This window comes from Onychomys torridus, chromosome 17 (genome assembly GCF_903995425.1).
Source record: "Onychomys torridus chromosome 17, mOncTor1.1, whole genome shotgun sequence".
Classification (NCBI taxonomy): domain Eukaryota; kingdom Metazoa; phylum Chordata; class Mammalia; order Rodentia; family Cricetidae; genus Onychomys; species Onychomys torridus.
In genome coordinates, this window is record NC_050459.1 from 40,127,204 (window position 1) to 40,271,382 (window position 144,179).

General features: G+C 44.3%; 1 protein-coding gene across 5 annotated transcripts; it reads left to right on the forward strand.

The window, feature by feature from the left end:
- The first annotated feature begins 5,880 nt into the window (after positions 1 to 5,880).
- Irf2 (interferon regulatory factor 2) lies at positions 5,881 to 113,498 on the forward strand. 5 transcript variants are annotated; one of them, XM_036166666.1, is made up of 10 exons: positions 38,460 to 38,718; positions 45,026 to 45,091; positions 58,936 to 59,028; positions 73,220 to 73,319; positions 74,415 to 74,591; positions 74,891 to 74,937; positions 86,183 to 86,300; positions 103,653 to 103,817; positions 110,902 to 110,948; positions 112,167 to 113,032. In XM_036166666.1, the coding sequence occupies exons 1-10, from the start codon at positions 38,716 to 38,718 to the stop codon at positions 112,473 to 112,475; spliced, it is 1,125 nt and encodes a 374-aa protein (XP_036022559.1). In that variant the 5' UTR covers positions 38,460 to 38,715; the 3' UTR covers positions 112,476 to 113,032. The 5 variants fall into 5 exon arrangements, with proteins under 5 accessions (XP_036022561.1, XP_036022562.1, XP_036022559.1 ...); XM_036166668.1 differs by lacking the exons at positions 38,460 to 38,718; positions 45,026 to 45,091 and adding an exon at positions 5,881 to 6,075 and having other exon boundaries at positions 112,167 to 113,498; XM_036166669.1 differs by lacking the exons at positions 38,460 to 38,718; positions 45,026 to 45,091 and adding an exon at positions 7,477 to 7,635.
- The last annotated feature ends 30,681 nt before the right edge of the window (positions 113,499 to 144,179 follow it).

The window sequence follows — 144,179 nt, forward strand, 5'->3', positions numbered from 1 at the left end:
ACAGGCTTGGCACATCCCTACAGTTCTGTTGTCTTTGCTAGGAATTAACCTTTAACCTGGCTGTCTTTCTTCATTTTGGACTTCACGGGGATGTTCTTTGCGGTGCAGGACTGAGCTTGACATTGATCATGTGCTCTGGCAAGTGTGGAGCCCTCATCTTCTTATCCCCCGCCGCCCCCCACCCCCAAATTTTAGAACCTTGGAGGAGAGCCCCAGTGGCCAGCTCCAAAGTGGTACCAGTAATTCTGTGGACAGAACTGAAGTGTTAGCTGGCGGTCTGCTGAGGATCTCTGATTTCATCACTTACACTTACCCGAGTGAACATGCCATACATTGTCCGTTCTTAGAACTTTGATGTACAATTCTAAGGACTGCTATAATAGCAAGAGGCCACGACCCTGCCATTACTGAGATGTTACAATGGAAATGAACATAGTAATTGACTAGACTGTTTAAAAAAAAGTCTCAGACCATAGTGGTTTTCATTCCTTTGGTTCACTGCTATATAAGCCAGTGCTGAGATGCATTCTGGGCACCCAGCATATATTTGCTAATTGAATGATTATTTTGTTAAAGCATCTCATTTATCAGCAAGATAAATGAAAAGCTCATTTTAAAAAGGGGCTCTGAGTGTATCTTCAATTCCCCCCCCCTTAGTCAAGATCTACTCAGAGAGATGTACCCGTACCCTGTTTAAATAACAGTGTCTTTATTCAACTCTCCTGAAGAGAAAGGAAACCCTATCAATACATACCCAGGAAGATTCTGAGAAAGTATTTTAATTTTACCATTCAGCAAATGATACTTTTTTCACAAGCTATCAAAGGTTGTATTTTGTTATACTGATTAATTTTCTGCAGAGATTTATTAGTGTGTGTGTGTGTGTGTGTGTGTGTGTGTGTGTGTGTTGTATCATCAAAGAGCCAAGAAATATTTTGTGACTGTGTGTATCAATACCATGTGGATGTTCTGAGTCATATTTATATCTATGATCGGCTGTGACATTTCATCAAGGGCATAAGAACACGGTGCTATTCATTCTAGGTTTTATGAGTTTAAGGGTCTGGAAAATTGCAAGCAGTACCTATGCCTAGTGAAGCCCCAGGGGCTCGGGTAAGTTGTGAGTGAGTGAGTGAGTGAGTGAATGAGAGTGTGTGTGTGTGTGTGTGTGTGTGTGTGTGTGTGTGTGTGTGTAAGGGGGGGAGTTTGTGATGTTTGCCAGATTTCTGGCTCTTGATAAAATGACAAGTCTGACTTTGTAGGGAAAGATGTTAGGAGTCTAGTTTTAGACTGTAATCTTGGGACTTGTGTGGCTGATGGAGAAGGATTCTGATTTCAAGACAGCATGAGTGACATAGGGAGACCCTGTGTGTGTTTTCCTTGTGTGAGCATTGACTTGAGTTTGGAATATTCATGGATCTCACTGGCATCGAGGAGGTAGTATGACTGTAGCTCAGAGTCTTATTTTGAAATCATCACCAAACATAGATGTTTCTCAAATTACAAGGGGCCTGACCCTCACAAACCCATCACAAGTGGAAACACTGTACCCTAAAATGCATTTGATGTAGCAGCCTAGGGAAGGTTATAGTTTAGCAACTGGTACATTGCAGGGTGTGGGCTGTTTCACCTGGTGATCTTGTGGCTGAGTAGGAGATGAGGATGTCTGCCATTGCTCAACATGGCAACAAGGTATTATACGGCATAGTGCTAGCCCAGGAAAAGACTAACATTCAAAATTTGGAGTAAGGTTTCTACCGAATCCTGGTTGCTTTTGTACCACTGCATAATTGGAAAATTGTAAGTAGAGCGATTGTTAAGTTGAGGGCCATCTGTAGTGATATCTGAGGCTTTGGGCGTGGATGAGAGAACCCGAAGAGAAAGAACATAGAAAATGAGAAAATAAGAGGGTTGAAGATAGAACGCTTGGAAACACCATAATTTAGGGGGCTGGCAGAAAAAGAGAAGCCAGCCAAGAAACGGAACAGGATGGAAAGATATCACATAAGCCCAGAGGGGGATGGGACGTGTAGTCTGCACATGAAACGATTAGCAGATGAGGATTGGAAACAGCACATTTGAAAAACTACTTGCTGGAAGCACATACAAATATCAGTAGATCTATTTCTGAGGGGAAATTTTAGCTCTCCTCCCACCGCCGTGTGTGTGTGTGTGTGTGTGTGTGTGTGTGTGTGTGCGCGCGCGCGCGCACGTGCACTCACGCACACATGGTAGGGAGCTAATATCATGCATGCCCTTGCTCACATTAAGAAAACACTAACAGTTGAGCTATATCTTCAACCTAGTTTCTTTGGGTCAAGGTCTCCCTATGGAGCCCAGGCTTGCCTAGAACTCAGGATCAACCTCCCTCAGCCTCACAAGGGCTGGGATTACAGTTGTCTGCTACCACGCTCAGCAATACTACTTTCTTCCAACTGTTCTATATTTTCTGACTTCCATATAATGGCAATCAGTTACATCTGTATTAAAATGTTATTAAAGGGGTCTGAAGTGATGATTCAACAGTTAAGAACACTCACCACTCTTGCAGAGGACCCAGGTTCGGTTTCTGGTCCCCAGATGTAGACTCATACCCATCCATATTCCAGTTCCAGGAGCTCTGATGTCCTCTTTTGACTTCTGTGGGCTCTAGGTACACACACACAGTGCACATATATACATACAGAAAAAGCACTCATACACATAAAATAAAATAAATGAATCTTTAAAAATGTTATTGAAGTATAAAACAAATGCTCTGAGAAAGTCTAGATTATTCTGTACGAACTTAGAGAAAGGAGCAAGGAATTGTGAATTCAAAAATATTTGACCATGTATGAGCTGGGCTCCAAGCTAATGATAAACAAAGAATGTGAGAATGACCCTGATGTTCTATGAAGAAAGGAAGCCAGCTGGCTTAACAAGGGAGGGATGTAGGTCTTGGAGGGTACACTGGCAGAACATAAGGTTAGGTGGCAGCCTGCCACCACATTAAAATGATTTTGTGTGTCTTACAACTAATGTGGCCTTTATTCTGAAAGCTCCAGATGGGTTTCTAAGAGCCAGAGAGAGGGCTAGAATTGGGCTTCAAGTTTCTGCTTAACTTTGATAACAGTGTGTCCATTGGCATAGAGGACCCCAAGGAAGGAGGCTCGGCAGAGTTCTCAGGAATAGCCATGAGTGAAGGCAGTGCTCTAGGGATGTGTCGGATCCAGAGACACTGGGGCATTGCATTGGCATGTAACTAGGACACGATTGATTGTGACTGGATGTGTTACACTGATACCATCGATCGGATGGATGGATGGATGGATGCTGTGGGAGGGAAGGTATCAAGGACAACTGCAAAAACCCAAACAGTCCAAGCAAACCTTCCGTTGCTTATCTTATAAGACCATACATGACTAGGGCATTGCTCTTTCTCAAACAGTGAGATGGGGCTGCACTCAGGGCAGGTAGGTCCATTTCCCAGTGATGACTCACAGATGGGAGGCCAAGCATGAGAAGCATGCAGTTGGGATGCTTTCTGAGGCCAGCAATGGGGGTCCCAGGACTGGCCTCTGTGTGTGGCCATCAGTCATTAGGATGTGAGGCAGAGATCTGTGGGCACGTCCTGCGTGGCTCCCCTGAGTTTTCACCACTGAGGCAGCTACTGTCGTGGGTACCAGGAAGGTGACATAGGTTGGTCCCATCAGACTTCATTGTTTTTTTGGCTCTTTGGGCCTGCACATAAAGGATGCTGACCTGAGACCAGAATGAGCCAGAAGTTCAGAAAGACACCTGTCTTCTCTTCCTCTCCCTGTTCTAGGGAAGAGAAGACAACTGTTTGGGTACAGATTAAAATAAACAGATGCATACAGCACAAGCCTGTAATTCAGGGCTCCAGAGCTAAGGCTGAGGCACCTTGAGTTCCACACAACCTGGGCTACAGGCCTGGCTAGCCTGGACCATATAGGAAGATCCTGTCTAAAAACAAAGATATGAACAAACAAGCAATGAGCAAAAATAAAATAAGCAGACCATCAGCAGCAAAGAAAACAACAAAAAGAAAGGCCCATGGAAACGTGGGTGGGGGAGAGGGGGCGCGAAGAGTGCTTGCTTTGAAAGCACCGAGAGTTGCGTTCAAATCCCAGGACTTACTTGGAAAGCCAGGCCTGGCTATGTGCCCACCTAATCCCAGTGCTGTGGCTGGCAGAGACATGAAGATTGCTGGAGCAGCTGGCTGCCAGGCTAGTTCTAGGTTCAGTGAGAAATCCTGCCTTAAAGTAATGCTGTAGAGAACAGAGCAGTGCACTCCGGCCTCTGTGAGTACACGATTTGTATAACACACACACACACACACACACACACACACACACACACACACAGGTACTCAGGCACATAAAGCAGGCAAGCAAAGAATGACAAGTAGTTATTAGGTTTTTAACTGAGGTGCCAGCTGGAAGAAGAGGGACACCTCTCTTGCAGTTGGTACACTCTCATGGTTATTGATGTATGAGATATGAAAGCAAGCTTTGTACGGTGCCGTTCGGGGAGGAATAAAAGACGATGAGGGAAATCTATTTTTATAGAAACAAGACCGAGTCCCTAATCTCACCCATTTCCCTCCACAGGTACACGGATACTCTCCTGTTTCCTGTCTGTGGAATCTGGTACTTCTGGGACAAACAGGAGGTAGAAATAGTTTTCAGATGTGTACACATAGGTCGTTACAATCACCTAGGATGGGACCTTCTCTAGTGGCTAGAGAAGCCGGGTAGAAGGCCAATGAAACTGTAAGCCAGGGAAGAAACAGGTGCAACTAAATGTAAGGAAATACTCTGGAAGTTAAACGACCAACGAGGAGGAGGAGGTTCCAAGTGAGCCGGCCTGGTAGAGCTGATAGGCAACAGCTGCTGCACCTGACATAGGTATGGGACCCCCTTCTTGAATTCTTTATTATCTCCATTGGACAGCACGGAGGACAGCAGGAAGGGATGTCCAGCTAATAAGGGGGTCACATTTGAACTTGACTGGAAGTTAACCTGCAGCATGAAGCCTTCCCTCCAGGACCAGCCACAATCAAGACATTTTAAGTAATGCCCAACCTTGCCCATCTCATCTTGCAGGAACGGAATGTGAATAGCGCAGGCGGAAAGTAGCCTCAGAGAGTGACTTACTAGGGGGAGGCCTTTCTAATCACCCTAGCTCCCACACAGAATGCCAGCCTGGCGCTTCAAGCCCTCCCTCCCACCCCCCAGTAGGAGATCCAATAAAGTAGGGACGCCAGTAATGCCCTCTTTTCAGCTGACTTCGTTCCTTACATTCCTTTACAGCGGGCGACTTTCCAAGACGAGTGTGTGTACGCAGCCTGAGCACAGAGGTTCTGAACCCTCAACCCGCAGGTCAGGAAGGGTCCCCAGGCTTCCCAGGCGCCCTCTGGTCGGTCCCCACCTTGAGGTAGGATGCAGAGTCAGGTACCTCCTTCCTTCCCTAAGGCCCCTAGCTGGTGGCCAAGATCTCAAGCCTGCGCCTGGGCCGGCCACTTCTGGAGCCCACACTCGCAGCGTGGTGGCCGCCGGTGAAAAGCGAGCGGCCCCTCGGCGCGAGCCACACACTCCCCGCGCAGCCGCTTGTTGCTCCCCCGAAGCCGCGACGTGGGGAAGTGAAAATGAAATTGACTTTTCCGAGAAATGATGAAAGCCGCGCTGCCCGCCAATGAACGGCGGCGGCGAACTTCCGCACCTCCCGGCTGGCGGCTGGAGCCCTCCCTCTGCCTCCACCTCCGGGTTGCACAAGCTCGAAACAAACACTGGGGAGGAAGGGCGGGGAGGGAGGAGGGCGGAGGGGGAGCGAGGGAGGGAGCGGGGCCGGGAGAGGGCGGGGGTGGGGGGGATTTCCAGCCTCGGCTCCGCGCAGTTTCCTCTCCTTGTTTTGCTTTCGATCTGGACTGTTCTCAGGCAAGCTGGGGAGTAACTTTTAGTTTTGCTCCTGCGATTATTCAACTGACGGGCTTTCATTTCCATTTTACACACCCTAACAACACTCACACCTTGCGGGATTGTATTGGTAGCGTGAAAAAAAGCACACTGAGAGGTAACATTTTTTTTTTTTTTCAAATAATAGTTGTGACTGTGCGTGTGTTTTCTCTCGAGGGCATGTTGATGGGGACAGGAGCTGTGTATGTATGTGCGTCCTGATGCCTTGACACGATGTTTTGCAGATGGAAAATGCCGGGGTTCATAAATATTAATACCGATTTTTGGAGGAAGAGTCGGCGCAGTTATGGATCATCTGATTTTAGGGGAAGCGGGGTCTGCTGCTGTTGCTGCTGGTACTGGGGCTGCTGAGGCTGCAAGGAGGAGGAGGAGGAGGAGGTAGAGAGGGAGGAGGAGGAGGAGGTTAGTGGAGGTTTAATTTCACTTTTGGATTTGCAGATGCGAAGAGGTGGCTCCATGGACACAGATCTGCTCTGTGTGGTTCTGCGCCCCAGGTGTCGTGCGCGTTGTGGGTGCAGGTCCGCTGGAGTCGGGCCTCATTTAAAATAATATTGGTGTATGTGTGTGTGTGTGTGTGTGTGTGTGTGTGTGTGTGTGTGTGTGTTTACAGACACTGTCGCCACCGGGTCCGAAGAAGGGAACCGGGTTCTTCTCGGTGCCTGGCGGCCCTTCTCTCCCGGCAGTCTCCGGTGTAAATAGACTGGCACCCGCGGTCCCCAGATCCCCATGCCCGGGCAGTGGCCATAGTAAACTTGATGGGTGCCGGGAGGCGCTCCCGGGATGCGCTGGCCGGTGGGGCTCGGGCTCGGGTGACTGGTGTGGGGTGCCAGCGGCCACTCGGGCCGGGCGGGCTCCGCGCGCGGCTGGGCGCGGGCCTGGCCGGCGCGCCCGGCTTCCTGGGGGCTGGGCCGCCGCCACTCGCCGGGGACATCGCGTCCTCCTACCCGCCGGCCAGCGCCCGGCCTGGCCTCGGGGCTTTGTCACTGCACTTGTCCCAGCGCGCAAGACACCCGAGAGGCGCGTCCCGGGAGGGCTCTGTGCGCAGGGGTCACCTACCCCGGCGCGGCCTAGCTGCGAGCGCCTCCGGGTCCCCGCGGGCGCCCCGGGGCCGGCCTGGCGCGCTGGGCCCGACCCGCCTTGGCTATGGAACGGGCGAGGTGTGGGGGTGGGGAGCCTCCGGGGACCGAGCAGCGCCCCCACCTTCCCCACGCGGGCAGGAGTCGGGGTTGGTAGGGGGGAGCTGGCGAGCCCTCGGGGGGTCTCCGGGAAACGGTGGTGATCCGAGTGCCCGCCCCGTGCCCTCCGACCCGCTCCGGGCGCCGGGTGACATTCGCCCGCCGGCCGAACATGGTTGGTGCAGAGCGGCCAGCCGCCACTTCCACTCCGCCCCGCCGGCCCGGCTCTCTGGGCGAGCGATGCGGGCCGCGGCCAATCGCGGTGCCCGGCCAGTCCCCGCCACACGGCCTTGGGGGCCGGCGCCCCTGAGCGGCCCGGGAAGCCTTAGCGAGAGCGCAGGGCCCCGGACGCTGCAGCCGGTGCCTCCGCTGGGCCCCGGGTCGTGGATCTTGGCCACCCTCAGCCCCTCGCCCCTTAGGGACAGGAAAGGGAAGGAGGCCGGCAGCCTCAGCCCTGAGCCAGGACTGTGCTCGGGCACCAGGTGAGACGCCCGGGTCTGCCCGTGGAGGCAAGACCCTTGGTGGTCGGATATAAATAAAACCCCAGGGATTGGCAGTGGAGGTTGTCACTCGTCTGTTGGCTGGTTTGAAGTCCTTAACCCCCTGTGTTTGAAACTTGGGGACATGTTCCTCCTTCCCTCTCCTCCCCCCACCCCCCAGTGTGGGCACTCCTTGGCCTTGCTTGTGTCTGTGCCAGGGAGGCGAAGTGGTGCTGGGGTTAGCTTTCTGCCACTGGCCTCCCTGTGGCCAGGACTCCAGGCTGCTCTTGATGAATGGCTCGGGAGGGTGGAGGATAGTTACATTTCCTGTTGTGCATTTTCAGGAATTATTGAGGTTGTCGTCAAGCCTGAAGTCATTTATTAGTTCTTTTACAGCGGCTGACTGCAAGGAACATTTGAAGTTAGCAGTCTGTACTTCTGGTGCTTAAGGGCAGGTGCAGGGACGGGTCTGTTAGCCCACTGTTTACAGAAGGTGGATGACTGGATGGTAGGGTAGACAGATGTACACTGCCGGGGCAGGGCAGGGCCCCAGAGGTCGCTCCGATTAACTTAATCACTCGCACAAGTTCAGGGTTCTATGCTTTTCTCAACTCTTATTCTTTTTGTGTTGGGGTGGGGGTGTCACAAAAATAGAAACCAATGCAGTCTTGGAATTTTTCTTTTTTAAGGCAGATTCAAGCAAATGGAATATTTAGAACTTGAGTTGGCATCTTTTCTAAGGGGTAACTTTGGAACATCTATTGATTGACGGGCAAAGTTCGGAATTTCACTGTGATTGGTGAATGATTATAATTTACAGCCTTGCTTGTGTAAGAAGTTAGATTTTGGCCTGCGCTTAGGCCTGAGAGGTCTTGTCTGTTACGATTTGTTACTGCTTCTTAAAATTAAACATATTTCATTCTCAATGAGTTGACTTTTTTTTTTCTGTTGACCTTTGGAAGTTAGGAAGAGTTCCACATGTTTCAGACTCACTTACCTGTAAAATATCATCTTATATGTATATAAAGAGGGTTTAGAAGCAACTTAAGGCAAAAGAGGAATTGCCATAAAATCCTGACAGCTCTGTGAACTATAGTCGTTCTTTTCTCCTACCCCACCTCCTGAAATACTTCATTAAACAAATATTTAATATACCAGAGCTAGTGAAAGCTAGTTAAATCTAGGAGTGGAATACTTAAAACTTTGGATATTCATCATTTGATATACATTGATTTCCTCACAGGCCCAAGGGCACTGCCCTTTTATTCTCTGCTTTATTTAGGAAAAGCTGTATTTCATTTCCAACGTTTTCACTTCATTTTTTAAAATAGCCAACAGACTACGGAACTGTGCACAGGGTATCACATCACAGGTCCCTTATCTGCCTTCCCCCAAACAGGCTTAAAGTAATCAAGAGAGAACTTATTTATACATTTGGCAAATATTTGTGGGACATGAGCTACCAGATCCAGTGGTAGGCTGTGTGGATTCATCTGGAAGCAAGAAGGGCACAGCCTCCTCAGGTTCTACAAAGGTTGCATTCTAGCTGTGAGCGGACAACAACCAAAAATAAATACAGTAATTACCTTGGGGGGTGGTTAGGCTTAGAAAGGTAATAATATAGTATACTTACAGGGCTGCTTTGGGGAACAGTTGTGATACTGTGTATCAAAGGCCATTGGGTAAGTTTTAGCAGCCCACAAATGTGTCATACATTAACTTTCTAAGTTCTGTTAGATCAATGTTAAGGTTAAAAAATATATAGGGAGGTGAGTGTCCTGGCACATACTTCTAATCCCAGCATTAGGGAGGCAGAAGCAGGGGGATTGTGAGTTCAAGTTCAGATGCATATCAAGACCCTGTCTTTAAAATAAAAGTGGGGAATCACAATCAGGAGGATCCTTTTGAGGGTATATGAAATAATGGCAAAGTATTAAATATTGGCTGTTATTTTTAAAGTGTCAAGATAACAGTGAAATATGTGAATTGTGTGTGTGTGTGTGTGTGTGTGTGCACACACGCGCGTGCGCGCGCGCTAGGAGAAAAGTTAAGTGTTATCCGTGGAAACCAAATGATATGGGAACAACTGATTTTGGATGAGTGTTTTTTCTGTTTATTTATACATTAATTAAATCACTTCATTGTCATGGGCTCACACATAAAAACATGCAAATAGATTAAGGTAGCCACTCAAACAAATACTTGCCCAGTTCCAAACTCTATGCATCTCAGTGAACTTTTCTATGCAGTTAGAATGGCCTTTCTGAAGTCATGGAGCGTCACTTGGGGGTTTATACTTTACTGTTAATTTCATTTGTATGCACTTATCTACTACTAAAATGAAAACCTATAACAGGGTTGAAACTATGAAAACATTAGCTTTATTTCCTCTTTCATGACTCATGGTTCCCTTTGCCTACATTCCGTCCTTCCCCATCACCTAATATTACCCTTTCTTAATCTCTTTTCCAAATAGCAAATGATACACACACTTACAGCTGGGTACATATCTATTACAGGTTAGGACCTGAGTATGAAAGACAACACATTTTCTAACAGATACAACACACAGGTTGCATGGTGCTTTGGTCTGAATTTTTTCGCCACTGTTTCAGACTCATGAAGTTATTGCTCCTACAGATATGGCTTAGCACTAGTCTACATTTTGTGCATTGTCTTTAAAGGGTCTTGGTTGACTCAGATTTACAGACTGCTGGAGTGCTCAACACTACATATATAAAAGTAATATACTATGACAGGAGAAAATAAGCATTAATAGAATGTATTTATAATACATGTAAAATAAATAATCATATACACAGATGCATTTCTATGAGATGACAAGAAGTTTTAATAATAAAGCCAATTATGCAATTATGTTCATTTGTATAGCACTCCATGTTCCTTCCTGAATAGGGTACAGAGATGAGCAGGACTTTCTACCTCTCTCTGCTCCTTTTATGTCCTGCTCTTTGGCTTGCATAGATTAATATTTAATTAAGAATATCAGCTTAATGTATAACTGGCTGACCTGAAGAGGTGTGTTAGCTGTAGAGATTGTAGGTAGCTGAGGAGGTTTGGTCAAGCTTTGATTACCAGCCCCCACAGAAGATTATGTACAGGTACAAGATTTAAACCCGAAGCTATTATTTGAAAATAAAATACGGAAGAAAATACTACCCAGAAAAATCCACACCCCAGGCAGCTGAAACCCAGCTGTGGCCATGTCATGAAGGTTCCCTGGGCTTTCTCTGAATTAAGATCAATCAGCAGGCTTACAGTTGCCAGCCTTTGACTGCCAAGGAGTTCTTGAAATTGGTTTCACCCCTTACAAGATTCATCTTAGAATGGATTCTCTGAAACAAATTGTGTTCATTTAGGAAGACTTCATCTGACTTCTTTTCAAGTGAACTCCTGGTCAACTTGAAAAAGATATTCTCATCCAATCTGGTAAATGTCATTCTGTCCAAACATAGGGAAACCCAGTGTGTTGGAACTCTGGACTGATCTGTGTTAAGGTAACAGTCATGAAGAACTGGAAGCATCGGACAGTTTCTCTCAGAACTTCGAGTTCTGCCCGGGATCCAGGAATCTCCTATCATTGCTTTAAAAGAATAGTTAGTGAAATGTAGTAGCACACAAACTCATTCACTTATCAAACGTTTGTGGACAACTGGCTGTGTACAAGCTTTTGTGTCGAGGATGGTGAATGGGCTCAGAAGCCTAGAATTCACTACACACACACACACACACACACACACACACACACACACACACGTATGTGTATGTGCCCTGAATTGAACCCAGAGCCATGAGCGTGTTAAGAAAGTGCTCTGTCATTAAGTTGCACCCAAAGCCTTGGAGTTGACATTTATCTCTTTTATTCATTCTTTAGTAACTTCCCCTTTTGGGACCTTAATTTCCATAAAATGTGGTTAGATAGTTCTGTAATCCCTAGGGGACCAGGAAGTACATTTGTTTATTATTAAATGACCAAGAAAGAGAAAGGAACATTTAGAGACTATTCAGAATTCTTTAGATTTGAGACTGGCAACAATCTTCAAGTCTAAATCCTTTAGACTTAAGATTGGCTGTAATCCATAGGATTGTAATATATAACATATCTCTTCTCTCCATCATTGTGAACTTCTTGTTCCCTAGAGTGTGCCAAGTCCTCCACTCCAGGCTTCCTCAGTTGTATGGCCAGGGCAAAGGTACAGAACCACTCACTATTCAAGAATCTCTTCCCAGGGTGTCTTTGGTTTTGGCCTTGGCTCAGAGGCTATGCCCAGCAATCAGCAAACAAATTTGCTTCTGCATTTTACACATTGCTTTGAATAGGGCTCACCTGTATTGGTGCTGTCCATATTGAGTGTAGGCATCATACCAAAAATGGAATTCACATCCTACTCTGACCTTTCCATTATAAAGAGTCAAGGAAGACAGTGTTGTGTGGTGTGGTCTCCTTGGGCAGGAAGGTCATAGTTATGGTGGGTTCTTTTTCCTGTCTTGTTTTGTTTCTGTTATGGTTTATACTTCCTTTTATTAGCTCAGATAAGCCAGAAAGAACTAGAGTTGAGCAAAGAGAGATGTGGAAACACATTGGAGAAACAAGAGGCTCTTGGGAGGGGGCACTTCCTAAGCATTTTTTTTTAAACCCCGAGAACATAACCAATGTAGTTGAACAGAGATCTTAATTTAGAATTTTGTATGATAAAAGCCTGTCGAGTTTTCATTAAATGAACTTATTTTTGAGCATGCCATTTTCCTAAATAATTTATTTCCAAATGTACTTATCAGTCTACTGCTGTCTGTGTAACAGCATCGGATGCCCACACTTTGGGCAACCAAAGGAAAGTAGTGAACGTACAACTTAATTGGTCCCTAGTGACCTTATGCCTGTCAGATTTAGAGATAACCTAAAGAGTCCTCTTGTAGGTAGAAGATGCTGTCTTGCCTTGTGCGCTTCAGATCTTTGACTCACTCCACATTTCATTTGTGAATGAGAAGGAGCTGCATACAGATCACTTTATTCCAGGCAATATCAGCTATTTTTAATTTTCTTCTCCTTATCCTAGATTTCTTGAAGACAAAGGAAAGAACAGTGGTGAGAAGAGAATGTCCTAACACCTAAACATGGTGTTGGGAGGGTGGCAGAGTAGATCTGGGGAGGATGTGGCAAGTGGGGGACTGGAGAGACTAAGGAGAAAGCTAAATTGTGGGTTCTTGGGACTGGGAGAGAGGGAAGAGACAGTTAGCCAGGTAGACATTTTGTCTACGTATGGCCACATCTGGTTCGAATGGTTAACATTTATTTTTATTTCATATGTATGAGTGTTTTGTCTGCATGGATGTCTGTGTACCGTGTGCATGCCTAATGCCTGTAGAGGCCAGACAAGGGTGGCAGATCCCCTGGAACTGGAGTTACAGATGGTTGTGAGTCTCCGTGTAGATTCTGGGAACTGAACCTGGGTTCTCTGGAAGGCCATCAAGCACTTTTAAGCACTGAGCAGTCTCATAGGCTCTGGGTTTAGCATTTTAAATACATCAAGCCTATCCCATGAAGTTAAATTCCAGGAAATTCCTTTCATTGCAAAGTGTCAACTACTCTGTGGAGTTAAGGAAGCAGAGTCGAGCAAGGGTAGTTAGTACTCACTCAAGGGCAAGTTGAAATGCTGAAGGAGCCTCTACTGTTGTCTTTGGGGTTTGACCTTTAACCCCTTGGGAGACAGAACATGACAGGAAACTGCCAGGGGAGCAGCTACTTTTATGCAAGGGAACATGGACTTACAGGCGACGGTCACTTGGGCATGGTTGAAGTCACCTTTGAGGTGTTGATGCTGAAGTTTTGAGAACTGAAGAACTGAGACCACGCATTGTGAGGCCCCCCAACTTTCTGTGTCCCCGCCTCCCAGAGGGTAGGAGGCAGCACAGCCAATCAGAAGCACTAGGGCAGCTCTCCCGGGCCATCCTGCCATCCCATGCTCTTCTTTGATTGGGTTTTACTCTTGTCACCTCACGAGTGGTATGTGTGGAGACAGGAAAACAGAATGGCCAGTACTGTGCTTTCTTCCAGAACAGGTGGAGACTGGACTGGGAACTCCATAGGGAGGTCGGGACCACAGGTCATCCGCTGTAGCGAAACCTAGTGTGACGTCATGTCGCTGAGGCTTTACACTGGGCGAAGTTTTCTGGAATTGAACGTGGTGGCGATATATGCTCACAGTGTTAAAAATGCTAAGTGTTCCAGCCAGGCAGTCGCAGTGGTGAATGCTTGCCATCCTAACACCAGGGAGACTGAGGCAGGAGGATTGCTGCAAAGTTGAGGTGGTCTTGGGCTACGTAGTGAGCTCAAGGCTAACTTGGATACATGGTGAGATTTTGCTTCAAAACAATCCGACCTCAGTCTAACAAGAGTGAAACGGTCTGTCACAGTAATGTTGCTTCTAGGAACCTACTTCCTTGAGGTGACTGGAGGTTAGAACAAAGGTTTATGTGTAAGGTTGTTTACGGAATAGGATTTCCCTATATAGAAACTTGGGAGCCATTTGAATGGTCAACAAGAGAAACGCATGTAGATTATGGCACATCTGGAAAGTAGATAGTTCTTAAAACTCATACTTCTGGATAGCATTTAATGAGGGGAAATATTTATCACATGCTGGGGTGGGAGAAAAGGATATTAGATTGTGACCCCACTCTTAATTTTAAAATCATGTGTATTTTGTTTATGCAATATTAAAAGATGCTGGAGGAAAACAGTTTGATCGTAGGGTATATTTGACCTTTTTTATACTCCTTGAGACACTTTGTATGTTTAAGTTTGAATCAACTGTAGTTACTTTCATAACTAGAGAAATGTTCTCAAGACAGTGCTCATGTGCTCCCATTGACCCAACTCTAGCAAATGTGAGTTTAGGAAAAGGAAATTGGGCCAGGTGGTTTTGGTTCACGCCTTTAATCCCAGCACTTGAGAGGCAGAGGCAAGTGGATCTCTGTGAGTTTGACGCAATTGAATGTTGCTGGGAGGATGCTATTTAGTATCCTCTCTGTGAGGATCTCTGTGAGTTTGACTTAGTATCTATTCTCCATCTCAGTCTGCTTCTTTGTGCAGATCCAGCTCTCCTAGCCAATGCTGGGAGGCACCGTTGCCTCTCTATGCCAAGAGCTAATAATGGTCTAAGATGTTATCCCACTTGACAATTCTGCCTTTTATGATTGTAAATACCGTAGAATCACACAACACTTGAGAAGGAGACAAGAATTACTGATATTTACAAGCAAGTCGATAAAAGGGTCATTGCAGTATTGGTCCCCTCCCCCTAGAGCCTGATGGATCATGGTGGAGGCATTTCACTCTGTAAAGTAACTGTCCCTCTCCCTTTCCTAGAGGGAAGAAGAGAGAGAGAGGGATGAAAAGAGAGGGAGAGCGAGAGACAGACAAAGGGACAGAGACACACAGAGAAAGCTCCAAACTTTGGCTCCTTTGTGATGGAGAGGAAAGGATTCAGGCTTCTTCTAAGATATATGACTCTTAGGGACTAGGGGTGTCCTCCAGGCTCTGTGTCTTATCCTTTCTGTAGTATAAATGCTTAGGCAGACAGGGGTCTTCTTAGCTTTAGCAACTGGGGACCCAAATTAAGTAAGAGGTCTGGACCAGGCGGTATTATTTGATCCTGTTGAGGAGATAAGGGTTTTTTCTATCAGATAAGAGCAGTGAATTTAGACAAATGGCTACAGATCTATGTCTCGGGGTGTATGCAAATGAAGAGGTCTAGTGAGCATGCCCTGTCTTGACACTCTAAACCTACCCTGTTGACTTCATAGCAGATCTGTTCTCTTGTCTCAGGAGGCTAGGGCAGTTTCCGGGAGTCCTAAACAATCCAAGGGTGTTAGGTTTCCTCTATACTCACTTGGCAAATCTTGGGGACAATCACTTAGGAAGCCTTAGTCACGCTGTGATCTCTGATTCTTCACCATGGAAGAGGACTCCACGTGTCTGTTTTTCATCTGATGAAATATTAGAACAGTTTCACTCCAGTTATGAACACAATCCCCACTTTTACCAGTGTGCTGAAACTTAGGTTGGTTGGGTGTACTAGTCCAGAGACGAGAGGACAAAACCAAAGTGGGAGGCGGTCAATCAGTACAAGTACAACATGACCCACGTGCTTATGTCTTATTTTTAGTGTCTATATTAGAAAAGTAAAGGAAACAGATGAAATAATAATATTTGTTTAATCCATTACTTCCCAAATGTTATCATGTCAGCACCATGATTACAAAGATGTTATTTTACATTACTTTTTAATAGCAAATCTTTTAAAGTCTGGTATGTCGTCTTTTTTTTTTTTTTTTAATTTTAAACCTGCACCTTGTCTTAATTCAACCTAGCTACATTCTGAGTGCTCAGCGGACACAAGAGGCTAGCAGCTACCATAGCAGATGGGACAGGGAATGGAGGATGCAAAGAGAGGCTGGGGAGATGCTCAGTTGGTAAAGTGCCCACTGCACAATCATTGGGACCAGCGTCCGATCCCCAGCACTCAGGTAAACAGCCAGGCCTGATGGCCCACATTTGTAATCCCAGCATTGGGATAGTGGAGACAGGAGGATCACTGTCAGTGACAGGCTCTGTATCAAAAAAGGTAGACTGAGCCAGGGGAGTGATGCTGAATGTTACACACACACACACACACACACACAGAACACACACACACACACACACACACAGAGGAGTGATGCTGAGTGATACACACACACACACACACACACACACACACACACACGGAGTGATGCTGAGTGATCCCCTGATACACACATACACACACACACACACACAGAATGATGTTGAGTGATCCCCTCACACACATACACACACACACTCACACACACACAGGAGTGATTCTGAATGATCCCTGATACACAAACTCTCTCTCCTCTCTCTCTCTCTCTCTCTCTCTCTCTCTCTCTCTCTCTCTCTCTCTCACACACACACACACACACACACACACACACACACACACACACATACACAGGAGGGAGAGGTTTCGGGACAGTTTTAAAACAAGGAATGGAACCTGAAAGGACTGAAGGGAAGCAGGTAAAGCCTTTACTCTGGTCAGAACCTCATGGCCCTCCTTTGGCTTCTCATCATAAGTCTGACTTGATATCTTCAGCCGAAAACACTAAATAACATTCTGAATGTCCACAGAAGCGTCACACAGCACATATTGTTCCTGTGGCCATAAGCTGTGTGTGTATACCTGAGTGTTTGTGGGCCTCGGGGTGTGTTGTGAAAAGCTTGGTTATTTGGACTTTTTCATTTCTCTACCTCCGTGACATGTTATTTGAGAGCCGGGATCATGTGTTTCTCTGCATTCCTCCTGGGTACTTGATACGCATAAGAACTAGATAAATATTTGTTGCTTTGATTTTTCAGTTTAAAGCAAAGGTTAGCTCAGAAAGCCAAACTTGAGCTCAGAAGGAATGGCACAGATCTGCTTTGTGTTAGAAACCTATTGGTATGTGTATTTAGCACACAGGCACGGCGTCTTGTCACTTAGCAAGTCTGTAGAAGAGGTTCAACACCCGTAAGATGAAAACTTGCTCCGCTTTTCTCTTCTGAACTAAGACTTTTGAAAGAACCTGACATTTCATTCCCAGTGGTGTTATTTACACCTTTTTATGAATATAAATCTATTTGGTGATAAACTGGAGATGGGCTACCAAGAACTGCTGCTTTCTATGTGGATTCAATAGCTCTCTGCCTTGGTTATTATTATTAACAAACGCTTCCGGCCAGCCTTTAACCTGTGTGGTGAAATTCTTTTGAAATCAAGTGCAGTGTTTTACAACTGCCTCCATTGGTTCCCTTTGGCTCTAATTGTTTGGGCTGTCTACAGGCACCAGGCCTGTCTACAGAGCTCAGGCAATTTATTTTTACTGAAGCCAACCTAAGAAATGCTTAGGTAGCCTGTCGCTGCAAGATTAAATGTGACCTTCATGGAATCCTGTTAGCAGGGCCAGCAGCTAGAAAAATAAAGACTAAACCAAAACCTTCAGCAACAAAATTCCCAGCTGTTCAGTGGGGCTGAACTTTCCTGATTATTCTCTTCAATAAAAACACAGCAGATTAGTTTTAAGTGAATGCCAGTTGGTTTAGGGATTTGCAACTGACAGAAGAACAGAAAAAAAAATAATCTCGCTTTAAAATAATAATCCAGAAGGCAAGTCTATAATGAGTGTTTCTGAGGGGTATTGGGGTTTTCCTCATATGGGAGAATTTAACTTCCACGCACAGTTGGTCTCACCTTTCAAGTTAGGGACCTCTTAAGTAGGAAGGAAAAACTTCAATAGGGAAGGAAGGTAGAATTGAGGCTGTTGTTCCAAAAGCATGTGCCTAGTGGTGCGGGGCATGCTGGTACCTGCAGCCACGTTGAGGCTCCCCCTTTCTTCTGTCCACTGTAGAATGTAGGTAGAAGCTTGGGGAGCCTGTTAAGGAGGCCCCAGAAGGGACAGTAGATGGACCACATCTTCCACTTTGGGGATATGTTGTACTGATGACGTGTGCGTTTGGAGTGGCAAGAAAACATTAGAGGAGAGGAATTGCTGGGCAGGCAGCTTTCCTGTATCAAAAAAATACTGTTTATTGGTTGATTTTGTATTTCTTGAAAATCAGTACATTTACAGTTGGTAGATGGGATCGAGGAAGGTCCCTGGCAGAGAGAATCAACTGTTTTAGTCATGCACGGAGTCATTTACTTGGGTGTTATATAGTGCTGAGCAGGGAGGTTGGGTTTGACTAGCTAGGTACCTCCATTCCCACATTGAGGGGCCACAGCTGTCTGTAGTAGGATCAAGCAACTAGGCAACTGAAGAAACAATGGTTTTAGCAGCCACTAGAGATTATCTATGAGTCCAAGGGCCACATCACAGCTATTTCATCTTGTCAGGGAAGCCACAGTGAACGTGGGGCAGAGTTTTGATCAGGAGTATATATCACTGTTTTAGAAAGCAGATTGTTGGTAGATTGTAAAACCTACCAACCATAGACTGTTTTGATATCACGAGTGCTTTCCCTTGATACTTCCATGTGTAGCTGTGGCCCGTAGAGCTCTTGTTAGGGGCCTGCTTTCTCTGAGGAAACTTAGGAGAAGGAGGCTGGTAGCTGTCTACACTTGGTACTTCCCTTTCCCTGAGGGTAGATGCAGCCACTGACCCCAAGGAAGCGAGGAAGCGCTTCTTCCCGGAATCTCTCCCTGAAGGCTTGTGCCAGAGAACCTACCTCTTGGAGTAGTGGGGCTTTCTTCTCACCTGGGCTGAGAGAACATTGCCACGAAGGGAAAACTAGCCTTTAGTTAATTCTGAAAATGCTTCTCCCTCCCTCCCTCCTTCCCTCCCCCTCTCCTCTCTCCCCACTTTGTGTATGTGTCTATAGTGAATACTTAACTCACCTGTGTTAAAAATGATTACTGTTCATCAGAGAAGAGTGAGGAAAGCAGTGTCAGCAAGAGGTGGATTCATAAATAAATGGCTTGTCATTCTTTGCTGTCACAGAATTTAAGTCAGAAAACTTATCTTTCCAATTATCTTTAAGTGGACAATTCGGTTGGCATTAAGTTCATTTACGATGTTGTGCAACCAAGCAAACAAACAAACCATCTCAACCAGAAACTCTACTCATATTTCCCAGGCACTTCATTTTTCGCAGCCCCTGGAAACCACTGTTCTGCTTTCTCAGCGAACTTGACTCTTCACAGTAGCAGACGCCTACCACATTTGCCTTTCTGCGTCTGACATGCTGCACTCACCAGCACGGTTTCTTTGTTCGTCCTTGCTGTGACCTGTGTCACGGTCCATCTCCTTTCAAGACTGGAAGATGTTCCCGGATGTTGTTAATCTGTTCACCTATCGGTGGACATTGGATTGTTATTACCTGTTGGCTCTCATGAGCAATGCTGGTATGAACGTTGCTGTAAAACGTATCTGTTTGAGGTATTTTTTTTTTTAACCTGGGCATCTATCCATTCTCTGGCCCACTAAGCTCTTGTGGGCATCTCTCTATGAAGATAGGTGCTCCTCTCCCTCCATAGGAACCGTCCCCTTTCCCAAAATGCCTCCCCAGTCTACCTCTTCAGGTATTTTCTCCTCTACCTGCTCTAACCACTCATCTCTCCTCCTCTACCCGGTGTCATCCCAGAACTGCCGGATTGGTCTACTATGACTACAAAAGCCATATTGCTGTCAGGAAGCTCCTTTAGCCTACTTGGCCTCTATCTGTCATTTGGGACATTTCTCTCCGACAAGCCTCTCAGTTGGCTTGGGGACACCCTGAATTGAGATTCTTGTCACCACAACACTTACCCTTTGTTCTCAGCTCTTTCTGGGCGCTTCCTTGCCTCCCCCTAGGAGCTATACAGTCTCACAGCTTCCTTAGGCCCTTCTGGGTCTCTGAGATAGCGGACTGTTCCCGCAGATGGCTGTCCTGTGACCCGTCCCTTCTGTCCCTCGGCTCCCTCCTGGGAGTCCCACTGCTTTCTTATGCCCTCCTGGGCCTTATATTACCCTTTCTCTCTTCCTCCATGGACACAGAGACTTTCTTTAAGCATCATTCACTATCTTACTGCAAATGCCTTGGCCTCAGTACAGCTCAGTCAATGGCCAAAAACTGGCATAATTGATTTTCAGATTCTCTCATCAGGCAACACTTCCTGCTACTGCACAAATGATCCATACATTTCTTATATTTGAACTTTCTCTGTTCCACACTTCTAAGTCTTTTGCCTCTATGGTTTTTCAACTTCCCACTCTTAAAAAAGTCTTTTATCTCTTCGATTTCTTTGCTCTCTGCTCTCAAAAAGCCTCTTAAGACTGTGCTGTAAACCAGTTTAAGATTTGTAAATTTGTTGGGTTTGGTTCAAAAAATATGTAGCAAAATTTAGCTTAAAACCTATAGCAAAAGGCTTATAGTTAAAAGCTATACGTAGGTAATCTTAATTTGCTACAACTTAGTGTATTTATGTGATTCAGCTCCTATTTAGAATATACTGTATATGTAACTTGGATTCCACTCTTGTATAAAAAATAGATCTACTAGGAAAATTGATGTTTTTAAATAGCAGCCATGTGGCTGACCTCCATCTTGGCTGATAACCTCATCAGAGTGGAAGCAGCCATGTGGCTGGCAGCCATCTTTACTCAGGTTAAAAGAGTGTATGCAATGTAACTTCACCACAATCTTGATTAAGACAACCATGTGACATAAACCATCTAAGGCAAAACTAATTAAGCTTCTTAGTCCTACTGAGCCTCTGCTTGTCATTATATCTCCATTTTAGACTAAGGAGGCAACGGCAGGTCTCCAAAATGTCCTGGATTAGGATGGATTTTCATATAATGATAAATTCCTAAGGTTATAAAGATCTACTCAGGTTAACAGAAACTGACTTAGAAGTGTATGTCTAACTTACGTCTTTACTAACTGCTCAACACCAGACGTCTAAAGAGTTTTAGATAAGGAACAACATGTGTTTAATAAATAAGATATTTGATAAATAAGGTTTTATAAACTCCTAAGGTCTACTCATGTTAACAGTAATTGACTTAAAGGTTGTCTATATCTAGCCTCTTTGTCTTGGCTAACTTTGTAAAGTTTTAGCTGTTTGGATAAAGTGAGCCATACAAGAAGCTATGATATTCTGTAATGGTGCATTGTGAATGGATCAGAAAAGTAAAGTTACTGGTCTCTATGTGAACTATATATTTGGTCTAGTAAAGTTCCCAGTTTCTGTGGAACTGGATTTGTGGTTTAAAGTTTTATTTTGATGCTTAAGGATCTTCAATTTAATTTTCAACTCAAATTTTAAGGCTCATACTTACTAAGGATAAAAATCCTAATTTTTATAAAATCCTAATTTTACAAAAGCTACTAACTTGATATAAACTGTTAAAGACAATTGAGACATTCAAGTTAATGCTCAGTTACCTTATAAATGACCAAATTCTTTATTGTACCCATCATAGTCATGCTAAGTACAAATATAATTAATTAGAGTAACAAGCTTTATTTAGCTTTCTGTGTTTTCAAGGTTAATCCTAAAACAAGATACTAGAAACAAGGTTTGTTTAAAATCAGGTACACTTAATAGATAGTGGTCCTTAAACTCTTCAGACATATGCTGAACATGACATGACTTTTAAAGTGTTTAATGAAAAAAGCTTCCCATGATAGACAGAGGTGCTAGTTCCTAGTGGTGACTCTAAGTTCTCTAAAGAAAAAGGTGATGGGCCATGGACAGCTCCACCTGGATTGTGATAATGCTAACTACTGGGTAAGACCTGCCTCATGCCTTTCCCACTGTCAGGGCCTTGCCTAAACTGTGGACACTGTTGGATTGACTGGTCTACTCTGCCTTGACGATGTAGGTCAGTTTTCCCAAGGTCCTCTTCCACAGGAAAATCTCTCAGATTTTCTGGGTCTGGCAGCCAAAGGCCCATGCTGTCCTCTATGACAGCAGAAGACCAGCCTCTGCCTTCCACAAAACCATCTAGGAGTTTGGAGTAGCTGGTAAATCTCTTTCATTTTAATGGATACATAGACCATTTGGATTATACTTCTTGCTACAATTTATTCTTCTCAGATCTCTGATGGTGGTGTCGGCTAACTAGCTTTATCAGTTCAACAATGGCAAGGAAACCAGCTCCTCCTGGAAGGCTGCCCCTGCCTGCTCAGTTGATTTCCTATGAGGCATCAGGCCTCACTTTCCTAGAGCTCCCAGGGCTCCTGTTGAAAGAGGCAGACACAGACACAGTTTATCTTGCTGGAAGACATCACTCAGAAAAAGATAAACTCACAAAGCCAATTTCAGTGTAACGTTTTACTATTTTCTTTATTTAAAGGAATTTGTTTTGTGTCTCATGGTAAATACTTGAATGGAAAGAAGAGCTTTAAAGTTTATGTAAGTCATGAGGGTCTAAGAAAGTAATTTAAGGTATACAAATGCAAGTTGTAAAGGTCTGAGGATGTGTGAGGGTCTAAGAAACTGGTTTAAGGTGTGTAACTGCAAGCTGTGAAGTCTATGGAAGTGATTTAAGGTACAAGGAAAATAAGAAATGTTTCACATCTCTTTCCCTGTCTCTGTGCTGTTGTTTTACTAAGACTTCAAACGTTCAGAGTTTTAACACTCATCTACAGGGTTCTGATACACCGTTAATGTAGCCTGTTAAACCACTGACTACTACCATCACGGTCACAGGCTCAAACTTGTACATTTCTTTTGTCATCTTCTAAGTATAGACTTAAACGCGCTTCCCTTTGTACTGAAAACACTTCTGTCCGATCTGTCTGTCTAGCCCTCTGAACAGTGGAAAGAACGTTCATGCTTTTAACCCCAAACCATTTGCTATGAATCGAAGATGTGAGTCTACTGCTTTTTCTACGATGTGGATTTCACTATGCATTACAAACAGTAGTAATGCTACTATGTCTAAAACTTTTATCTGGTTTTTTTTTTTTTTTTGTGAACTTAAAAAAATTCTTGCAAACTTCAGGAAATCATGACTTGTATCCACTTGTCATAGGTCAAACAGACTCCAGACTCCAGATAAGTACTCTTGTGAAGACACAGTCCAAGTGTCTATTCCTGAGAGTGGAATGTAACAGGAATCTTAAAAAGTTCTTATTAATAAGATCAAACCTGAGGCCAGTTATTGGGGTGAATGCTGGAAGATCAGAGAAGCAGAACAAGCCACAGCTACCTCACCTCGCCAGTTCCTCAGCTGATCCTGTTTCCTCAGGCTGGAAGCCTCTGAGTCCTCATCCAAATGGATCTCAGCTGAACTGCTGTTCCAAAGCCTGACAGCTTAACCAGCTAAAAGCTTCTAGTTCCTGGTCCTCACGCCTTATATACCTTTCTGCTTTCTGCCCTCACTTCCTGGGATTAAAGGCTCACTTTCTGGGATTAAAGGCTCACTTTCTGGGATTAAAGGCGTGAGTCACCATGCCTGGCTGTTTCCAGTGTGGCCTTGAACTCACAGAGATCCAGAGGATTTCTGCCTCCCAAGTGATAGGATTAAAGGTGTGAGTGCCACCATTTTCTGGCCTCTGTATCTAGTGGCTGTTCTGTTCTCTGACCCCAGATACATTTATTAGGGTGCACAATATTTTGGGGAACACAATATCACCACAGTAGGATCTCTTTCTCCCCTTGTCTTGGGACTCCTGCCCCCAACTACCAGAACCATGGGTTTCAAGTGTACACCCAAGATAAAAGTTTCCTCCCAAACGTCTTCCCTTGACCTTCTGTCCCTAGACTCTGTGTGTCCCTGCAAGTTTCCAGCCAACTGCTGCTCCAAGGCTTGCCTGCAACGCTCTAGGTAGTTCAGGATCACCAACTGCTCCCTCCAAAGCTGGTCGGCACTTCCCTAGCCCCATGTGGTCCCAGATGTGATATCCTTCAACCCCCACTCCTCTTCCTGAAGTCTCAGCCTTCCCAAACCCTGGTGACAACTCTCCAACTTCAGCTGAGAAGCATTACAGAAGAGATTGGTTTGCCCCTTATCATCAGTGAAAAGGCTCGAATGTTAGGGTCCTAGGAACCATTGAACTGTTTTACACAGTTGCTGTACCATTTTTTTTAATGCTTCTGCCAGCAATGCACACCAGTTCCATGGACTTTACATCTTTATCAACGTTTGTTACTTTTTAGGGGGCTATTTGTATTTCTTCTTTTTTTTTAAATTAATCTTAATGAATGTGAGGGGTTTCTCATTATGATCTTTGATTTCCAGTTCCTTAGTAACTAGAATGAGGTAGAATGTCTTTTCGTGATGAGAAATCTCTATTTAAATTCTGTGCCTGATTTTAAATTGTTTATCTCTTGCATGTTCAGCTGTTAGATCAAGTCATTGCCTTGGTAGGTTCCAGATGACATTAAAATATGGCCTGGAAATCGAACCTTCCAAATGAGCTGTTGTTAAATGTTGCTAAGATGCATTTTGGGCAATTAAGTCACTGATGAATGAAGTGCATGGGTAAATGGAAAACCAGAAAAAGGTACTCAACCCTCCCACAGAATGCTAGAATTGGGAGTTTCTTCATACATTAAAAAAAAAAAGGATGTACTTTATTTTATATGTAAGAGTTTTACTTGCATATATGTATGTGCACCAGGTACATGCCCGGTGCCCATGAATGTCAGAAGAGGGCACTGGACTCCTGGAACTGGAGTTATGGGTGATTGTGAGCTACCATGTGGGTGCTGGGAACTGAATCCAGATCCTCTGTGAGAGAAACAAGCACCTCTCACTTCTAAACCACCTCTCCAGCCCCTGAATTAGGAGTCTCTTGAGTGATAAGAGCCTGCCTTGCTGCTCAGGCTTTTATTTTGTTGGGCTGCGTATTAAATGATTTTTTTCTATTATATTTCAAACCCTAACATTCTATTAAGGGGAAAAAACATCAGGGGGAGGCTGTGGATGTGAATTAATTGCAGCCAGCCCTTGGTTTTTAGATAACTGCTTAGGACTGATAAGGAAGTCCACTGGACCCTGGGGTTCTGCTGTATGACACTATCCTTGGGGCATGTGAACAAATCTATTCACCACAGAGAGGGGACCCCACCAATGTTTAACGTGAACTGATAGTTTATTGGGGTCACTCACGGAGGGGTTTACTCTCAGCAGCATGAATTCGAAGGCAGGTACATCACTGAAAGCCCACAGTAGCATGGGTGATGGCTCATAGCAGTGGGAATTCTCTGCACCACTTGCTAGCGGCTAGACTACCGTACTCTGTCTGGGCTCTAGCTATAGTCTCTTCTCAGTTGTCCATATTGCTTATGGGGAGGAAGGGGTCTTGTGAATCTGTGACATTTCAGGGACTCCTGAACCTGGGGAGTTATTTAGTGTCCTGAGTCTCTGGGAGCTTCTCTATGGATGAAATGTTTCAATTTAGATGAGATCTCTACACAGTAGGCGCAGCATTTGTATTGTATCCTGGGGGAAGGTAAGTCAGTTCAGCTTTAGCATGACAATTAGGGGATTAATAATTTAAGCATAGCCCTCTCCGTAATGGCTCAGTACTACTATGTGGATGGGAAAAATGTACTGCTGTAATAACAGATCTGTTCAGCAAATAAAGGCATTTGAATATTTGTTATGACTCATCAACAGAATGAGGAACCTCTTGTTTCTGAAACAGAGTCTCAGTATGAAGTTCAGAATGATCCTCCTGCCTCAGGCTCCTTGTATAGATAGATGTATGATACCATGCACAGCTCCAGAGCAAGGGACTTGTCACTTCTTACAAGAGCTATAGGATATGAAGACATTGGGGGACAGCTTGATTGTGTCACAGCAAATTAATTGTTAGTTGACACTTATGGCCTGCTCAAATATTGATTTCATCCATTCTTCCTGGAAATTTGATTTTATTGAATAACAACCTGGCGAGTTAATGTGGACAGTAGCTCATAATGAATTGTAAAAATTGGGGAAAGATACATGCTGTCATATCTGACACGGGGTGGTGGGGTAGTAGAAGTCACAGAACTTTTTATTATCTTTTTTTTAGAGGATATGTTATTTATTTTTATTCATGATCATGTGCCTTCATGTATATCTCCGTGTACTATGTGCATGCAGTGGCCCTGGGGACCAGAAGGGGGCATCAGATCTCCTGGAACTGGAGTTACAGATGGTTGTGAGTCACTGTGTGAGTGCTGAGAACCAAGCATGGGTCCTCTGCAGAAGCAGCCTGTGCTCTGGATTGCCATTCCTTCAGCCCAAGGGGAGAACCCCTCCCTCCGAGGATCCCTAAAGTTAGCTGTAAGTGCTGTGAAAACAAACATCACGGTGATGAAATTAAGCTGAAACCATCTCTGCCACCCACTTAAAAGAGACATCTCTGGGGGATGGATTCCTGCAGCAAGTACTTGTGAGCAGCTGGGTGTGAGGCGCTGTGCTGTGAGGATGTAAAGGTGAAACATTCCCAGCCGTGCTCTCCAAGATCTTACAGCTTAGAGAAGGAGGAAGCAGGTAATCGCACATCCGCGGTGACAAAAGATGGGGAAATGTGAGCATCAGAGAAGCATCATGAGTATAAATAAGCTAAGGGAGGGGAGAGGAAGGAGGCGAGAACCTGGGGTGTGCTTTAATTACAGCTTCTGGAGAGAGAGAGAGAGAGAGAGAGAGAGAGAGAGAGGGAGGGAGGGAGGGAGGGAGGGAGGGAGGATGAGAATGGCAGTTGGTAACTAATGCGTGAGCAAGGCAATTGTGGTTGAAAGAACAGCAAGAAAAAAGAATACCAGAGAAGGCTGTAAATTCCCTGTGCTGCTGGAGCCTGGAGAGCTGGCCCAGAGTGACTGCGCACTGAGCAGATGAGTCAGTGGAGCATGGTGTGGTGAGTGCCTGATGGCATGCATTTCACTTTCCCGGTTAGGAGGTTTTTTTTTTTTTTTTTTTTTTTTTTAGGGCAGATTACCAGGGATTTGGAATATATTTCAGAAAATGACTGTGACTGAGTACATCAGAACTCTGAACCTGGGATATGTAAGAAACGGTATAAGGGTGTGTGTGGTTGTAGGCGGTAGACTTGATGGACAGTGCAAAAGGGTCTAGATCCTGGCTGTGACCTGTCTTGTCTTTCAGATTGACTCACCTCCCTCCCTCCCTCCCTCCCTGCCTCCCTGCCTCCCTCCCTCCCTCCCTCCTTCCCTCCCTCTCTCTCTCCCTCCCTTCTTCCCCTTTTCTCCCTGTCTCTCTACCTCCCTCCTTCCTTCCATAGTCATGGGCATGCAAGGCAAACACTCTCATTGAAGAACACCCCAGCATAACTGCTTTGTATGTTTCTAAGGGGAAGTAATACAAAGCTAGAAAAATATTTTTGTACTCTCTTGTTTTGAATTGATTCATAAAGAAGTGAGGTGATTCAGAGTGGGTTTATAATACTGAAGTGCAGATAAGGGCAATGTCTCCAATTTGGATAAGAAACCCAGGTTAGGGAACCTGGAGAACAGCAGTGCTCCTAGGTAACGCCTTTAGCAAGGTCGACGTGGGTAGGAAGGGGTTTTCTTTGCTTGGGGGAGTCACTTGGCTGCTCCTTATAGCACTTGCTCTACATGAGGCCTTCTTCCTAAGACCACACCATTGGTAGGCCATAGAATGGCAGGCTGAACACCTCAGGCTCAGGCTTCAACACTGGAGGATCTGATGAAGCCCCTTGTGTTGGCTGTCATGAGGCTGAGACTTCTTCCCATCCACTCCCCCAGTGTGACGGAGGTAAACATGGTGTTGTCCTTGGCTGTGGTGGTCAGAACACCTGGCTGGAGAGACCGCAGTGACAACATTTATTAGATGTTTGTTGAACTCTTCGCTATAGGAATACAATTTGGAGGTCTTACTCAGAGGCCTTCCCTGTATCTGGGGCTTATTTGAATTTATTACATTCTATACTCAATTATAAATAACTCCCTGTTGGAACCAGTTATGAATTTGGGAGGGCCGTGAAGTGCTTTTCACAGGGCAGAGTGAAGTGACTTGCATAGACATCCCATAAATGTGGGTCGAGTTCAACTGTAATGATTGGATTAGTCCCCCAGTTCTTATTACCTGTCCACCGCAGGTTAGGGATAAAGAGGTCATGGCCTGTGCTTCCTAGAAAGGGACACCGAGCAGACTGGGGTAGGAAAGTACACCAGCCACATCTGTACACACTTGCTTTGGTGAGTGTTGGGTGTTTCCTTCAGCCAGTCAGCAGGGATCCCTGTGAGCGCAAGGACGGCACGCTCTCCCTTCACGAGCCACGCTCAGCTGAGGTTTGCAGCTGTTTCTCCGTCATCTGCCTGTTGTCCTGGTGACACATATTAATAATGGCTCAACTGCATCCCTACGCTTCCCTCCCTTCGTCCTTGTCTTTCTCCCTTGTTTTTTTTTTCTTTCTTTGCTTTTATGCAATGTTTTTCTTTCCTTTTCACCCAAGGGTCATCTATCTTTCAAGCTTAGTTCAACTGCCTCCTCTTCTATAGGAAACATTCTAGAGACCTTCTTTACTTTGGGGCTTTTATGTAGGAAAGTAAAACACAGTTTTACAACACAGTCCCCAAGTCATCCACCTGTAGAAAACACAGGGTTACAGTCTTGTGAAATGATGGACGTAAGTGTGACGTGGAGGATAGGCCGGACCACTGTGTTAAATGCCCACATTGGGAATGTGTGTCAGCAGGACAGGCATCACCAGCACAGCTCCATCATCTCAGGGTGCTTCTCTAGTAACGCCTTGAGGACATCGGGACTTGACTTTGCTTGGATGTGACTGATCTAAGATTTAACATTGCCCTGTATCTTCTTTGGGTGCTGTGTCTGAGCAATCTTTGGGTCCTTCACAGAGCTCTTTCTAATAGTGAATGCACAGAATTCTTCATAGTGCATGAGTCAGTGATTTTTTTTTAATTGAAATGTTGAATAAATCCAAAAGTTTGTTAAGATACCAGACTGAATTCCCTGGATAATATGTAAATAGTAAATTGGTTCACTTTTTAGCCTTTATGCTTTTTGCAATCTTTTTATTTTCCTTATCACTCATGTATGATACATTTATCACAACATAGAGTTAATATGTTAATACGGCTTTCCATCCGGCCCCATCTGTTCTCCAGAAGGGATTCATCTACTTCCTTATTGATTAGTAATCACTATATATTGCTATGTCCAAGGTGCTATGCTTGATAAATTGAGGGGGTGTTCAATGATGTGAAGGTAAAACTCTTACTCAGAAGGACTTTGTACAGTGATAAGCCTGCTTTCAAGTACATGGTGTGAATGTTGGTGTCACTAAGTGTCCAGAGTCAGTGGAAGAAAGGGGTGGCAATGTGGAATGAAGGTGAACTGTAGTGGCTTGGAGTGAGAGTTTTAGTCCACATTGTGGAGTTATTCAAAGATTCTGAGCAAGGAGGTGTTGGGGACATTAATATGGTCATCTCTGTGCAGGGCGGGACATACACTTTTGGTCCATAAAATGGACCTTGGGTGCCTACTTGCTCTCGGTGGAGAATCTGTCCGTGGTCTCTATCTATTAGGTAGAACTTGCTCTGCCATTGGATGTTTTTTAAGAGAAATCTTAGAGGAAGCCAGTTCAGACTCACGGTAGTTCTGGTATGATTCTATTAAGATTTTGGGTGATGCTTGAGGACTGTAGACATCCTTCAAGGCTGTATGTGGGTACCATTCAAATCTAGGTGTGCTTGACACCAAACCTGAGTTATTTCTGCCATATTATGTTTTAACTTTAAAATTACATTTACATATATACACATACACACACACACACACACACACACACACACACACACACACACACGTTAAATCTCTCCTTCCACTGTGTGGGTTTCAGGGATTGAACTGGAGTTCTCAGGCTTGACATCAAATAGGTGCCTTTACCCACTAATCCTTCAGAGGAGAACTTGGCAACCATACAATGCATACCGATTTCAGCTTTTGGCAACTGGATGGAAACTGAGAGGCAGTGAGTATCTTTTAAAAATATGTTAAGACAGTTCTCTTGCTTACAGGGCAGAGATGCGTTCCCGTGTCAGGGAGATTCCTGGACCTAGAGTAGGGTGCAATGTTAGCTCTTTATAGTTGGAATTCATTGGTAATATGGTTTCTCCCACGGATAGACTCAAACTCCGAAAACTCAGCGCTAAGTTTTATAGTTTGGATTTGTGTTTTGGAACCAAACTTATTTAAACGTAAGGAGCTGTGTTATATGTGATGATGATGATGATGATGATGATGATGATAAAATTAACAACAATAAGTAGGCATCCTTTATTGGTTGATCACTAAAAGAAGGGCAGCTTAAAGGAAACCCCTGGAGGAATTCTGGCAAAAGGGGGTGGTCATGAACTTGCATGAGAAGAAGAGAATCATTTCATCTCATAGCAGGGCAGCACAGTGGCTTTTTCTAGAGCAGATATTTCTTTCTTTGCATTTGGGAAGCCATTTGCTTTCAAGGTGCTCTGCAAGCAATGGACTTGAAATGAGACAGCAGAAAAACTTGTAGCTTTCTGCAAAGCTTCCTTGGGTATCAGTAAGCTGGTCCTTCTGAGCAGCCTGTTTACAGGCTTTTCTAACCGATGTATTAGACATATTGGTATCAGAAGTTGGCTACCCTCAAAATAGACCCTTTTCCTTCTTTATGTCTTTCTAATGTGTGTGGGTGTTTTGCCTGCATGCATGTCTGTGCAGCACGTGCAAGCCTAGTTCCAGAGAAGGCTGGAAGAGTGTGTTGCATCCTCTGGAACTGAAGTTGTAGGTGCTTGTGAGCAGCCATGTGGGTTCTGGGAATTGAACCTGGGTCCTTTGCAAGAGAAGACAGTGCTCTTAACAGCTAAGCCATCTCTGTAGCCCCTGCTGCTTTTTTCTTTGTGGTGTGAGCAGTTGGCCTCTTGGTTGCTGAGCAATTGCTCTACCACTAAGCTGCAGCCAGAGCCCTGAACAGACCTTTTTATAGATCTGTTAAGTACAAGAAGGATGTGGGTCTGTGACCATTTAGATTCTGCCTGTATGCTGCCATGCTCTCCTTCTCAAGCTCTAACTCCATGTCTGCCCTTTCTCTTCATGTACCTTTCTTTTAAAAAGCAAATCTCCATGAGGATTAGCATTCCCTTCTTCCTCCTTGTTTTTATTGTATGTGTATAGGTGTTTTGCACGCATGTGTCTCTGTACCATATGCATGCCTAGCGCCAGAGAAGGCTGGAAGAACATGTTGGATTCCCAGCAACTGGAGTTACAGATGGTTGTGAGCTGCCACGTGGGTACTGGGACTAGAACCTGAGACCTCTGGAAGAGCAGTAAGTGCTTTTAACTTCTGAGCCATCTCTCCAGCCCCCCACCCCATGTACCATCTTAATACACGTTCCCCATATATAACCTGTCCCTGGCTTACGATGGTTTGGTTTATGATTTGTTGACCTAATGATGCTCCCCCCCCCCCCCCCCCCCGCCTGGGGTAGTGATATGCATCAGTATATTTTCTCATGATTGTAGGCAGTGCAGTTAGACACAGCTCCTATCCAGCTAGCTACAGGACCACAAGCTCTATGAGACGCTGCAGTGTGCTGTGTGGCTGACCAGCGGTGCATAGGTGTGACTCGTGCATTTTCAACTTGACTGTGGCCTGTTGGGATGCCGCCTCCCTGAGAGCTGCGGAGCATCCTGCTGCTATTTTTTCGGGGGGGGGGGTGTAACACGAAGACATAGCAATTCTTTGTGGGCTTGCCAACTTAAACAGTTGGTGCCAGAACACCTTACTTTCAGAAAGGAGAAGAAGGACATTGTGGACCGACCTCCCTTCGACTCCTTGAAGGAGACACTGTCTTTGAGCTTATTTATCTCTTCTGTTCTGTGAGACAATGACTGTTCAGAGGAGATGCTGATGGGGTTGGGGTGGGTGGAAGAGGGTCCCTTTCCCTTCATTTTCCACGTAGACAATGAGAGGAGATCGAATCCATATGGTGGTACTTGATTTGCTGACTTGACAAGGTGGTATAGTCTAGGTGCTGGGACGGGGGAGTGGAGGCAGGGGCGGCGGGCAGGGCATGAGGTGGGGAGGAGGGACACACAAGCACACTCAGTTTCCCCAGCATGGTTTTAACTTTCTAATGTCTCAAAAGCCAGACTGCTGTTTCAGATATAAACTTGTTCTAGAAAATAGTTACTTTAAAAACTGATGGAGTAAAATATACAATTTTGTAATTTAGTTGTATCTGGAAAATAATTTATTTGTGCAACCCCACACAGCTTTTAAAAAAAGTCTTTTTATTTTTGCAAAAATTATTACATTTAATATTTGTAAAAATTTCATTGATAATCATAGATTTTTTTAAAAGAGAAACATCTTACACACATAACTAAATAACTTGAGAAATCTTCATTGCTGAGCCCCAAGTATCATTTAAAAATTTTTGGTGCTTATTGCCAAGCTTCTAGCTGGAAATTTTGTACCTATTTATAGTCCATAGTCCATGTGACATGTCAAGTATTCTCATTTTTGTTCCTTTTGGTGTGTGTGTGTGTGTGTGTGTGTGTGTGTGTGTGTGTGTGTGTAGACCAGAGGACAACCTTGGGTGCCATTCTTAAGGTGCCCTATAACTTAATTTTAAATATTTATTTTTATTTTATGTGTATGAGTGTTTCATGTATGCGAACCATGTGTGCACCAGTGCCCATGGAGGCCAGAGATGGCACCAGATACCCTAGAACTGGGAGTTATAGCCATGTGAGTTGCCATGTGGATCCTGGGAACCAAATCTAAGTTCCGAGGTGCCCTTCACCTTGGAGCCATTAGCCCCAGAGGAGAGGATTCCCCCATTGGGAAGAACTTGATTTTTGACAGTCTCTCATTGGCTGGCCCAGGCTCCAGGACTTTTCCTGTCTGCCTTCCAGTCCTGGGTTTCTGAGTATGTGCCACCGTGCTGGGCTTTTTGTTTACAATGGGACTTTTGGGGATCAAAATCAGGTTTTCATGCTTCCAAAGCAAGTGTTTTATGGACAGAACCATTGCCTATTCCCTTGGTGTGTGTGGTTTTTTTTTTTTTTTTTTTTTTTTTTTTTAAAATACAGGGTTTATCAATGTAGCCTGGGCTGGCCTGAGATGCCTGCCTTAGCCTCCCGAGTGGTGGGATTACAATGCGTGTTTTACATTTCTCTTCATTTCTTTCCTTATAAAACCTGCTACGAGCAGAGAGAGGCTCAGTAACCTGCCGAAAGCCACAGAGTTAAGTAAGAGAGCTACAGTTTGAAGCCAGGCAGATTCAGCCAGGTCCAATGTTGTTGCCTAAAATGCTATCGTTGCTGTGGCAGGGGACATAAGAAAACTAGCCACATGATGCTGTGACAAGACTTTGTCTTTCTCCAGAGCCTCCAAGGATGGATATGACGTTGCCTTTTAGCTCTCCTCCATTCCTCTGGTAGGTTAGGGATAGAATGATTTTCCTGGAGCTAAACCTTTAGTCTTTGGCTGGAGAGATGGCTTCAGAGTGCTCTTCCAGAGGATCTGAGTTTCATTCCTAGACTCCACATTGGACAGCTTATAACTACCTCTGCTCCAGCTCCAGGGGACTGAAGGACATATGCATACACTTGTCACACACACACACACACACACACACACCTCAAAAATGAAAGAAAACACACACCGCCTGAACAAAAACAAAAAACAAAACAAATCCAACAAACCTCTGGTCTTTACATTTATGGGGAAACTGTCACTTGGAAAGCATTCTGTTGGAAAGAATCGAAAGTCACTTCGAAAGTCACTTCGGAGAGCAAGTCCCTGGTCAGTGTCCCCACACTTCCTCTTCTTCATTTTCTACTGGCTGCTAGGCCAAGAAAGGCAGGGGACAGTGCTATGTCTTAATTCTGGGCCCTGTCTTCCTGCCTCTTTGTCCCCTCAAGCACTGAAGGGCAGGATGAGTCTTGGCGGCCCTTCTGGGCTCCTTGTGTTCTCTAGATGCAGAGGGTGTTGTGGGATCTCAGGTTTTGGAGCCAAGCTCATTTTCCTTCTGGGTTTGTTGTGATGGATTACACAAACCGTGTTTGTTTTTATCTGCACAACCCTGGGGTTAGGCAGGGTCACAAGACTTCCTTTTTGAGGAAAAGTCCCAGCCTGTGTGCATATCTTCTTGTTCCATCTGTGTTTGTGGGTGATTGCATTTTTAATTGTCTTTTCTTTAATCTAAACAAAGACTGAACAAAGCTAAAAAGTGTTGGGCACAATGTGCAATGGAGGCCTGTGTGTTCTGTGTTATATATGGGCTTGGGAAGACCATATATTTCAGGTTCCAGACCTGGGGAGACAGTTGCCACAGCTAGAGACATATCCCAAAACTATCTGAGCATCTATGTTTGGGAACCCAAAGGGCACATGTAGAGAAAGACTGTCCCCTGGGGATTTCCTATTAGCAATTTTATCTCTGAAGATTGAAGTTCAGTTTTGAGTACCCAGTGCTTAGGCTAATGGACCTCAGTGTTCCTGCATCAGCTGCAACATGGACTAAGGCGCAGACAGAATTGTCTAAAAATGACGGCGGCCATGGTACCGACGTCACAGGGTGACTGAGCTTCAGGGAGAGCACATGCCAAGTCGAATGGCAGATACTCAGTGCCTCGTCATTGTCGTCAGGAACCCCTACCCCACTGTCACCCAAAGGGTGTGGAAAGCGTGTTTTTTGAAGCAAGCTTTGATTTTTGCATGTATGTATTTATAAGCAGTTCAGTTCAGGCATAGTGTTTGGGCCCTTTTAGAAGGAGTCTTGAGGACGCCTTCACCTTGACCCTCTTTAGTGTGGTGTGTGCTCAGGGATGTCTCAGAACCTGAGTGCTTTCGGTGCATTGTTATTCTTCCCACATTGCTGTGATGTCCTTTTCCTTCCAGTCACAAGGCAGGCAGTAAGGGGTCCAGGCTTTTTGTTTTCTTCCTCCAATGGTATCAAGTTTCACCCACCCTACTATCTACCTTCACTTTTGGTTTCACACCACGGCCTTTGCGGAGGAGCAAGACTTACCCAAGTGCATAGAGAAACAAATAAGAAACTCGATATAATTATCTATCAAATTATAACACATTACCTTCCTAATAGCTTTGTGGGATAAAACATTTACATTCGTTTGTTTACTTGTTCGTTTTGTATGTGTGTGAGGGTGGGTGTGCCATGGTGTGAGTGTGGGCATCAGAAGATGACTTTTCATTCTCTTTCCACAATGTGGCTTGCGGGAGTCGAACTCAGGTTGTCGGCCTTAGCAGCAGGCACCTTTTCTAGCTGAGCCATCTTGGTGGCCCCAGATCAAGTATTAAAGGTCGTAAGAGAACAAGCAAGGGTACAACAAATGTCATTATAGAGAAGAAGATTTAGGACATTTTGAATCTTTTTAATTCTTATTTTATAAACAAACGTTTTATGCATTAGGTCAGTACAAGACGATACTCTTATTTACATGGCTAGGTAAACCCTTTTCAAAGGAAGTGCTCATTTAAATGCTTACTTAAGATTCAAATTTTGTAAAAATATGCAGGAAACACATTTTCCCACTTTCTAATGGGGACAGAGTTAGCATTAAGTTCTTTCACATTAGAACTAAAAAATGCGGTTATTCACTAAATTAAATCTAGCATTAAGTTCTTTCATATTAGAACTAAAAATCACTGTTATTCACTGAATTATGCCTAGTGTGTGCCAGATAAATTTGTAACGTGAGTGCAGTTTAATGACCAGGATGCCCATTTTTCTGCACAGAAGGGAAGCAACAATATATTTCAAGGTTGGAAATAACTTGAAATCCACTGCCCTTACTTATAATCGAAAGGGTACAGAAGTCTGGAAGTGACTCTCACAACTTCTGTACAGTGCCCTGAGTCGACATGAGGCTGTTCATAGCTTTCATTTGTCCCAGTCAATGGGGATGGATACGTTTTGGTGCAAAATATTGTTTTCCTGGGTTAAGGGGGTCTGCCCTAAACACAGCCGGAGGTCTTGTGTTCCATATGGTATGCGTACCTTATTATCTTTCTAAATCCAAACACTTTGAATTCTGAAAAACTCCTGGCCCAAAGGTCTTGAATACAAGATGGTAGCTTGTTCACGTGTAGTAATTTTACAGACATAGGATCTTCCCATCTTGGCTTTTCCAAGATCAGCCCCACTTTTTTTTTTTTTTTTTTCCCATAGACAAGTCTCATCTATGTAGCCCAGGCTGGCCTCACTTTTGGTTCCCTTGAGGACTGTCCCTCTTTATATCTGTTTCCAGGATAGCTACTAATAATAAGGCCTGACCCGTACTCAAAATTGTCCCAGCTTGGTGAGTAAATTACATGATCATCATGGACTGCTACTGGTGAAAGTTATTAAATTCCTAGTGACTTCCTATATATGGAATTTAAAACAAGCAAGATTGTGATTATGTCTTGTAAGTCTAAAATAATATAACATTACTTATAAGAAATAATCTTAAATATATTCCCTACTGCCTCCTTTGGTATAATTTCCTCCAGCATGTATAGGTAGATGGATGATAGATAATGCTTTTCATAGTAGTTTATCATTTTCCTATTGCCTATGAATTTCCCTTTGGTCATCATGATGCTTGATGTTAATGTCATGCTCCTTACACACCCACTGGGGATACTTTGCAAGATTCCCAGTGAGTACTTGTAACTGTGGATAGTACTGTAGATATTGATAGATGCAGACTAATTTTTCCTGTGCATGCCTACCTCTGAAGTTTAAGTATGAGTCAGGCAGTGTAGGATATCAAGGATGAGGGCTGGAGCAATGACAGTTCGGAGTGCTTGTTGCTCTTCCAGAAGGCTCTAGTTTGGTCCCAACACCTTACAGCCACCCGTAGCTCTAACTCCAGGGGATCTGACGCACTCTTCTGGCTTTTGAAAGTCGCCTGTAATCATGTGCACATATCCTTCCCAACACACACACACACACACACACACACACACAAAACAAACAAACAAACAAACAAAACCAAACAAAAAAGAACAAAAAGAGATAAACGACATCAATAATAAAATAGAACCGTTCTAACAATATAACACAATAAGTTACTTTAAATTTTTTGAATTGTTGATTTCCGGAACTTCCATTTAATATTTTCCGACAGTGGTTAGCCTCCAGTAATTAAAACATGGAAACAGTGGATAAGAGGGCTTGCTGCAGTAAGTTACTGGTTCCTTATTTTAAAATATTTATTAACCTCTGGCTTTTGCCATACTCTATCCAAGGCCTGGGAACACAGTGATAAAAAGGAATTGGTTTTGTTCATGGACATTTCTTAACTAATGGGGCACACAGATTTGGGGGGCTTTCTTTGGGGAGGTCGAGAAATCTTGCTTAGGGAGTAATTTTAAAGCTAAATGAGAAAACCGAGTAGGTCAGTGTATTAGTTACCTCTTTGGAGGGTGGGATGGGGCAGGAGGCACTAGGTTGTCCTTGCTGGCCAAGAACCCACTATGTAGACCAGGTTGACCTTGAACTCACAGAGATTCACCTGCCTCTGTCTCCATGGCTGGGATTAGAGGCATGCGCCACCACTTGGTTACTTTTTTCTTGCTGTGTCCTGGTTGCTGGCAAGAAACAAGGGAGGGAAGGTTTATTTTGACTGGCATTTGACTATACAGTCCATTGAGACTAAAGGGTATAGTGGTGGAAATGGCTGTCTGCTGTAACCCTAGGAGGAAGAGGCTGCTGACCACAATCTGAATGGCTAAGCAAGCATTGAGGGAACGGGAGCTGGAGCTGGGCTACAAACCACACGCTCTGTCCAATAGCAACATCCTTCCTCCAGCTAATTGCTCCCACCTAGGGTTCTGAAGAAGAACCCCCACCCCCCAAACCTTCCAAAACATCACTGAAGTCGGGAACTAAGTATTCAAACATGTCACTGTCTCAAACTGTAGCGGCAAGTGAAGGAGGACACGTTTGAGGCAGAGGGACAGCCGGTGAAGGAACAGGCCTTGGGGAAGACTCTCCCTGCCCCATACCCCAACAGTTTGGGGAGCAAGGACAGTATAGAACAGGGGCTGGAAGGGAGTCAGTGAGTGCGTGTGACATCAGCAGGCATTCAGTAGAGCGACAAGATCTTATTTGTGCTTTTAGACAGTGTTCTGGCTGCAGGGCCAATGCTGGGGCAGCACTGTGGGCGGCGCAGGGCAGTCGGGATGGCTGTTTGGTACAGTCTTTGTAGAAGGAAGCAATTGTTCTTGGAACCATTGGCTTCACTTTTCATGCTCACAGAGTCTCAGCTGTTTCCCCTGGACAATAGTTAGATGTGCTCTGCTTGGTGCTCTGAGGTCAGTCCAGTGACTGCAGTTTCCAGCCTGGCTGGAACTGAAGGTTCATTCAGGCTTCCTTCTGCAAATGAGGAAAAGTTGCAAATGAGAAACAGAGAGCGAAGCCCTTACTCATGGTGGGACTCTGTGGAGCCAAGTTACCCGAAAGGCTGTGGGAATGGCATTGTCATCAAGCTAGAAAATGAACCGGTGCTGAGAAGGACAACCTCAGCGGCTGCTGGAAGATGGTGAGCTTTTAGGAGATTGCGTGCTGAATCTTGGTGGTATGGGAGCTCCTAAGATATGCAGTCTGTGGCTGCCTAGGAAGGGATGCCCCTGATGTTTTTCTTTGTTACCAAAGTAACCTATGAGAGGTGAGACAGTACTCCTGGGAAATCAATGGCACTTTAAAAATGTAAAAAGCTGCCCTTAAATATTAGTATAGGAATTTCACTGGAGGTATGTCTTTGGTGTCTAAATCTGAGAGACTCTCTAAGCAAGCAGGCAACCTTCTTGGTCGTCATTTAAATTTTCTATGCACCCTTACGGTTTAAGTGAATTATGAACCGGCACTGCCCATCTTCTCCCAGGAAATGAAGCTCGGAGGTTCATTGATGAGATAATTGCACACAGTCAGGACAGATGGGCAATGGTGTATGTGTTTAGTGTCTCAGTGCTTGGATTAGGAAGAATGGTCAGCAGCTTAGCTGAAGAGACTTAACAAAGAGGTTTTTCTAGGGTTTGTTATATTTGCAGGAATTTGTCCCCCCCCCCCCCCCCCCCCCCCCGTCTTGTAAATTATTTACATATTTGGCTATTGTCTTCCCTGCCAAGTCCTTTTCTTTTGAACTAATTTCAGACTTAGACTGAAGTTACAAGAATAGCCGCACAAAGAATCCTTTTTTCCACCCCAACTCCCAGAACCCCGAGAGAGTTACTTCCTAACTCTGATGTCCTTTCTCTCCCGAATACATGAGTCTCTTTCCTATGTTAAAGACACTCTCCAACATCACCACAGTGTGACTACCAGAACCAGGAAATGCATGGGTGCATTGGTACCATTAATCCACAGACCCATTCAAGTTTGCCAGATGTCTCAATAATGGCCTTTGTGTCTGATCCAGGGCCTGGCATTGCATTCAGGAATCCTTCCTTTTGAATCTGTCCTCAGCTTGCATGGGCTTGACACTTTGGACAATTACAGGCCATTATTCTACAGAGTGTCTGCCGGTCTGGCCTCATTGGGTATTTCCTCATGCTGTTATTCAGGCCGTGTACTTTAAATAACATCCTTACAGGTGTGACTCCCTCATCTAGCATTCTCAAGGATTATATATGACTCTGATCTATCTGTCCCTTTACTGATGATGTCCTTTCATCACTTGATTAAGGAGTTATTAGCCTTTTTTGTCGTAAAGTCACTTTCTCCTTTGTAGTAAAAATATTTTATAAGAGGTACTTTAGGACTATGTAGATGCCCCATTTATCAGCCATCTTTCTCCTCCTCCTCCTCCTCCTCCATTTTTACATTCACTTATTTATTTTGGCATGTGTGAGTTGGGGGTGCACACTAGGATGGATGTGTGGAACCTGCCGTAGTCAGTTCTGTTTTGCTACCGTGTGCTCTGGTGATAGAACTCAGGCCGTCAGGCTTAGCAGCCCATGCCTTTACCCACTGAGCCATCTCACTGACTCTGTTTTTTTGCTTCTTGAGAGAGGATCTCATGATAGAGCCTAGGCTGGCCTCAGAATCTCTATGTAGCTTTTGCAGGCCTCAAACTGGTGACGATGCTCCTGCCTCAGGCTCCTAGGTGCTGGGTGTACATCTGTACCAACACACTCTGCTTTTCACTGACTCTTCTTAATTGAAGAATTACTACTTTGCTAGATACCAAATGTTAATCTCTGGTTCCCATTGTTCTCCTGTGTTCGTTGATTGACATTCTACTTTATGGAAAAGCTTACTCCGTGTTTCCTTATTCAAGGATCCTTACACTCTTATTACTGACTTGATGCTCAAATTCTGATTTGGCCAGTGCAGGCCTTTTAAGCTGGAATTTGCTGCTATTTATTTTATTTTATTTTTTTTCGATATGTTCTGTTTTTCCTTTGAAAGCTTTCCTATTTTCTTGTCCCCAAATAAGTAAGCAAACATTGTGCTTAAGTCTTGACTTTTGTGTTCCCTGGCCTGGCCCTGGAATCGGCCATTGCTCTAAGAATCTCTGGCTCTGGTTAGTGGAGTTCAGAGACTAAGATTGGAGCTGGCGGTGTGTTTATTGTCCTTGACGCATGTCTTAAGAGTTTTTATTGCTGTGAAGAGACACTATGACCATGGCAACTCTTACAAGGAAAACATTTAATTGAAGGGGTTCCCTTCCAATTTCAGAGGTTCAGTTCATTATCATCATCATGGTGGGGAGCATGGTGGCGTGCAGGCAGATGTGCTGGAGGAGGAGCTGAGAGTTCTACATCCTGCAGGCAGCAGGAAGTCAACTGAGGCACTGGGCAGTATCCCAAGCTTAGGAAACTTCAAAGCCCGCTCTCACAGTGATACTCTTCCTCCAGCAAGGCCACATCTCCTAATAGTGCCACTCCCTATGAGATTTTGTGGGTCAGTTACATTCAGACTGCCACAATGTGTTTGTTGTTTATCCCAGGCCCTCTGAGAGGACAGGGATAGATAATACATATATGCATGCACATACATGTATGTTTATAATAATATATATGCATACATGCTAACACATACACATGCTTTTCACATCTACATTTATTTCTGTATTTTCATATGTGAAAAAAAAACAAACCATGAATCCAAACCAGTTCTCTCACTACCACCCAGTGCCCTCTATGATTCTAGCCTTCTGACTGTGTAACTGCCTTCCACTTGTTCTGACTGCGTTCTATACTTGCCCGGTTGCCTGCCCATATTGCTGTCTGGCTCCATGGTTGCCTGGCTGCAGTCGGGATGTGTTCCTTGTCCCCTGCACAAGGCTGCCGCCTCCTGTGGAGGAGCCTGTCATCTGTCTTCCAGCTGCTGTTCCCTCCCTGCGTCTGTCCTCACTGCCCCACATGGCTGTCCTTCTTCCACAGGCAAGGATGCTGCTGCTGCCTCTTGCCTGGTGAAGCTCACCCCATGCCAGTGCCCACACTCAGCACTTGGGCCTTCTCTCCTTTCATGTGCCTGTGGCCATAAAGGCTGAGGCTGAAAGCAACAGAAATGGATCCTTTCATAGTTCTGAAAGCCAGAAGTCGGAAGTCAAGGTGTTGGCCAAGCGGCTTCCTTCTGGAGACCCAAGGAAGAAGCCGCTGGGACCTTCCTGGCATCTGGTGGTTGCTGGCAGGTCTTGATTCTGTGGCTTGTAGATGGATTGCATGCATCTCTCTCTCTCTCTCTCTCTCTCTCTGCCTTTTGAGTGTGTTCCTGTCAGTGTCCAGACATCATCTACATTGAAAGACATTGGTCATATGGGACTTGAAAAATGAGCCTGTTGGGGCTCAGTCTTCACGACTTCAAATGTAATTAAGGGAGCCTGAATATGCCACCCCAGATACACTTCTTTGCTGTTTTTCAAGCTGATTAGTCTGAGAAACTCAGGCACAGGAGTAGATCTGGGAAGCTATGCTTTTGTAAAAACAATCTGAAGCTTACATTTAAAAGAAAATATGCATTAGAGAGAGTGTTAGGGTCAGAGAGGGTTGCCATGACCACTCTTATTACCCAAGACTCTATCTGGCCAACAGTGTTTTACTCAGCACACATTCCACACATATGTAACCACAACCCCTCACAAAGGCCTGAATGCTTTTGTAGCTCAGGATGTTGTTTACACCTCAACCACCTGCTTCTTTTTGAGTCTCACATTCAGTGGGACTCAATTAGATAGGGGTTTAGATATTTTTCTCTTGATAACCTGCCTTATGCCATCTTAATTTGCAGCCCAACCAAAGAATCTAGAAGAGGAGCAGGAAACTTACCTTTTCCCTTCTGTGGTAGGCTCACTGTAATCCGAGATGGCCTCCTATTAATGTGAGCGTATCCTAGGAGACCCCCTTTTCCCATAATGTCCCACTCCTAGTTTTGGGCGGATGAGAACGTTGTGGGGCTAGGGGGCTTGTGGGAGGGTGATTCAAGCTAGTGTATCTGCTTACTCTGCTCTGCTGTGTGGGCATTTGGACTACGTCATTTTCATGAGATACAGAGGAGGGAGGAAGGCGGGGAGGTGGAATCTCCTTCAGGTGTGTTAAGTAATATTGGTCTGTTATTCCTATTTCTCATCTAAAGTTCAGGCCTTCTGATACCAGAACAGTCTTAGGAAATCCAGGACTTAGAGTGAGCATAGGCTAGCACCCGTGTTGAGGGCATCGGGCTTCAGCCATCCAGAGATTGTAGCCTTCGCTCTGTTGAGGAAATGTTTATACCTTCTGTACTGGCCACTTTAGTGTTGAGGTGTGAACCCATCCCCCAGCCGCCCAGTTGGAAGCCAGACAGCTGACCCTCGGTGCAGGATTCAGGCCAAGTGTGGTGTGTCCTGAATCCCACAGGTGCCATTTAGCTGGTGCATTTGCGATGGGTCAGCTATGATTGTCACTAACACTGTAGAAGATGGCTCTGTGGTCGTGGTCCACACTGCCTGTGGGGAAGCCTGCTGTGGCACACAGTCCCTGGCAGTTTGTGCATGACTCTTAATTACCTCGATGGCTGAAAAAAACTGCTGCTTCCTCCACTTTTTTTTATTCACTTCAATGTTTTGAGCATCCTCATACAAACCATGCCTTTATATTCCCAATATTTCATTATTGGACTCAACCATGTTTTATTTAACACATTGTTCTACAGTCTAGATATTTCAATCCACTTAAATGCTTCAAAATCATAAGACAGTGCTCCTTAAACTTTTTTTTTTCTTTTTCAGAGCCCAGGACTGAACCCAGGGCCTTGTATTTTCTAGGCAAGTGCTGTACTACTGAGCTATAACCCCAGTCTCTCCTTAAACGTCTTTAACCATAGACTTTGTATCTGCAGAAACGAATGATTATTAACTAAATGCTCTTGGTCAGAGGCATGGCTGGGAATTTGATCATTGCAAACTGAGGAAGTTACACTTTCAGGGGAGAAATGAAAGCAAGAGGACCTTGGGTTCTATTACCCTCTGAGTCTGGTTCTTGAAATAGTGCCCAAGAAAGTGGTTGCAGTTGACAGCACACCCCTCCCCCCACCTAGCACCCAACAGCTTCTAAGTTGGGGAGAGAGTAGGAGAGACTAGAGAGTTTCTGGGTTTTAGAGTGGAAGGCTGATTTCCCATTAAAACCGAAGATCCCAATTCTTATTTCATATACCATATAGTGATAAAGAGATGCCTAAGTTACAGATTCACTCTGCACACTGTGAGACACACAGGAGCAAAGGAGGTCTTCCCTGGTACCCATTTTGACTTTGGGTACCTGGGATGTCTTGGAGGCCTGGTGGCCAAGACACCTCATCCTGCATCCTGCTTTGTGGCCACTGTCTTACTCCATGATAAGTAAAGACGGTGTTGGGACCTGTGGAGGTCATAATGACTCATTAAGACATTCCATGTTGGGGCTAGAGAAATGGATCAGTGGTTAAGAGTGCCTGTTGAACAATTTTGAGGGCCAGGATTAGTATCTCAGCACCCATATAACAAAACTGTGCACACTTGTAACCCCAGCTCCAATGGGATGGAGACATGAGGACCTTGGGATTTTCCTGGCTTCCAGCCTAGCAAGAAGACATGAGCCCCAGGTCAAGGAGAGACTATTTTAAAGAAGTAGGCAGAGATTGAGGACACCTGGCACCTTCTTCTGGCCTCCGTGTGTGTGCACACAAGTACATGCATCTGCATACTTACACACACATGGATACATAAAATAATAATAATCTTTTAAAAATCTGGTTGAACATTGGGGCTGGGGATGTGGGTCAGCGGCTGGTAGAGTACCTGATGCATGAAGCAACTGGGCACGGTGGCACACTTTTGTAATGCTACTGTTCAAAGGGTAGAGGTGGGCGGATCAGTTTAAAGCCATCCTCAACTACATAGCAGGAAGCTCTTTTTCAACATCAGCAACAAAACCCAACAAAGTTCCAGGTTGCTGAGTGTTGCATAATCCCCAGGAGACTGAGCCAGGAGTTGGAGGCTAGTCTGAGCTACCTGGTAACATAATGAGACCCTATCACAAAACTAAAATCCACGTTGTCAAATTAATTAGCTATGAGCCAGACAAGATGGCTTGACACTAGCATCCAAGTATTTTGTAGTGTAATCAAATTAGTAAGTCCCATGGTAACAGCTGGGACTCTGCTGACCCTAATACAACATTCTTGGGAGGGGAGGTTCAAATCTGAAAACCAAGAGAAGAAGTTATTTGGTACTGAGAAGTACAGACAGACAGGCCAGACAAAGTGCTGAGATACTGAAGCGGTTGGAGTGGTTCTGAGGCTTGGGAATCAGGCCCTCTTGGGAAGTCCTCATCATTTTGGAGTAGGAAGCAACATGGCCTCCCAGCTTCCTGTTGTTTCTCTTCCTCCAGATCAGCAGGAGGCGGAGCCAGGCAGATAGGAAAGGGGCGGAGTCCTTCAGTGGCTTTCAACACCGAGTAAGTAAGTGTAAATGTGAAATTAACATCAGGGTGGTGGAACATTAGACTCCTGTGAGATGTGTGCTCCTGAAACAGCTCTCCAGGTTAATCAGTGACAGGCCAGGCGGGGCGCTTGCTCCTCCCCCTCAGCTTCCAAGTCCTCTTGAGGACTTAGTAGCACGTGCACTGGCCAGGTGACCCTGCTTTAGGAGGCAAGCTCCAGTGAGGTAATTGGAGAATGTACCCAAGTGATGCAGTGGGAAACCCCCCCTCTGGCTCCTTCCTCTCCCTGTTTCTTAAAGAAAGGAGGGAGGAGAAAGGCCAGAGAGAAGGAAGGTGCTTTTTGTATTAGAGCACAGGGAGTGGGGAAATACTGTTTCCCTTGGACAAGCTACAGAAGTAAAGCTGTGGTTGGTCAGGATGTATAGTCACTTCCGTAATTCCTATTTTTCAGGAAGGCACCAGAGAGGGCTGGGTAAAAGAAGTTGGAAAGTGGCTTCCCTATTCAGTAGACTCAGCCCCTGGAGCTGGCAGTGGGTTTGTTGTGCTGAATTCCCCAACCCCACCTGTGGCCCCTGCAGCACAGGCTTCCAAGTGTGGAGGTGGGTGAGATGGTAACACCCAGCCCTGTGGACCCAGGTTTGGCCTGCAAGTGTGCATGTGTTCTTTATCCAAAGGACAAATACATAAGGGTCTAAGATGGCTGTTGATGCCCCAGCTTTCATGATCAGCAGCTCTGTAACCTGGGATGCCTTATTTAACCTTAAGTGCCTGGTTCTTCGTCTGTAAATCAGAAGTCACAGCAGCACCTTCACGCTTGTGGGTGAACTGAGCCAATGCTCTTAATGCCTGTAACTTGCACAACACCATTCAGCACTTGGACTAGGTAGCTATTGTCAATATTCTTCTGCCCAGTGTGGGGAGATGCTGGACCTGACAGCTGGTGGTGTTCCCAGGAGCTTCAGGTCTAGACCTTGATCATTTAGTTTTTATACTCAAGGTCCTCCGCTTACTAACAGATTGTGTTCTGAGAGATGACTAAGCTTGTAGAATATGAGTCAGGTTTTTTTGAAAGTTAAGTACAGTTTTATATGTCACATGGCTAACCTGCCTCTTCTGACAGCTCCACAGGGGTGACCAGTGCATATAATACAGTTTCAATGTCACATGGCTAACCTGCCTCTTCTGACAGCTCCACAGGGGTGACCAGTGCATATAATACAGTTTCAATGTCACATGGCTAACCTGCCTCTTCTGACAGCTCCATGGGGGTGACCAGTACAGTTACTTTGTTTCTACTAGGCATCTGATGGGGGACCATGACTGGGGAAGGTTAGATATAGCCTGGAAACTGTCTTTCCTTCTTTGGTGACAACTTGCTCTTCAGATTGAGGGTTTTGTAGAGATAAGAATTATTGGCTGGCTTGTACTGTTTCCTTGGTCTTTCATGGTTCATCCCAATATCTGGCTCCGGGATTTTTATTAATAAGACCATTTAGCAATTCATGTTACATTGTCTCACTCATGCCTGCCACATTTGAGGTATTAGGTGGCCATAAGTGCCTAGCAACTACCCTGTTGGACCCTGTAACTAGAGTAAGTTGATTGTTGCAAGAGTCTGCTGGGTAGAATTGATCTACACTTCTTTGGTGCAATGTGTAAGACTGTAGTCATCCATAGTTACACATACAGCAATGTCAACACAGGCTTCCAGCTCCAGAGGGACCTTTGTCTTGATGGTTGAAAGCACAGAAAACTTAAACAGACTGGAGGACAGTGTTAGCATCTGTTACGTAATAGTTAGAGGTTGAGTTATGAGTTCATAGGAAGGGAGATGGTTGAGTCCTAAGTTGTGGGGTCGACATTGTAGAAGAGATGGCATTTGAAAACCTGCAGAGGGCTGGTTGAGTATTTCCTGACTGGACCTTTTCCAGAGCTCCAGCCTCAAGCATCTAATTGACCATCCAACATTATTTTGACTGTCCCAAGGAGATCTCAAACTCATAGGCCAGAAATCAATCTTGGCATGCCTTCAAGCACATTGGATTGCAGAGGCTGAGTGGCAATGATTGCCACCTTGTCTGAGAACAGTTGGAAAGTCATGGAAAGTGTTCTGAACATGTGAGTGACCACGGCAGACTTGTTTCTGAGACTGCCAAGGAGACCGTGGAAACAGACTGAAGAAGGCAGAATTGGCCACTGCAGGATTGCTGGGTAGCACGGGCGAGGAGGGCAGTATTGGTAACCAGGCTGCACTGGAGAAGATGGAGAGGGTATGGTCATAGGGCAGGACCACAGAAGCAGACTGCCAGGTGTGGTAATAGGTAGGAGGGAAGTGGTAAAGGGTGAGGTCAAGTCCAAAGGGGTGAGTCAGAAGTAAAAAGAGGTTCTCCATGAGCGTGCTTGACCTGGGCTCCTTAACCTTGCCTGTCTTGGAGCGGTTCTTCGAGCCCAGTGGGACTTCTCAGCAAACATGTGAGTATGAGAATTGCAAGTTACATACATCTTTAAGGCAGACTCCCTGGCTAAAGAATTGTTCTTGTGAGGATGTAATGAGAACCACTCTCTGGGATGACCACCATGTCAGCTGTATTAGCCCAAACTGGTGATATGTAAGTGTCTTTGAGCACACACATATGGAGACCCTAAGGCACTTTTTGCTGTGTGTTTATGGTGGTGATGCAATAGTACCCATTATGGCCAGAAGCTAAGTCAAACCACATTGGGTACCAGAGTAGTCTGTGCCCAGAGATAATTCATTTTTTTTCCTTTCTTTCTTTCTTTTTCTTTTTTTTGTTAAATTGCTATGGTAGCTTAATATCTTCCAAAAGGACCCAGAACTCACCTCATCAGAAAATATCAAACCATCATCTGTACGATTCTCAGCGTGGGAAGCATGTTTTGTGATAGAGGCATTTTGGAATTTTAATTTCCTACGCATTTGTTTTCCATTAGTAATGAACTGCATCCACCATCAGCCTCCCCTTGTCCCGTGACTCATTTGGAGATGTTTGTTAAACATCAGGGATGCGGAAGGCCATTGGATTAATGGCACTAAGTGGCAGTGATTCCCCCGCTTAGTGGCATATCAAAATTACTCTAGGATAATGAAAGTGATTCCTGTTCCTAAGCCCCGGAGAGTCTTATTAGAGTGGAGCTAGGGAGTTCTTTTCAAAGTTCACCAGGTAATAATATTGCACAGCAGTTTTAAGAGACTGAGATAAATGGAAAACAGAGAAGGTGACTGTGGCTCATGATGCTCTGAGGTGGCCACTTACCTAATAATAGAATGGATGATTGAATTGCTTTGAACTTTATGGAGAAAACAATGGACTGGAAACTCATTCTGTGTGTGTGTGTGTGTGTGTGTGTGTGTGTGTGTGTGTGTGTGTGCATGCATGTGTGCACGTGCTTGCACACAAGGTGTGGGTAACTGTGTACCTCTGTGTATATGTATATGGAGTCCGGAGTTTGCCATTGGCTATCTGCCGTATCTATTTTATTTTGTGACAAGTTCCCTCACTGAGTTTAGAGCTGGTTCACCTAGCCTGACTGGCTAACTCACTCCAGGGATCCTCCTCTCTTTGCTTCCACTACGGGAATTACAGGTGTATTCTGTTACGCCTGGCTTTTTACGTGGATTCTGGGGACCAGGTCCTCATGCTTTTGTGGCAAGCATTTTACTGCTGAGCCATCTCCTCAGCTTGAAACTCGTTCTTTTTATTTATCTGTGTGTGCCTGAGTGTACATATATACACCACATGCATGCAGCGCCTGCAGAGGCCAAAAGAAGGCATCAGATCCCTTGGGCCTAGAGTTACAGATGGCCATGAGCTGCCCGTTGTGGGGGCTGAGAACTGGACACAGGTCTTCTGGAAGAGTAACAAGTTATTTTAACTACTGAGCCATTTCTCCCCCTCCCCCACCCCCCGAAATGTATTCTTTGGTGAACTGGACCTATATCCATTTTAAAGTTCCACAAAACAGTGAATTATGAAATAAAGATAAAGTTTAACAAAACCTTGAAAAATCAGTTTTATATTGGTGTAGATAGCACTAGGTGCCCCCCCCCCTTGTCTGGCACTCCACTGAAATGTCAAAATATTTTTCTGGTTCCATGACCAGCAGCTGTTGACTTACTTCTCCAGTGTTCCACCAGAATATGTGTGTGTGATATGTACAAATACCACAGACTGAGAAGTAGGAAACATAGCCAAGTGTGAGGGTCCCGGAACCCTTAACATATCATATCATACTGTCTTGGGTCTGAATGTGATCTTTTTATGCAAGCAAATGCCAGTAGTGCTTGTCTATTCACTTCTAACTCCCAGTAGCCCATAGGTTACTGAGGATGGATTTGCTTCTTCTTGTCTCCCTGGATCCCTCTTTTGCCTCCTGTTTCTTGCCAGTATTCTCTCTCTGTTCGTTCTCTCTCTCTCTCTCTCTCTCTCTCTCTCTCTCTAAATGTTCAGTCTAAATGCAATTCTTTTCCAACTTTATCAACCACAGTATTAGTATCAAATGCTACCATCTACACTACAGCATAGTATTAGTATCATAACACCATCTATGATACAAGTACATAGTATCTATACAAGTACATCTGAGATACAAAGGAGAAGGAAATTTCTTAAAATTATGTTGACTCTATTTGTAGTGCCTGCTTATATTTTCTATTTTATACTTTAGTACATTAAGATCAAATTAAACTTGATGTTTACAAATCAAAAATACCAATCTTAATACAAACAAACAACAACAAAACCCCAAACAGACCACATAGTGCCTCAGTGGGCTATTGCCGGAGGTTTGAGAACACACTGGGTTCTGGAGTGGCTGTTGGAGGTAGAGAGACTTGGGTTTGAACTTGAACTCCACCACTTCTCTAAGGCCGGGTTAAGAAAGCGGCTTCATCTCCTGGGCTCCAGGCTGGCGGTGAGACATTGCGCACAGGTGGCTTGCTGGAAGGCTGAATGATTGAGAATTGTGGTGACGTCCACTGCTCATCTTCAGCTCCCTCCCGATTCATGTACTCCTGCACGGAAGTTCTCAGTGTGGCTGAGAAGCCCACAACAGTCAATGTGAGGAGTCTAGAACATCATAGAAGAACTGAACTCTTAAGAAATGGGGACAGCTTATTGCGTGCCGAGGGTCCCCCCCCCCCCCCCCCCCGTTTCCATTCCCGGAGGGGACGTCTCCCCATCTTTCCTGGTCCTTCTCTCCCTTCAGCCCTACTCTTCCTCCTTTTAATGTTTCTTTTTAACTTCTTACCACCTTTTGGGATGGGGTACCCTTTTAGCTACTTTTACTCATCTCTAAAATGTAAGTAATGATACCCAATGGTTAAGGCTGTTCTGTGTGTGACTGAAGGTCAACGTTTAGTATCTAGGACTTGTTTCTCCTATGGGAGGTGACTCAGGAGCTTCACCTGTGACGGTGCATGGGTCAGTTTCTCTGTCCCCATCAGGCACCCCCGCCCCCAGCCCTGCTTTGACTCACTTTTATCTTACTCATATTGTCTGTTGAACTGTCTCCCCACCCGGGCATTTCCGCCCATCCCATATGCTCCCCCTCCATCATAATACTTTCCTTGGAAATTCAATTAATAGTGATTTATGTATTCCTTATGAACTAGTTAACTTAGTTGGCAATTAATCACAGGCGAATCTCTGGTCTCCACTGCATCATTTTATTATGATAATTACAGAATTATTAGTTAGCTTTATATGATTTATGTCTCACATCCTCAGCTAATTTATGAGTTCCCAGAGGGTAGTGGTCATATCTTACATGTCTTGGAACACTCCCTCCCTCTGCAGCACTGAGCACAGTTTCCTGTCATACCATGTTTTCAGATCTGTTGAGGGTAACTGGAGATCCAGACCACATGTGCCTGTAGACAGGAGTGCCCAGTAGCGAGCACCGCGAGAGAAGCTCTTCCCCCAATGAAATTAGATTTACAGCGGCTCTTGATAGGAGAGCAGAAAATCCTGGAGGTTGGAAGAGGGCTGGGGACATAGCTCTGTGAGGAGGGCTGGTAAGTTCCAAGAGCCCTCACAGGCACTTTTGAAAAATGGTGTAGCTGCGAAGGAATTAGGGCAGGGTATGACTGTTGTCATGTTCTAGGACACAGACTCGAACTTCGCCCTGTCTTTAGTAATTTGCTCCCCTTCAGGTTTTCATTACGTCCGGCTTTTACCTGCCCTGCTGGACTCGTACTATAGTGAGCTGGTAAACTGTATAGAAAATTCTGGAAGGTAACAGTTGTGTGTTTTCAAATTTTAATCTAATCTGTCTGTCTGTCTGCCTGCCTGCCTGTCTCTCTATTTGTTTTGAGTCAGGGTCTCACTGTGAAATCCATGCTCACTTTGAACTTAACCCCCCTGCCTTGGCTTCCTGAGAGCTGAGGATATAGGACGCTCCACCATGTTTATAGTCTGTGGTGGAAATCTGTATGTTTTTGTCTGAGTAAAAATGCCTTGATTTCATCTTTATTCTTGAGGGAAATATTGTCTGGGCATAAAAATCCACAAAGCAGTTGTTTTCCTTTAGTACTTTTTCTTTAAAATTATTTTTTGCAGTGTGTGTGTGTGTGTGTGTGTGTATGTGTGTGTGTGTGTAGGTCAGAATCCAGCCTGTCGGAGTTGGATCTCTGCTTTCATCCTGGTGTGGTGGGGATAGAACTCAAGTCATGTGGTTACTTGGTGGCATGTGACTGTCCTGCTAAACCCAGCTGGCCCAAGACTCTGCTCGAAGGCCTTCTGTCTTCCATGGTTTCGGTGGAGCAGGGACTTGTAGAGCATTTAGGTCTGGGATGTTTTATGATTTTTTTTTTAAGGTAATGAGTCTTTTGCCTTGTAGTGGGTTTTTACATTTTTGTCTCTGTTTTTGGTTTAGGTGTGGTTTTTATTTGTGTCTGCCCATGACTTTAATCTGTAATTAGAAAATGTCTGGTCATGGTCTCCTCAGGAACTGTTTCTGCCTCGCTCTTTTTCCTGTCGTCACAGACTTTCAAATTGTTTGTATTTTCAACTCTACAGTGATTTCTCTGTGGAGATAATGGTCTTCTTACCTATTTTCATCTTTTTGTCTTTCAGTTTTATTCTGTGTGTTTCCTTTGACCTGTTTTGGGGGTTCACATTCCATCTTTCCACCCCCTAGTTATCAAAGCTGTTTTTAGGCCCATCCATTGAGTTCTTAGTTTTAATGACATCCATTAAGTCTCTGATTTAAAATTTTAAAACAGTTTATCTGACAAAAAAAAAAAAATCCCCACCTTTGCCTTTTATTTCTTAAACATATTAAGCGTAGCTGTTTTAAAAACTATCTAAGGGCTGGGAGTGGTGGTTCAGTCAGATTTTGGGAGGCAGAGACAGGTGGATCTCTGTGAGTTTGAGGTCAACCTGGTCTATGTAGTGAAAACCTGTCTAAATGCCTGAAGACATTTAGTCTGTGTCTTTGTATAACATTGTATCTGTTTAAGACCTGTGTCTGTATCCTATGGTTCTGTTTCTATTGTTCATTATTTCTCTTGATTTTCTGTTTGTTGCTGTTTTTTTTAATTTAAAAAAAATTTTTTTTATTATGTATACAGAAGCGGGTGCCAGGTCTCATTACAGATGGTTGTGAGCCACCATGTGGGTGCTGGGAATTGAACTTATGACCTCTGGAAGAGCAGTCGGTGCTCTTAACCTCTGTGCTACCTCTCCAGCCCCCTGTTTGTTGCTGTTTATCCTTATATTTCTAGCTATAGTGTCTGAATGCTGTTGACTGCATATGAAGATCTCCGGAGATAATGGCTAACTCTTGGATAATGTTACCTTCCTCAATATAAGATTTATATTTCCTTTTTGGAAGCTCCAGTCTAGTTTAATTTGATTAGAAGTTGAGATGATTCGAAACTGGATTTCCATCTTTACTTGGTGTATTTCCACTTAGGTCAGTTTATGTGCTTGTGTGTGTGTGTGTGTGTGTGTGTGTGTGTGTGTGTACTTGTGAGTGCAGGTGCCCTTGGAGGCTAGAGGCATCGGATCCTCCTGGAGCTGGTTGTAAGCCACTAACTTGGGTGTTGGGAAACAAGCCTTGGTCTTCCCAAATAAATAAATAAATAAAGTGCTCTTAACTGCTAAGCTACCTCTTTAGCCCCATGGGTTTATTAGTAGAGAGCGTGGCAGGGCTCCAGGGCCTCCTTTTCTTGGTTGAGTGCTGGTCTTCAGTGATCGGCTTAGTCACTTGAGTGTGCCCCAAGTTCTGGTCAGCTTCTGAGCCTCCTGACCTCCTCCGAGGAGTCAGTACTGCCTCCAGGATGTTTAGACATCTCTAGAAGAACAGAACATCAACATGATGGAAATCGTATTTTAGGCAGATGCATATAAGAAAGAGAAACCGGAGAAGGAAATATCAGAATAATAGAGAGGCCATCCTCATAAAGGGCTTTCTAGAGTAATAGGTAGAACCTGGGCCTCCCCCATCACATAGACTCGATGAGATCTCAGCCACCCTAGCAGGTTGCCTTTCAGCAGTTCTCCAACCTACTCCTAGAAGTGTTGGTATGTCCTAAACAAGTCCCCATCTCCTAGGGCTGCAATAGTTACATAACAAAACTCAACAAAACCTAAGTGTTAATACCCAGGCCATCAGAAGATAATAGCAATAGCAGTCATGGGTAGTACTACTATCCCAAGAACCAAATTTTAGTTATTTAGATGGAAATTAATAAACATGGCTAATGATAGCTCTAAACAGGACCACGACATTGTCAGCTCTGTGGTATATTAATCACTGCATGACTTTATGCAGTGGCCTCAACACCACGGACAACCAAACGGTGGTTCCATCTTATCGTGGGTTTTGCGTCCTGTGGTTTCTGTTGCCTTGGGTCAACTGTGTTCTGAACCCATCAAGTGTAAAATTTCATAAAATTCCATAAACAAGCATGAAGTTTAACATCACACATGTTTCTGAGTGGTGTAATGCAATCTCATGCCTTTGGCTGTGTCCCACCGGAGCAGTAAGCTGTCCTGTGTCCGTGCTGTTTGCTGCTCATCCTTAGAGTCACAGTATTGTGTTGTCTACATCCAAGTCACTCTTATTTTACCTAAGCTGGCCTCACAGGGTGGGAGTAGTGAGGTTAGTTACCAGTGAAGTTGCTGAAAAGAAACCCTAAGTACTTTCTTCACATTCAAAGGTCAGAGCCCGTGCCATGGTCTTCATGTGGTGGTCACAGGACAACTTTGTGGAGTTGGCTCTCTCTGCTTTCCTGTGCTTCCCCCTCACTGAGCCAACTCCGTCCGGTTGGTTGGAGAAATTTAGCTTTTCTTTCTTTTCTTTTCTTTTCTTTTTTTTTTTTTTTTGGTAGATAATTATAAAAGCAAGGATAATGTCATCACTTTTTTTAGAGGTAGCTATTATAGATACTAGGGCACTTCTGTCAGAATGTAGGGCTCAATGAATCCTCAAGGGACAGAGGAATATGAACAAAGCCAAGATACTTTCTCCTTCAGCCACGGTGTGTGATGATCTTAGCACAGACGTTGTGTGTGATGATCTTAGCACAGACGTTGTGTGCAATGGGAGGAAAACAATGAAAATAAATACAGAAGATTCCTAAATGTTTTTACATGTTTATTCACACGTCTTAGCTCATTTTGTGTCCCTGAAACAAAACGCCCGATGTGGTGTCTTTATGACAGAAGATTTGCGCTAAGCTCCATGTTCTGGAGGTTCGGGAGCATGGAGGTGGTGGGGACTTCTGGCAACTGACGTCACAGGGAGTGTTTGGAATTAAGGTTGAGAGGGAGGTGCACGGCTTGCCTCTGAAAGCCCTCCTTTATTCATGATTGATTTTTTTATTTTATGTGTGTGGGTGTTAGCCTGCATGTATGTCTAGGCGCCACATGTATGCAGTGCCGGTAGAGGCCAGAAAAAGGGATTGGATTCATTGGGACTGGAATTACAGACTGTTGTCAGCTACCATGTGGGTTCTAGGAACCAAACTCTGGTCCTCTACAAGAGCAGTTGGTGCTCGTAACCATTGAGCCCCTTCTCCAGCTCTTTCATGTCACTCATCCAGGAACAAATCCAGTCCCAGGGACCTGACCTGTCCCAGAGCTTGCATTGATCTGCTCATGATGCTGGAGGCCTAATGACCTATCAGTAGCCTTTACCGCTGGAAGTTCCACCAACTCCCCTACCACACTAGGAACCTAATATCTAGCGTATGAACCTTTGAGGGACAAACCAAACAACTAGTATTTTGGCTAGGGAAGAGGTAAACTTTGAATTTGGGCTGAACTGAATCCCTGGTAGGGATGGGCTAATGGACAGCAGAAGCAGTAAAGCCTGGCAATTAGATGAATGGAAAAGATCTGCCCGCCAGAAAGACCAGACATTGTAGGATGCCACAGAATATCCAGGCAATTCATATGGAACAATTAAAGGGCGTCTGGATCTTGGCTTCTCAGAGCATGGTCCAGGGACCTAAGAGCTTATTAGTTTTCTCACTGGCATTAGGGGATGTTGCACAATGGCCTTCCAGGGCCATCTGCTGTTGACTGCTGTCTGGTTTCTGGTCCTTCTCCTTCTTCGTCTTCATGTTTTCTTCTTTCTTAGTGTTGCCATAGCACAGACTGTGTGGCTTAAAGCAACAGCAGTGTATTCGCCACAGTTCTACCATGAGCCAAAAACCAAGGTGTTAGCAGAGCCGTGCTTCCTCTGAAGGCTGTGGGAGAGGCTCCATTCTTGTTAGATTCTAGGAGCCTTGGGCATTAGTTGGTGTGGGGGAAGATTCACCTGGTCTCTGTTGATGTTTCATGCTACTGTCTTCTCTCCATGTCTATGCCCACAGTTTTTTCTTGGTGTGTGTCTTTGTTCTAGTGAGACTCTGGTCAGGACATTTTCACCAGTAGGTAAATATATAGCCTTGATGTTTTAAGATGCCTTGTTTAATACACACTGTTGATTAATACTGAATTTATGCCGAGCGAGGTGGTATACACCTTTAATCCCAGCACCCAGGAGGCAGAGACATGCAGATCTCTGTGAGTTCAAGGCCAGTCTGGTCTCCGTATCAAATTCCAGGATAGCTGGGAATACCTAGAAAGACCCTGTCTCAACAATAAACAACAGCAACAACAACAAAATGAACTCACAGCCAAGCATATGTAACTTTGATATGACTCTTGCCTGAGTCTGAGTAAGCTTGTCTGATTATATGTATTTTTCCCATAAGGTACAACCAGCTGTGTGTGTGTGTGTGTGTGTGTGTGTGTGTGTGTGTGTGTGTGTGTGTGTGTGCGCGCGCGCAGAAACACAACATAGTACTTCAGCACTACTTTGGGGGCATTTTATATGATAAACTGAACAACAACACAGAGATATTAAAAATGTCATACTAAGTAGACCGTGGAAAGGACTCTGTTTTGCCATAGAAGACGGCGCAGCTGGCTGCATTCATACAAGGCATCTTGCATTTTACCCTTTGGCCCAAATCTGTAATGACCATGGAAAGCCTTGTAAGGGTGGATTTTGCAATTACAAATACATTTCTTAGTAAGAGAATTCCCAGGTACAGAACTGGGAAATAATGTGTGTCAGCTCTCCAAATAGGTTGTTTATGAATAAACGTGGAAGGAAACATACTGTGATGATTTTGGAAAGGAAGCAGGGGCTACTCAGGTGTGTCTCTCTGACTGCTCTGTCACTGAGTGTAGGCACGCCAGCAGCACTTCTCATAGACTGCCAACTCAGAAGTGGAATCTGTTTCTGTCTACTAACGACTTCTGTAACTGTCCCTAATGTTGCTACTCTGTCCTGCTTCATGTCTTGAGGTCTTCTGAGGGAAGATTTAAGTAGGTTGTGGTCACCACTCTGGAGGGCACAGCCTTGTGTCAGCAGTGTATGTAGCTTTTCCCAGTGTTTTCAGAACTCTTTGGTAACTCTGTACACCTATACACAGAGCCCGACAGGTTTCTAATTCCCTTCTTGACTGAGTCCTGAATCCTGTAAGAATCAAGATGTTTTATCATACCCCACTCCCAGGCTCTCATTTTCAGTCCAAGATCCTTGAATGGGTAGATGATGAATGAGTCAGTGGGTGAATGAATGCATGAATGGAACACTTGGAAATTCATGAAAAGCAGCTGTATTGGTGACTGCTCATCATCATCACATGTCCTTTTGTAAGGTCTCTAAGGTTCCTATTACTGTTTCAAAGAGTGGCCACCTGGAGCCTGCAGATGTTGCACAAGGCCACTGTTCCACAGCAGCTTTGCCTGGCTTGCTTAGAACTTGCCTGGTCCTTGTGTTGAACATTTACTGTGGAAAGCCAAGGCAGAACTTGGCTTCACAGGATTATACATTTCACTGGAAGGAGTGAAATTCATCTTCTCAAAGAGCTCACAATTTGCATGGTGAGCGAGACCATGCACAGCTGAAAAGTTTATAGGCATAAGAGATGAGATGAAAGCTGAGACTTGAACAGCTGCCCTAAGGCAATGTCTGCTTCTCAGATAATCAGAGGAAGATCTGTGAGAAGTGGAGGAGTTGGAAGAGGAAGGGTTGCTGTAGGCTGGAGTGATCTGGAATGACTTTTCAGAGAAGAGGTGTAGAGCTTAGGTCTTGGAAGACAGATGAAGATTGACAGGGCCAAAGAAGAAGGGAGAGCTTGAGAAGCACAGTGGGCTTGAGCTGTGGGAGGGGAACAGAGAAAAGGTGGGGGGCTCCCTTGCACAAAGGTGAGACCCTTGCTGATTCACATAATGGTGCTTGTTCTCTTGACACTAGCTGGGGACAGAGCATAGGGGAGAGCTTGGCAAGATGGAGGAGAGACTAATGAGGCATGAATCATCTTGATCCACATTCATCTGTATAGACTTCTCAGTTCATTTTGGGGGAAAGAGTTAGATAGAGGACTGCAATGTCACATTGCCAGGGACGTCTTGTAGAGGGGACACCTGAGTCAGTGCCCCTTGATTTCAGGTACCAAACTGAATGTAAATGGACAGACTTAAGTATCATGAGGATGTAGGGTGCAGAGTTGGAAGCCACTTTATTAGTGAGTCCACAGTAGCTGTGTTTGGGTGGAAAAAGGAAAGACTTCTGTAGAGGAAGTCTGGTGGGAGAGGAGAGAGGCGTTGTGTGGTCTGCTGGAGGAAAGATAGTCCAGCCATGCAAGTGCTTTTCAAAGGGAGAGTGAGCAAAGGGAAAAGGCATGTCGCTGAGTCAGAGCAGGGAGGCGGGTCCTGAAGGAAAACGCTGATGGAGTGACTAAGAGATGGCGTGAGAGTTAACGTAGGAGCCAAGATGAGGACAGGGCAAGGTGCTGGTGAGCTCTGAGCATAGAGTGAGTCTAGAGGGAATGACTGGTCGGTAACAAACCTTCAGTGAAACCAAATCAATCAGTGCTTTAGTGCCAGTATTCAGAGGTCCAATTATGTATACCCCCCAGATCCTCCAATGAATGCACTGGCTACCATAGTTTGCCTCTGAACTGTTTGCCTGGCATTCGCTTGGCATTTGGAAGGTAAAAGTTTGGTCCTTGAATGTCTGATATGTTGACAGTTTATGCTGTCAGCCCAGCTTAGAGAGGATGGGGGTGGGTAAAGATTGGCTGGAGACAAAGTCACTACCATGTCCATAAAAACTTTCTTCAGCCGAGAGTCAGTGTAGAGAATGTCAGGCCTGGTCCATTTTGCTACTTACTGAGAGAGCAAGATAGATGAAAGAGCAGGTAGCAGGAGAGCTGAGTGTCTCCCATTCCTCCCTGGGAAGAGGAGTCTAGGAAAGGCTCAGGCCAAGGGTGGAGAACTCCATGATGCAGATAAGACAGTCTGTCACAGGAATATGCTTCTCTTCTGCCACAGAGTACCATGCCGGTGGAAAGGATGCGAATGCGCCCATGGCTGGAGGAACAGATAAATTCAAACACGATACCAGGGCTAAAGTGGCTGAACAAGGTAGGTATGTTGGGTGTGGTGTGTATGTGTGTGTGGGGCAATGTGAGAGAGACAGAGAGAGAGAGAGAGACAGAGAGAGAGAGAGAGAGAGACAGAGAGAGACAGAGAGAGACAGAGAGACAGAGAGACACACAGAGAGAGACAGAGAGAGAAAGAGACAGACAGAGACAGACAGAGACAGACAGAGAAGGAGGAGGAGGAGGAGGAGGAGGAGGAGGAGGAGGAGGAGGAGGAGGAGGAGAGAAAAGAAAAGAGATGAGAAAAGGGAAGGGAAGGGGAGGGAAGGGGGGCATTTCCTGTTGAAAGTGTGCCCACTGGACCACCAAATAAAGTTGTGCTCAAATTTTATGCTCATTCATACAGGGGACACCCAGCTAACAATGATCACAAAACATGATTTCTTCCTGTCAAAAAGGTTTTGGTCACATTTCTGAAATAAAGTGGGTAACAGAGAAAGGGTGGATTTAGGTGACGAGGAACGATGGAATCCGGGTAATGAACACGTGAGCCATGAAGGAGGATACCAAGCTAATTGTTTTTGAACTGTCATTGATTTATCTTTTTTGTTGTGATGGATAAGTACATAAAAAGACAATGGATAGGGAAGTATAAAATACGGTGTGGAGCCCCACAGCTTCAGTGTGACTGCTCTCACTGCTCAGAGGGTCTTGAGATTTGTAGACTTTGGAGCTGGCTCATCTCCCACCACGATGCTTTTCTCTTGCAAGTTCTTTTTTTTTTTTTTTTTTTTTTTTTTTGTCATCTTCTCAGACTGTTACCTCAACCCGAGAACTGGTTGTAGCCTTTGGTTGTCAGGTGACTTTGTGAAGCTCCTCCTGTGGCTTCTCCATGGATCCTTGCCCTTGCACCCCTTTCTCAGATCTGTCCTTGCTGCTCCAACTTCTCTAGCACCAAAGGATACGGGGCTCCGTGTGGTGTTTGGTTTTGTCTGAGTGGAGAATCTGAGCCTTTAAACGTTTCTTTATTTCAGGAACTTTTGCTTTTGTCTCTTAAAAGTACTTTTAAAAAAAGTACCGTTGTGCTGGGTGTGGCGTTTACTTACCTTTAACTCCAGAACTCAGGAGGCAGAGGCAGGCAGGTGAGGATCTCTGTGAGTCTGAGGCCAGTCTGGTTGATAGAGTAAGTTCTAGGCCAGTCTGGATATAGCAAGATCCAGTCTCAGAAAACAAAAACAAAAGTACTGTTATTGCATGAAACCCTGCTTGTATGCCCACTTACCCTAAAAAAGTAGTTGTTAATTGCTTACATCTCCCCAAATTCTCTGTCTCTCTCTCTTTGTCTCTCTGTTTCTCTGTCTCTCTGTCTCTCTGTCTCTCTCTCTGTCTCTCTCTGTCTCTCTCTGTCTCTCTCTGTCTCTCTCTCTCTCTCTCTCTCACACACACACACACACACACACACACACACACACACACACACTTTGTTAACTACAACACTCTCAATTTAACTGATACTAGCTATTAGAGGTGAATCAAAGAGAGATAATGTGGGCAACTGTTTTTAATCTAAAAAATGCACAGTTACAGCCCAGAGCAGTGGTTCTCAACCTTCCTAATGCTGAGATCCTTTAATACAGCTCCTCATATTGTGGTGACCCTCAGTCATAAAATTATTTTTGTTGCTACTTCATAACTATAATTTTCTACTTTTATGAATCATAATATAAATATCTAATATTCGGGATAGCTGATGTGTAACTCCTGTGAAAGGGCCATTCAACCCCAAAGGGGTCATGATCCCACAGCTTGAGAAATACTGGTTCTGAGTAACAGCTGAGTACGTTATGACTTCTCTAAGGAGGCTCAAAGGAGGATTTTTTCTCCTTCCACAAGAACACCAAGAATTCTGAGCAAATGTCTCTTTCTTCTTTTCCACTCTGTTCCCCTCATCTTTTAATCTTAAGGACGTGGTGAATAATTTAATGGGTCAGGCTTTATTTTCACACCAGGTGTAAGAGCTTAAAGCCAGAGAGCAGGTTGTGGCTTCCTTTTAATGAGTGAAAAAGATATTGTAGAGAAATTTTTTTTAAAAATGCCCAAACCTCAAAACTTCTGGTTTTATTTGGTCTTTTCAGATACCTCTTAAATCTTATTTTTTCTCTTGCCCGTTTATTTTGAATTTAATATAACTAATTCAATATCTGTTCGAGTCTTTTCTGAAATGAGGTGGACCACAGAGAAGATTGAAATAAACAAACTATGCACTCGCTTCACATGTTTTGTCATGTACTGGAACGTTTTGTGGCAAGCAATATATTTTTTCCTAAACTTGCAACATCTATAGTTAGTTGAGGTTTAGGTATATAGTTAGTCTCTTCTAAAAATACAAGCAAGAACTCAGGCCACCCTTGACTGCTCAGTGAGCTGCAGTACAAATATAGGTAAAAGGAAAGAGAGTGGTAGTTTAGTGACAGTATGGGGAAATGTAGGGTAGCAGAAAATAGTAATGGCAGCTGACATTTACTGAGTATTTTGTGCTATTTCCTTTTCTAAGCAAAGCATTACATACATCAACTCACTTAATCCCTACTCTGGGAAAAGGCTGTTATTTTTCATGTTGCAGACTAGGAAACTGAGGTACAGAGAGGTAAGGGGCACTTGTTTGGACTCATGGTGTGAGAGTGAAGTGTGTTTTTCTCAGTTCTAAGAGAAGCAAGTGGTCTGTTACTGCTCTTTCTTTTTCTCACACCTGAGTTGTCTGTTCTTTCTGTTGTTTGTTCTGAAGTACATATGTATGTGGAGAACATGGGGTGCCATTGTGCCTCTTTTGTCAACTAGGCCCTGGCAACCTGTAGTTAGGTGGTCTCTGCAGGAGGTTGACTTACCTGGCAACCAGTAGTTAGGTGGTCTCTGCAGGAGGTTGACCAGTAGTCTCTACCTCCAGAGACCCATCCCAACCGCTAGAACTTGGGAATGTGACTTTATTTGGAAAGGGGCTTTTAGTGCAGTTAAGGACTTCAAGAGGAGAGCATCTGGATTATCTGCCTGGGTCCCTGAGTTCGAGGGCAGGTGTCTTTAGAAGAGACAGAGGAACACAGAGGAAAAGCTTTGTGAAGACAGAGGTGGGTGCAATGAAGCCACAGCCAAGGGACTCCAAGATCTTCAGAAGCTGCAGGAGGGAGAAAAGACTCTCCTAGAAGTTTTGAAGGAAAAAAAAAGTCTGCCAAAACATTGATTTTGGACTTCTGACTTTCAGAACTGTGGTAGAATGCATTTCTATTGTAAACCACCCAGGTTTTTTATAACAGCCCTAGGAAAAAAGTGCACCCTGTAAGTACTTCCCTCTCTGTGGAGACAGCTTTTCTGCTACCCACTACCTCCAGCGCTGGGGATAAAAAAGCCTTGTGCTGCTGGGCAAGTACTCTGCCAGTGAGGTATATTCACAGCCCTGTTCATATTTTTCTGTTCTAGGGCCAGAGACAATAATTTCTCATTGTATAACTAAACCCTTGGCATGCTCAGGGGCCCTTCCCTGCTGGGTATCCCTTCTCAGTCTCTTGGCACCACAATTCTCTTCCCAAAGAAGAGTAGGGAAGGGGACCGCCTTGCCTTCTTATAGGCAACTTCGGCTAGAGTTGGACCTAGGACCATATGATTGAAAGGAACATGTCACTGGCTCTAGATACCTTGGTTTCTCAGGACAATATTGACACAGGAATTTCTAAGCTGCTCAGTGTCTGAGGGTCCCTGTTAGACAGGTGACCCACAAGGGCTGGGCTATAGCAGGTGTGATTCTGTGCACATGGACAGTACAGGCCTGAGATGGGTCAGGGAATTTTCTATCCATACCTAAACTTCCATGGGGACCTTTTATAGGTTTTCTCTAACTTAGGCTTGTTGGCATTCATCAATCACCAAGAGCCTGTTGTTTTTCCATCACAAGGACTCCCAGAACCCTCTTGGTATTTTGAGTGGGTTGAGGTCTTTCCAATACATTGTTTCCTGTTGAAGACTGTTGGGATACTAGGAAAAGATATGCATCATCCCCAAGACGTTGTGATTCTCTTACACCACAGTTGGTGTTCTGGTGCACTACTGTAACAGAATGTGTTAAACTGCATGCCATAGGATTTATCCAACTCTCAGTACAGGTGGCTGAAGCAGAACACGTCCTGGTGAGGGCTGCTTGACAACAGGGAGACAAATCTGAAATCTAGGAGAAAAGACCTGGACAGGGCAGCTTGCTGTTAAAAACAACAAACAGACCAACAACCCCAGCAGATTCTTTAAGGAACTAGGATACTCCTACCAGACCTGACCCACTTCCCCAAACAGCACCGACCCATTCATTAGAGCTGAGCCTGTGATTCATTATTCTCCACTAGACCCCCATCACTTAAACTTTCCATCATCTCAACCCATCCATGCTGCAAACCTTAAGAAAGCCTTGCAAGAAACACTCCAGCCATATCCAAACCATAGCAGTTAACACTCAGAATGCATTTTTACCTATGCCTGGAAGCTGTCATACAGGGCATGACTGTCCTGATGGTTACTCTATGCACAGCCCCAGACCTAATGCCTGACCAAGTAAGAGGCTGTCTATATAGAGGGACTTGTGAACCTATTAATGAAGGTAATGGCCCAAATTCATGGCTTTTTTAAATACTAAGATTAACAAGCATGGTGGTGTATATCTGTAACCTTCATCCTCAGTATTGGTGAACATTTGAGTCTAAATGGACTTATATGGAAACCCTGCCTCAAAACATGACAAAAAATTAAACAACAAAAAGAAAAAAGAAAGAAAAAGAGAGATCAAAGTTAGGATTAGTGGTTTGGCTACTGTTGTGTCTATCTCCAAGGAAGAGTCCAGCCCATGTAGGGCATTCTTAGTAAGACACAGTAGGTGATTAAGTGTGCCTTCATTTGTTTCCATTCCCATTTCTAATAAAATTGAAGGAAACCTGTCATACAACAAGGTCTCATTGCAAGAGTCCCAATGAGCATCTAGGATGTTGCCAAAGCAGCACTTGAATTACTGATGAAGGAGGCCCTGGAAGGACCATCTACTTTTCATGACAGTGTTGGCAGGTAACGCAGTATGGCTGAGTCATATGTCTAGAATGAATAGGAGACCAAATTCTCATGTGCCCACATCTAGATTTCTTGCTACTTGCTTTATTTTTTCTGTGTGGGTAGGAGGGGGTGGTATCTTAAAACCGTTGGATGATAGTGTACATCTGTAAGAGTTAGGATATTTTCTTACCTATCTACTATATCTTTGTAAATTGGACAAAGTCAATAGTAATTTTTCTAGTACCACTGTCCCACTTATATTCAGATGCCTCTGTATTCCCAAGATAACTTTAAATTAAATTGTTTATTTTTTTGAGATATAAATGTAATTACATCACTTCCTCCTTTTACACTCTCCCATGAACCCTACTTACTCTCTTTCAAATTCATGGCCTCATTTTCTTCTGTTTTTTTATATATCTATTCCCAAATACCTAAATACCACCTGATCAGTCTGTATGACGTTACTGGTATGTATGTCTTTAGGATTGATCATTTGGTATTGGATAACCAATTGGTGTGCCCTTCCCTGGGGAAGAATATTTTTCTCACTCTCAGCTTTGCTTAGGTGCCTGTGTCTCTTTGCCTAGGGCTGAAGCCTCCTGAGGTTCCACATTACCATGTCCCTTGATGCCATCCTTGTTCAGGCAGCCTTGTTGGTGAGACTTCATGGGTGTGCTTTCCGACATATCTAGGAGGCACAGTCTCACAGCAAATTTTCCGATCCTCTGGCTCTTACAATCTTTCTTCTACCTCTTCTGCAATTATCCCTGAGCCTTAGGTGCAAGAGTTGTGTTGCAGATGCACCAGTGAGGACTGGATTCCACAACTCTGCCTTTTGAGTGATTGTTTTCTGTAATGCTCTGTCTGTTGCAAAGAGCGTTTCCTTGATGAGGGCTGAGAGCTGCACTTATCTGTGGGTGTGAGAACAAATATTTAGAATGTAGTTAGGGATTGTGCTGGTTTAGCGAAACGGAGGTTGTGGCTTCTCCTTGAAGAGCCTTGATTTCACTAATCCTGGGTAGTTGGCTGGGTTTCCAGTACCAGCCATGATTTCCCTCTTGATGACTAGGTCTTAAGTTCAAAGTCCAATTCGAGAGCTGTTGGTTACCACCGAGGTATGTGTACCACTACAGAACCCTTAGGGTTAGTGTGTGATGCCGATCATCCTTGTGGTTCATAGGTGTCAAAGCTGGGTCCATTGTTGGCTGCCTCCCTCCTTGGGGATGGCACCTTCTGATACCATGAGAGCTAGTCTTCAGGGAGGAAGTGTTCAGGTTAGATCCAGCCACCTCAGGGCTTCTGGGTCCTTGGTCCGAAATGCATACTGTCTTAAACAATAGGGACTTACTTAGCTTCCACCTAGGGGGTGGGATAAGGTGGGGTAGTCAATTAAAGGCAACAGCAAGAGTCTATAATATTTTGGGAATCTTTTGGACCACTCTGAGCAACAACTCAAAAGAGGGCTTCTTATGCCTGTTGGAGTTTTACCCGGTGGTCTGTGGCTCTTGGGGGAAGGATGGTCAGCCCAGATGGGAAAATTTCATTTAAACTAAGTATGTGCATCTACATACCAGCTTACATGTATTATAGATAGTTTTAGTGAAGAGTTAATTGTATGGTTCCTCATGGCTTTTTCAGACATCCTTACTGCAATTTTACTGTTTATTCTTCTGCTGTATTTCTCTCTTTCCCCTTTCTAACTAGAGCCCCAATGTTTTTCCAGTTTCCCCCTCCAGATCCTTTTACCCTGCTGTTCTCTGTTGCTATCCCACCCTCAACCCCTGCAATGGTCTCGTTTCACTTTCCTGGTTTCCATAGTTAGTCTGTGTTATATACTCATACCTGAAGATTTGGAGCTAGAATCCTCAGATGAGAGAGAACATTTGATGTTTGTCTTTCTAGGTCTGGGTTACTTCACTCTACAATCTTTCCTAGTTCCATCCATTTACCTGCAAATCTCATGATTTCATTTTTCTTTACAGCTGATTTCCAGAGTGTATACGTACCACATTTCCTTATTCATTCATCAGTTGGAAGACGTTGAAGTTGTTTTCATTTCCCAAGTATTGTGCATAGAGCAGCAATGGGCATGCTGAGCAAAATATCCACAGAGTAGGCTGGGTCACATGGCAGATCTGCTTTTAGCTTCCCCACAATGATTTACAGAGTGGTTGGACTAGTTCGCAACCCTGCCGACAGTGAGTGAGGGTTCCTTTTTCCGCGTCCCTTCTCCAGCATTTTCTGTCCGTCATTTGTTGGTCTTCGCCGTTCTGACTGGGGGAAGAGGTTAAATCTCGGAACTGTTTGATTTGGATTTCCCTAATTGCTTAGGGATGGCGAACACTTTAAAGATATTTCTTAGACATTTTTTTCTTCTCTTGAGTACTATGTTCAGATTTAGGTCTGTTTTTGAGCAGGTCTTAGGTTTGTTTTGTTTGACTTTCATTTTTGAGTTCTCTATATATTCTCTATATATATTAATCCTCTTCTCAGATGTATAGCTGACCACGATTCCCACCCATTCTCTGGGCTTACTCCTCACCCGACTGATTGTTTCTTTAGCTTTTAGTTTCATGAAGTCCCACTTGTCAATTGTTGACCTTAATTCTTGGGCCAGTGAAGTCCTACCCAGGGAGTCATTGCCTGTATCTGTATCATATAAGCACTGCTTGTGTTTTCCTCAAGGACTTTCAGGTTTTCAGGCCTCACCTTTAGGTCTTTGATCCATCTGGAGTTAGTTTTGTGAATGGTGATAGATACAGATCTAGTTTCTTTCCTTTGCGTGGACAGTAAGTTTCCCCAGCACCATTGTTGAAGATGCTTTCTTGACTCTGTATCCTGCCACATCACTGAATTGATCATTTCTAGAAGATTTCTGTAGAATTGTTGGGATCTCTAATGTACAGTATCATGTCATCTGCAAATAGAGATGGTTTGACTCCTTTCCCTATTTATATCCCTTTAATTTCTTGCTCTTGCCTTGTTGCTCTAGCTAGTGCTTTGAGCACAATATTGCAAAGGAGTAGAGCTAGTGGACATCCTGTCTCATTCCTAATTTCAAGTGGGGTTGACTTAAACTTTTCTTCATTTAGGATGACATTGTCTTGAGTTTCTCACATATAGCCTTTATTATGTTCCTTCTAGCCTACCTTATCTGAGACTTTTACCATGATGGCATGTTGGATCTTGCATCTATTGAGATGGTCATGTGATTTTTGTCTTTAAGTCCCTTCATGTGGCCAGTTACTTTTATTGACTTGCATATGTTGAACCATCCTGCAGCTCAGGTATAAAGCCTACTTGGTTATGGTACATAATCTTCTTGCTGTATGTCTGTGTTTGGTTTGCAGGTTGGGTTTTATGACTCTCAGGTCTTTGCTGACTGTGAGCAGGAAGTGTCCTGTTTTTGTTTTCTTTCTTGTCGTTGACTTGGTGGAGAATCCAGGCTAGTCCCAGATTTGTCTGTATGGTTGCTTGTAATTTTCCAAGGCCATTTATCTAGGAATGAAGGAGACATCCACCACTGGGTTAATCATTTCTCTGGTGGCTCTGTGATTTCCCTTCTGGGGATTCGATATTCCCAGTAGAGATCCACTTAGACCAAGGCACTGTGGCCACTCCTCAGATCAAAGGACTCTCTCTTTTCACTTTGAAACAGGCTTGTGTTTTTAAGGCTATCTCTTCACAGGGTAAAAAGTCCAAACAGAAGGAACAAACCAGTTGGAACATCTTATCAGGGTTGGGGAGAAATAGAGAGATGACAGAACTAGTTTCCATGGGAACCAAGGTGTGTGCTGTTCACCCTGCTCAAGAGAGCCTCCGGTGATTTGCTCAACTCAGCCAGCTCTTCCTCAGTTGCCCAGGCCTCTTCGTATGCACATACAGGAGGACTTAGGAGCAGTCTTCTGTTCAAAGTGTGTACAGCCACTGTGTGTGCAGGACTGTGAGGGATTCCGGGCCACTGGACTCTGAAGATGCCTCAGGGTCTACACAGACATGTAACAACACAGTTTCTGTCCATGGAAGCACAAAGATCTTTGACAAAAATGCTTGCTGCAAATCTCAATTTTAAAATGAATCTTGGCTCTGGAGAGATGGTCCAGCCCTTGAGAAAGTATACTTCTCTTGGAGGGGACTCTGCTTCAGTTCCCGGCACCCACATCAGGGTGACTTCCAACCAGCTGTCACCCCAGCTCTGGGGGATCCTCTGGACCTGCACTCCCATATACATATGCTTCCCTCCCAACACATACACAGACACACATACATATAAATATAAAATAGAATGCATTTTAACATGAAACTCATATTTTTCCATTAGAATATTTTTTAAACTCTAAGATGCTTTTTATACAGTATGAAAAACTAGGTAAAAGTTAGGTATAGGGTTGGGGATTTAGCTCAGTGGTAGAGCGCTTTCCTAGCAAGCGCAAGGCCCTTGGTTAGATCCTCAGCTCAAAAAAAAAAAGGTAGGTATAATTTTTCTTTTTTAAAGATTTATTTATTTATTGTGTATACAGCATGTATGATTGCAGGCCAGAAGGGGGCACCAGATCTCATTACAGATGGTTGTGAGCTACCATGTGGTTGCTGGGAACTGAACTCAGGACCTCTGGAAGAGCAGTCAGTACTCTTAACCTCTGAGCCATCTCTCCAGCCCCAGTTATGTACAGTTTCAAAAAAGCTAACCACTTTAACTATTTTATTTTAGAGTGTGCATTTCAGAGACATTAGGCACCTTCACAGTATTTCCCAAATACCACCACCATCTCCTTCCAAACCTTTTTTTTCACCCCACCCAAATCAAACACCATATTCATTAATGGGTCACTGCCCATTTCTTCCTTCCCTAGTGCAACGGCTGAGCTGCTCTCAGCCCTTATAGCTTTGCTTTCCCTGGTTATTCCCTATGAATGGGGCCGTTTGGTGTCTGTTCCTTAGTGTCAGGAGTCTTTTTGTCAGTATATTCTTGCACAGTTCACTCAGGTGGTTGCATGTGATCTGTACAAACTAAATGGAATGATGTCAAGTGGGATACAGGAAAGAGCAGAATGATATTCCACTGTATGCACATGCCACACTTAGTTTATGGATTTTACCAGCCGGCGAGCATTTGGGCTGTTTCCATCTTTGGGCTTTGTAAGTATGTGCACATCCACATCTCAGTTTTTGTTGAATACTTGCTGTAATTTTTTTGAGTACACATCCAGACATTAAGTGAAATTAGGGAGTTGCCCACAGGCAACTTGTGTGTTTAACTTTCTGAGGAATGCCCAGAGTATTTCCCCCATGGTGGCTCTGCTGTATTCCACATTCACTCAGCAGTGCATGGGAGTTCCAGTGTCCCCGGATCTTCACAAATGCTTCTTATATTCTCGTTTTCTCTTATCCCCTCTGTAGCCATTCTGGTGGGGGCGAGATGCTTGGTGTTTCAGTCTGTAATTCTTTAGTGACTCACGCTCTATTTGGGTTCTTTACCCCTGTCAGCATGATCTGTACTGGCAATTGTTAGATTCAGTCAACATTTTTATGATTTCATGATTTTTGTTTGATTTCTGTGAGACCACATTTTTGTGTGTGTGTGAACAAATGTATATGTGTGTGCACATATGTGTGTGTGTGTGTGTGTGTGTATGCATGTGTATATATGCACATGCATGAAATGCTTGGAAAGATATCACTCTGTGTCTTGTGGAACAGAATTCTAATTGTGTGACATTAGAACTTTTTTCATCTAGAAAAAAGGTACAACATGTTCTTCAGAGTCTGTATTTTTAAGCAGGAAGCTTTAAATTATAGGGATGAATTCCAGGAAAAAAATATCTGTAATCTTTTTTTAAAGAATATTTTATATGGATTCTTTGACAGTTTCATACATGTAAACAATATATTTTGACCAGACCAGATCCATTCCCAATTCCCCTTCGTACTCCTCCTGAACCTCCTCCAAATATATCTCCCCTCCAACCTTCATTTTCACTGTCTTTTTGTTTTAATCTTCCACTGAGTTCTGTTAGTGCCTTCCACATGTGCATGGGTGTGGGGCCAGCAGCCAGAGCATGAGCAATATATTAGCAGCCATACCCCCAAAGGAAAATGGCAGTCCCTCCCTGAGCAGCCATCAACTGACATTATATCTTCTCAGCTGGGGTGAGACTCTGTGATCCTGTCTCCCGTCCTTTCTAAATTTGGACTGGCTTGGTTTTGTGCAGATAACCATAGCTGCTGCTAGTTAATGCAGTGGTCGTGTGCTGTCATAGCGCTCCTCAACAGTCATGTAATGTCACAGCATTCCTTCCATTTCTCCCACTATTGCAGTCTTTCTGCCCCTTCTTCAGTGATGTCCCCGGAGTCTTGGGGAGATTGACAGAGATGTCCTGTTTAGGGCCGACACTCAGTAGGCACTTATTCTCAGCACTTGGACTGGTTGCAAGTCCGCACTGAATGCTACCCAGTGTAAAAGGAGACTTCTGTAGCTAAGGTTGAGAACAACTATTCTATGGGCATTGATGTGTTTTCTCCCCAGCCTCCTCCTTGCACCTTCTAGCATTTTGAAATCTAGCCAGCAGGAAAATCATTTCCATGAAATCAGCTTCTTTTTATTTGTATTCATTTTTCACAAGAACATCACAAAGCAATTTTGCTCTCTGATTTTTCACACGCATTAAAAAATTAAAATTCCGCTCAGCCTTCTGATCCCCCTGCTCATTGGCGCACCTGTGGGCAGTACACACCGAACAGTGAAGAGTTTATGAAAATGTCTGTCACTTTGGTTCTTCTTTATTAACGAACTATTATAAATACAGTAGATCCCCCCCCCCCCAACAGTTCTGGAAACTCTCCAGCATTTTAAAATGTTGTCAGTTGAGTCCCTGTAAGTGGATCTGTCTAGAGGTCTCTTTGAGAGTGCTGGGTCCTTTTCTAGATTTCACTGTGTGAGATCCGTTGGTGGCAATTCCCTACTGACCTCCTTTTTCTGCCCCCTTGTGTGGTGCAGGGAGAGATCCTGGATAATCAGCAATGACCAGAACTGCCCAAAAGCTTTAAATAAACAAACAAAACACTCATCCCTACCTCCCAACCCCCCCCCCCCACATTCCACAGAATCAAGACTACAGGGCAGAGAATCTAAATGTAGAGGATGGGAGACAATGTATGGACTAATAAGGGGTCACACGACTTTGACTCTGCATTTAGATACGTTGAACCAAAAGTTCCTTGGTAAAATAATTGAATTCCTTTCTTCAGTTCCCTCACTTGTAAAATGGAAATTATAAGCATTTACTTAGCTCCTTCTGTGATTGCCAGAAACAAAAGTGAGCCTCATATGTTCATGCATAGTCAGATGTGCAGCGCACAGGTGTGGCTGGGGGAGGGGGGGTTACCTAACCACGTGGACATGTGCATAGTCAGATGTGCAGTCCACAGGTGTGGTGGGGGGGGGGCCTACCCACCTTCCTTTCACACATGAGGTGTCACCCTGAGTAGGACCTTTTTCTAGAGTGTTAGTTTCTGAGCATGTGTTTGCTGGGTTTGACTTAATCATTCATGAGTTGTGCTTAGGTGGTAAGAAAGATAGAGTCTAGTGTAGGATGTAGGGTTTGTATTGAACTTTTTGCTGGAGAATGAGTATGACCTCATGGATTGGATATCTTTGCATTTCCTGCTCTTGTGTCTGGGACAGTGGACTGGAGGGATTTAAAACAGTATACACACACACACACACACACACACTCACACACTCACACACTCACACACTCACACACACCCCTATGTTTGGTAAATACCTATGCAAAATGGAAGATACTTGTTTTCTGCAGCAGTGGTCACCCATACACTAGACATTTCCTTAGAAACATGACAGAAGAAATAATAAATATATGCTAGAAGTTTCATCCAGTGGCTGGTTTTCTGTGGCTGTACAAAAGGGAAGAAAAACAAAGCATGGAACACCTCACTGTAGCCTAAATCTTCACCTTTGACCTTACAATACACTCCTGTTCTTCCAGACCATGCAAGATTCTGAATTCCTTCCTGCATGGATTGTCAGAATTAGGGACCCAATGGGGCAGTGGGATTTTTCTTTAATTTTAGTTTTCTTCAAATTATGTGTGTGTGTGTGTGTGTGTGTTGTGTGTGTGCACACTCATATGTTTGTACTTGTGCATGTTTGATGTTGGCTGTCTTCCCTTGGCTCTCCACCTTATTTTTTGAGACAGTGTCTCTCCTTGTACCTGGAGCGTACTGATTGAGCAAGATTAGTTGGCCAGGATGCTCCAGGGATCTCCTGGTCTCTACTTCTCTAGCTCGAGGATTATAGGCTGTGCTGGATAGATTAATGTCAACTTGACACAAGCTAAAAGTCATCTGAGAGGAGGGAACCTCAATTAAGAAAATGTATCCATAAGATGTAGGCAAGCCTGTAGGGCATTTTATTAATTGGTGATTGATGGGGGAGGACCCAGCCCATTGTGGGTGGTGCCCCCAGTGGCCTGGTGGTCCTGGATTCTGTAAGAAAGCAGGCTGAGCAAGCAATGTGGAACAAGCCAGTAAGTAGCACCCCTCCATGGCCTCTGCATCAGCTCCTACCTCCAGGTTCCTACTCTGTTAGAATTTCTGCCCTGACTTCCTTCAGTGATGAAAAGTGATATGAAAGCATGAGCCAAATAAACCTTTTCCTCCCAAATTGCTTTGGTCATGGTGTTTCATCATGGCGATAGTCACCCTAACCAAGACACAGGCACACACCACACCTGGCTTTTTTTGTTTGTTTGTTTTGGTTTTTTGAGACAGGGTTTCCCTGTGTAGCTTTGCACCTTTCCTGGATCTCACTCTGTAGCCCAGGCTGGCCTCAAACTCACAGAGATCCACCTGCCTCTGCCTCCCGAGTGCTGGGATTAAAAGCATGCACCACCACCGCCCGGCCACACTCCTGGCTTTTTATGTCGGTGCTTGAACTTGGGTCTTCATTCTCTTTATTGGTGGATCCACCTTCCCAGGCCATGTGCTTGTTTTACAGTTGCAGACCCTCACAAACTCAGTGTTGCTTAGTTGTGGGATTTAGCACTAAGACTTCACCAGCCCATGCTGTCCTCAGCCAAACCCCACAACTGTAGTTTTTACTTAACTCCCCCCCCCCCATCTCATTTCAGGAAAAGAAGATTTTCCAGATCCCCTGGATGCATGCAGCTAGACACGGCTGGGATGTGGAAAAGGACGCCCCGCTCTTCAGAAACTGGGCGATTCATACAGGTACTAGCCCTTGGCTTGCCTACTTACACACTTGCTGTTGTTGACTTTTGCTTTTGTTACACAAACATCCTGCCTTATGACCTCGCGAAGGTAGCTCTGAAATCCCGGGACTTGTCCCCAGGTACATCTCGGGATGTATGAGGAGGATGGACAGCATCACTCAGATGTCTCCACCCATCCTAGAGGGTCCCAGCCCTTAAATTTCCCATAGATGTTGTATTCTCATAAGTTCCTAAGGGTTACGAGGGGAATTTTAGCACTACTGACTTATAGTCACATATCTATTTATTACAAAATTTCTGCAAGGAGCTATCTTTAGAAGTGGACTTTTTACTTATTATTCGAAGCTAGTTAATTCTGCTTGTGGGCTTTCTAGACTTATCTATGGTTTGATTCTTCATCTACCATTTTATTTCCCCCTCAAATTGGATGGTAGAACCAGATAGAACAGCTTGTCCTAGTGTGGTCTGTAGCAGGAATCTTTTTTTTTTTTAAGATTTTATATACACACACACACATACATATAAATAAAAAATACACACACACACACACACATATATATATGTATGTATGTATGTATGTATGTATGTATGTATATATATGGAGGTGCCAGATTTCATTACAGATGGTTGTGAGCCACCATGTAGTTGCTGGGAATTGAACTCAGGACCTCTGGAAGAGCAGTCAGTGCTCTTAAACTCTGAGCCATCTCTCCAGCCCTGTAGCAGGAGTCTTAAAGCATCTTATTAATAAAATCAAACTCAGAGCCAGGTATTGGGGTGAATGCTGGAAGATCAGAGAAGCAGAACAAGCCACAGCCACCTTACCTTGCCCATTCCTCAGCTGATTGTGTTTCCTCAGACTGGAAGCCTCTGTGTCCTCATCCAGAATGAATCTCAGCTGAACTATGCTGCTTGGTTTTTAAAATAAAATGCCTGTGCCTTAGAAATACCTCAGCTTCCGGCAAAGCAGGATTGTTAGTCATCTGCAACAGAGGCTCTTTGCTCTGTCTCTGTCTCTCTCAGTACTGTTTTAGACCTCCTCCCCTGTGTCTAATGCCCTCCCTCTTTTTCTTTATTTGGGCTATTTTGCTAGGAAAGCATCAACCAGGAGTAGATAAACCTGATCCAAAAACATGGAAAGCGAATTTTCGGTGTGCCATGAATTCTCTGCCTGATATCGAAGAAGTGAAAGACAGAAGTATAAAGAAAGGGAACAATGCCTTCAGAGTGTACCGGATGCTGCCCTTATCCGAACGCCCTTCTAAGAAAGGTAAAGCCCTCTACTGATTAAAGACATGATCCCTCGCTGTAGATCTGGTGTCCTTTTTGACGCTTCATTTCTGCCTCTGTCGTCTCTTTGAAGGGTGGAACACTTGTTCACCCTGGAGGTGATAATTCTGCCTTCACTTGCCTTGGGAAAATGACTTTCAAGGCACCAAAGACCAAAAGATTTGTCATTCCGATCTCGTATAGCTGAGGCAGTGGGTTTCAGAAAGAATTTATTGGGGGAAAGCCCATCTTCCTCTGTCCTTTGTGAACTGATCCAGAACTACCTTTTTGTTGCCACAGGAAAGAAACCAAAGACAGAAAAAGAAGAGCGAGTTAAGCACATCAAGGTAATAGTCTTTGGTTGTTTAGAAAGCACATGTTGTGACCGTGCATTAATGAGTCGTAGTCTGTCTCATCAGAGCAGTAGCAGGACCTTTGTGCAGGCCTTGCCCTTTCTCCTCTTCCTATCGTGTTTTGTGTGCTGTTTATATTTCCTCCTCTGCATGTACCCACTTGCAGACACAAGTACACATGGGCTTTGCTCACACCAGTGTCCCAGAGAAAAGTACAAAGGATGTGACAGATTCGCAGAGCTTGACGGTCACCTCTCCTTGCCTGTCGCTCAGCTCCAACCAAGCTCCAGCAACCAACTTAGGTCTCATACTGTGAAACATGCTTTCAGGCTCTGAAATATGTTTGAAAACTATCATAATTATTACGCATGTCTGTTAAGAAGTCTTAACTATCGTTCTGTCTGTTCTATCATAGGCCATTAGCTTGGGAACACAGTAGTTCAGACACCCTTAGTAGTGTGAGTCTCATGTTCTTTTCTGTTCTGTGACTGAATGAGTTCCAAGAGTTCTCTATGGGGATGGGTCTATGTGGTTGTGGTTTTTCAGTTGGCTAAGTGGTCTGACCACCCCTACATTTCAATTAACTTAGCTCATAGAAGGTATAGCCCTTGTTAAATAGTGAGAGAGGCGTCAAGCCCTGTGCCTGACTGGGGAGCCCATCCGTTGCTAAACAAAGGGAGGACAGGACAATTAGAGACCCAGAGACCACCCTGGAGGTGATAGAGGTCACTGGCTTCTGTGTGTAGGGGAAGGGACTGACGGATGAGAGTCATGTGGCTTGTGTGCAGGGTCCCATGGCTCCTTAGAACTGAGCTTGAGGTAGATGTGGAACATTCTGATTTACAATAAAAAACAAAGAAAAGACACAAAGTGAATTACCTTAGGTATCTCATTAGGTTTGAGAAGGGACAACATCCTGTGCTATCATTGGGGCCTGGTCCCCAGGATTCCCCTCCCCTGCAAGATAGCCTCATGGAAAATGATGTAGTAATGTTGGCATAGAACCTATCCATATCTCCCATTTACTTTAAATTACCCCTCAGTTACTTTTAATACTTAATAGTAAATAAAAGTTGTTGTGTTGTATCATTAGGGAATAATTACAAGAAAAGAAGTCTATATATGTTTAGTATAGACCAGTGCTTGGTTGAATATTAGCTACAGAATTGTGGTATACATATGGCTAACCACTACTAGATTTTTTTAAATGCATATAGGCTGCTTGCCTGTATGTCTGTGCACCATGTACATGTCTGGTACCTACAGAGGTGAGTGAGGGCCTCAGATCCCTTGGATCTGGAGTTATGGACAGTTGTGAGCCTCCATGTGTTGAACCCCAATCCTCTAGAAGAACAACAAGTGCTCAGAATGGAGAAGCCATTTCTTCTGACCCCACGGTGAGAGTTTGAGGGAACACTTAGCTAGCTGTTCCAGGTTGAGAGATGTTTATCTCTGCATTGGAAAATAAGTACTTCAGGCAGACTGTTTAGCAGTGATCCTTTGTTTCACCTTTGATATTTCTAAGTGTCTGATTTATTTTGAAGATAACACAGGATTAGGGATTGGAGAGGTGGCTCAGTGCTCCGTGCTTTTAGGGGAACTTTCGTAGTTTGCTTTGGTTCCTAGTGCCTATGTCAAGTGGCTCACAACCACCTTTAACCTCAGCTCCAAGAGATCCAAACACCTCCTTTTGCTTCTACAGGCATGCACATAAGTAACACACACACACACACACACACACACACACACACACACACTCACTCACAAGTGAAAAATAACAAAATATTTTTTTTAAACCAGCTTTACTGTGGACAAGTCTTATACACATAGGAAGGAGTAAAGTTGGCACTAACCCACCGCCCAGAGTTTAGTAGTCAGCTCCTGGCCACGTTTGTTCCATCCGCGCCTCCATCCTTTTCCTGACTGTTAGTCTGACGTTACAATATTTGACCCGTTTTGACTTACAGACCCAATTTCTGGTAGTGGTCAAAATACTTGGAAGCAAATTTCAAATCTGTTGTTCTTGCATAAATATTTTACTACATATCTACATATCTTTAAGAGTAAATACTCTTCAGCTGATGAATTTGACAGTGATTCCTCAGTATTATTAAATATCTAGGCAGTGCTCAGGGTTCCAGTTATCTCAGAAATGTTATTACAGCTTCTGTATAATGTTTTTATTAACCTTAATGAAGATCCATATTAAGGGCTGGGTATGGTAGGGAGCACTTATCTATAGTCCTTGAATCAGGAAGCGCTTGAAGATGAGTCTGTCCTGGACCATATCATGGGGAAATTTTGTTTCAGAAAAGAGGAGGAACTTGATATGAGAACCATGTGGGATTTTTTTAATATATGTATTAAGGACTTTTCTTTCTTGCTTTGCTTGCTTGCCTGGTTTTTCTTGGAGACAGGTCTCACTGTGTAGCCTGGGCAGGCTCCAGCTTTCCAGCAGCCCTCTTCCCTCGGCCTCTCCAGGCCTGGGATTACAGGCTGGAGCCAACACAACCGGTTTGAATGGTTTTGTTTTTAATCTATGGATTTTCCCACATCTCTTTTTATAAAAAGAGATTATTTTCTCCCAATGATGATGAAAAACTAGTTATTAGCTTTATTGTTTTCCGTTGTACCATTTCTTTAAACCCACATTTTGAACATCTTGTTCAGTAAGAGATGTATAACCTTTTTTCTCCCCACAAATACATTGTTTGAAGAATTCACTGCAATCTTAGGTGTGATTGTATCATATTTATTGCTTTCACAGCATTCAGTGACTTGCAAAAGAACAAATAATTCATATTTGATAGTTGAGTGGATACATAAACATTTATTGAATAAACACATAAATAAGATATGTGTGATGAGAGTCAAGGGCTTTTTATATTAGGGTACAGATTTGATTTCGTAATTGTAGTTGGAAAATTGACAGCAGAATAATTTCTACTTTTCAATATATTTTGCCTATATGTAACCACTATATTCCCTTTGATATCAAATACCAAAGAATATATGGTAGATCATTATATTATGTCTCTTTAAGGTAGGAAAACTGCTTCCTGTGGAACTGGGGCCCAGGGTCAAAGTTAAGACATGTAGTATTTCAGGACTGTGGGAACATGAGAAAACCTGAGTCCTAAGGTGGATGGCATGTGGGATTCTCCTAAGTAAAGAATACCTTCAGTTACATCAGCCTTGTGGGGATCACCTTTTGTGGGGCCTCTAAAATGAGCAAGCTATGGAAGGTACAGCCTTGGGCTGGGCTCAGCCATGTTGAACCAGGAACTGAGAGGACTTAGGTGCAAGCATGTGGGTGAAGCTTCTGCTTAGCAGCGAATGTTATGAAATCCTTGTGTAACAAAGATATGGTTAACACTGTCTTCCTCAAGGGACATTGCTCCTGCAGCAGAGGGTTGATGAATCATACATAGTGCAGCCTGACCTTTGGATGTAGATCTTTTGTGCCTGTGTCTTACAGTGTTACGGCGGAACAGGAATAAGACCAATGGGCTTCTCCGATTCTTGCATGACTTAGGGTCTCTGCAGAGTTAACTCCATGATTGCTCTGGGATCATACAGTCAAAGATTTTCTTTAATAACTATTAATAGTTTACTTTTTTGTGTTGTTTTTATGAGTCAAAATGTGTAAACTGAGCTATGCTTGGTGGCACATGCCTGTCATCCCAGAACTTGGGATGTGGAGGTAGAAGGACCAGGAGTTTTGAGGTAAGCCTCAGTCACATAGCTTGAGGCCAGCCTGTGCTACATGAGAACCTGTCTCAAAAAATCCCATCAAAAAACTCTGTCAAAACATCAATGAAACTATCAGAATACCTAACCTGAATTCTTCAGTTGTATGCAGATATGTGAGTGGCTAGTCTAGCTAGAGGCCTTCTGAGAAAATTGTCTGTACCTAGAACTGCAGTAACTCACAGCTGTTGAAGCAAGGTCTTCCCAGTCTTCAATTCAAGCTAAAGTTTTAAGTAGCAAACAATATTTAGGGCGTGCTAGCCAAGTACTTGAAGTTTTTTCCTGGGCCACAGACATGTTGGTTGTAGGCTCTTCCTTGGCCCACAAAATAGTTTCTCCAAGATTTGTGCTTCCATATGGGGAAGTGGAGATAAGCGGAGAAGTTGTCAGAATTAAATAGAGTCACCCTGGAGCGCCAGTCTTCCTGTCATTCCCCAGTTACAAAGCTGAAGCAGGATATTAAATTTGAGGCTGGTCTGAGCCCTTCTCAAACCAAGATGGAGTTCCTTATGCCAAGTCAAGGGAGTAGAAAAAAAATGCTTCTTATGAACACATACTAAATCTATTCTAGCCTTCATTCCTATCCGCATTCTGGTTATTTATTCAGACACAGACGCCTCCAGATTGAGGACTTAAAACAAACTGGTGGCTTGTAACTAGCCTGGTAGAAGTGAAAGTATTCTGAAGAGACTGTCAGGCTATTAAAACAGGGAACCCCAAAGAAATGGGAAATTTCCCAGAAATCTCATGCTGGGAGAAGGAAAAGGCCCCATCCAAGTGGAAAACTTGTCTCCCAATGAGATTTTACACAGTCCTAGTAATTAGTTAGACCACCTTGTCATACTGAACTTTGGGGTCACAGCCTGTTCTCTAAGCCATTGTTCACCCATCGTCAATAAACCAATTAAAAGAGCCAAATTAATAGTAGAAAGCAAAAAAAAAATGGAGATTTTTAAATAAAGATATGACCACACTGGGAAGAAAAATAGAAAGATCAAGGAAACCCCCTCAAGTCTACCTTTGGGGTCGTGAAAGGCAATTCAAGTTTAAACAGAGGCAGAGAACATGAACATCTCCACAGTCCTGGCCTTCAGTCACATTTTGTAAGGTCATCTGCTTGAGACAGTTGCATCTCTAATCTTCATTGCCACCACTCAGTCTGAGAGTGTACCCTGAGTGCTTAGAGGGCCATACATTACTGAAATAAACCCGGCCTACAAGGGGCTGCCGGTCTACCTAAGGAGATTAGGACAAGAGAAACACCAGCAAGCAGTCCTAGACTGAACATCATCAGGGAACTGTGTGCTTCAAAAAAAGAAATCATGGAACAGATTGCTCTGTGGGAATATAGGGAACACCAAGAACAATAAGACTAAAAGAAGGGAGAGCAGTAGGTGTTGACAATTTTTAGTTCCCCTAAGTGACTTTATTACCTTATTTAGCTCTTCCTGGGATGGTCATATCAAGGAAGTCCAGACACAGGGGCTGAGTCATTTTCCCAAGATGCCATAGCTTCAGAGAGTCAGCGAACACATGCCTCAGCCTTTTGGAAACTGCAGAACCCAAGCCAGACGTTGAGGACAGAATGTGGCCCAGATCAGATGGTCTCATTCCCTAGTCCCAGAAACTTTATGAATGAAGGTCTAGAGGTTAGAGGTTATTTGATTTTCTCTGAATGAATGTGGAAACTGGCTTAATTTGAGCGGGTTTTGTGTGGAGAACATTGGGAAATACAGATGCACCCAGGTAAGAAGGAATAAGTGCTTCCTGCCTTGGGGGTTGTTTGCAGAGGAAAACCCAAGAAATTCCAGATCAAAGCATCAGCATTACCATGGAAACAGAATAGAAAGCAGCCTAAAGTCCTCTGGTGAAAGTCAATGGTGTCTGTTAGTTCTGAGTACAGACTTGTGGGTAGAAGTTACCGAAGAGCCGATACTGGTTCTGCAGAACTTTCTCGAAGGACTGTTTGTTTCTGCAACTGAGACCAGAGCTGTTTTAAAACTGTGCATTCCCAGTTAGTCTGGACAGTGACCACCTGTGGGAGCTGTTGCCATAGCAGCCTCTTCTCTGCGTGGGAAAGATCTTTAGGTTTGAAACTATGATTACAAGAGAACCTGTATTAGTGATTTCCTTGAATACACACCAGAGCTGCTCTGGAGAAAGCAGGCTAGGAGCCATCTCTGGTCTTTCCCTTCTCCTGCTGGTGGGCTAAATCACATCTATGGACACAGAAACCATAGCGTTCACCTTAAAGGAGAGAAAAAATAGTTCATTCTAGAACTAAGTTGGTGTGACCATGGCTCTGGAACATAGATTTCGGTCACTCCAAATTCCATGTTCCAACGTGGAAGTGGTCCCATGAAGTTTCACAATTTTACACAATCAAGAAAATTACAAGGCAAGGCAAGTTTAAAATGCATTGGTGGGTACATCAGAGCGGTGCTTACGGAAAGATGGGGGAAGCTTTTCCATAGGCCTCATATCTGATGGCATTCTTTTTTTCTAAGTATTTATTTTTATTTCCTGTGAATTTGTGGTTTTGCCTGCGTGTATGTCCATGTGAGGTTGTTGGATTCCCTGAAACTGGAGTTACAGACAAGTTGTGAGCTGCCATGTGTGTGCTGAGAATTGAACCCGGGTCCTTTGGAAGAGCAGCCAGTGCTCTTAACCACTGAGCCATCTCCCCATCTCCCTGATGGCATTCTTAGTTTTGGAGTTGGTGGAAGGTAGTACACTGCTATATTAATATATTTTTTAAAGTTTTTCTTGATTAGTCACGGGATGTTAGTTCCGACACAGAGGAGCAAGGATGAGTATTATGGGGGCTAAAGCTAGCTCACAGTATGCTAATTGGTCCTGGACCTGCAACGTTCCAATCACTTTATATTACTAAAGTTCTATTCAGTGAATCAGTCTCTCAAGACACCGCTTCTTACCAGGAATTCTTGTTCACTTGTCTATGGATAACTGTAGGAAATAAAGTTGAACTGTTTGGGGTGAAGTTTTGGAGCCCAGTGAAGTTTACATTTAATGGCAGTCCATGGTAGGAGGACGAGAATGACGGATTCTAGCAAGTATAGACAGAGATGGTGACCATTGTGGTGGAGAGGAGGAGACATTTCTTCCGAGGATGGTCCGAAAAGACAGGAGTGGATTAAAGAGGAGGGTACAGGGAGGGAATCCTGGGCCTGGAGCTTGGGTATGAAATGAGAAAGAGCCCTGGCAAGCACATGTCACGCTGAGTCTCTGAGGTTCAAAGGTGCGATTGTTTCACTCCAGAACAACTTTGGAAGCCTTGAAAGTGGGCCTTCTCTAAGACAGAAAGTCTCCGAGATGAAGGGAAAGAAAAGGAAGTGAAGAAGGAGCCAAGGGCAAAGGTCACAAGGGGAGCTTCAGTGAGAGCTGAGGAAGAGTAAAGGAAAGACGGCCTTGCTCCAGGGAAGGGAGGGGAGAGGTGGGCTGGAGGCTTCGCCTCAGTTTTTGATCTCTGGGGTGCTGTGACTGCTGTGGTGGGCCTGTGCACCCTCCAAGGTTCAGTTCCCTGCCTCTGTTTGTGAAGCTCAGCCTGGACCTTTTGTTAACAGAGCCCTGCAGATGCCCTTAGATTTGAAGTCCTCAAATTGACTTTAGGAGAGCATTTTGGGACAGGAGGTGGGTCAGGGTGGGAAATGTTCTTATGGCCATTCATTGGGCCCTAGGAGGACAGGTCTAGACAAAGTGCTTTAGTGCAGGGGTGAGGCAGAAGGGACTCCCACCCCGATCCATCTCTGTTCCACCCAGCAGAGGAGTGAGATGCTTCTGCCACCAGCTCCTGTGCTGCTTTGTCTCAGGTCCACTCGAAGCCCAACTAGCCAGCCAAGCCGGAGAGCAACCAAAGCAGGATGTTTCACAGTTGGAAGCATGGCCAATTTCCTTTTGCTTAAAAATCCTTTAAGCTCTACACCAGGTCTTAAGATTTTGTAATTGCAGAATGTCTTTGAGCCTAAATATTTGGCAGGGTTAATGCACAGTGGAGGGAATCTGCCTGAGCATGGTTTGTTTGGTTGGTTTTGTTGGAGTGAGGCAAGAGACTTAGAAAGCAAGGTAGCCACAGGTATTAATTTGTAAGAGGCTCTATCTAACATGAGGCTCAGGACTCACTGGGCTAGAATGAGGTACCAGTGAGACAAGGCAGAAGGGGGCCATTAGAGGTGACCAGAACAGGCCATCTGTCACTTCCACTGTCTCTGTGCATGAGCGTAGACACAGTTGGGAATCCTTGGGTTTATAATGTAATTCGGTTTTCTAATGCTTGTATTATATCATTTATTATTTGTTTGTGTGTCTGTGCACATGCTCACACATGCACAGTGTATAGTGGAGGTCAGAGAACATTCTAAGGGGGTGGTGTGTTCTCTCTACCATGTAGATCCTAGGGATTGAACTCAGGTCATCAGGCTTGGCAGCAAATGCCTTTATCTGCTGAGCCATCTTGCTGGCCCAGTTTAGCTTTGGATATCCCCATTTCTAATTATTTTAAAGCTTTCGACTGAATTCTTAAAGGAATGTCTCTCTTGGGATTATGTGTTCCACACCCTCAGAGGAGATGTGTCAGGAAGATGCATGGCCCATTGTTCTGCACATGTTACTATCTTGTCCCTCTGGAGAGTTTGCCTGGAGCAGTGGCAGGGGAGTAAGACAAGTTCCAAATAGTCTCCCAGTAGTCATTGGCTGAAAGTTCTGCTGCAGGCAGGACACCAGGTAGGCAGAGGGAAGTAGGGGTCCATCCTGATCCACCTCTGTTCCACCTGATCCACCTCTGTTCCACCTGATCTCTGTTCCACCTGATCCACCTCTGTTCCACCTGATCCATCTCTGTTCCACCTGACCCACCTCTGTTCCACCTGATCTCTGTTCCACCTGATCCACCTCTGTTCCACCTGATCCACCTCTGTTCCACCTGATCCACCTCTGTTCCACCTGATCCACCTCTGTTCTACCTGACCCTTCTCTGTTCCACCTGATCTATCTCTGTTTCACCTGACCCACCTCTGTTCCACCTGATCCACCTCTGTTCCACCTGACCCATCTCTGTTCCACCCAATCCATCTTGGTCTCCATCAGGATGAACACAGAAGACAGAGATTGTCTTCGAATTTGAATATGCTGCACAGGCCAAGGCTTAGCTCAGCTCCTGTGTCTCAGCAGGCTAAATGGAGCATGATCTTGGGAAATTAATTTAGTGAGTCATAATTTTCTCTCACCAGAAGTGACAAAAGTATCACTTGCCACCCATTAAACTGTAGATCATGTGAAACACTTAGAAGTTTCTGTTGCAAAGTCAGAACCATTCAATTTTTGAATAATGCAAACCTGACTGATTCATTACTTTGGTAAGAAATGTGGAAATAGAATAATTTTTAAAAAAGGAAACCAAAGGAGGTTCTTCCTGTCCTATCTTTAGAGACCCGTACTTAGTTCCTCGAGGAGGAATTGAGGAAAGGGATAGCGTAATAGAATGTGGAACGTGACTGGGGAGAGAACAGGGGCTGTTAAGAGAGCCACAGAGAAAGGAGGGTGCCATGGAAGGTGGGCACCCACAGCAGTGTCGGGGGATTCAGGAGAATGGAGGCATGGTGCATGCTTTAGTCCCAGCACTCAGGAGGCAGAGACAGGGGGATAACTATGAGTTTGAGGTCAGCCTGGTCTACAGAGATAGAGTTGCAGGACAGCCAGGGCTACCTAGAGAAACTCTATCTCAAACAAAACAACAAAAACGGAGGCAGTGTCCTCCCTGTTAAGTGCCAGAGTATGGCACTGAGGGGAAGGGACTTGAGAAAGGGCCAGTGGATTCGGGAAGCAGTTTTATTGGTGACCTATGATGGTAGCGGGTGTTATTTGATAATAAATGCCTTGTCTGTATTCATCTCCTGTAAGCTTCATCCCGTGGGGTGGTACCCGTTACTGTTCTCAACACACAGATGTCCGAAATGCCTTGAGAAGGGATTGGAGGGTTAAATTCAGCCTGCCAACTAGTGAGATGCAAAGGAGCCAGGCTCGGTCTGACCCCAGAGTCTGCTTCTTAGCCTGTCCTGGGGGGGGGGGGGGCTTCATTCTGCTTATGGAGGTGAGGTGAGGTGAGGCGGGATGGTGGGCCTTTTCAAGGGTGCTTGTGAGGAGGCAGAGTTAGTAAAAGCAGCCATTTGTTCAGATGTTTGACTATAAAGGAAGGAAAACTCGTAAGGCCCCCCCCCCCAAAGGACAAGCCTTTTATTGGAACTGACTAACAGTGGGGAGGGATAAAATGACTGCTCAGGGGTATTTGCTTCTAGGTATTTGACCTTGGGTAGAGAGCATAAACCCTACAGTGAGTTTTATTGTTGTTGTTTTGTGAAGCTGAGCTGAGCATCAAGATGACGCAGCCTTTAAAGCCATACTAGTCAAGGGACTTTGCCAGAGGGCCTCGGGGACTGTATGGAGTTTGGTCTTGCCCCCCCAGTGTGATCAGCTGATAAGAGTGCCACCTCTGCCTCAGAATGCCAAGTACTCCTGCCTTTACCCCTGCCGCAATCCCCCTCTGCTTGCAGCCCTGCCTTCCCTCTCCTCCTCCAGCCTCTTCCTCCATTTTGGATTCCTCGGGAGTTGTCTTCTGTGGCTTTTGTTGGGACTTTTTTGCTGTGGGTGAAACACATGTAGGCTAACCAGAAGGAAGTATGCTCATGCAAGTTCCCAGAGTCACATGTGCCTCAGGACTGGCTTTCCTTGATGGGTTGGTGCTCTCAGGGAGTGGAAGGTTCGAGTGTACTTGAAGGCAGAAGAGATGCAGAGTTCAAACAAGGAATGGATGGATTCCCCTTTTGTCAGTACCATTGTATAGCTGTTGGGCTGGGCGGACTTTTAGGCCCAAGAAGGACATTTATGTGACGCTGTGGAGGTGGGATCTCCTGTCTGGTGATGGGCCAGTGAGGGGAGGCTTCAGCTGAGGTTGGGGTCTATGTTATCATCAGACCACCAGTGCAGTGTGTTCAAGTGGCAGTACCCCACCAGAGTGTACCAGAATGCTCACCACCTTTCTCGGGGCTCCCGTCGCTGGCTAGTCATGGAGGCAGAGTTTGTCCTAAGAAGTGATTGCAAAAGCAGGGACTTGGCTTCTTTCCTCTGAGAGAATCCAGGAGTTGGTCCCTCTGTGTCCTCCCTCAGAGGAGGACGTCTCGGGATCCATGCAGTACAGGACTTACGTTGTAGCTCTGCTCCACCACCAAGCTACCCTCTGCAGCTGCAGGTATCTCCTGAAGGCAAGTCAGATGTGCTGAGAACATTTCCTTGAAGGAAAAGTCGAAGAAACCGAATAGTTGGCTTCTTTAATGTCAGGCTAATTTAGAGAGGCAGGGGACGTGTTTGGGACATGACGTGAGTGACTAACCCCAGGATTGGATAGGGGGAGAATTGAAGCTAAGAAAATGGAGGAAAAGGAAGTGTTCTCAATTCTGTTTTCTTTTCTTCTTCCTAGCAAGAACCAGTTGAGTCATCTTTGGGGCTTAGTAATGGAGTAAGTGACCTTTCTCCTGAGTATGCGGTCCTGACCTCAGCTATAAAAAATGAAGTGGATAGTACGGTGAACATCATAGGTAAACTGTTTTGACATCTTATTTTTATACTCACGAGCAGCCTCCAAGGTCCGAACTTTGCAAAACAGTCATCTCAACACAACACAGTCAGTAAGGGGAAGTCTTGGAACGCATCCAAACACAAGTTCTAGCCCCCAGATTTCAGAGTTTCACAGATGAAATGAAGGTTCGTAGACGAGCCAGAACCAGGAAAGGAAGGCCAGGCATTCGAAATGCTTCCTCCCTGGGGACTACTAGTTAGCAGCTCTTCATCGCTCATTGTTCAGGCCCGTGGACAAAAATGTCATTCATTTAACTTGGGAACCGAGGAAAGGGAAAACCATCCCTGTGTGCCCTCCCAGCTTCTGCTTTGTGTCCACCTGCCCAGAGGTGGCACTCATTTTACAGGCCAAGAAACTGAGGCACAGAAACTTCCTGTCAAAGGAAGGACTGGTGCTACAGATTCTCTGAGAGTTCTCTGCCATCCATACACAGTTCTGTGAGCAGGGAGTAAATAGGGAACAAGTTCAACTCTATTCCCATTTTTGGGGGGACACAGTAGACAGACAAAGACACAGGTAAACACAACACCCCCATATGTGGCCTGTGATACAAAGGAAGAAAACAGAGGTAATTGGGAACAGCCTAGAAACCAGGCTTACATGGTTGTCATGGTGAGTGTCCTCAGAAGAGTGACATTCCCCTATAGTGGGTCTGTGAGGAACAGTAGGTGACACACAGAGGCAGACATGATGTTGACAGAAACCCTGAGTAGAAAACATCTGAGGGAACGGAAGGCGGGCCAGAGTTGCGCAGTATAGGAAGCATGGTGACTTCTCATGAGGTCTCCTCAGAGGTAGAGGTGGTATGGTGGCTATTCTTGGCTGTCAGCTTGACTACGTCTGTAATTAGCCAAAATCCAAGCAGCTGGGTACACAGGTGAGGAATTTGTTTTCCCTTAATTAAATCGTTTGAAGTGGGAAGACCCACCATAATCCAGATCTTTTGAGGTGGGACCATCCACCTTTGATCTGGGCCACACCTCCTGCTGGCAGCCTATAGAAGGGGCATGGAAGAAGGAAGCTTTTTGATTTTTGCCTGCCTGCCCTCATTCTCACTGGCAAGTCAGTTTCCTCACTGGTATTAGTGCCTGCTTCTTCGGGAGTCTGGCATATACTAAAGGCCAGCTGAGACACTCAGCCTCATGGAGTAAACAGCTACTGGATTCTTGGACTTTCCATTGGTAGACAGCCATTGTTGGATTAGCTGGTCCACAGCCTGTAAGTCACAAATCCCATATATATTCATTCTATTGGTTCTGTTGCTCTAGAGAACCTCGACTAAGACAGACTTCGATGCCACAAGTGGTTCTAGAACAACAGAAGTATAAGGATGAATTTTTTTTGGTATCTGGAGTAGGCTTTCCAATTTACCAACACTTACAGTTACTGAAGCCTCTCCTAGGAGCTTGGAGAATAGTAAAAGCCCATGGTGCAGACTAGTTTACAAACTGAAGGGGATACATGCATTTAATTATCCTAATTCACCAACTGTGAGAAGCAACAGATTTGGTGACTCTGTATATAAAACTTTTGACAATTTGTGGAAAAATAAGGAAAATGATGATGCTGGTCGATTGCTCCTAGTCCTCTGGATAAATTGACAAAGGAAAAGAATGAGCTCTGTGACCAAATTAGCCAACTCCTAGCATCTTGGGATACTGTGTAGGACAACAAAGAACTTGTTGATAGAACTGACCAGCCCTGAATGCACATAAACATCCTAGACGTTTCCAAGTGTTCCCTGGAAGAAATTCTTCATTCCAGCAGCCATAAAGTTCAAGTTGTGGAAAATCAAACTAAAGCCCTTATTATACAGTTGGCTGAATAACAGTGAAAATTCAAGCTGCAGCCTTGGAGGGTGTCGAGTTGGAGAGTGTAGACGGTTAAAAGAAAGGCATTAATTAACAAATATTGGGATCCTGTAACTTGAGGTGGAGATGTGTGGGAGGACCCAATTGAAGCTGAGATCTTTGAACCCTCAGACTCTCAAGGGTATATCTTATGTTAGGAAGGAGTCTCTCCACCCTCAGCAGAAAATGTACTCACATGCCCAGCCCCTGAATATTACCTTTTTCATCATTGACTGGGAAATTAATCTTTCATTATCAGCTAAATCATCAGTGACTCTCTCTGAAGGAGATGATGGGCGAGACAATACCAATGTCCCTTAGGGCCCACCAATGGTTGTTTCTAGACCTGTACCCAGACTTAAGGCTCAGCAGGCTCCTAGAGGAGGGATAGGAAGTGTAGACCCCAAGGAGGTTCACCGCCTACACTACTAAAGAGCTTAATGAGTTTGCTAATTCGTCCAAGCAGAAGTCTGGAGAATTCGAGTGGGAATGGATTTTAAGGGTGTGGGGTAGTGATAGGAGGAACATAAAACTGAGTCAGGCTGAGTTTACTGATAGGAACCTACAGAGTAGAGATTTTATTTTTAGTGTGGAAGCTTGCTCAGTTAAAAATGGTGCCGAAAGTCTGAATGGTTGGCTGAAGCATTTCTCAGAAGATGACTGACTGAAAAGGAGTTGGAGATGCCTGCTATCCCTTGGCTTAGTGTTGATGATGGATTTTAAGGATCAGGGAAAACAGCCCTAGGGGGAGCATGCTGTGTAAAACCTCATCCTCCACAGTGGGAAGACCCAGAAGACATGGCCTTCACTAATCCTGTAAGACAGCATAATGGTGAGGGGGCACCCACACATTTGAAAAGCTGTGTTGTCTTTTCCCTGTGTCAGACCATAGGATTGGAGATGCTGCTGCTCAGCTGGATGAATTAAATCTAGTGGGAAGCCGGGCAGTGGTGGCACAGGCCTTTAGTCCCAGCACTTGGGAGGCAGAGCCAGGCGGATCTCTGTGAGTTCGAGGCCAGCCTGGTCTATAGAGTGAGATCCGGTACAGACACCAAAACTACACAGAGAAACCTTGTCTCAGAAAAACAAAAAAAAATTAAATCTAGTGGGTTTAATTTAATTGGGGCCCGAAGTAGCAAGGGCCGGGTGAGAGCACCGAATTGCCAAAGGCAAGGTGATCATTGATATTGTAATGAGCAGCAAAGATGACACAATGTTCATAAAAGTAGGATGTGCACAACTAAAATCCATTGTGAAATGGAAGTGGTGTGCATGTGATCTGGCCCAAGCAGGTCCTGAGGGTACAAGCAAGTTACATTAAGAAGTTGCTCAAATGCCTTTGGTCTCTGCTCCCTTCACAATGCTGACTGCTCCCAAGCCTGCACCTATAGCCTCCTGGGATATGCCCTGTGATCAGCTGAGTGAGGAAAGAAGACTGGTGTGGTTTACTGATGTCTGCATTGGCTGCAGACATCACTCAGAAGTGGACAGCTGTAGCATAACAACCCCTTTCTGGACAGCCTCGAAAGATACTGGTGAAGGGAAATCTTCACAGTGGGCAGAACTATGGGCGGTTCACGTATTCATACGTTTTGTTTGGAAGGAGAAATGGCCCCATATGCCATTGTTCACTGATTCATGGGCTGTAGCCAATGGATTTGCTGGATGATCAGGGACTTGGAAAGGGTGTGGTTGGAAATTGGTGAGAAAGGTATCCAGGGAAGAAGTATGTGGCTAGATCTCTCCAAATGGACTAAGGATGTGAAAATACTTGTATCCCATGTAAGTGATCGTCAAAAAGTCACTTCAGCAGAGGAGGAATTCAGTAATCGAGTGCATAGGATGACCCATTCTGTGGACAGTCAGCCTCTTTCCCCAGTCATTCTTGTCATTGCCCATAAACAAAGTGGCCATGGTGGCAGAGATGGGTGTTGTGCGTGGACTCAACAACATGGACTTCAACTCCCCACGGCTGACTTGGCTATAGTTGCTGCTGAGGGCCGGATCTCCCAACAACAGAGACCAACACTGAGCATCCGCAGACATGACACCATTCCCTGAGGTAACCAGCCAGTCATCTGGTAGCAGGTTGACTACACTGGATCATTTCCTCCATGGAAAAGACAATACTTCATCCTTACTGGAGTAGATACTTATTTTGCTTATAGATTTACCTTTCCTGCACATAACGTTTCTGCCAAAGCCACCATCCGTGGATTTACAGAATGCCTTATCCACTATCATGGTATTTTCTACACAGTATTGCTGCTGACCAAGAAACTCACTTCACAGCCAGAGAAGTGTGACAGTTAGCCCACAACCATGGAATCCAGTGGTCTTACCATATTTCCCACATTCTGAAGCAGCTGCCTTGACAGAAAGGCGGATGTGGCCTTTTTAAGGCACAGTCACAGCACTGATGAAGTGGCAGCAGCCTGGAGGGCTGGGACGGGGTTCCCCGGAAGACTGTATATGCTCTGAGTCAGCATCCAGTATATGGTACTGTTTCTTCCATAGCTAGGATCCATGGGTCCAGGAATCAAGGTGTGGGAGAGGGAATAGTTCCACTCACTATCACCCCTAGTGACCCACTAGAGAAAATTTTGATTCCTGTTCCCATGACTTAAGTTCTGCTGGCCTAGAGGTTTGGGTTGCAGAGGGGAAAGTTTTTCTACCAGGAGACTCAACAAACATTCCAATGAATTGGAAGTTCAGACCTCCCTCTGCCTATTTAGGGCTTCTGATGCCCTCAAGCCAAGGCTAAGAAAAGAGTAACAGTCTTAGGATGGGTGGGTGATCCAGACTACCAAGGAGAAATTAGACTGCTTCTCTTCAGTGGAGCTAAGAAAGATTATGTCTGGGGTGCAGGAGACCCCTTAGAGTATCTGCTGGTGCTATGGTGTCCTGTGATTAAAGTAAGTGGGAAACAATCTAACCCAGGCAGGATGACATAGGGCACAGACCCTTCAGGAATGAAGCAATGGGTCACTATTCTAGGAAAAGAGCCAGGACCTGTTGAGGTCCTTGGCAAGGGTGGAGGAAATACAGAAAGGGTAGTAGATGAAGACAGTTATAAATACCAGCTATGGCCATATGACCAGTTATGTGGGTTTTCCTTTCTTGATGTCTTTATCACCTAACTTAACAGCAATTAAGGAGATAATCAGTGGTTATCATACTCAAGTTTTGAAATGCCAAAAGCATGTCCATCATTGCCACCTATTCAAAAAAAATGTTTAGAAAATACTTCAATAAATTTTAGTATGCAAATACTCAGTTTCAGTAATACTTAACATTTTATTTCTAAAACAAAATATTATTATAATTTTTTATCTCTTCTTAATCAAATTCCTTTTTACTGTTTAAAACAATTTTTAAATTTCAGTATATTTTGATCATATTCTTCCCCTCCCAAGTCTTCTCAGACTCTGTGTTTGCAGTTGTATGAGGGACAGTTGTATCACATAAACATAATTGTGGCCTGGTTAAATACTAATGTGTTTGTGATTGTATGCATGATAGTCCTATCATGTTAGGCATAACTATGACCTGGTATTGTTTTCATTTGGAAATTAAGCATGACATAAGGAGATATGATGGTGTGTCAGGCTGACAAGGGGTGGACTTGTCATGGTTATTCTTGGTTGTCCACTTGACTCTATCTAGAATTAACCAAAAACCCAAGTGGCTGGGGACACCTGTGAAGGTTTTCCCCCCTCAATTAAATAATTTGAAGTGGGAAGACCCACTTTTAATCTAGATCTCTTGAGGTGGAGTGATCCACTTTAATCCAGATCTCTTGATGTGGGAAGATCCACCTTTAATCTGGGCCATACCTTCTGCTGGTAGCCTATAAAAAGGACATGGAAGAAGGAACATTCTTGCTCTCTGCCTGCTTGACCTCGCTCTTGCTGGCCAGGCCATTCCTTCTGTGGCATTAGAGCCTACTTCTTCAGAATTCCTGTCTATACTGATGACCAGCTGAGACATCCAGCCTTGTAGACTGAATAACTACTGGAGTCTTGGACTTCCTCTTGGTAGACAGCCTTTGTTGGGCTAGCTAGACCACAGCCTCTAAATCTAATCCATATGTTAGATATATTAAAGTATATATATATATATTCATTCTATCAGTTCTGTTCCTCTAGAGAACCCTGACTAATACTATTCGGTAGGAAATGCCATAGAGACTTTGTAGATCATGGTAAGAAAGTTGGGTTTTATTCAAATTATTGAGGGGGGTGTTTAAAATTGGGATTGGGGGCTGGAAAGTTGGCTCAGCAATTAAGAGTGCTTGCAGCTCTTCTGGAGGATCAGAGTTTGGCTCCCAGTACCAGTGTTGGGCAGCTCACAACTGCCTGTAACTTCAGCTCCAGGGAATCTGACATTGTCTTCTGGCTTGTGTGAGTACCTGCAAATATGCATATTGCATATACAGATACACACACACACACACACACACACACACACACACACACACACACACACGGACACGGACACGGACACGGACACGGACATACACAAATACACACATGCAAACACATAAATTAAAAAAATCTATATATTTTTTTAAGTTGAAGCATAATGTGGGCAGTAAAGTGCCCCAAAGCAAGCACTACTCCTTCAGGGTTTCAGGCAAGTGGGTGACAAGTCATGAATTACATCACATATCCTGCTGAGATGCTGTGATGAATGGACTCTGGAGACACCTTATAAAAAACCCAAACCAGTGAACTTGGCTTGAATCTGCACTCAGAATCCAGAGGTGAGGCTTCATGGCCCAGGGATACCTTTTGGTCCATAAAACTTTGCTTCATTCTGAGCTTCCGATGTTACTAAGACCTAGAAAGAACTAACAAAGATATAACAAGCCTCTTGAAAAGGTGGCTTTCTGTCTGACAGGAAGCTGTAGCCAGAGGCTATCAGCATCCATCATTCCCCTTGATTTTGGAGATTCATCTTTATTTGGGAGGTATCCCCTCTTTCCTGCCTCCTGATCCTGTCTCTTTGCCTGTGGGGAACCACTTAGCTTTCTTAGCAGGCAGGTCCAGAGAATGTACACATGACTCTTGGAGCCTTTAAAAAATGCCACCCCCCAACTCCAGGCACAGTTTCATAAGACTTAGCTCATTTTGAATGTGTTGGATGGTTCTGGAGTTTCCCTTCATTTATTAGGTGAAGTCAGCCCCAAATGATCTGCCAAACCAAAGCTAGGGTTGTACCATGTCCCACGATTGTTGTTAATGCTATTTACTTACTTTTAATTGACAAGTAATAATTATGACTATATATAGGGTGCAATGTGATGCTATGATCGATGTGTAGGACTATTAACTCATCATGGTAATGAAAGCATCTGCCACCTCATCAACATTTTCTTTTGTGGTATTAGGATTTTTTTTTTAAAGACATGAATTCTTCCATTTGGAGGCACACGGTACAGTATTACTATTGCTGACAGCATGCTGTGCTAAAGACCTCTAAAAGTCACTCCTGAACTCTACACACGCTCTGTGCCCTTGGACCAGCGGCTTACCTTTCCCTTCCCGTCCACTACTGGCCTCTAGTGATTACCTTTCTTCTAATGAGGTTGGATTTCTTTCGACTCACAGGCTGGCGCCAAGCAATACCGGTTTTCTGTGCCGGACTTACTTCACTTAGCAGTGTGTCCTCTGGTCTACTCTTCTTTTCTTGTCATTTTGGTGGAGTCGGCAGTGTGTGCAGGTTTCCTGATCACTCTTTGCCCTTTTGCATGGTTAGTGCTACCTGGAGCTGGGGTAAGAGTGAGTCATTACTCTCTTCTGGGACAAAGATGCTGGTCAGAGTTCCTGAGACCATCACCCACTGGATTAACGATTCCCTTCCTGCTCTTAACAGTGACCAGGAAGTTAATAGTTAATAGACTTAATAGTACATTAATAATGCATGGCAGCAAAATAAGTCTGGAGGTATCTTTCTGTTCAGCTGGTTGCTCTTACAAAATAAATCACATTGAAATGAAGCCAGCCATCATGTATTTCAGTAGATGGATAATTGGTGCTGCTGTTCACCATGTTACTGTCTCAGACTTTAAACCCCAAAGAGCATTTGCCTACAACCTTCCATGTATTCCCCATTGGCCACTGTAGCATAAATCTTAAAGGCTCTCTCTCTCTCTCTCTCTCTTTCTCTCTCTCTCTCTCTCTCTCTCTCTCTCTCTCTCTCTCTCTGAATGCCGAATGTCGTTTATTGAAGGAGGAAGGAGGTCTTAAATACAGGCTTACAGCACAATGGGAGAACCCTGGATGGCAGAAGTTTGCTTCTGTTTTTTTGGCGCTGAGGATTGAACTTGCGCTTGCCTGGCAAGCGCTCTACCACTGAGCTAAATCCCCAACCCCTTAAAGGTACTTATTAATAAAATCAAAGCTGAGCCAGTTATTGGGGTGAATGCTGGAAGATCAGAGAAGCAGAACAAGCCACAGCTACCTCACCTCACCAGTTCCTCAGCTGATCCTGTTTCCTCAGACTGGAAGCCTCTGAGTCCTATTCCAAATGGATCTCAGCTGAACTACTTCTCAAAAGCCTGAATGCTTAACCAGCCAAAAGCTTCTAGTTTCTGGTCCTCACGCCTTATATATCTTTCTGCCTCCTGCCATTACTTCCTGGGATTAAAGGCATGTGTCACCAAGCCTGGCTGTTTCCAATGTGGCCTTGAACTCAAAGAGATCCAAAGGGATTTCTGCCTTTGGAATGCTAGGATTAAAGGCGTGAGTGCCACCATTTTCTAGCCTCTGTATCTAGTGGCTGTTCTGTTCTTTGGCCCCAGATAAGTTTATTAGGGTGCACAATGTTTTGGGGAACACAATACCACCACAGGCCACCTTGGTCTGTGAGGCTTGTAGATAGAGCTAAGAAACAGGGATCTGGATTCATGGCTGCAATGGCTTCTGAGATACTCTTTCTGTCTCTTTAACCTTGAAAATTGCTTCCTTTCCAAAGGACACCATTTCTCACTTTCCACTGACTTGCTTTGAAACCTGGCTTGCAATTCAGTTTTGTAATTGGGTCCCAACACAAAAGCTATGAAGTGTCTGCATCCTGTGTTGATGAACATATGAAAACTGGGTACTTAGTATGATAACATTTCATATGGTAAATTGCACATGCTGTCTGGAGGCTCATTCACCAGGGAGCTGGACAGAAAAATCACTGAGTTCCATGGTCGCCAGTATACTTTTATCCTGGTCAAGGTTGGCTGGTTTCATAAACAAAAACTGTACAACCTGAAATGTACTGTTGGCTTAACAAATGAATACTTAGTGTCTACAGTGTTCGACTCATTTTTGCCACAAGTCACAGCAACAGCACACACACACACACACACACTCCCCTAGAGTTTAGAGTTTGGTTCTCAGGACCCATGTTGGGCAGCTCACAACTGCCTGTAACAAATTCCTGTAAAAACATCTCCTGACGTCTATGGGTATCTGCATATTCACACCCATACTCACAGGCAGGCAGGCAGGCAGACAGACAGACAGACACACACACACACACACAGAAGGAGGCAGGGGCTGCCCTCTGCTCCTGTCACCCTCTCCATAACATCTGGTAGCATCTTCTGGTAGTCCAAAAAGAGAGTAATGTCCCCTTGCTGAATGAATTGTGTCTTCTGAAGTTCCTTTGCTCTGAGTGGTTAAAGTCACAGGTTTAGCACCCAGAACACCTACTCCTGTTACTCCTCTAAGGAAGGGGAGGCTTTTTGTTTTTCCTTAAGCATTGAATTTTGGTAGGTTGTGTGGTGGCTTATATGTTTAGGACGTGGGAGAGACTAGCAGCGTGTCTGATTGTTCTGACCGTCCCTTGCTGGCCTCCTGCCCTAGGTAGCAGAGCTTTTGCTGAGCTGTACGTGAAGGAGCTGCAGGCCAGCCCAAGAAGCCTGCAGGTGCCTCACTCTGCCTGACTCACTGAGACCTTGCTTTACAGTCCTATTGTGTTTCTTGATAAAAGGGAACCCCACCCTTGGCTAAGGCAGAGATCACCAGAAACAAGGGGCGCTATTCAACAGTCTTATGGGCATAAAGCAACCTAAAGTGGCTGGATACAGGATAATTAGGGAGTAATGTATTTTGTCTTAATTTTAGTTATTCAAAATAGACCTTGGAGGACTGCCTTTTCTGACAGTTTCTTCCAATTCGATTAGCTTAACGTAAAGCAAAGCTCAAGTTTCAGGAGCCTGATTTTCTCTCCCTTTTCTTCAATTTCTGAGTTGCTGGGGAGGGAATCCAGGACCTCATGTACGTTAGATGAACACTCCAGGGCTGAGCTATGCAATTTTAGCCTTAAATAGGTTTTGTTTTTAGTAGAGCCTCAAAATTCAGGTAACAGAACAGATACTATGTTGTATTTCCTTTGGCAGCTTAGGCCCCCTCGAGCTGGATTACCCAGGTGGGACAGTCACCACGTGCTAACTGGGAGCCAGAAGTGGTGGTGTTTGGATGTTGTTTTCCTTTTCTAGCCTTACAGAGGGTTTTTTGCTTGCTTGTTTTTGTTTTTTTATGTGCTTAGGAAAGCTGCCATATTTCCATGAGGTTTTCCTCCCCACCTTCTTCCTTGCCACCTTCACCTGTTGATAATCAACTTCCGGGTCCTCCTTCTGTCCTCTGCTCCACCTTCTAGTTCTGACACCATATTTAAAACCATACTTTGCTTCTCACCTACGCATTCCTCCATCACACAATCGTTACTTTGATCACTTATTAGCTCTTATTACTATGTGACCAACGCAAAACACGCTGGACTCCCTCCTTCATGTCTGAGAGCACCCGTCTCTGCCTGTCATGTTCCGACTGTGTTTGCACTTGAATTAGCGTGGATGATCTAACTGTCATGGCAAGCTGCTGAAAAGGAGGCTGGTAGGAGGAGACCTTAGGACCAAGCAGCGGCGCCAGGGCTCTCACTTCATTGCCAAGAGAAGCTGCTGGCCCAGCGCACTCTACTCATGTTTCTGCCTGCAGATGGCTGACCTCCGAGATGCTGATGGACTCTACTGCGTTTTCCTGGGAAGCCCTGTGCGCCCTGCTTTGTAAAGCAGCATGCGACACTGTGAGCTCTCGGGTTGAAGAGTTCCCTCTGTATCAGCTACGCTACACTCTTGCTTCTTCCTATACCTGTGTCAACTAGGTGAGGTAACTTAGGAGTAACCTAAGGAGATATAGCCCAGACAGCTGAGCCATGCTAGGACTCAACCCTGGCCTTCCGTTTCTAACCCTGGTATGATTCTTTCTCTGCCAACCTAGTGTTGGCTCTTATTTTATAAAACAAACAACTGGTTGCCATATTTGACAGAGATGAGCACTGTTCATGGACTTGGATTCTAGACCTACTTTTGCAGTTTTTGATTCATACCCCTTCAAATCTGAGACTCTGTGCATATGTGAATTGGGAACAGGACCTGCTGTATTATCTGTAAAATGGAAAGATACAATATTGTATAAAATGAAAATGATAATGCTGATCCTATACTCTGCGTGGAGTTGTGAGGCTCAAATGAAGTGGGCAGGTGGTCATCCTCCGTTTAGAAGGAAGACAGGATGATTATATTTCCGAAATCAAATTAACATGCATCTGAGTAGAAAAAGTGTTTCCCTGTACACTGTGTATTAGCAGTTTCAATCCTCAAACCATCTAAGGCTACGTCTCTCCCAATAGTGAGATGTCGATGGTCTGGTCTTACACACACACCCAGGAAGTTCATTGCTCGTCTCTGTTGCTACCTGGTAACCCAGGCAGTTTACCTCACCTCAGCATTTCAGCTTTTTAAACTGTAAAATGATAGGCCCAGTTCCCCTCAAGGGCCTTTCTGTTTCCAATAGTCCCTGCTCTAAAGCCCTTTCCCTGAAGCCAGAGAGCAAGATGCTTTCTCTGGTGGGGCCTTGCATCAACTCAACAATTGTTAATAAAGTAAAGAATGACCTTTTAAGCCATCAAACCGGTCCGTCAGTAACCAGCTATGAATAATATTGCTGTGATTCTCAGAAACTAGATCCAGACAAAGTTACATTCCCGAGGGTGACTTTGCATAAGGCCCTGACCTTACTAAGTTGGATGAACTTGGTGGATTTCTTGCTTGCTAACCCAGTTGAGAATTCCTGGCACCAAACAGGAAGCTGATGAAAAAAAATTTCACTGTTGGTTTTGGGCCCAGTGACTCATTAAGGCGTGATTTGAAAAGCTTTATCTTGAAAGGAGCTTAGGAAGTAAGAGTCGTTCAGTTTGAACTGCATTTCGGAAGACCATGTCACAGAGGAATTGAAATTGGGAGTCAAAGAAAAGCTGACCTTGACTTCTCGGATCTGTCATGTACTAGCTGGCTGACCTTTGCTTGATTATGTCTTTTTAATTCTATCTAAAATGGGGGTCATAATTGCAGGGCATGTTTCTTACAGGGTTGGGAGACTTTCAGAGGGTGTGCTGGGAAAGTTGAATTTTACTTTTATTTTTCAGTCAGGTTACTCATTATTTGGAAAGAGGCATGAATGGCAGATACCCACAGAACCCCTCAGACTCTGGGCTTTCCCTGTTTCGATGGAGGGATTGCATTTGGGGGTCAGGACTTTTCCAAAGAGCTTTCGCCAGTATGTGGATGGAGGAACCCACCTCCTTCTCAAAACCGCACAGCCCTCTGAAGGAAGTCTGCTCTCAGAGATGATAATGTAACTGTGGAGACTGGGTATCTAGATCTTAGCCCAGAAGACAAAACTTAGCTGACTGTCCTCGCAGCCAGTGTTCAGGATCCACTGATAACCGAAATGGAGACACTAGTCTGCACTTTCTCTCAAGTCATGTATATTAGGTGAAATAGAGGACAAAGTTAATTCCTTTTAGGTGTATAATTCAACATTCTACCTCTGAGTTATGCCCCAGCCCTGGCAACTCTCCAAGTATAGACAGTGTGTTCAATTGTGTAACTGGCAGCATAGTCAAGGTACAATGTTTTCATCAACCCAAAACCTTCTTACCCCTGACTTCTCATAGCAATAGTGTCTGTTTTGTCCTTTTCACTGTGGGAAGTTTTTAAAAAGCCCACTTAGTGCAACCCTTGACATTTGCCAGAAAGCATTAATGTCACGTCCCATACTTGTGAGTTGTTGTGAACTCCTCCCAGACTCTGGCTTTAGTCACTGAGCCCGAATCCCTTCACTTATTACCAGCTCAGGAAAAGTCTGTTGAGCTCTTTGCTGGTGCCAGCCATGAGCCTGGACCGTGATGGAGGACAGGAAGTCCTGAAGGCAGTTCTCGGCTCTTGGGAGATACTGTGCATGCAGGTAAAAGGTGACGTAAAGATGCACAGGGTTAAGAAGCAGCAGAGACAGAAAATCAAGATGTACTGCAAGGTCATACACTTTGGGCTGAGCTCCAGCTTCAGGGTATGAAAGGTGCAGGTGAATCTGTGGGTCGGGCTCAGAAGGGCTGTAGAAAATAGGGCCATCTGAGCAGTTCCCATAGCTCAGCTGCCATCTCCCGGAGCCCTGCCTTATTGAGTGAAGCCTTTGGTTTTCCAGCTGGGGAAAACAAAGCAAAGCAAAACAAAACAAAACAAAACAAACCACAAAAACCCTTTACTTCCTCCTTTGATCTCCCTCAGGATTTCATCCCCTCCTTTTTTCCTTTCAGTCTTTCTCTGCCTTCCACTTCCTCCGTAGATGGCTGTATGCTGGCCTCCAGCCCTCCAGACTTCTCACAGACCTATTCCTCGTCTGTCGCCATAGCATCCTCTCTGCCAGTACCAGTCATCAGTGTGTGTGCCAAGCAGGTGCTCCACCAGTCTGGGTTGGTTGAATAACTAAGCTGGGCATTGTGAGGAAAAGAACAGAGAGAAAGAACTCCTGAGCAGAACCAAGGGACAGATGCAAAAGATACCTGAGCTGCTATTTACAGTCCCAGCCAGCTTCCTGTCGCTGTTAGGAATGACAGCCCAAAGGAGGAAGGAGCTGTGGAGCTTTGGAGCTTTGAAATTAAAGAGGCTTTGGCTGAAGTTTAGTCATTGTAGGAGTCTATTTCCATTGCCCCTTCTGCTTCATGCATGTACTGTACATGGATGCGCGCGCGCGCACGCACACACACACACACACACACACACACACACACTTTGTCTTCCTGCCATTTTCTCTGTTCCCCTTTCTTTGGCCTTGCTTGGGAGAAGAGGCAGAGGAAACCACAGAGAACGCAATGTCAGCACCCGGAGTCTAGAGAACCACACAGCTGACGTCCTCACACTCAAAGTGGCATGCTCCAAAGTGTGATACAAGACCTTAGATCTCTGCCTCCATGTGTGGCTTGTCTTTCTTCTCTTAAATTTTTTTTTTTCTTTTTCTTTTTGCTGCCAGAGAAACCCAGATAGTATCCAGATTCCCTCCCCTTCTGTGTGCTCTCTCATCACACCCAGGTCCCCTTTGCTAACCTCCCTTTATTAAAGATCCGAGGAATTCTCAGCACCACTTAACCTGAGTAGAAACCAGACAATACCCCCAAATGTGCTCCTAAAGCCATTAAAACAGAAACGTACTGAAAAATACATCAGCTGAGGGCTGGAGAGATATTCTTCCAGAGGACCTAGGGTTCAAGTCTCAGCCTCCCTCTGGGAGGTTCACAACTCGGCTCCAGGGGTCTGATGCTTTCTTCTGGCCTCTGCAGACACTCACACACATGCCACATGCACATGTGTGTGCTCGCACATGCACACACACACAAGCACATACACACTCACACGAACACACACGCGCATACACACAGGCAAACACATGCATGTACAAATGCCCACACGTGTGCATGTGTATCTGTGACAGGGACTCACTATATATCCCTGACAGGCCTGTAACTCACTCTATAGACCAGCTGGCCTAGAACTCAGAGATCTTCCTGTGTCTGCCTCTCAAGTGCTAGGATTAAAGGTATGCACCACCATGCCCAGAAGATGTAAGTGTCTAAAAAAAAATAAATAAATACTGGGGGTGGAGAGATGGCTCAGTGGTTAAAAGTTTGTCCTGCTCTTGCAGAAGATCTGAGTTCAGTATCCGGGACTCACAACTGCCTGTAACTCGAGCTCCGAGGTAATCAGAAGCCTCTGGCCTCTGAGGGCTCTTACACTCATACATGCACACACGCATACACACTTAATAATAAAATACATCTTGAAAAGTGTGCTCAAAATTAAAAATAATTTGTCAGCCGGCGAGATGCTTTGAGTGTCTGAAACCAGAGCTGTTGACAGTAGATAACTTTCAGAGGGACTGGAATGCGGGCCTTTTGCCTTTGCCGAGGGATGGGAAAGGGAAGAGAGCACCGTGCAGAACCACACCGCAAGGTTGTAGACAAGGCGCTCTGCCTCTCAGTGACCAAGGTTCCTTTGTCTGTATCAAGATACTGGTGCTCCAGTGTGATGATGGAAATGTGAAAAGAACTTCCGTGTGTGTAAGTACAATGTTGGCTATGGTAGCCTTGTGCTTTGAGGACCTCGGGAAAATGTGTTAGCACACGACTTTCTTCCCCTCTACTAATGGGAGCTAATTTTCAGGGACATTTAATCCAATTAGCTGCTGACACAGTATACAGTCCATTCCATTTGCAGTTAGAACATAGCATCAGAGACATGGAAATGAAAAACATAGTGGACTCTCATTATTTACCCAAAAGAATGGTCAAAATAAAAATGGTAAAAACAGCAAATCCTGGCAAGCATGAGGGGAAATTAGATCACACTGACAGTGCTGATGAGAATGTAAACTATGCACCCGTCCCGGGAAACAGTTTGGCTGGTTCTTGGGAAGCTCAACGTGGAATTCCCGTATGAGCCAGCAATTAGACGCTTGGATGTTTATCCCAGAGAAATGGAAAAAATGTTTGCGGAAAAACTTGAACACAAATGTTCACAGCAACCTTGTCTGTGCTAGGCAAAGACTGGTGTCAGCCAAGCATCCTTCCATGGGTGGGTAGCTAAACAGCTGGAACATGTTCTCCGTCAGTTTGCAATAGTTACTCAACAGGATGTGTACACCAGCACTAGAGAACCGGCTATGGGTACACATGGCTTGGTGACTTGCTGAGGAATTATGCTAAGTGGAAAAAGTCAACCTCAATGGTTTGCAGTATGAATCTAATTTATTATTGACCCCAAATAGAAATTTTATTTTTAGGTTTTTGACCTTATTCTTTAATTATATATACATAAAAATAACCTGATGATTCCGTTTATTTTTTATTATTATTTTACTATTATTATTATTATTATTTTTTTTTTTTTTGGTTTTTCGAGACAGGGTTTCTCTGTATAGCTTTGTGCCTTTCCTGGAACTCACTCTGTAGCCCAGGCTGGCCTCTAAGTCACAGAGATCTGCCTGCCTCTGCCTCTTGAGTGCTGGGATTAAAGGCGCCACCACCGTCCAGTGATTCCATTTATTGTTGCTCATGTGTGTGTGTTTTTAGGGATGACCACTTGGTATTGGTAACCAGTTAGAGGAGAAGACTAGTCATTAATTACCTAGAGGTGAAGCCACGTGAGATGTCCCCCACCTCAGCTGGTATTGTCATGTTAAATTCTTGTTTAGACAACTATATGGTGGATATTTCATCAGTACATCTTCCTTGTCTTATCTAGAAGAAACAATCTCACAGTAGACTCCCTGGTCCTCTGGCTCTTACAGTCTCTCTGCCCTCTCTTCTGTGATGCCCCCTGAGCCTTAGCAGAGGGGGTGTGTTGTCAATGTATCAGTTGAGTCTGGGTACCTCACAGCCATTTGTTTCCTTCACCAAAATGAAGATTTTAGCTTAAAATATATGGAAGCAGTTTCAGCGTATTTAATCCATCTTCTCAGGGTTCGGCAGTTAATGCTATTAAACTTGCTAGACTCAGGGCACCATGTCATTGTTCTGATATTTTGGACAGTCAGACACATTTAGATCAGGAAAGGTATGAAAAGGACTTCCCCTTTCCATTCAGCCGGAAATGGCACAGTGGGTGGATTTTTGTGTTTTTTCCTTCTTGTGAAGGTTTGACAATGTCTGTCTGGACCACAGAATCCTGAAAATAAACACAGCACTTTTTGGCAGAGCAAGAGCAGAAAGCAGTACTAGGTTGGGTTTAGAGAGTTAGGACATCTGGCCTGAGAGTGGTTTGGTCAAGATGAAGCCTGAGCTCTTGGCCATGATTGAGTTTGAGACTCAGTACACTGTTACCACGATGCACTGTTAGCAGGCATGCAGGGGATACGTCTGGGCCAACTCATTGCAGGCTACTTCTCTGAGACATTAACTCCGAACTCAAATTTGGTTTTCAGCTTCCTGGCTGGTGACATGGGAAGGCCTGGAATCCGAACCCTAGTTGGCAGCCTGCCTGATCTGAGGAGGGTTTTCTGTTTGAGGGTGGGTGCTATAATCATGAAGTGTAGAGGCTCTGAGGGATGATGGTCTCCTGTCCTTTGAAGTTGTAGGCCAATCCCATCTGGACAGCAACATTGAAGATCAAGAGATTGTCACTAATCCGCCAGACATTTGCCAAGTTGTGGAAGTGACCACTGAGAGTGATGACCAGCCAGTCAGCATGAGCGAGCTCTACCCTCTACAGATTTCTCCTGTGTCTTCCTACGCAGGTAAGGGGAACAAGAGGGGGACTTGGAGACTGACTAGGAAACAGACCGCCAAGGCTAGCATCACCCTGTTTCAGCCCACCACAAGACATCTCTGTTCTGTACTAGAAATCATTATTGTGGAATTATTCCTACTCTTACGTTCTTGACAACATCTTGGACACCTCTGTTAGAAGTATTTATGGTATTCCTTTTCTTAACGGTGCATTTTATGGTTCATTGAGGACTACAAATAACATTTCCTGGGTTAAATGTTTCATTGTCATCATGATCATACAACAAATGATACAGTTACTGAGACCTGGCAAAGACCCGATAAGGTGTGGCACATAGGAGTTCAAATTCACTTGTATTTGCCTAAGTTAACAGACTTTGGGGTCAGAGAGGTTTGATGGCATCTAGATTTTATTAAGGTGGATAGGGCTTTAGAAATCATCTTTTCTAGAGTCTCTCTGTTTGTGGAAGTGAAAGAACTTTCTCAAGGTCCCCTGACAATAAGTGTCCTGGTCAGGATTTGAACTCAGCCTTCAGCTTTGAGGTCATTGCTAGATCTAATCCATTTCACTAGTGTTACTTGCCCCTCCCTCCTCCCCTCCTTTCCTCCCTCCCTCCCTCCCTCCCTCCCTCCCTCCCTCTTTCTCTCCCTCCTTCCTTGTTATATAGTGCTGCTTCTAGCTGAACTGGGTACCTGAGGTCATTTCTACTCCAGGGGACTGATCCCATTGTTGCAGAAATTAGTTGAGGCAGAGTTACAGGATTAGACGCAGACTGAGAAAGTGATGGATCCTTCTGTCACCAGAATTACATCATCTCACACTGCCCCTCCAGACCATCTCCATTTGAGCTTTTGGAATGAAAACCACAACTAGGAAACCTCAATTCTGAGTCAATGTTTTTGCTTGCAACTATTAAGAAAAATAAAAAACAGAGGCCTAGGCATGGGAAAGGCCAGTCAGCTCTAGCAAACGGATCATCCTCTCCCCAGGCCTGTGTGCATGTTTTAGAGGCCACTCAGGGACAGCCCAGACTTGTGTGGCAGAGTTCATCCAAACATCAGTTGTTTCTAAATTATCAGCAAATCAGTTAACCTCATATTCCCCAGCTGCCAGCTTTCTTTTTTAATTTATATTTTAGTGGTGGTAAAATACTTATCTCACGAATATGCCATTTGCTAAGTGTCCAGTTGAATGGCTTTGAGTGTGTTCATAGTGTTACAGCCTTCACTGCCACCCACCTCCAGAAGTCTTTCATCTTCTAAAACTAAAATGATGCACCCGTTAAATATGAACTCCTCTACCCGAATCTTGAGAACCAGCAGTCTATTTTCTGTCTACTCAGTGGCCTCTTGTGAGCAGAGTCTTGCAGTCTCTACCCTTTTGGGAGTGGCTTATTTTACTTAGCGTACATCATAACTTGCTTTTGTGTTAGGGGCATAAAAAGAATGTGAGAATGAAGGTTAGTGACAGGAATCCTGTAACCTGCCAAACAACTTGTCATCAGTCAGACGTTCATCAGACATAGTTTGAACTCTTACATGTGTCCATCTCTTTTGTCTTTGCCAGGACCCAATAACTATATTATTTGTTGTATGTTTATTGTTCTCTGGGGATTATGCTAAATGCTTATAAGGGTTTGTATTGATTGACTTGCTTAAATATCAAGGGAATAAATGTTATTCTCTCCTCTTCCAAAATAAGGACTCTAAGGCTAATGTAAGTCTAGGAACGAAAAACTAGTAACAGATAAATCCATGTGTTCTTAGATACTCACCAGGGTGCTACACAGGGTCACATAGACTCATTTGATTGTCAAATGACCAACCAGAGGAGGTAGACAAAAATCTTTATGCAAAAACAATGGTAGCATTAAGCACTACAGTATTTTATTTTGCTTATATTTGCAGAGCTAAGGCTAAAGTCATGGCTTTCTTCTAAGTCACCCAGCTGCTGTAGTTGTTAAACAGGGTGTCGGGCATGAGCGGTGGAGCCTTAGAGCAGATGGGTCTACCTGTTTGAGGTTTTCTTGGGGATTTTGGAAAGACTGTCTTGCTGTTCTGTCAGTAGTGGTATTTTGCTTTAGCAGAGGCATCATCCTGAGAACAGCTGATGTATGGAGAAAAATGAAAATTTCCTTTCCCGTTCTGAGACACTTGCATAGATTTCAAAGGACGGTTCTTAGCTCCAGGGCAGCACAGCCACAGCATGGATTTCTGTGAGAGGCCAGCTTTTCAACCCAGTATTTGGTTCATTCCATTGTTTTCGTTGCCAGAATTCTCCAGAATCTCATAGAGGGAAGCTTATTGGATGGAGCCAAAATGTTTTGCTGCTGGTCCTTTCTAGACTTGAAGACATGTTACAAAGTTCTCTATTACTGACCATGGCTAGATCAAGTCTTCCAGGGTTTCTCTGTGTAGCTTTTGGAGCCTGTCTTGGAACTCACTTTGTAAACGAGGCTGGCCTCAAACTCACAGAGATTCACCTGCCTCTGCCTCCCAAGTGCTGAGATAAAAGGTGTGCCACCACCACCCAGCCTCACCTTTTGATTTTATGTTCGTCAGTAGCATAGGCTGTTTGCTTATTTTCATGATAGAGATCCTTTGTGCAGACTGCTCATTCAAATGTCAACCACCTTCATTCTCCTGCTCAGGAACCTGCTATTTGGAGGCTGTTGTTGAATATTTTTTTTCCTCTAAAGATCACTGATATATCATCCTAGGAATATCACAAAACTACATTCAGCTTCGCAGCTCTGTCTTCTACTGTATTATTTAATTGTCAGGCTAAGAAGGAGCTGAGGCAGTGTCTTTGGGTGGAAGGAAGTGTTTGCATTGGATACTTTAAGCTGACAGACAATTTTACTTTGATAAAATTTTCAGAGTGGGGAAGTATGTTTCAAAGCCTGGGCTAGAGAAGCACTAAGGCATAGTCCTTTTTTGTTGTTTGTTTGTTTGTTTATGTAGTTATTTTTGCAGTGCTGAAGATCGAACCCAAGGCTTTAGGGCATGATAAAACAAGCACTCCACCACCGGCCTGTATGGCCACGCCCTCACTGTATTTTGGTGTGGCTGTATGTCTCATCTTCCTAGGATTTGACTAGATGTTTGGTTTAGTAAAAGGAGACCATCATGGTAACTCAGAAGAAAGGAGGCAGAAAACAGGTCTGTGTAGGAAGCAGAGTAAGATCAATTGGTTATATACTCAAGAGAACAGAGGTTGTGCAGGTAGCCAACCATCATTCTCCCGGGAACCATATCATATATATGTAGTGAATGAGGCAAAGGTGTATTGGCATGGAGACTAAGGTTTGGATTTGAGCTGCTGAGTGATTGGTTGCATCTTCTAGTGAACGTAATTGAGGAAATTATATGGAAAGAAATCAATGCTAATTGTACTTTGTTGAATGAGAGCCTTCCAGAAAACATATCAGATATCACATAATATAATAATGTGTTCCATAAAATGTATCTTCTCCTTCTCCGTGATGTGCTCGAGGTGGTTTGGCAATATGTATCTAACAGGCAGATGTTAGAACCTGGGCTGAAGTGTCATGCTGCTAGAACTGGTGCTCAGGAAGAGCCCTTGATGTCGTCGGATCTGAGTCCAAATTACTTCCTTCCCTCTGAGCTGCTTGTAGGAAAACAGGCCAGAAAGGTTTAATCATTTCTTCATGTACCTGCTACTACTCTGTAAATATTTCAGCTTCTTCAGACCATGCTTGCAAAGCAGCTTCAATCTTTTTTACCCATTGTATTGGAAGTCAGTTTGAGAAGGATCCAAACTAATAAAAGGGGGAAGTGACATAATCCACATTGACATTTTGGCAGTCGCATTGATCTGGAAGCCGTGGCTGCAGTGAACTCATTTGTCATGTAAGGAGTGAGTCTGGACATGGCTATGGTGGAGGAACACCAAGAGAACAGGAATGAGGATCTGGAACCAGCTATTAATAAAAACTGCCATTCATCTAAAAGCAAACTTTGGGATCCTCAGACGGGAGACCCAGGTACCTGCATCTCCTCGGCTGAAGACTCTCGAGGCTGTTTTCTCTATAGGAATCAGAATTATAAACCAGTGTGTTAGTCAAACTCACATTGCTTTAAAAATGAGGTAATCAACTTTAAGAGACCAAAAGACTTCATGGCTCACGGTTTCAGAGATTTCAATTCATAGCTACTTGGCTCCGTTGCTTTGGGCCAAGCAATGGCACAGAACGGCATGGCCAGAAGCACTTGGTGGAGCTAAGCTGCTCAGACCATGGTGGCTATGAAGAGAAAGAAAGACAGGAAGAAGCTGGGGGTCCCAGCGTCCCCTGCATCAGTATTGAGTGCAGTGACTTCACCTCCTAGAGTTTCCAACCCATCCCAGCATCACCGTCATCTGGGGACCAGGTTTTCAACACCTGAACCCTTGGGAGACAGTTAAGATCCAACCTTTACGCCCAGTTCCTGAAGTGGAGAGGCTCCCTCCGCATCTACGTCAGAGACAGTTGATCGTCATTTAGAAATGAGTCTCTCCAACTGGCATCTGTGTCAGCTGAGAAAACAAGGGCAGAGGACGTGTGCCGTTCCTGAGCCACAGCTTTATTCCTCGAGTTGCATGCTGGGTATTTACAGGAAATGAACGTTCTCATCCCCTACCAGGTCTGTTCAAAGTCTTACCAAAGAGTTTGGCCTTGCATCTAACTTCCAAACCCTCCAGAAACTGTGGCATGAGCTTGTGGGATCCCAGAACCTTGATGTTGACAGCTCTGAACCCTCTGCTTCCCAGCGCATGCCTGATGGCTTTGTGTGTTTGCTTTTCTTCGAAGGGAAAAGGCACAGATGGATTTATGGAGAGTCATTAGGAGGAGGGGGAGCTTGATGCACGTGGAAGGAAGCGAAACTTTGGCTTCAGAGCACAAACAAAGCTAAGCATGAAAATAGAAAGGGGACCTTGAAGTTTTGCCAGCAGGAAGGCAGTCTCCATGCTCTGTTTGTGACTCTGGGATCCAAAGTACAGTTTTGTTTTTTTTCCTCTGCTGACTCAGTCTGAGACTTGGCCAGTTTCTCAACATCTCCATTTCTCGTTTTTCTTCTTGGGAGTGGCGGCGGTACTGCCTCCCCTGGAGGCTGGGTTCATGTGGCTTTTGTGTTTGGAGGGCAGTTTCCTTTTCTGGTCTTCACTTACTTCTGCCTGAAAACATTCCGGGTGCCTCTTGTCGGATAGTCTCAGTAGTCCAGACCACTGTCAGCTAAGACCTAGGCTTCCTCACGGCATCTGTGCCCCCTATATGGGGCTGTTTGGGGGCACAACATTCAGAGTTGGAGGAACAAAAGATCTGATTTTTTGTCAGTCCATGATCATCTCCGAGGCCTGTCTGAAGTCCCTGGAGAATAGTGGCTGGGAGTCATGCAAAAAAAAGCCTTCCAGGGTGAGACTTGTGGATCTCACATGCTCGCTGTCTGTTTAAGGAACACACTGGGGTGCAGTTTGTCCATATGCTCTTTCACTTGATCTATGTGGGGAGACCAGTCTCTGGCCAGTGATCGGAATAATGCAGAGGGCACTGGCTAGCCTGGAGCCATTGGACCTTAGTTCTGCTATCGGGTAGGCATGCAACTGGAAGCTAATCTCCCTCAGTAGTGGCAGGGTGGGAGAGGGTAGAAAGCTCTAGAGAACATATTGCCAGATGATAGCAGCTGCTTTCTGACTTAGGATCGTTGTAAGATGAACAGACCTGTATACAAAGGCTCTTGCCCAGCCTTGCTGTACTTCTCTAAATGCTCAGCTCTTATCAGTAAAATAAATGATCCAGACAAAAGGACCTATGAGAGTCTGTATTTTAGATCGTCTACTCTCTAAGCATTAATTTTGCAGTGGCAATGAACAGTGGAAAAAAAAAACTGTTTGGTGTCATTTTTTTAATTTGTGAAGCCTAACAGACAGATGATATGTAATCATCAGTTGCTGAATTTGACTCTGTTGAGTCCAGCCTAATGTGCAAACTTAGTCGTGAGTACCAATGATATTGCGGGCACTGTGTGTGTCAGCTCTGTGCTGGGCCTTTCTAAACACCCAAACACTCTCTCACGTACTCATTGTGGAATCCTCTTTGGAAAGCGGCGGGTAACTGTAGCTCACTGTGGTTAAGAACTTTTCTCTGTGACTCACAGGTAGCAGGTCCAATCAGGTTTATAATGGACCAGCTATAGCCCTGAAGCAGTATGACCATACTTAACACAGTACACAGTTACTACCTCACAGTCTCTGTGGGGTGGGAATCCAGGTATGGCTTACCTGGATTCTTTGCAGCAGAGCCTTGCTAACCAGTCATCAGGTATTAGCTCATCTGGGAGACAAGTGTTTAGCCACTGGTTCAGACAGCATTGGGCAGAATTGAATTCCTTGCAAGTGTTGAACAGAGATCCCCAGTTTCTCGCTAGCTTTCACCTAGAAGCAGCCCTTAGCTTAAATGTGCCATGTGGGCCTCCCAAACACAGCCAGCAAAGACAGGTTAAATCTTAGATGGTGATACGCTCATGCTCATGTTTATATCTTTACTGTGTTCTGTTGGTTCAAAACAAGTCACAGTTCTGCCCACACTGAAGAGGATAGGCCCAAAGGTGGTAAACTTGGAATGAAGGTCTTGGGGCATCTACAACATGCTGCCATCTGCTAAAACCCCAGCAGAACCGGGATCTCTATAAATCCAAGGGAGGGGGCAAGGAGAGATTCAGGAAGACTTCTTGGAAAATTTCACTGTGTCGGGACTTCCTGTGACAAAGGGGATAGACTAGATGACAGTGTGTGGCATTGTGGACAGAGCTTCATGGAGGAGAGGATTGCTCCAGTGCTGTACCCCGGGAGGCAGGGGCTGTGGCAGCATATCCTCTCCACTCAGCTCCAAAGCCCACTTCCCTTAGGGGACCAAGCAGAGAATGGAAATTCACTGGGCTTGTCCCACTGGAAGTGTTTGACCTCCCAAAGTGGAGGGAGAGGGTGTGTGTAGTTTCATATTTCTAAAGTGCTGGCACAGGTTTTCAAGATACTTCCTGAGCCTCCAAAATAGCTTGAGCAACAAGAATATTTCTGTTTTTCTTTCTCGACAGAAAGCGAAACTACCGACAGCGTGCCTAGTGATGAGGAGAACGCAGAGGTGAGCCAGCTTCCCGTTGCCTCTTGTTTTACTTTTGGATCTGTGTGTGTGTGTGTGTGTGTGTGTGTGTGTGTGTGTGTGAGAGAGAGAGAGAGAGAGAGAGAGAGAGAGAGAGAGAGAGAGAGAGAGAGATAGACAGAGAGACAGAGAGACAGAGACAGAGACAGAGAGACAGACAGAGACAGACACAAGACAGCGAATGAATGTACATAACCTTAAAATTTACCGGAGCTTTTTATTCTGAATTGTAAAATGTGGTCCTGAGCGCTGCATAGGAGGAAGGGAATAAAAATGTGGCCCCTCAGAAAGAGAGGTGAATATGACATGGTTGGAAGAGAGAATGGAAGTCAAGGCCAGGAAACATTGATATTCTTATGGCTGTAAACATCCTGCATTGCCAACAGGAATAGAATGGCCTGCCCAGCCCAAAGCAGTGGACCGAAGTAAGCATCAGGAACAGCTAGCAAAATGATCTTCACATAGATCAGTTCCCTCCTTGAGTGGTCTGCAGGAGGCGGGTGTGTCCAGTCTCCAGTCTCCGCTCCCTGCCAAACCACTTTGAGCTTCTCTCTGTAGGCCAGGCTCACACAATGGCAGGAAATGGCTGCAATGTTGATGGGGAGAAAAGGGGGGTTGGAGAAGAAGTTGATGTTTGGTTGAATTCCTACTATTCCAAGGTCAGGAATTCTGAGAGAACAGTTAGGCGTCCATGCTGGTGTATTTTATGATCTGGCTTCTTCAAGGACGTTACCTCCTTTTCTGCCTGGCAACCGTGAGGCCAATTGTGGTTCAGAAAATGTGGATCTCAGCCCTATCCACTTCAAAAGCAATCAAAGGGCATTTGCTGATTGTTCCTAAGCTCCTTACTCTCCTACTCTGGAAACTCAGGGTAACTAATTAGGTTGGGCCATCCATTATGGTTAGAAACTATGCAGCCTGGGCACCAGGAGCCAGAAGCCAAGTTGCCACCTTATTTTGTGTCTTTGCAGAATAGTCTTGGCCAGATTACTGGGAGATAGCATACGGGGATTATTTGAAAAGTAAGAGAAGCCATTGCATTGTATGTGGTATTCAATGGAAAGGAAAAGACTGTGTGTGTGTGTGTGTGTGTGTGTGTGTGTGTATGTACACATACACACACACACACACACACACACACACACACACACATATATATATATATATATATATATATATCCTGATTGTTTTCTCTGAAAGGGGAAACCACACTGGCGGAAGAGGAACATTGAAGGCAAACAGTATCTTAGCAACATGGGGACACGGAGCACCTACCTGCTGCCCAGCATGGCGACCTTTGTCACTTCCAACAAGCCAGATCTGCAGGTCACCATCAAAGAAGAGAGCTGTCCAATGCCTTACAACAGCTCCTGGCCTCCATTTACAGACCTCTCTCTCCCTGCCCCAGTGACCCCCACACCCAGCAGCAGTCGGCCGGACAGGGAGGCCCGGGCCAGCGTCATCAAGAAGACCTCTGATATCACCCAGGCCCGTGTCAAGAGCTGTTAAGCCTTTGACTCTCTCTGGTGGTTGTTGGGATTTCTTAGCTTTGTGTTGTTATTTGTTTGTATTTTATTTTTCTCTCTGATACCTATCTTAGACAAATCTAAGGGAAAAAGCCTTGTCAATAGAATATTGATTGCTGTGTCCAACGCCAGGGCTGGGGCTTCTTTTTAACTCAGGACTCCAGCCCCTTGGTAGATGCGTATCTCTAGAACCTGCTGGATCTTCCAAGGCTACTCCCTCAAGTTCATGGACCAACAGCCACACGGGCAGTGGAGGTGCTGCGTTGCCTACGGTCAAGGCCAGCATGGTGGAGTGGATGCCTCAGAACGGACGAGAAAATGTGAACTAGCTGGAATTTTTTATTCTTGTGAATATGTACATAGGGCAGTACTAGCCACGTTGCAGTCTGCTTCTGCACCTTATCTTGAAGCACTTACAATAGGCCTTCTTGTGATCTTGCTCTTCTTCACAGCACACTCGGAGTCCCCTCTGTGCCCATTACCCCACGACCCACCCCTTACCAGCCCAGCCCATCCGATCCCAGCCCACTACCCATCCAATCCCATCCAATCCCAGCCCACTCCCCACTCCCTCCCTCCTCAACTCATCCAATCCCAGCCCACTACCCACCCTTCCCTCCCCAACCGATCCACTTCCAGCTCTCTACCCACCCTTCCCTCCCCAACCCATCCAGTCCCAGCCCACCCGGTTCCTTATCTCCTTTTCTCTCCTCAAAGGTAATGTTCCACATATTGGAGAAGGAGGAGAAGGAGGAGGAGAAGAAGAACAAAATTAGTTTCTTCACAGCTGTCCCATTTTAAGACTGCTTGAAAAAAAAAATCTTTCTAATCTGCTATGCTTGAATGCCACGCGGTACAAAGGAAAACTGTCATGGAAATATTATGCAAATTCCCAGATTTGAAGACAAAAATACTCTAATTCTAACCAGAGCAAGCTTTTTTATTTTTTATACAGGGGAATATTTTATTCAAGGTAAAATTCTAAATAAAATATAATTGTTTTTTATCTTTTCTACAGCAAATTTATAATTTTAAGATTCCTTTTCTTGTTTATCAGCAGTTGTTATTACATCCTTGTGGCACATTTTTTTTTTTTTTAATTTTGTAAAGGTGAAGAAAAAAACTTTTATGAGCTCATGTAGCAATGAAATTATCCTGTGGATTGATAATAAATGAATATGATATATAGTTACAATTTTTAATGGGTATCACTCCTGGCTTTATCTGTGTCTGCTTAGATTTCAATCATGGATCAGGGCTGACAAAAGGTTTATTCTTGGAGACCAACATGCTTTCCTTTGCTGACCATGAGAAGCTTAGGACATTCCTATGGTGAGGCTGCGAATAATTTCCTCTTCCAAATGCGCACTGCACTGAACCCCTGTTGGAATGTCCCACACGAGTTGCCGTTGTTGCTCATGTCAGTTGTGCCCAGAAAGGGCGTTTATCACAATCGCACATGGTAGCAGTGGAGACCTGAAATGAAGGCCCTCTGCTCAGGTGACCCATGCAGCACAGAACCAGGATGCTGGAGCCCAAGTCTGGAGGATTTCTGAAGGAGTCTGTTCCCTAGTCTACAGCTCTCTGCTGTGAGCAGACTCCCCTCATGTCAGTGGGTTTTCTGTCCTCATCCATAGGCTTAGATACATAACTCAAGTTTGTGTTGTGTTACATGTCTGGGCACAGATAAAACACTTTTAGAAATGAGAAATAGTTGTGTTCTACCTTTCTGTTCCTCTGTCTTCTCAGACCTGGGCCCTTTACTTGAAGGCCCTGCTCTTAAAATGTAGGACTTCGAGAACCCTGGTCTCTAGCACCTATTTGGAATTTGTTTTCTCTCCTTTTGAATTATCTCAGTGCCTTCACATACACACCTTGGTATTTCAAGGTATAGCCCCGACCTTGAGAAGGTTATCTCCCTTACCTCCCAAGCTTCCTCAGAATACTGAAACTTAGCTGCTTCCCTACCACCTTTAGGGGTTATGAAAAGATCGCCAAGTTAATGTTTGAAAGGTCCATTCAATTTATGAAAGGACAAAGGGCTCTTTTTCAGTCTAGCTCTATGTGTGGCTGCAGATACAACCAGCGGCCATAAAATTACCCTCCCTGAACACGAATCACCGGAAACATGTTACTGTTTGGTGAGTTTGAAATGTCTCACACAGGTGGCCCGTTGTTTCTTTTCAGAGCACCTTTGTAAGGAGTGTTTATTTTCATTCCTTAGGAGGAATCATAAGGTCCTCAGAATATGAGCCCTCCCCTTTGGTAATTTATATTTTAAAATCTCATTAACCGCTCTGTTTTTGTTTTGTTTGCAAAACAACAAAAACCCAGTAACAGAAGTTGGCCTTGGCTCACATTGTGATCAGTGGATCTAGGATAGCACTGACCTTCTGTCTGCCCTCCCTTCTGTACCATCAATGAGCCCTGTAGGTCCCAATGCCACGCCACTGCCTTAATCCATTCCTGTGGCAGGAACCAGACAAGGCAGCCAAAATCAGGATCCAGAGATCCGCCTTTTAGATGCTCAAGATAATATTCTATTGCCAATGAGACCATAAAAACAGAACGATGCCTAAAATATCCCCCTGGAAGTCTGTTATTTCTAAGTCACACTTGCCTGTAGTAAAGGGAAACATGTGAGTTACACAATGCCTGGGACAGACAAACAAGCCAGATGGACAGCTCAGGAACAGGGCGGCCCAGACCTTGTTGTTGTCACTCAGAGGAAGTGCTGGGGACACGTGATTTATTGAGTTGGCCTCTGTGTGTGCTGATATGGTTTTTATGATGGGGCTGGCTGTGGGTGTGTTTAAGTAGCAATGTAACTGCCTTTTGGACAATAGTTTCCATTCTCTGGAGGTCACACCCATGGCAAAGTTCCTTATACATCTGTGATCTGAGAATTCATTAACACAGTAAGGTAGGGCTCACCAAGCACCTTGATGTGACTGGCTTTCACAGAGCTGTTTGGGTGCCTTAAATAAGTCTGTCTTCAATGATAGCCTTCTTTCTCTATTTAGAGGCCAAGGGCAGTGTTCCATCTGTTGGAATTTATTAGGTATACGTGGCTAAGAAGTGCAAATCCTTCGGACACCTAAGCCCTAAAACAATCCTTTTTTTGTTGGTGCTCCAAATGCAAACACTACTATCGTGTAACCTGCTCCTGAGGTAGAAACTTCAGGAATGAGGAAGATGAATGATTTGGTTTCAGGATTCTGAGTTTTCAAGTTGATGCTTTTCAAAGTAGTTGCCATGTGAATGAAAAAAAAAAAAGTGTTAAGCCCCCAATGGCCTCTTACCCCTACATCTGAGATGTGAAACATTAGCCCTTCCATTGGCTAGAGGCTGTCCTTTGATTGTTGAATTCATTAGGCTTGAAAAGCCCCTTGTCATTTTAGCTTTGGACAAACAGGTCCAGACGAGAGGAGGAAATCAAAACCCAAGACTTCTGCCAATTTTTTCCTGATGACGGACACAAAAAAACTAGGAAATGGCTGGCAAACAGATAGATGGGTCTCTGGCATGCTGGGGTAGAATATCCAATGCCTTTACTAGTTTGGGCTTTGGAAAGAGTATGGGGGCAGAAGCTGGTTTTCACTAATTATATTCAGCCATTTCATCCTGAAACTCCATCTCTTGGTATAACCTAGGGCCAGGATGAACGATCAGAGCCATAGGGATGGTAACCTTACCTGCCAGGGAGCCAGGGTGTGTCGCCCCCACTGTGTCCCAGCTGCAGCGGACTCCTCCTCAGGGATGTCACAAGTGTTTTTTCTCTCTCTCACGAGACTGAAGCCTCTTAAGGTGGTGTCTCCACCACATTCCCATTCTCATAAGTGGCACAAGGACGATATCCAGAGATCATTACTCCAGCATCTCCTACACCATACCCCACCACTCCTAATGTTAAGAGGACATTGTCGGTCCCCAGCTATGCCCCGCAGCAATGACTTGGATACCAGCTGTAGACCTGGAAAAGGATCTTGCCATGGTTCTGTAGAGCTTTGGGTGGGAAGATATCAAAAAGTATGCATAGTGGTAGAGAGGGTTTCTTCCTGAAGCTGGCTGGCTTCTGTGCCCCTGCCTAGTGGACACAGAAATAATTCTCTCCAATGGCTTGGGCATTGCAGGGCCCTGATGTGATCATAAATGAGGGTTCTAAAGAGATTTGCTTCTGCGGCCATTCTAACAACAGGTGCCGAGGCACTGTCTGAAAATGGAGACTGGGAGGAAGGAAGTGGTCAGGCCTGATAGCTGGTTTTAGCAAAAATGTTAAGTCTGTCCAAGAACTTGGTTATGCTGTGCAAGGATCAGGGGGAGGACCATTTTAGAGTTTACATAGTCTGGGGGTGCAGCTCAATGATCGAGTGCTTCTCTGACATATGCAGGACCCTGTGCAATTCCCAGTACCTTGAAAACAAATAAGTAAACAAATAAGTAAAAAAAAAAAAAAGGTTAAGAATTTCTGTAGTCCGGCAAGACCACGTTCTAGGACCCGTTGGCATGCTTCTTTGGACAGAAAAGCAGAGAATGTGTCCTGAGCCTCTAAGTAAGGATTGGTGACTTTTTCCATATCTCCTCTATAACCACGTTCAGACAGGTTGCTGGCTCTGCGGGAAATATGGTGCTGGGTTCTGTGAGTGCTGTTGGCTTAAGCTTCCCTGGACAGTCACACTCACTGGTCACACCCAGCGGGTTTGAATGACACAACCTTTTGTGCAGGTCCAGGAAAAAAAAGTCTGCACCACTAATACCTCTAAATTCCAGTTTTGCTGAGAAGAATATGTTAAAATTGGAACCCCTAACGTGCATCCACACAAACTGTCAGAGGGAAAAGACTCCATATATCTTCCGTCTGATTAAAGCTTGGATCGTCTATCTGGGATTGCTCCTGGTGCCCCCAGATCCCCCTATGGCATTTAAAGACAATTTAAATCCACATATTGTACTGGGGATGTGCCTGAAGTTTCTGAACAATGTAAACAGCTAGTTAAGAGTGATTCCTATGGTTAGTGATGAGCCAGGCTTTATCCACTCTGAGCATTAACACTGACAGTTATTCTCTGTAGAGCATGCTGTTCTGTCTGCCAACAAGTCCCCTCCAGGGCTATAAATCCAGCTATCTTCATCTGCAGCATCCTTGCTCTGGGAAGCCCATGCCTCATGTTTTTAATGTGACTGTGAAATGCAGAAAGGGGGTTCACAGTCCTGGCTCCACAACACTCAACCTATAGAGAAATTAGAATTTTAGGGGGAAATGCAAAATATAGCCAAAAGCTAGTGCTCAAATTCTAACTAGTGACTTTAGGGGGTCACATGGCAACCAGGCTATGATAGGGAAGGAAGCCACTGGATAGTTTAACATGTTTTTTGTTTTTGTTTTTCGAGACAGGGTTTCTCTGCGTAGTTTTGGTGCCTGTCCTGGAGCTTGCTCTATAGACCAGGCTGGCCTCAAACTCACAGAGATCCGCCTGCCTCTGCCTCCCAAGTGCTGGGATTAAAGATGTGCGTCACCACTGCCTGGTGGTTTAGCATGCTTTTAAGTTTCTATTTGCAGGATAGATTTTAATTGGTATAATTCTAAGTGATTTTCTTTTAGCAGCTCGTGACTTTAATTTGGTAACTAATGATCTTGATCTGCCCAGAACTGAGAGGTTCTGTATGATGGAGAATTCTGGCTGTTGAAATTGGGACTGTCTCAGGTACAACCACAGGTTTCAGTTGCCCTGGATATAATGAAGGAATCAGAGGACACGTGTGTTATGCTCTTTTAGGGATGTTAAAAAATATTTAAGCTTCACAAGAAGGTGTTATTGGACATACATTGTTGATGAGTCTATTACTAATTCATTCATTTAGGTGTAGTGTGTTTATGAAGAAACACAGACTTCATTCACTCAACACTCTCAGTTCCCAGTATGTGTTGGTCTTATGTGTGAAAGCCACACGGAAGTGAATGGAACTTCTTCTAAGACAGCATGCATTCCAGTGGTGAGTGGGTGAGAGCTATTCAACCAATGAATAGTGATCTTTGGGTGACAATAAAGGCCGTGGAGGGAAATAAAATGGGGCAAGAAAGGTGGGGGTGGGTGGTCAGTGCAGATACTCAAGGCCATCGTTGTGGTGTTACAGGATCAGTGGCAGGGCTGGCAGTTGCAAAGCTCAGCAGTTAGGGGGAAAGAAGGAAAATGGTTCGTATCAGCAGTGTTCTGTTGCAGGAAGCTCAAACCACAGTAGTTATTTTAAGCACAAAGGCATTGACCAGAGAGAAGCAGGTGCTTATGTGGGCAAGCTGGACAAGCCTCTGAAGGGTTGGTTCCACCTCCATCACCAATGTGGAGGGTGGGATGTTAGGAGACTTCAATTCTGTGAACACATTGCATTAGCTTCAATCTCGTCAGAGAGACCCACCTTGTCCCAGCCCACCTCAACTATCCCTTGATACTCATGACTTTAGTAACAGAACCCCAAGCCACTGCGTTAGAAAGTCCCAAGGCTCCCTGTCATGTATGGGACTGGTTACAGCTGGATCAGGAAAACGGCTTTGGCCTCACTGCTGACTTCCCATTCTTGCAGAGGTTGAGCCTAATTTTGCAGTTAGGGTCTCAGTTGTAAGACTGAGAAATGGGGTTGCAGGTTTCCAGCCACAGCAGCAGAGAAGGGCGCACCAGAGGCAGGTAAGAATGGATGCTACAGGCTGTTCGGGACCTCTAGCCCACCTCAAGAAACCATTGCAAGAAACCAATGCTAAAGACAATGAGAAAAGCCAGGGGCAATTGTTCATGATGGAGTGTTCATCCTGCACACTCCAGCAAATGTGGAAAGGAAACTCGACACAGTGGCTGGAACAAGGCTTTTGGCTTGATTAGCTTTATTTTTTTATTTAATCTTTAAAACATTTTCATTATTTTATGTGTATAGGTACTTTGCCTGAATGTATATTTGTGCACTGTGTGTGTGTGCCCTCAGAAACAAAGAGAGGCTATGGGATCCCCTGAAACTGGAGTTACAGACAGTTGTAAGCTACCATGTGGGTATAGGGAATTGAACTCATGTGCCCTGGAAGAGCAGTCAATGGATGCTCTAACTTCTGGGTCATCTCTTCAGCCTTGATGATGTTTGCTTGTTCTTAAGATAAGCTCCAACTATGTAGCCCAGGATGGATTCATACTTTCTGTATTTGCTATGCTGCTGGGGCTAGCCTCGAACTCACAATCCTGCCTCTGCATCTAAGTGCTGGTATATGCTACAGCATCAAGTACAGGGTACACTTTTGAAGTCGGATCAGTCTGTATTCAATTTTTACTTGTTAATGGCTTTAGGCAACTGTCTTGACATTTTGAAAGAATGGTTTCTTTCTAAAAAGTGGGGCTGTTAACACCTTACTTGCAAGGTTGTTACATAATTAAATATGATAATGCTAGTTACATAGGGAACATAGTGTAGACGCTTGCAGCCTCTACAGTACCTGTGTAATAGATAGCTGTGAGCTGTGGTTTGGAGGACTGGTATCGAAGTATTCATAGTTTCCTGGACTCATATGAATTCAAGAGTTTATCAGTGAGGAAGTCAGATCTCAAACATGTGACTGCACACACACACACACACACACACACACACACACACACACACACACACACACAGTGGTGGTTTGAATGGAAATGGCCCCCAACCTATGGGAGTAGCACTATTATCAATATTGGAGGAAGTATGTCACTAGGGGTGGGCTTTGAGGTGTCAGAAACTCAAGCCAGGCCTAGTGGCTTACTGTCTCTTCCAGCTGTCTGCAGATCTGGATGTAGAATTCTTAGCTACCTCTCCAGCACCATGTCTGCCTGCATGCTGCCATGCTTCCCACCATGAAAATAATGGACCGAACCTCAAATGTAAGCTAGCCTCAATTAAATGTTTTCCTTTATAAGAGTTGGCGTGGTCATGGTGTCTCTTCACAGCAATAAATCCCTAAGACGTGTGTGTGTGTGTGTGTGTGTGTGTGTGTGTGTGTGTAATTTATTATATAACCTCATCCCCCAGCCTCATGTCTTTATTGAAAGAGCTTAATTTCACTATGGAACTGGCATAAAAACGATCAAAGAGTAAATTCCTCTCTGGTAAACACTGAAGAGATAAAAACTTTCTGGTAGTTTCAATTTTATACAAATAGATTCAAACAACATTTGAAACATCTTATAAAACCACCAGGTGGGCGCGCACTAAGTTGTGATGTTTGGCATATTATAATTTGCTTCATTCTTGGGTCATCAATATAATTTCAATTGAGGGTAAGTTTCTGCTATCATTCTCACTAGATTTGTGGATGTGGGATACTTTGACGCAGTAATTTTGAAAGTATAAATATTTTTAACACGTTCTTTAAAGCAGAGCACTGAATTGCTGGGCCTTTTTGCTTTCTTGTTATCTCCTCATTTCTAAAAATCTTAAGGTTTATTTTACTTTGTGTGTGTGTGTGTGTGTGTGTGTGTGTGTGTGTGTGTGTGTGTGTGTTTAGGGTATGTGCATGTGAGTGCAGTTGTCTGTGGAGGCCAGAAGAGGGTATGTGGTCCCCTGGAGCTAGAATTACAGGCAATTGTGAACTTCCTTATATAAGAGCTTGGAACCAACCACCCTGAGGTTCTTTATGATGTCGGTGTATTCTCTTAACTGCTGAGCCCTTTCTCCAGCCTAGGGCAGCTGATTTTTGAGAATCTAAACATATGCCAGGTGTGAGGCTAGGGCACACCTTTCTATGACCTCTGCTTAGATGAACTGATTGAGATAAGATGCCACAGAGCTTTACGGGAAAGAATCTGTCCCAGTGTGTTAGGGAATGGATTCCTGTGAAAGGATGTAATCTAGGGTTGAGAATAGCTGGAGCCAGCTGTTCTCTGAAGGTGGAAGAAGCTGCTGTTGGTAGCAGGTTGAAACTACTACTGAATCCCATAATGGCACCCATTGTGAAGGCTTACATACCTTGAAGAAGAAAATGGCTCAGAGTTATGGCTAATGTTCTGGCCATCCTTCTTCAGTGAAGGTGTCTGTGGTCCAAGCCCAAGCGACAGTGAAAAAGACAGTGTGTCATAGGACTCTCTTAATTGTCAGCTTGAGAAAAACTAGAATCACTTAGGACAAGGACTTTAATGAAGAACTACCTAAGTCAGGCTGGTCTTCAGGCATGCCTGGGAGGGAATTTGTTTTCATAAGTTCAGTGAGGTGGGAAGACACAGATCATCACAGGAAGTGCCATTCCTTGGGTCTGAATCTCGGCCTGTAGAAGAGCAGAGGAAGCTAGCTCAGTCCTAGGTATTCACGTGTTTATTCTCCCCCTGCTCTTGGATGTGAAGCAACTGTTGTTTCAAGTGCCTGTCTTGACTCCCTTGCTATGGTGTATCGTAACCCAGAACGGTGAGGCAAATAACCCCATTCTCCCCTAAACTGCTTTCTGCCAGGAACATTGTAATATTTTAAATCACAGCAACACACATGAGACTAGGAGACAGTACCGAACTAGATGATCCGTTGTGAATGTCTGCATTCCCTCCATGGCCCATGCGATGAAAACTAGTTCCTAGAGCCATGGTGCTCAACCTTCCTAATGCCGGAACCCTTTAATGCAGTTCTTCATGGTGTGGTGACCTCCCAACCATAAAATTATTTTGGTTGCTACTTCATAATTGTAATTTTGCTACTGTTATGAATTGTAATGTAAATATGCGTTAGGTGACCCCTGTGAAAGGGACTGAATTGGCAGCAACTAGATCTGAAGACAGATCCTCAGAATTATCACTCGCATCCTTATAAAAGAGACACAAAGGTTGTGTTTGTCCCTCCACCAGGCGAGGGCACATAGAAGGTACAAGTTTCTGGTGCCTGAGTCTTGGGACTTCTGCACTCCAAAAATGTTGACAATAAATTTCTATTTGTAAATTACATAGTCTGTCTATACCATGTGCCTCCCTTTTATAGGAAGATTTTTCATTGAATGTAAAAGCCACCTGTATAATCTAGGACAATCTTGTCTCAAGACCTTTTAATGACATCTACAAAGGTTGTTTTCCAATTAAGCTAATAGTCATGTGTGTCGGGGATTTTGGACTGGATATATCTTTTCAGGGCCATTTTTCAGTTCATTTCAGAACCTCTAGGTAAAAGGTCAAATCATTTATGACCCCAGGCTTCTCATGAATGACATGAAAAGGAAGCTAATAATGGGAATAATTTTTAAGTGACTTAAGGGTAAAGAGTGCAAGCTGGCACTTTGGTATCCAACTAAGCTGCCCTTCACGTTTCAAAGAAAAACAGCTTGGAAATAACTCAAGGAATACTGTCCAAGTATCAACTGGCTTTTAAAAGATGAGTTTCATACCAGCCAGCCAGAGGCAACTGGGAAAACACCAGCAAAAGTACTGGCAGCACACGTGTGCTTTCTCATGTAAGTTTATCACATGATAAAGATCGCTGTGTTTAGTTGTATAGCTCAAGTTGTGGATTGAAGAGTAATATGTAAATGATGGATATTCTATAAAAATAACAGACATGGCCAAAAGGGACAGGACAAAAGAAAAGAATTACCATGGGCAATACAGAGAGTGGGCCATGGGGAGCCTGCAAATAGTCTATAAAATATTCAGTGGGACGGGAAGGGGATTATGTGTACTGTGATCAAATAACTACAAAAATAACCATACAACAAACACCCAAATATCCTGCAATGCTGAAAGAAATGAAAGACAAGTAGCAAATAAAACAAGCCAGTGAAAATATAAAATAGAGGGTGGCAATGCAATAATTATGAATTAGTATGGTATGACTAAATATAGCAGCCATGTTGATTAATGGAATAGGTTTTAACTTTCTTCTCTCTCTTGTTTGAGTGACAAGTGGGCCAATTTTCAGTTTGACCCATTACACAAAAGCTAAACCCATACTATATATAATAAACACACCTCAAATATGGTTACTGAAGGGCTCAAAATCAAAACCCAAAATTAGCAGAGGTGTACTATAAAAATAAAGACTTCGGTGATTCTAATCAGGCAAGTGAACTCAGCCCCCTTCTCTGTGATGTAGGTTTTGAAACCTATATGGCTTACATTTGAAAGATGTAATAAAATGTAGAAAAGTGTGGTTCACACAGTGAAGACGGAACAGTTAGACATATCTATGTGCGGTGTACCATAGCAACGATCACATGAAACATAAATTTCATGAAATAGAAACACATTAATAATAGGTGATGTTAACACCCCACATTCAGTACAGACAGCAGCACATGAATTAAAGAAAAAAAGATATAGGTATAAATAATTCAGTTAATAATAGATCAGTTTTAGGATATATAATATATACCCTAAAGATGAAGACTGTCTTCCCATGTGTATCATTTTAGCAAATATTCATTTTTGTGGCTGCATGAAATGACCCTGGATTGATACCATACCCTTGCTTATATTTTATATTTTGTCCTATCTTTTGCCAAGGTCTTTGTAATGTGAGACACATATGCAGGCAAACCAGTTCTCGCTGTAATGTGTGATTAGATCTGAAACCTGGCCAGTGGTACTGTTTTTCCTTTTTTCCTGACCTTTTCCTGACACTGCATACAATTATCTCCCTTTTAAGCAGGGTATGTGGGGTGACTATACGTGAAATGTACTTTTAGACAGGCGTGTGGGGATACATAGCTCCTTCAGGCCCCCAGGCCTGGTTCCAGGAGTGTTGGGTGCTGCCACAGGACAGTAATGCTCCATGTTGTGGCCTGTGGCATGCACAGTGTTGTCGTGTTCCATTCACAGGGTCGGCGGGAAACATGAAAAATATAGGTCAGGGGCATATAAAATACTTATGAAAGATAAAAGCACAGATGTCCTTTCTTAGCATACCTACCAAGTACAGAATACCTGAACAGTAGTGGTTTTGAGTTCTAGTTAAGATGTGTATCTATTTATAATGCTATTTAGTAATTCTTTTTTCTTTTGCAGTAAGTAATTTTAGCAGCAGTATTTTTTTTTTAAAGTACATAGTTGGAGCTGGAGAGAGGGCTCAGCAGTTAAACATGCTGCTCATGCAGAGGCCCAGAGTTTGGTACCTGTCAAACCTGGCAGGCGACTCATATCCACCAGGAATGCTAGAGCCAGGGGATCTGATGCCCTCTTCTGGCCTCTGTGGGTACTTGCATTCATGTGGCATACATTCACACACAGACTATATACACACACATAATCAAAAATAAAATGTATCTTTAGAAATAAGAAAAATTAAAGTACATACTTAGTGAAAAAGCATTACTGTCTTTTGGGTCCTCAAAGAATTTGGTAAAGGGGTTGGGGACTTAGCTCAGTGGTAGAGTGCTTGCCTAGCAAGCACAAGGCCCTGGGTTCGGTCCTCAGTTCTGGAAAAGAAAATTTGATAAATAAGCGCACATTTAATGGAAAAATGATTATTATCTTTTGATTTCTCAAAGAGGCTGGTGGCAAATCCACAATTTGCGAAAAATATTTGTAGAGTCTGCCATCCCCTGGGGGCCTATGATGATATCATTGACCATAAGAGAACTTGAGGCCAAATTTTTCTAAAAATCATATCAGCATCTATCTCAAGAGGTAGTAATTATTTTAAGAGTAATCGAAAAGTAAGTTGAGAAAGGAATTGAAAAAAGAATAATTGAGGAATAACTGAAAAACGGCTAACATAAGCAGATGCAGAAGGTGGATTTACATATCCCTGTGAGGCAGTCATGTTTTTTTATTTAGATCCAACATCTGTTCTTCTAAGTGCTTTGCCCCGCCCCCTTTTCCAGCCGCTCCTCCCCTGTGAAAGGCCGTGGATGCTGACAGGGCGGACAAATGAAAAGTCCAAGACCTCACTGTACCACACAGACACACTCAACAATGTCAAAACCAGCCTTTGGAGGCCTGGGAAGATAGTTCAGTCCTAGAAATGCTCGCTGAGCAAATGTGAGGACCCGAGTTCATCTCCCTAGCTCCCACACCACATAAAATCATGCCGGCGCTTGGTAGCACACGCCTGTAATTCCAGCAGTGGGGAGGCCGAGACAGAAGGATCCCTGGCGCTTATTAGCCATTCCCCCTAACCAAACTGGTGAGCTCCGGGATCCAGGAGAGACCTTGTATGAAGAAATCACGGGGGACGGAGGCTGGAGAGATGATTTAGCGGTCACTAGCTGCTCTTTCAGAAGGCCCGAGTTCTCTCCCTCCACCCACATGGTGTCACACAGCTGTAACTCCAGTTCCAGGGGATCTGCCATCTTCTTCTGGCTTCTAAGGGCACTCTGTGCAAGAGGTACACAGACAAAACACTTGTACACTTAAAATAAGGAAATTGAAAGAAATAAAAGGCTAGGAGAAGAGATTGAAATATCCAATGCTGACCTGGCCTCCCTGTGTGTGTGCATGTACATGCGCCAGAGACAGAGACACACAGAGACACACACACACAGAGGTGCATATATGTAGACACAAATGCACACATACACACACAGAGAAAGACATAGAGAAAGCAAGACAGCGACAGAGACAGAAACAGAGAAAGAGAGACAGGGAGAGACAGAGACAGAGAGAGGTGTGCACATATGTAGACACACATACAAGAGAGAGAGAGACCTAGACAGAGAGACAGACAGACATAAACACACACAGAGGTGCACATATGTAGGCACACATACACACACACAGAAGTACACACACATAAACACAGACACACAGAGGTATATATATGTAGACACATATACATATACACACAGACACACACAGAAACACAGACACACACACACACACACACACACACACACACACACACATACATACACAGCGAGGCTTTGTGTTCGTAAAGAAATCAACCTGAATATACAAATAGATGAGATATATCTGAACGCCTGTGTGATGAGTGAGGGGCATAATGTGGAGTCTGTGGCCAGGAGTGAAAGGTCAGAGTTTCCACCTGTTCCAGTGGACGTGCTGCTAGGCCTGAGGTTGAGGGCAGTGGCCCCTGAGACTCTGCTTGCTTGTCAAGGGGTCCCAGCACATTGACAGAGCTGAGGGTCAACTGGCCATCCAGGACACACAAATCATGTGCATTCCTCTCCAGGCTGACTGAGGGCGAGAGGCACCGAGCTCCACAACGCAGTTCTTCTAGGGCTTTGTAAATTCCTTCCAGAGATTTCTAAACATTGGCCTGCTTTGGCTTTGCCTCCGTCCTCTGTAGATTGTTATCACAAGCTTCCAGCCTGCAGAATTTACCCTTCCCCCTTTTACAGAACTGGTCAGGAATTGTTTCAGAATCCATGAAGCCAAGCGATTACTGGTAAAGCAGGAAGGGAGGAGTTTTATGTGTGAACTTTTAACCACTGTGAGAAAAAGTTGTTTGAAGAAGGTAGAAGAAAAAAAAATACTTACACTAAGCAAAAATAACCACCAACAGGAATACACAAACTGCAGAATGCTTTCATGGGATTAATTTCTAATTCCTCTATGAGATTCAGGTGGGTGTTTCACACAGCCATATGTCAATATCAATTCAGAGGATTAAAAACCTAGACAAGGGAGCCTTCTTTCCTTAGCAAGCCATGAAAACAGGGATTCACCCATGAGCCTTCAGGCAATGAATCCTCCTCACCTATGGGAAATTACTCTGCTGGCAGTTTAGGCAGGAGTCTTTAAATAAGCTTAATTGCTGACTGTTCCCTCCAGAAGGCTCTGCCTCCAAGCTGAGACTTGAACCCCTTGTCACTGGTGTTGGAGCTGGAGGGGACCCGCGAACACAGAAAATGAAGATGAGGCAGCAAGTGTCCAGCTCAGGGACAATGCTCCAGCTGGGCAGGCCAAATGGAATTCTCAGATCTTTGACATCTTTGAAAACTGCCCCCCTTTTTGCTAGTGTGTCTCACTTCATTTGTTCACACATTAACATTTTTTTAATTGCAATATAAAAAGAAAAAAAAATTGCCAGTCGCTGAGCCCTGGGATGAAGTGCTAACATGGTTGGCATTGCCTTCAAGAGCACAAGCTTCGCCAGCGTCATAGAATGAGCTGCTCATGTCACATCCATTTTGCTGTGTGCATCTGTGGCAGCCCAGCATTTGCTTAGATTCATGATCCTGATTGTCATGGGAAATGTCTTCACAAAGTTGTCACCGCGTTACTCTATGGAACAGAAGTCACCATGTGTGCATGGGCTTGCCTGGCACGCGACGGTTGTTGTACGGAGACATTCCACAGTGCCTCATTGCAACTGAATAAATGATAGCCCTTTTTAAAGCTGGAGGAAGCTGGCATGACAACCTCAGGCATCGTGGAAACAAGCATCCAGCCTCCAAAACCTACCAAAGACTTCCAGTGATTTCAGAAGAAGCCGCTTGATGTTTAGCTTTAAAGAAAAGCAAACAAAATGAGAAGCATGTTAACTGTCTCGGTTAGCTTTCTGTGGCTGTGATAAAACACCGACCTAAAGCAAGCTGGGGGAGAAAGGGAGTTTATTTGGCTTATAGGTGACAGTTCATCATCAAGGGAAGCCAAGGCAAAAAACAAACAAACAAAAAAGCAAAAACAAAAACAAAAAACCCTCAAGGCAGGACCTTGACACAGAAAACATGGAGGAGCACTGCTTATTAGATTGCTCAGCTTGGCTAGGACAGATAGCTTGCTTACACAGCCCAGGCCATCTTGACAAGGGATAGTACCACCTACAGTGGGCTGGGCCACCCTACATCAATGATCTGTCAAGAAAATGCATCCAAAGACATGCCCAAAGGTCAATCTGATGGGGTCAATTCCACGGTTGAGAACCTCCGCCCCTGATGTCTTGGTTTGTGTCAAATTGACAAAAACTGAGTACACACTAACATGCTGCCAGGAGTTTTCATGATGCCATCAGTCTTAAGAGTGCTAAACAGACCACACTCACAAACACAGCGGGCAGGTGCCATGCCTCCACAGGCCTGTGAGGGACTGTGGGTGTCTGAAATGATTTAGAAGATTGAGTGTCTGACTCCGACATGGGGCGCAGTTAAAGTCTGGGATTGAAAGCAGCATGTCACTATGCAGTGTTACGGCTGGAACTCCTGTGGCTTCATGGTTTCAGAGCTTGTTCCCCATCTGGTGGTGTTACCCTGGGAACTGCGGAACTTTTAGGATATGTGGCTTCATTGGAAGAAGTGAGTCACTGGTGATGGACTTTTAAGGTTGTCTGTCGTCCATCCCTGGTGCCCATCTCCCTCTCTGATTCTTGGTTTTCCAAGTGACCATGAACAGTTGCTATGAGCAGAGCTGTTTCACTATGCCTTTTCTGCTGTGATTGACTGGAACACGAGCCACAGTAAGTGGTTTATGTCAGGTAACAGGGTCGCTGTGGTGCAGGAGTAACTAACGTGTGCAGACGAATGGACCGAGGCCATTCAAGGATCTTTACAGTATGCTTAGCCTTCTTGCCTTCTACTCCCGCCCTCCTCTCTCTCTTCTATGTCTTTTATTTTTTCTTTTTTAAATCTAACTTTCTTCCTTCTCCCCCGTCCCCACAAAAAGGCCACTCTGAAGTTGAGAGAGCGTTATACAAGTGATGGAATCTTAGGCTGGGGAAATTATTGTCCAGGTTGCTTGAGTTAGCCTTTGGTGGTGGTGATGGTGGGGGGCAGGATGAAAGCTAAAGGTGATTTCAAATAAACAATGGGATTTCCATTGCTGTGATAGAACACCATGGAACTTGGGGAAGAAAGGGTTTAACTCACCTCACAACTCTCAGGTCACACTCCATCACCTAGGGAAGTTGGAACAGGAACTCAAGGCAGAACCTGAAGCAGAGGCCATGGAAGAACACTGCTTCCTGGTTTGCACCTGAAGGCTTGCTGAACCTGCTTTCTTATAGAACTCAGGACCACCTACTAATGGGTAGGACCACCTACCAGAGTGAGCTGGGTCCTCCCACATCCATCATCCTGCTGGCTGGTTTTATGTCAACTTGACATAAGATAAAGTCATCTGCATGGAGGGAACCTTAATTAAGATAATGTTTCCATAATATCTGTAGGCAAGCCTGTAGGGCATTTTATTAATTAGTTATTGATGTGGGAGAGCCTAGTCCTTTGAGAGTAGTACCACCCTGGGCAGTTTGTCCTGGGTTCTAAAAGAAAGAGGCTGAGCAAGTCATGAGGAGTAAGCCAGAAAGCAGCACTCCTCCACGGCCTCTGCAGCAGCTCCTGCCTCCAGGTTCCTGTTGTGTTTGAGTTCCTGCCCTGACTTCCTTCAGTGTTGAACAGTGATATGGAAGTGTAAGCCAAATAAACCCTTTCCTCTTCAACTTCTTTTTGATTTTTTTCTGTGCTTTTTTTATTTAATATATTTGTATTTTAAATTTACATATCAGCCATGGGTTCCCCTGTCCTCCCCCCTCCTGCACCTGCCCCCACCTTCACCCCAGCCCCTCCCCTCCATTCACATCTCATCCAGGGCCAAGACTCCCCTGGGGATTCATTTAAACATGGTGGATTCAGTCCAGGCAGGTCCAGTCCCCTCCTTCCAGGCTGAGCAAAGTGTCCCTGTGTAAGCCCAAGGTTCCAAACAGCCAGCTCATGCACTAAGGATAGGCCCGGGTCCCACTGCCTGGGTGCCTCCCAAACAGTTCAAGCTATTCAGTCGTCTCACTTATCCAGAGAGCACTCTCAGGAGTGCTTTTGCTTCTTAATAATAAATGGTCTCTGCTTCCATTTTGAACTATGTATCCAGCCAGTTCTTTGCCATGGACACAAGAGCCTGGAAGCTTCAGGGGATCCTTTGAAACTCAGATGCACGTATAACACCCCCTGAAAAGATGCCCCTTGGGGCCTTTGGTCTCATTCATCTCTCACTCCAGATTCTGTCACCTCTGTGTCAGCTTTCTCTTTTTACAAGTTGTGTCTGTTCTAAGATGCAATGTGAAGGGGATGATGCAGTATGTCGTCTTGTAGCCTGCCTTCTTTTTCTTCTCAAAATATAGTTTACATCCATCCAATTTATTGCACATATTAGCAGTTCAGTTTTATTGCTAAATAGTACTACATGGCATAGACACATCACAATTTGTTGGTCCAGTCATCCATTGAAGGACATCTGGATTGGAGCGGTGATGAACAAAATATTTCTAACATCTGTATTCTAGTTTTTGTGTAAACATAGTTTTTATTTCATTTGGAAAATCATCTGTGGATGAGGTGCTAGGAATCAGGCATATGTATATTATAGATCGGTGGTTCTCAACATGTGAAAGGGAGTCATTCCCTTTGGGAGTCAAATGACCCTTTCACAGGGGTCCCCTAAGACTATAGGAAAATGCAGATATTTACATTATGATTCATAACAGCAGCAAGCTTACAGTATATATATTATAAAGTAGCAACAAAAATAATTTCATGGTTGAAGGGTCACCACAACATGAGGAACTGTTTTAAAGGGTTGCAGTGCAGCATTAGGAAGGTGGAGAACCACTGTTATAGATTGAATATGAGGACACAGTAAGAAGGGGGCCATCTTGAAAGCCAGTAATAGAGGCCTCACCAGAAGGCCACTGTGCTGGTAACTGAATTCTAGCTTCTAAAACCATAAGGAATGACTGTCCTCTAAGCTATTAGTTTTATGGTGTTCTGTCATACCAGCTCCAAGTGAATAAGGTAGTACATGTTAAGTTTGATCTGAAAAGACTTCTGAGATGTTTCCCAAAGCTAGAGAACCATTTTGCACTCTAACCAGGAGTGTGCAGATGTTCCAAATGCGGGGCTGGAGAGATGGTTCATCAGGGAAGAGCACCTATTGCTCAGGAAGAGGCCCGAAGTTCCGTTCCCCACCCTCAAAGGCTCACCACCACCTGGAACTGCAGCTCTAGAGTGTGATGACCTCTCACTTCTTCCATGGGTACCTGCCTGCACGTGTTCATGTATACACAAGCACGTGAACATACACCCCTGTGGTCATTTGATATGAAAATCTCTCTTACGTTCTAAGAGACTAGAACTTTGGTTGGAACTCAGAGCCAGAGTTAATAGTACAACCTGAGGTCACTGAAGACATAAGACTGCTGGCCCACTGTGTCTGCAGCCTGTTTGTTAAGAGAACAGTGTAACAATCAGCCATGCTTACCTTAGACTTCCCGTGTAATCAGCTTGTGCTCTTTCAGCCTCCTCACCCAGAACAATACATGTGTATCATTTGCAGAAAGCAATAAATACAGGTTGAAAGTAACCTTCTAAAATTAATATCCACCATAAATGTTGAATGTAATATTTGGATATTGATTACTAAACAGTGATATTTTGTAGTATTGTTTGTTGTTTGGATCAGTTGGGATTGGTTGGGACTTAAGCCCTTCTTAAAGACGTCTGTAAAGTGCCCCATCCTTTCCCCATGTGATGCTTTCTGTACTGTCCAATAACAACAGAGCAAAGCCCTTTGTTAAAGAAAGGCACAGATAGACACACAGATACACTCCAACAGGCCTGTATAGACACACAGAATACACAGTGACAGTCACAGAGACAGATTCATAAGACAGCCTCTAGGCAGGCACAGACTCAGACTCATACAACAGACAGAGGACAGAAGACACAGGGAACATGAAGAGTATTCAAATCTGAACTTGCTCTTGGTTAGATGACTCCAGGGGAAATTGCTGTTATTTCTTTCCTTAATGTGACACTGATGTGTTATGGGTGATTCAGAGCTAATCACTTGTGTGTTTAATCCGTGCACACCCCAAGTAAGTTTTTTTCCCTAATCTTAAAAAAAAAACCCTCTCCCTAAAAAAAAAAAAAAAAAAAAAAAAAAAAGACAATGGCTTGAAATCCTCATTAACACCGGGTATTACCATTCTCATTTCCCTCTGAATGCAAAGTATTCTAACAGGTCTGTTGTTCTTTTCATTTGCATATCTCTAATTACTAATGACGCCAATCTTTTCATGTTTAATAGAGCTTGACCCTCATCTAAGCAGGTCCTTCACTAGACCACCGAGTCTTTACTATATGTAACTCACCGTGTGCAACTCAGAGGCCCAGAGAGCAGGGAAACCTTTACGCTAGGAAAGGTTCCAAGGCTAGGGTACCAGTGAGGACAACATGGGAAACACTGGCCTCCATTATTGAAGGGATCCAGACAGAACACACTAGTCTAAACTATGCCACATTGCCATGAGCAGTATTTTGGGCTAAAGGCCACCAAAAATCAGTAGATGTAGGAAAAGCTATGTTCTCTATTTCCTGCTTGAAGACCAAGTAGTCAAACTCGCTGTGGGGGGCTTTCTCCCCGAGTTCTGTGCCGGAGGAGCTGATCAGAAACAGAGCAGCACCAAGATGGATGTATGTAAGCACCCTCTGCCATTGCTTTCCCTCTTGTCTCCTTATCACATTCTCAACCCCATTTCTGCCTGTCACATGACGTAATGAGACCCCGGGCTTCACACCGCTGGTTATTGGGATGCTTTAATCACATAACAAGGGATAAATGAAACATACCATGACTTTTCTGTTACTCCCCCACTCCAAGTACCGCTCTCCACGTCCTTGTCTTTCCAAACGGAAGACTAACGGGTCGTCGAGCTGTTCCGCTCTTCTTCCTGCATTTCAGCTGGCGTCAGAACAAATTTCACAGATGAATTAGCTTCCTAGTGCTGTTGTAAGAAGTTACCATAAACTTGGTGGCTTAAAATACAAGTTACCCTCTTAGATTTCTGGAGCTCAAAAGTTTCAAGCAGCATGTAACAAGGGATACCGTGTCTCTGCAAACTTGAACTTCTGGTGTCCTCAGACATTTTTGGCTTATGGCTAGACAACTCCAATCTTTACGTCTTTGGTCATGTGATTTTTCTCTGTATTTCTCTGTGTCCTTTCCTTTTCTTATGGAGATGTCCATCATTGTAATTAGAGCCCACTTTACAGCCATCATGACTTATTTTTGACTGGATTCAGAAGTAGAAGCTCTTAGCAAGGACAGCTGATGATGTCTCTTGGCAATCTGAAGTGTAACATGTTCTGCATTCTTCTTATTTTTCTCAATGTGTTGTATCTTCAGAGCTAGAAGTCGGGACACGTGGGACACGACATGGAATCTTGGGGACTTTGATCCTGGGCTTCTTATCTTCTTTGTTTAAGCACTTTCTGACAACATTTTGACAGATATCATCTTCTGTAGAGATATTGGAAAACTTTTGGATTCTGCTAGCTCTTTGGGGCCCCAACCTCTGAGACACAGTAGTATCTGCCAGTCCAGAAATAGCTCTCCCGGCTTTTCTTCTTCTTTACAATAACCAAGCTGAGAATACACAGATTGGAATCCACAATGCATTCCTGAGAAGACTTCCACTTCTCAACCGATCTCCTTGGTGTATAAAACAAGAATGCCCCTTACTCAACAGCAGGTACACTCTGCTATGGGTCAAGTCCCCTCACTTCCTGGGAAAACCTTGTTTGTCATTCCCACTATGGATTCAGACCACAGAACCTATCTACCTTCACCCAGAGCATCAGCAGCTACTTCTGTAGCGGGGCTTCTCATGGAAAGTGCAAAGCTTGCATTCATCATCCAATTCAGTGAGTTTCTGACAGAGGGTGGCTGGAAGGGGCCTATTCGGCTTCCTCATGATACAGCTGTTGCCTAGGAGGTACCACAGGAAAAAAAGCGCCTGATTTCTTTTTGAGGTCATATTATAGTTGTATCTGTAAATATCCAATTTTTAAATAGGTTCTCATTCTCATGATGTTTTAGTCAAATTTCCATTGGAGTGACAAAATGCCAGAGATAGATCAAATAAGAAGAATGGGTTCCGAAGTCTCAGGCCATGGCTGTCTGGCAACCAGTCAAGTCTGTGAGAAGTAGAACACCATGGTGGGGACCATGCAATGCTGTTCATATTATGAATACAGGAAAGAGGAGAAAAGGAGAAAGAAAAGAGGAAAGACAGGGAAGGGTGGGGTCTCCTCAAGAGCACATCCTCAATGACCTGTAGGTATCATCTTTGAAGGTTTACACCAGTTCCAACAAGCACCATCAGCTGAGGACTTTAATACATGAACTTTTGAAGGACATTTAAGACTCAAACAACATTTCCCTTTAGTTCCTAAAGATTCTTGTCAGTCTCAAAATGCAAACGATGTTGGTTCCATCCCAAGCATCTTTATAATCTTAATCAGACTGCTCAAAAGACCAAGCCAATTCCCCTTTGAGACTCAAGATAAATTCTCAGCTGTAAGTTCCCATGTACAAGAAGTCATTTTTTTTTCTGAAGCAGCATAATTCCTAACTGCATTCTAAATACTTATTATTATACCCACAGATTATACTACAGGTGTAGCACTTACCCTTTACCTTTGCAGCAGATATGAGACCCTTACAGAAAGCCACAATTGGTCAAAATGCAGAGACCAGCTGACTGTAGGATGCCCCGCCCCATTAATATATCTATAACATAGCTCCTACACCTAAGGATCAGGGAACATCCTGGAAGACAGCCTGAAGGACTGTAAGAGCCAACAGTCCAGGAAGTCTGCTGTGAGATTGTGTCTTTTAGACATGGCAGTTACATCCATGAAATCTCAACAAGGTGACAGCCTAAGCAAGACCTCAATAATTCCATTGCCAGTTGACTACCCACTGTGAGTGAAGGGAAGTCTCAAGGGTCCTCCCCTAGGATGAAGAACTATAAACAAGGAATTACTGCTGAGAGGCAGAGAATCAGTCTTTCCTAGGTATGAGGCCACTACCTGATTATCCAATACCCAGTGGTCAGTCTAAAAACATACACATACAAACAACGATAAACAGACTCAACATGTTATATTTAATTAAAGAAAAAGAGGGCACGCATTTGAGAGGAAGTAGAGTGTGGGATCATGGGAGGGCTGGAGGGAGGAAGGGGGAAATGATATAATATTTTGATTATAAATAAAATAAACAAGCTCCATACTTCTGATAAACAATGGCGCAAGGGAAATACCATCATTCAGAAGGGGAGGTCATGGAAAGGAAGGATCAGTTCAAAAGCAAGACGGGAACTCAGTTAAACAAATACTAAAACCTGTACCTCCATGACTAACTCCTGCATACATGAAACTGTGGTATGAGCTCAGTAGGGTTGCAGCAGCCCCCCTCATTTCTGGAAGGAGCCCATGCATTTCTTTCTTCAGCTGGCTCCATTTGTTGCCTACAGAATTCTTGGCTACACAGTCCGGGTTCCTGATCTTCCTGGGGTTTCCAATGCAGGCTTAGCTGCTGTCTCGTAACTCTACACATCACCTTTTAGAGGTTGCCTGGGAGACTCTTGTTCTGCCACAGGCTGCTTAGACTTCCAGAGCCTCTTTCACAAGCTCATCAGAAGCCTCCATGAACCCATGACTCACGCATTCTGTATTCAGGCGAAACCAGAATCAAATGGGGAGATCCAGTTTCTGGGGCTGACTTCAGCAGTCACTGGGTCTACTTGGAGCTGACTCCAGCAGCCTCTGAGTGCCTAGACAGCTAAATATGGGCAAACAAACCCAGGGAAATGATTTACTGGGTGGCTCAGAGTGAGAGCAGTATACCATAGGGGTCTCTCTCTCTCTCTCTCTCCCTCTCTCTCTTTAACCAAAACCTTAAACCTGAGAACCTGGGTGGGTCTTGCTGATTCCTGATATGCCCTGGGGCATCTTTTCTAATGTTACAATGCAAAGAAATGATCTCCTTTGTTTGCTTGGGTTTATATTCATTTGTTATTTCACACACATATAAAATGCTTATTGGTTATTTTTAGCCCAGGTACCCTCACCTAACCACCCCACCCCCACACCCCCACACCCCACCTCTCCGCCACCATACTCTCTGAACCTTCTCTCCTTCCTCGTGTCCTTCTTATCTTCAAGTCTTATTTTGTTCGTGGGGACTCACTGAGTTTGAACAGTGCCACTGACATGAGCATGCTGGCTTTATGGTTGTGGTCAAAAGTTGCTAATTTCTTCAGCAGACACACCTTCCTTGGTTACAACTTTAAAACTATTGTGCTTTGACTATCAGCTATTTCCCATGGGCCGGACGGTGCCTTAATAGTTTGGTCTCCAGCTCAGTCTGCAAACTTCATACAGCAGGATGAAGTTTGGAGAAAGTTACTAATGGAGAAAGTTAGATGCTTATGTAGGTCCTGGGGATCTTGTCCCTGGCCCTTTCTTGTCCCTTGTCCCCTCTGAAGTGAAGAATTTCTGTACTCTTACCACCCACCATGTTCTGTGAATTGCAGGGAGCGAGGCTTCCACCCACGGAAACTCTAAGACCAGGAGCTAACAGTCAGCCTTCCTTTAGATCTGCCATTCTCAACCTGTGGCCATGACCCTTCCACAGGGGTCTTATACCAGATATTTACTTTATGATTCATAACAGTAGAAAAATCCCAGTAATGAAAACAATTTTCTGGTTGGGGGTCACAACACCATGAGGAACTGTACTAAAGGGTCACAGCCTTAGGAAGGTTGGGAATCACTGCATTAAGTTATTGTCTCTGCTATTTGGTCACAGTAACACTAAAACCTGCCCGATACAAACATCTTTTCCTCTTTGCTGTTTGCTCCTGATTCTTACTGTGTGAAAGGTGTGCCCATGCCCCAGCCTGAATGCTCTGCCACATTAGTGCTTTCTCACCTGTTAAAAGGCCATCATCTTTAAGCTAGTACACTTACCATGTCTCAGAGCTTGCCAGATGTAGCCAAGCTGTTTGCCAGAATGTACCATGAATGGCTTCTTAATCAGAAGAGACCTTGTTTCTAGCTGAAACTATATCAACACGTTTTTTTTTTTCTTTTTTTTTTTTTTTACCATCCACATTCCTATCTGCATTCTGGGTTTGAGATCCCGCCTCATCTGCCCGTTAAACATCACTCACAGCAGCTGATGCTTTCACAGAACTTCCCACATCCCGCATTGAGATTAGCCTAAACTATGTAGCAGTCATCTCAATTTACGCATCCCGTTGATTCCAACTGACCCCACTTCTCCGTACCAGGTTTTCTCTGTCAGTCAGGTTTCTGCCACCGTGACAAATTCACGGTGATAGACGCATGTGAAGAGTTTATTTTGGTCTTTGGTTCCTGAGGTTTCAGCCCACAGTTTCTTGGACACATCGCTTTGGGTCTATAGTAAGGCAGAATCACATTGGAAGGTGGTAGAGGAAAGGCACTAACATCATGGTGGGAATGAGTTACAGAGAGTAAGGAGTGGGCTTGGGTATTGATAGCCAGCCCCTTTAAAGGCACATTCCCAAGAGATGTACCTTACTTCCCCCGCTAGCTCCCGCCCCCTAACGGTTTCCCTACTTTCCAAGAGATCAATCAGCTGGGGAATCAAGCTTCCAAAATATGAGCTTTCCAGGGAATTTAAGATATATATCACAAAAGTAGCTCCTTTTTCTCTGTAACATTTTGAATCCATGTTCTGTGTTCACGGAACAATGGATTAGAAGTTTAAACTTTGTTTCTTTTGGATAATAGGAATTTTTTGGGTTTCTCTCATTTATTTATTTTTATTTTATGTATATAGGTCTTTTCTCTGTCCTTCTTTCTTTTTCTTTTTCTATTTTTTTTCCTGCATGCAGTGCCCATGGAGGCTAGAAGAGGGTGTCAGATCCTCTGGAATTGGAGCTACAGGTGTGAGCTGTCATGTGAGTGTTGGGAACCCAGCCCAGGCCCTTTGGAAGAGCAACTGGTTCTCTTATAACAGCTGAGCCCTTTCCAGCATTTTTTCCCCTGTGCTCTGTAAGAAGGTGATGAAACAGGGCGCGTAGCATGAGGCTAATGGTACTTACTCTGCAGGATCTGAGACTTGGGCTGTTTCTAATGCGCATGTGGGGTGTGTGTGTGTGTGTGTGTGTGTGTGTGTGTGTGTGTGTGTGTGTGAATGTGTTCATGAAATTTGCAACAGTAAGATACTTGACAAGTTAAAAGGACTGACTCTTTTTCATCTTGGCTTCCTTTCTGTTTCTGTTTTCCTTGAGTTTGGGGTTAGTATTGGGAGTGGCCCTGAGTATCTTTGTACTTGCCTTTATGACATTTGTGTAGAAAAAGCATTTAGTTTGGGTTAAATGAGACATATTTTTGTGGTTTCTGTCAGGCAATTTCACATATGGTTGAGTTATGAATAGCCACTATGCTGAGGAATGACTTCCAGGAATACTCCCAAGCCCACAGGGCTGATTTGCCCAGTGTCAAGACATGAATGTGCAGAGCCAGAGGAAGTATGGCAATTTGTGCCAACACTGGGAGTGTGTGGGGAGTGGAGGAAATGCAGGGCTGGAAACACAGAAAGCCAGAAGCTAGTATGTGGGAAGTTCTTCCATTCATCAGAGTGAAGGGTTGGATTTCCAGTGATGCCTATTCCAAAGTGTGTTTCTTCCCAGTGAAGGCTAACTCTGGTAATGCACATATATGAGTTCACCATATGTATGCTTTGGTTTTTTCATAGCATTTTCGTGAGATAAAAATCTATAGGGTGGTGATATAACTCAGTTGTAATGGGTTTGAGTCAGCATTGCATAAAATAGCTGTGACAGCTGGATGGTGGCAGCACATGTCTTTAATATTAGCACTTAGGAGGCAAAGGCAGGAGGATTGCTACGAGTTTGAGGCCAGCCTGGTCTACAAAGCAAGTTCTAGAATAGCCAGGGCTACACAGAGAAACCCTGTTTTGAGGGTGGGGAAGCATTAAAACACCAATAACAACAACCAACAAACCAACTAACCAACCAACCAACCAACCAAGTTCACACCTATAATCCCAGTAATTAGGAGGCAGAGGCAGAAAGACTAGAAGTTTAAGGTCATTTTTGAATACATAGTGAGTTTGAGGCCTGGGATGTATGAGACCCTGTGTTAGTATTGGGCACAATCTCTAACAGGATTACAGACATAACTATATCTACAAGTCTTATATGAAAAAAGACTTTATAGGTTTCCCCAAACATGAAAACAATCCCAATGTTTATTACAATATTAATGATAAATTTATGAAATGCAATCTTTCCTAAATTTCTCAATAGTGAAAGTAAGTTTTAATTAAATGTATAAAGAAAAGACCACACAATATTTTTGTTCTTTCCATTTAAATATGACATTATAGGCAGGTATGGTTGCATACACCTGATATACTAGCATTCATGAGGCTGAGGCAGAATTGTGAGTTTGAGGCTAACCTATGTTATTTAGTGGGATGCTACCTCAAAAATATATATTATTAGATTATTACAAAGTAGATAATAATTGTATGGAGAAAGTATAAAAGAGGTGTTTTAAGTATCCAATTAATAAATATTTCAAGTTTCATGATATATGATATACACTGTGATGGTTTGAAAGAAAATGGCCCCCAAAGAGAGTGGCATTATTAGGAGGTGTGGCCTTGTTGGAGGAAGTGTGTCATTGTAGGGGTGGGCATTGAGATCTCTTTTGCTCAAGCTTCCCCCTGTGTGACTTTCAGTTGATTCCTGTTGCCAGCAAGATATAGAACTCTCAGCTCCAGCACCATATCTGCCTGCACACCGCCCTGCTCCCCTTCATGGGCATAATGGACTGAACCTCTGAAAGTATAAGCAAGCCACCCCAATGAAATATTTTCTTTATAAGAGTTGCTGTGGTCATGGTGTCTCTTCACAGCAATAGAAACCCTAACTAAGACATTCATGTTGACAAATTTTAGTTATGAATATTAAAGCTCATTTCTAATTTGTAACTGCAATTTTGCATTTTCTCTTAAAGCATATGTCCCAGTTATGTGGGCTTTTGGATGCCACAAATTCTAAATCTAATTATGTATTTCTCTTAATCTGTTCAAGGCAGATAGAAATGTTCATTAGTTTTTCTTCTATTTTACCTACCAAATACTTGCCCCAATAATAGGCTTCTGGCTGCTCTCTATGATTTTTTTCAAGCTACTGGCCAAAACAGAAAGCTAGCTTTTATAAGGCTTTCTGTGGATTGAGTCTCTTGATGGTCAAAACATGAATGAGTTTTAATATGGAGGAGGGCATTGCTACTTAGGAAGGGATTCTTATCTCATTCATCCTTGAGTGAGGTGAAGGGCAAACAAATCACTGTGGGGGTAAAGCAGGGGGTCTGGTTATGGTTCTTAGACTGTAAGAAGCTTGTCAAGAAATTATCCTGAGCTTTGTAATCAGAAAGACAACATTTCTTCCAGGTGTAAAGCCCTTGCATGCATCTATGAAGAAATATTAACGAAATATTAACTCTTGAGAAGTGGAGACATCAAAGGTTGTTTTGTTTTGTTTTTGTTTTTGTTTTATGTTTTTTTTTTTTTTTTTTTACATTTTTAGAATTAACTAGGAGACAGGGCTGTTTGCTGAATTTCCCCAAGTCTGTGGTGTGATCAAAATCTTTCCAGAATTGAAGGATGATTATCTTCGTTAGGATTTCATTACTATGAAGAGACACCATGACTACGGCAACTCTTATTTGGGGTGGCTGGCTTACGGTTTCTGAGGTTCATTCCATTGTTATGAAGGGAAGCATAGCAGCGTACAGGCAGACTTGGTGCTGGAGCTGAAAGTGCTACATCTCAGGCAAGAGGAAGTCAACAGACACACTGGGTGGTATCTTTAGCATTAAAGCCCACCCACACAGTGACACACTTCCTTCACCAAGGCCACACCCACACCAACAAAGCCACACCTCCTAACAGTGCCACTCCCTATGAGATTATGGGGACCAATTACATTCCAACTACCACAATGATGTTAAACTATAGGAAGCATTTTAAAGGTCCTGGGAGAAGCTGGAGTGATGCTGGCTTACCTTATCCCAGGCTACAATAAGGTTAGGTGAGTGAGGAAGAGGCCACGGAGCCCAGACCTCTAATCTGGCAGAGCTTTTCCTGTGGGTCTTGTTGTACAGTCATGACGTGCACTAGAAGACTGAAGGCCTATGGGGAAGCAAAGAAAACTCAAAGTTTCGTGTTAGCCATTATGTATGGCAGGCATCCTTAGGGGAAACTCATTTTAACACACCTTTACAAGATCTTTGGTGTTTCAGCTAAAAGTTTATGATGACAAGGCAAGCATGACCAGAGACCTTCTGGTTCACCATACTTAGTGGTTCAAGTTGAGCATGTCCATAAATGTTACTGTCTGTCATTTTAAACTTTTGAACATATACTCCATGACCTTGATGTGGCCACCATCTTTCTTTCTTAATTACAACTGAGCATGCTCAAGAATATACTTACTTAGTTACTTACTTACTTACTGAGCATGCTCAAGAATGCCCCTTCCCTCTAACGTGCTTTGAATGAATATGTTATATAAACCTTCCCAACAAAAACCCCATGCCCTCATTGTTAGAAAAGTGTATTACTCTAGATGTAACTCTTGACTCTTCTTACCCGCCACAAAGAATAAATCTGTGTCCACTTTTTATTTCTTGATTTGACTTTGTACTCACTAAGAGGTGAAGCCATGACACTCATGTATGCCAGCATTGCTCCACACATTATCAACAACACATAACATCTCTCCTCTAGAGGCACCGTCAGCTTGACCCAATTCTTTGAGAGAAGCAGAGAGAGAAGTTAGTGTGATTCAGAAGATGGAAGAGCTCCAAACTATGCACAGGTGTTCTCACACTTTTATAATCGCGTCTCATGCCTGAAAGTTCTCTGTGATCACCAGGGGTATAAAGGAACTCAGTAATAAAAGCTAGGAATCCTGTGATGTGCTGCTCAGAAGAAGGTAGCTTCGGAGTCACTGGTATCATGGGCTGCTCCTACAGCACAGAGCAGGCTCTGGTGGTTTTGACATGTGTGTAATGTGGGCTGTATGTGTGAATTAGCAGTTTGTACATGCACAGGAGCCCCCTCCCCCTTTTCCCTAACTCCCAAGGACTTTCTAGATGCCTCAGAGGATTGGAAATGTCAGTGATGCTGGAGTCTGCTGCTTCTCAGATAGGCAGCCAAACAACTGGGGATGAAAGGGTCAGGTTTGTCACTAAGAGATATAAAAACGAGCCTGATTTGGAAGTAGAGTGAGCTGGCTCAGTGGGAAAAGGCACTTGCGGCTGAGCCTGAGGACCTGAGTTCAAACTGAAGGACCCATGTGGTGGGAGGAGGAAACCACTCCCACAAGCTGTCCTCTGACCTCCGCACATGTTCAGTGTGGCAGCAGTACCTGTGTGAGAACATACACACACTTAATTTATTAATTAATTATTAATTAATAATGTAATGAAGGAGAAGACCTGGGCTTGAGTCTGAGCTCAGTTATACATTACTCCTGTAGACTTAACCTCTTTGAACTTTAGTTTCTTAAAAATAATGTTGTTCTTGTTTTAATTATGGGTATATATGTCTCTGAGTGTGTGTACTTATGTGTAGAGGCCTACAGAGGATGGAAGAGGGTGTCTGATTCCCTGGAGCTTAAGTTACATGTGGTTGTAAGCCACCCAACTGGGCGCTGGGAACTGAACTTGGATGCTCTGTTAAATTTCGGTTTATCTGTGTTGTAGATGACAGAGTATTTTTGTGTCACAAGCTCAGAAGTTGTTGTTAAGATTATGTGTAGGATTAGACAGGTTGAAAACACTCAGTGACACACTGCATGAATTTGTTTATATCTGTAAGATCTTAAAACTGTGGTTACGAATACATTAGAAAATAAGTGGGCTTTTTTTTTTTTTCTTTTCATTTTTCAAGACAGGGTTTCTCTGTGTAGCTCTGTGCCTTTCCTGGAACTCGCTTTGGACACCAGGCTGGCCTCGAACTCACAGAGATCCACCTGCCTCTGCCTTCTGAGTGCTGGGATTACAGGTGTGTGCCACCACCCAGCTCATAAGTAGGCTTTTTTTTTTTTTTTTTTTTTTTGAGCTGAGGATCGAACCCAGGGCCTTGCGCTTGCAGGCAAGCGCTCTACCACTGAGCTAAATCCCCAACCCCAAGTGGGCTTTTTAAAATAAAACTTTGTATTGATTTCCTTGTGGATTTCACCTCATGTGTTCCGATCCCACTTGTCTTCTTGTCCCTTCGTTATCACCCTCTGCCCTTGCAACCTTCCCCCTAAAATAAAATAAAATAAAATAAAATAAAATAAAATAAAATAAAATAAAATAAAAAGACAAAAACAAAAAACAATCTCCGTGTGGAAGCTGTAGTGTGGCCTAGCGAGTCACACTGTATACCCTTTAGTCTGTATATGTTCACTGGCAAATGTTCATTGGTCTGGTTCCAGGCCTCTGGCTTCTGCTACACTCACTATCAATACTGGATCCTCCCGGGGACTCCTCTTGGATATCCATCCTGTTGTTGTCTGGGCCGTGGAGATCCTGCAGCTTTGGATCTACTGGGCTGGCCCCTTCACGTGCTCCAGCAGTTCATAGATGGGGTTAGGGTGAATCCTGGATCTGGGCCTGGGTGGTAGCTGAGTTGCTCAGCCCGCCAGCTCTCCCCGATCCTCGCCAGCAGGGTGAGCTCTCCAGCGCTTCCCAGGCTAGCTTAGGCCACGCTGCAGGCAGCGAGGGGGAGGGGCCAGGTCTCCTGCTTTCTCACCCTGCAGGCTCACTGGCAACCCACACCACCAAGGCCAGCTCTGCTGTGCTGCCCAGAGCAGGTGCAGGGCCCACTCTCCACTGTGCTGCAGCTGGTGAGGGGTGGGACCAGTGCTTCCACTCTCCTAAGGCCAGCTCTCCTACCCGCCA

What these genes read in the sequence shown, in the direction of transcription:
- Irf2 (XM_036166666.1), top strand. An exon ending in AGCGAGTTAAGCACATCAAG is followed by an intron (nt 74,938 to 86,182) that starts GTAATAGTCTTT and finishes TCTTCTTCCTAG; the next exon opens with CAAGAACCAGTTGAGTCATC. An exon ending in GTGATGAGGAGAACGCAGAG is followed by an intron (nt 110,949 to 112,166) that starts GTGAGCCAGCTT and finishes TTTCTCTGAAAG; the next exon opens with GGGAAACCACACTGGCGGAA.